Genomic DNA, 143444 nt, shown 5'->3' on the forward strand with positions numbered 1-143444 from the left:
TTCAGGAGATGGAGAGAGAGACAGGAAGAAGCAGAAATTCACATAAACCATCTCTTGCATACTTTCACTAATGTTAGATTTGTATATACGTTTTATTCAGTATAAACCATAACCTATAAAAATCTGGCAAATGGGTGGTACTTCGAATAAATGTTTTCATTTTCTGCTGTTTACCACAATAGTCTTTTAAAACCAAACCCTAAAACAACTTAACTTTATTCCTAATAGTCATTTGTAAGTCTAGTAAGATGGACTCTGGTGCCCTCTGCTGGTGATAAATAAGCACATGTCACCCAGCATATAAATTCATTGGTGCAAAAGCGGGAAGCTTCAAAAGCACATTTAACTTCTCTACTCACCTTCAGGAACCTCCATCTCTACGGCGTTTCAAGGTGTAGCTGCTGAATTAACCTTTGAACCAGGACATCTTAAGTTATATTATTTCAATTCGATCTGTTACAAGGTCTAAATGTGTTGTCGGACATACTGTTTACTCATTATAAGCTTAAAATTTACCGTCTTTTGAACTTGCTTGAAATATAATAACGAGATGTTTTGGTCTGGACTAACTTTTGGTTCAGATTTCAATTTTAGTGACCTTGGGGACAGCCCTGAACTTAAGAGGAGGAGAAAATATGCAGAATTTCAGAAGCCAACTGATGGTAGGCCTATTGATTCTTGTTTTTACTTATAAAAGTGCTTCACTTAGAACTAAATCTTTACAGTCCATTTCATAATAAACGTTTTCTATTTCAATTATGCTATTTATTGGTGGTACTGTAAAATTTAATCACCCAGTTTTATGTAATAATCAAGGTTTCAAATTTGATTCAGAATTTCTTCGTCAGGCCTAGATTAAAAAATAAAAATTCTCAGCTTTTAACCAATATTTAGTTTAACAGAATGAAATGTGCGTCAGAAATGTTCCTCAGAGGATGAGCACAAAAGAGCTGCCTTACTCTAACCACACACAGCCAGGTGTATCCTCAGGGAGCCTCCTCCTATAGGACTGTCCCTGTGTTACAAAATTTTCTGTTACCCGTGATATTTTGTGACCGCAGTAGGCGCTGTTGTCACTGTTGACAATTCTCTACGCAAAGAGCGTAAATGAAGGTTCTCTCAAAGTTATCAAAAATGTTCTTGCAATAACGTTTGTAGAACGTTTTCTTAACGTTATCTGCAATTTATAAACGTTCTTAAAACGTTAGCATTAAAAACGTTATAGTTGCATTGTTAGCAAAACGTTCTTAAAACATTTGCTTTGAAAACGTTGCTATTGCGTTGTTAATGTAACGTTCTTAAAACGTTAGAATTAAAAACGTTATAGTTGCATTGTTAGCAAAACGTTCTAAAAACATTTGCATTGAAAACGTTACCTTTGCGTTGTTAATGTAATGTTCTTAAAACGTTAGCATCAAGAACGTTATAGTTGCATTGATAGCAAAACGTTCAAAAAACATCTGCTTTGAAAACGTTACCTTTGCGTTGTTAATGTAACGGCCTTAAAACGTTAACATTAAAAACGTTATAGTTGCATTGTTAGCTAAACGTTCTAAAAACATTAGCATTGAAAACGTTACCTTTGCGTTGTTAATGTAACGTTCTTAAAACGTTAAGATTAAAAACGTTATAGTTGCATTGTTAGCAAAACGTTCTAAAAACATTAGCATTGAAAACGTCACCTTTGCGTTGTTAATGTAATGTTCTTAAAACGTTAGCATCAAGAACGTTATAGTTGCATTGATAGCAAAACGTTCAAAAAACATCTGCTTTGAAAACGTTACCTTTGCGTTGTTAATGTAACGGCCTTAAAACGTTAACATTAAAAACGTTATAGTTGCATTTTTAGCTAAACGTTCTAAAAACATTAGCATTGAAAACGTTACCTTTGCGTTGTTAATGTAACGTTCTTAAAACGTTAGCATTAAAAACGTTATAGTTGCATTCTTAGCAAAACGTTCTAAAAATATTTGCTTTGAAAACGTTACCTCTGCGTTGTTAATGTAACGTACTTAAAATGTTAGCATTAAAAACGTTATTGTTGCATTGTTAGGAAAACGTTCCAAAAACATTTGCTTTGAAAACGTTACCTTTGCCTTGTTAATGTAATGTTCTTAAAACGTTAGCATTAAAAACGTTATAGTTGCATTGTTAGCGAAACGTTCTAAAAACATTTCGATAAAAACGTTACCTTTGCGTTTTTAATGTAATGTTCTAAAAACTTCACACCCACCACCAGACGTCTTTTTGACGACTTTTTGCAGGTTGGGATAAGCATTACCAAAGCTATAATTGCATTGTTAGGGGGACATTCAAAAAACATTAGCAATGAGTGCCATCGATCAGCCGGACTTGGTTCTGTGGTGCAGCGCCAGGACAGTCCTCATAGTTGATTTAAATTATTTTTTATATTTAAATTCAATTATTTTCAATATTTGCCATGTTAAAAATGTCTTTAAAATATTATTTTGCGCAAGGTAGAAAATTGAAACTCTTGTAAATAAATAATATTTTTAACGATACAATAGCAAGACTATATTGATGCAGTAATGCTCAGTGTTTGAATATTAGTTGTAAATACAAATGAAGAGTTTGGTTAGTTAGCTGTATTTTTTGAGTTAGTATGTCTTAAATCAAAACAAACAAACTGCAGTTTGATTGATATCACTCAATTGGAATGAACAATACATTTTTTTAAACATAACTTTATTTTGGAATTATTGTTATCTCATTTTGGAACATACTCTTCAAATACTAACTTAAAGGAACACCTGTCCATAACTCTGACTAATCATTAGTTCATAATACTTAAACAATAAAAAAAAATATTCGCTCCTTTTTTTATAAGATCTTCTGCATGAGCAACTACAGTGTTCCAGTTATTTTATACTAAATCTCACCTCACCCAAAATTATACTTTGTGTGATTTTTTTTTTTTTCTCACCCACATGACGTTAAACATGTTTATACAACTTCCGGCATCTTTGGACTACAAATAAAGATATTTAGGTGACATCCGAGAAATTGCTAAGGTCCAGAAAAGTACTACAGACATCGTCAAATTGGTCCACCCGTGCATTGTGGCTCAGTTGAAATTTTTTGAAGCGACGAGAATGCTTTATGTGCGAACAACACACCAAAATACAGATTTAATCAATATATTCTCCTCTGTCTTTTCAGTGTATTCACAAGAGCACTTCTTCATCTTCTTCTTCTTGGATGAGAGCACATTGACGCATGCGTATTAGGTTTGTGTGCCGAACAACGCATGGGGATTGCCCCTATTGGGCATTCTTACTCATAACACGGAAGCGCAACTCTGTGTTTCTTCATGCAGAAGAAGTGCTCTTGTTAACGCGTGGCATACACTGACATTCATCAGACACTGACACAAAACGGTAGTTTGGTTTGTTTTTCAAACATAAAGCATTCTTGTCGCTTCAAAAAATTCAAGTGAGCCACTATGCACGGGTGGACCAATTTAACAATGTATTTAGTACTTTGCTGGACTTTGGCCAAAACTGACACCATGATGTCTATGAGGAGGCCTGGAAGTCTCTCTGATGTCACCTAAATATCTTCATTTGTGCTCCAAAGAAGCCGGAAGTTCTCTAAACCTGTTTAACGTCATCTGGGTGAGTAAAAAAAATCACACAAAATTGATTTGTGGGTGAACTTCCACTTACAATACTGTTGTCTTTTTGTCGTTCCAGTATCTCCCGACATTCTCTGAAGCTTAGGTCCACTAAGATGTCCCGTTGATTGAAGCTGACATGGCGTCACAGTGACATCCTTAAAAACTGTTGTCATGTATAATACATCTCTGCATCTTAAAATATTTCTCTGCATCTTTAAATATTTGTTTTTTTTATTTTTTGTCTATGTTTTAGATTTAAGTGTTTAAGCTGTTTTCATGAAAAAATATTGCCATGTCTACCTTTTTTTTATGAATGTTCTAAATATTTTGAATAATTTCAATCCATTTAAAAATCTTAAAGTTCTTAATTTTGTTTTCTTTTGATTGTTTTTCATGTTTTATATTGATGTGAACTGGAAATACTGTTTGATCTGCAAGTTAATTATATTATAAACTGAATATAACTAAAATATAAAGTATACATTTAATTGATTCTTTGTACATGTCATTGATTTTGTATCCATAGTATCTATACATTTGACCCATACAATGTATTGTTTGCTGTTGCTACAAAGAACCGGAATAGTATTTTTAGTTTCCTAATGTTTTATATAACGTTCTTAGAACATTTTTATAACAAGAGACTGGAAGGTTCTTAAAAGATTTTAATAACTTTCTTATAACCAAACAATAACGTTAATACAATGTTTTAAAACTGGTAGTTTTGAACGTTCCAAGAATGTTTAAACATATTGTTTTTATAATTAACTGTGAACTGTAGGAAAACGTTCTTAGAACATTAATATGATTGCAAATGGAATGTTTTTATAACGTGTTTAAAAACGTTCTTAGAACATTAATATAACAACAAATGGAACCGTTCTAAAAACGTTTAGAATAACGTTCTTATAACCAAACAATAACGTTAATACAACGTCTAAAAAACTGGACGTTTTGAACGTTCTTAGAACGTTAAAACATAAACGTTTTTAAAACTTAATGTGAACGTTAGGAAAACGTTCTTAGAACATTCATATAATGGCAAATGGAACGTTTTAAAAACGTTCTTAGAACATTGTTATAATGGCAAATGGAATGTTTTTATAACGTTTTTAAAAACGTTCTTAGAACATTAATATAACAACAAATGGAACCGTTCTAAAAACGTTTTGAATAACGTTCTTATAACCAAACAATAACGTTAATACAACGTCTAAAAAACTGGACGTTTTGAACGTTCTAAGAACGTTAGAACATAAACGTTTTTAAAACTTAATTGAAACGTTACAGGAACGTTTTTATAACGTAAAATTGTTAGCTGGGTAAGCAGGATAATTTAATTCCTCTACTGATTGTGTTTGTTATTGTGATTGCCATGGTAATTGTTTTATAGCCAACACATGTGTGTGTGTGTGTGTATGTATGTATATATATATATATATATATATATATGTGTGTGTGTGTGTATTCACTTTATATATATATATATATATATATATATATATATATGTAAAAATATATGTGTGTGTGAGTGCGTATTCACTTTAAACACAAATAATAGAACAGCAATCATGATAATTCTAAACGTTGTCCATTTAAGAAACATGAACATAAATGAGCTTTGTGTTATACATGCATTATAGGCTATAAAATGTACATAAGAACATAATATTATAAAATTATTTGTTTATAATGTACAGAGTAACCTTGTAGTCCTACAGCAGGTCACCATATCTCACGATGCACAGTAAAGGCCTAAAATAATCTGTTACCTTCCCCTGTTTTATACAGAATATCCTTATTGTTCTCCATATTCACTCTTTTGACATCTAATGCCTTCTATGTCTTATCCTGAAGAGCATTTATCTGTGATGAGAACAGTGACTGTGGTGCAGCAGGTCACCATATTTCACGATGCACAGTAAAGGCCTAAAATAATCTGTTACCTTCCCCTGTTTTATACAGAATATCCTTATTGTTCTTCATATTCACTCTTTTGACATCTAATGCCTTCTGTGTCTTATCCTGAAAAGCATTTATCTGTGATGAGAACAGTGACTGTGGAGCAGCAGGTCACCATATCTCACGATGCAGGTAACTTGGACTTTGATTTTAAGTATATTTAAGTGCATTTTCGGGTTTTATTAAACTTAATAAACTTTATTTTTCAAAACAGCAAATGATTATAGAAAAACTATCATGATATATGTATACCTAATAAAAATTTTACCCTAGCAGGTTTTTTTTTGGCTGTTGTCCTTCCTTGCCCTGCATCCTTCTCCCTACAATAGTGGCAAAGCTCACTGAGGTCATCTGGTCACCAATAAAACAATACAACTTAGTAATGGGCTTCATCTGTTAATCATTGAAATAATATATGATATTGTGAAAATGACAGAAGTACACCAATAATACCTGTCTCGTTTAGAAGTGTCTTCACCAACTAGCTTCTGTACTCTTCAACTGCAGAATGGTGATTCAAAAATTGAAAAGGCACTTAAGCAAGTATTTTAAAAAAATTAACTATGCTTTATTGTAGTAAAAGTGTAAAAGCGATCAATGCTTTGGCTTTCACAGTTGTTTTATGTTTTGTTTGTTTTTTTCCTCTCATTATTAGTTAATTAGTTTTCACTTGTGTTTTGTTATTAGTAAATTGTTCCCTTGCCTGTTTTCACTTGTCTCATAATTAGTTCATCCACAGCAACTGTTGATCCCTCGTTATATGTTGTATTTAAGTTCTCCCCTAAAGTGTATTCGTTGTCTGCTATTGTTTAATGTCAACGTCTGTTCTTGTTCCTGGTTTCCTGTTAGTTGTAGTTTTTGTTATTAAATCAGCTTTTGGATTATACCCTTTGTTGTAAATTCTTGTCTGTCTGCAACACCCGTGACATTGGCAGATTTAAATCAACTTAAACACAAATACCATGGTTAACAGTTACTGTAGTAAGAATATATTTATAGTGGGGATAATGAATATTTGGAATGCCTAGAGCCATACCCACTAGTGTACTTTTCTCTCAGGTGCTTATTAACATTACCTACCAATGATACAAAAGTTGTTAGCTATTCTTTTTAAAGTGTAACGCTGGTGTTTATCAGCATCTTTGGGATATTCCCCTTTCAAAAGAAAGTTCTTCTGTTACCATCCATTTTTCACAGATATAACATCAGGTGCTGATCACGTTGATCTGCTTTCCAGTGGATGCAAACTAGCTAACGGAGCCCCCATGTGATTGGTATGTGCGATATGGGGAGATGAAAGAATATGAAAATAAGACGTGATTAAATCATCACAAAATTAATACTTTATACCTTCAAATGTGAGATTACTAAAAATAAAATACTGTAATAATTTAGTAATGTAGCATTTGAACATTAGACAGGAACATTTTATGAGCAATGCAAAGTGTTCCAGATAGGAAAATAAATCCATAAAGAGCAAAGTGATGTGTTTGCCGATGAAACACTTTTCTGTATCTATATTGTTTACAAAAGCAGCTTTTAAAGCCCAGATGGATAAAAAGTCTAAGCTTAGAAAAACTCAGACTCAAATTCATTCTCATGCTATTTTATTTACAATATGTACAGGTATTTACAATGAACAGCTTTGACGCGTTCATCAAAGCCTCACGTTGGTCTTGTTCCGCGGGAGTGTTCTGCCATAGATCCATTTGTCTGGAAAAACACAAACACGAGTGGTTACACACTAACCCGAGCACGGCCATCATATTTCATGCCACATTACAACTTTGTCTGCTCAAGCACAACCTCATAGCACAGATTCATGCATTGCCATGTTTTAACAGCAGAATTCCAACACTTACAATGCCTGCGTGTTGTCTGTAGATTCGTGATGCTCCAGCTGGTGGGGCAGCTCAGGCTTCTGGACTCCGAACATCTGTCTAACGTCGTCCAGAACCGGCGCCCCCACGCGGATGGTGACCGATGTGAAGAGTCAACCAGCTGTTACGGTAGAGAGAAAGATGTGTAGGCGATTGTTTAATTCAACTCAAACTTTGAACGATCCAAAGTTTCAAAAAGACATTTCTACCTGTTGAGCTTGCGTTTGGACAGGAGCTCTTGCACCGTCAGGCAGAGTTTTGGGAATCTGAGACACTGCGGGAAACAAGAGAAAAGACAGTAGTGTGAAGCGACCAAAGCTCTCCAAGAGTGTTGGTTTGTCTGAGACTTATTCAATCTGAAGTGACCATCCAAGAGGAGCATCACGAACGTCTGATTCACAAAACGTGAAGCTACTCACAGTGAGTGAAGACTTCAGTATCATCACTGGGTGCAGGCAGGGCGAGCGGTCGCATAGGACGCAACACATCCAACCCTGCTTGGCTTGCCTGCACGCACCAACATACATCACTCTATTACTTTAATACCACACCTGACTTGTATTCTGTAATCTCGAAGTGGTCGAAGTGTGATCCGATGCATTTGCACTGACCCAGTATTCCATGAGCACCTGAGAGACCAGCAGGCGCGGGGGCCGAGTATTAACGTCATCCCACAGGTCGACAGGCATGGGTGGGCGGAGACTCTCACCTGTAGACAGGTAAAGATGTACATCCTCCATAAATACGTGGGAGCGAACAGGTACGTGAATAGGAAGGGCTGACGAAGCATCATTTACAGAACGAGAAAGATATAATGAGGCCACTGACTCTGAGCGAGGGCGCACGCTGCTGTCTGTCGACTGACGTCCTGAAGCGCCGGCTGGTTTTCAGGTTGAGCGTCAGGGCGTTTTTCGACCTGTCACATGCACAAAACGAAGTTCAGCTGATTACGTGAATTGTCATTGGCTTGAAAAACTCGAGTAACCTGTAATAGTGGCTCATCTCACTTGAGGAACAGCAGACGTAAACCGTCCAGCAGGAAGTGAGTCACTGCTGCTGTCCTGCTTCTCGGTCTGGGTCTTCTGCTCGTTGTGACGAGACAGAGTGACCCGCAACGCCCTGCCGGCAACCACACGCCCGTCCATGACCGACGCAGCCTTGGTCGCAACTTCGAGGGTGGAGAAGCTGACAAATCCAAACCCTCGGCTGCGTCCGGCCTCCATCATCAACTGCACAGAGTGAAGCACTCGTTAAAGTCTTTCACTTCGACTGTTACGTACTAATCACAATAAAACAATGCGCATCGTACCTTGGCACTCATGATGCTTCCAAAGGGTGAGAACACTCTGTGCAGCTGCTGCTCACTGAAGCTATAGGGCAGATTACGCACGTACAGACTCACCCCCTGTCGAACAGACAAGATCCAGTCAGTGACACAAGAACACGTCAACGTTCACTGAAGATTTGTTAAGTGATCAAAGGGTTTGGGTACCGGGTAGCGCCGCTCGTTGTCCTGAGCCACGACCTGCGGCTCAACGCGACGCTCTTCAAAGGTCTTAAAGTGGCCAATGGACCTTTAAAAGACAAACCGAATGAGCTCAGCTCTATACGATTAGATAGGACAAAGTACAAGAAGCACAACTGAGATACACTTACACTAGCTGGTCGTCCAACAACATGCCATCAAGCGCTTTGATGGCCTTCTCTGCCGCTTCGAAGGTGGCAAAGTGGACGAATCCGTAACCTTTGGATCCGTTCGCATCGCAGACCACCTTGACCACGGGGATGAATTCAGAGGTCAACGCATGATCTGCATTATATAAGAAAACAATCAAACTGCGGATATTACCTTGCAGGACAGGATCTTCCCAAAAATCGAGAAGCTGTCATGAAGGCGGGCACCATCGATGCTGCTGGCCAGACCCTTGACGAAGATGTTCCCGACCCCAGTCGTCCGCAGCGTGGAATCACGCTGGGAGAACATGATCCGCATGGGTCTGCCCAGTGGCGGTTTTAGGCACGGGCGAACCGGGCAGCCGCCCGGGGCGCCAAATTTTCACGACACGTGGGGGGCGGCACAAGCACTTGAAAAAGAAAAATAATCCGCGCCGCAAAGCAGGTTTCTATTATGTATAATATAACTGTCTGTGTGGGGAATTGGCAAATCGCCGCCCCTGCTTGCTGAGAAGCGCAGAAGCTGTGTGAAAACTGTAAAGGGGAGGGGCTGATCCCCTGATGGACAGTTCACCTCTCCCAAATGGAGCGGACAAGGAGGGGGGCCCATTTAGTGGGCTAAAATCAGTCACACCTTGACTTTCTTCTAAATAACGCACATTTCATTCATAATTTTAAAGCACAGGCCTATTTTTCCACGTTTTTTTTCTGCATTGTGTGTGAAATGGCTAATAAAAAAAGTTAATCCAAAACGATTATGTGGAGGTGAAGTGGTTTAGTCTTGATTGTCGAGTGCCAGATAAACATGAAAGCGATGGAGAGAAAAAGGTTTAAGCCGTCAGGTGCCCAATATAAGAAAAAATCAAAGTAGAAGCGGAGAAAGGAGCAAAAGATAAAGGTATGTAACTACGTTCTCTCTGTATGATTACGGTGACGTTATCCATCATCAATGAAGGGCTAATGTTAATGGGTGGTAACGTTAACTCTTACGTTTGTTAGCCTTCTTGCTATGATGCTTATACAACAATAATTCGGTCTTAACTCAACAAACACGAGATCTAATTTCACCATAAGATTGTGCTTTGCAACAAAACTGTTACAAGTAAAGTTATTATTTATTTCCATCATTGGGGTTAATGTTGGGCCCTGTAATTAGCCAACGAAATTAACATATGTCTGGATGTGTTCAAAGGCAAACATTTGCTATAACTCTGTTGCGTGACAAAGAATATAATTTGAGGCAGTAACCAAGGAGCTAATTGTTCCTCCCTTAGATTAGATTAATAAAGCGTCTAATGAGTCATGACAGACATTTGGCATGTAAGGGCATGTTTATTTAAATTTGCAATTCATAAGAGTTATACTGTAGCCTACTGTCTTTTGATGTCAATTTCAATTGCAAATTCATGGGCACTTCTAAAGTATTTTGGAGAATCCTCTGTCACTGGTCAGCCATCAAAAACCATCAGCCTCCTTGAATTTTATCACTTTTATGCATGATAAGGATCTATCAGAGATCTACCCCAACTTTTGGACTGCTCTCAGGATTACACTTACTCTGCCAGTCACTGTGGCTCAAGCAGAGAGGAGCTTTTCAAAAGTTGATCAAGTCATACCTGAGGTCAACCATGTCTCAAGAACAGCTCACTGGCCTTCCTATCATCAGTATCAATAACTCAATAGGGGGCAGATTTCGTATGATGACATTATTGATGATTTTGCATTAAGGAAGGCCAGAAAGGTCAGGTTTTAGTTTGTGTTTTCTGTTCTTAGTGCAATAGTGTAATAATTAGATTTGCTTTTGTGTGATGAAGGATTTGTGCGATTTAGAATATTTTTTCTATATTTTATTTGTATATTGTTCTTAATATTTTAATGTTGTTGTTCTCTGGTCGTGTTACATCATGATACATATGTACATCATGTACATATGTTGCAACATTTATGTACATAGAGTATATTTAAGTTCTGATAACTTATACTGATTTGTGCAGAATTGTGTTTTTAAAATGTTCTGTTGAAGGATTTGTGCAATTGAGAAATATAAGGTTCGTCTTACACTTATATATGTTACAGTACTCTCTTCAATGAATACTCTTACGCAAAACAGGTTCAGGTACAAGTTTACCAGAGTTTATTGGTGGCATTCACACAAATACTACACACGAGGACGGTCCCCAAATTACCTCAGCAGAGATGAGATTCTACAATGCATCCATATCACAGCAAATCAAATTAAAGAAGCCAAAAATATACACGCAAACACAGCATGACAATCACATAAGAAACCCTGGTGAGATACTCTGTACATACAAATAATTAAGGTCTCATCTCTGCCTACAGCGTTTTACCTTCCGTCCTCGCGGCAGCCATGCAGTGGGAAAGGCTTAACATAAACAAACAAACAAACAAACAAACAAACAAAAAATTACTCTAGTCACACCTGGGCCTCCTCTCTAGGCCAAGACACCCTCCCGTATCAGGTGGACTAGAAATGCGTCATCAAACCAAAAGAAACCAAAAGAAAACCCTAAACCAAAAATAAGAAATAAACAAGAGCAACGGTTAGGCCTTGCCGAGCCAAAATAGCCGTTGTCGTACTGCAAATGAAAACAACACATCTTTATTATAATTACATTAAAAACCCTCATCCCGCATTCCCCAATTAAACCCCCTTCGTACCCGTCTCAATATTCCAATGAGACCTGCCTATGTGCACCCTCGCACACGGTCACTACCAACAAGCTCCTCAGATTCCGTCATGAACATCCGTCCACTTTGGAAGTCACACGCTATAATACACAACTATTAAAACCTTCTCGTCCATATTAACACCAACAACCTAATCAATTTAATAAACAGGCGAATTACCTTTCCAATATTCACTTCCGGGTGTTTCACAGGACACGCACTATGCACCGCAACATCAACATGCGAGTCGGTGTGTCACCTTAATTCCTGCCGGCCAGAAACATACACGTCTCCCAACTCTTTCCTACCGGGCACCTTTATTCTCCTAGCCACACCCCTTGTCTTCGGCACCTCCCTCGGTCGTAGCCGCTACATTCCACCCCCTCGAAATTCATCGGCGACCCGACGATGAAAAAAAACCTTATTAATCTTCTACCTCGTTTACCTCCCCAGTTGATCGTGGCAACCGATAGGGATTAGAATGTTTACCGGCTGTACTCCTGGCAGATCTACGGGGACCCTGCCCTATTTGTGTGGCATCTTCCATCCCCTCAAACTCCCTCTCTTCTTCAAGATCGCTTACAGGCGGGTCTGGAGATCTAATCTCATCCCATGAATCAACCTGCCACATTTGCCCAGGGTGAAACTCTACTTCCTCAACATCACTACCACCCTCCATTTCTCCCTGGGCCTCTTTATCGGCCAAAGGGTGCCCTACTACCCCCACCATTGCCTTCGGTACACCTCTGAGTTCTGCTCTGTGTACCTGTCGTATTGGACCTTCTTGGCCCACGGGGATAATGGAGTATGGGGCACCCCCTTCCCTCGGCTGCCGCACCACCTTATACAGCGTGGCATCCCATCGGTCCTGAATCTTATTACGGCCCTTAATAGAATGATTACGGGTATAGACCAACTCTCCCTCTCCTATACCGGTGTCATTGATCTTGGGCACATAATTCTGATCTCGTAACTGCCTCCTTGACTTCAACCGTTCCCTCACATGCCTATAGGTGTCTTCCAATATTTCCTGGTGCTCCCTTACCCAATCTTCCACCCCACCGTCTCCCTCTTCAGTTTCATCTCCAAATAGAAAATCTACAGGTAGACGCGGCTCCCTGCCGAACATTAGGTAATAAGGGGTCCTACCAGTTGACTGATGGGCTGTGGTGTTATAGGCATAAACCAATTGCGCAAGATACCGCGGCCAGCGTCTCTTCTGCTCGGGGGGTAAAGTGCGTAACAAATCATGCAGGGTACGGTTAAACCGCTCACACTGGCCATTACCTTGTGGATGGTAAGGTGTTGTGCGACTCTTCTGAATGTTATAGATTTTACACAGCTGCCGTATTAAACTGCTCTCAAAATTTCTGCCCTGATCGGAATGAATCCTACTAGGGGGACCAAACAGATTGAACCAGTGCTTCACTAAGACATCCGCCACTGTGCTAGCCCGCTGGTCTTTGGTCGGGATGGCTTGGGTATACTTGGAAAAGACATCTGTTAGGACCAGTACGTTCTCTCGGCCATCGGATGCTGGCTCCAACACAGTAAAGTCTATTGCTACCACCTCATGGGGCCTATTCGCCTGGATGCTCCCCAAAAAGGGCTTAACCTTAGGCTGCACAGCTTTAGCCAAGATACACCTACCACATTCCTGACACCACTTCTCCACATCCCTTGTCATACCTGGCCAATAGCAGCGTCCCCGCACCAGCTGCAGAGTTCGCTCCACCCCTTGATGCCCATGCTTATCATGGAGGCTACGCAGTGTTTCTTCCTGCAAACACTTCGGTAAAACTAACTGATAAACCCCCTTTCCTCCATCTGGAGGGTGAAGACCACGATACATCACTGTATTTTTCTCCCTCAGGCGCTCCCACTGCCTAAGGAGTTCCTTTGTCCCTACCCCAAACACTGCTCGCTCCTTTGGGCTGGGGAACCGCCCCTCCCTCAAATACGACCTCAGTGGTCCAATCACTAGATCTTTTTCCTGCAGCTTACCCAACTCCATTTCCGAGCACCCTGGGAAAGTTGAAACTTCCGCCTGTACACCCAAGTATAGCTCATCCACTGTATCCCCTGACATCTCAGCCAACTGTGGTTCGCTATACTGACGAGACAGTGCGTCAGCGTTGCCATTTCGGGACCCTGGACGGTACTTTAGAGTCAAATCGAATGCAGCTAGCTGGGCAGCCCACCTCTGTTCTACTGCTCCCAATTTCGCTGTGTTCAAATACCGCAAGGGATTATTATCCGTGTACACAACACAGGGTGACCCTAGCAGATATTCCCTAAATTTCTCAGAGACTGCCCACTTAAGGGCCAGGAACTCTAACTTCATTGAGCTGTAGTTCTGCATGTTTCTCTCTGACGGCCTAAGGCCCCTACTAGCAAACGCAACCGGCCGTAGCTGACCATCATGTTCCTGCGACAGTACTCCACCTAACCCCGAGTGACTGGCATCCACCTCTAACACAAACGGCTTCTGGAAATCGGCGTAAGCTAAAACGGGAGCTGAAATTAAAGCTTGTTTCAGCTGATCAAATGCAGTATCACATGCTGCACTCCAACATGAGTCAATAGGCTTCTTTGGGGTCTTTCCCTTCTTTCTTGCCACACTTAACTGCGCCACTACCTGATGTAATGGTGCTGCCATCTTTGCAAACCCACCGATAAATCTGCGATAGTAACTGGCAAAACCAAGGAAGGAACGCAGCTCTGCCAAATCACTAGGAGTTTTCCAGTCCCTTACCGCTGCAACCTTATCAGGGTCTGTCGCCACCCCCTCCGTCGAGACCACATGGCCGAGGTACTTCACCCGTGTCTGGAAAAAGTTACACTTAGACAGTTTTGCTTTCAAGCCCTGTCCCTGCAACCGGCAAAAAACTTCCTCCAACCTCACCAAGTGTTGTTGTACAGACGATGAAAAAACAATTAAATCATCCAGGTACAATAACACTGATTGGTACCGACAGTCTCCAAACATACGCTCCATAAGGCGCTGGAAAGTACCCGGCGCATTACATAGCCCAAATGGCATTCTATTAAATTCGAATAGTCCAAACGGGGTGCAAAAAGCTGTTTTAGCACGGTCTTTCTCAGCCACTTCCACCTGACTATAACCACTGGCTAAATCCAGAGTGGAGAACCATTTTGCTCCGGTGAGGCCATCCAAAGACTCTTCAATCCGGGGCAATGGAAATGCATCTTTCCTTGTCTTTGCATTCAACTGTCTATAGTCCACACACATTCTCAGGCCTCCATCCTTCTTTTGCACTAACACAATAGGAGATGAATAGGGGCTACTACTCTCACTGATGATTTGACTATCCAGCAGCTGTTTAATATGAGCTCTTACCACCTCATACTGTGAGGGGTGAATCCGCCGATAGGGCTGGCGCACCGGAGTCTCGTCTAAAAGGGGAATTTCGTGTGTTATTAGGTTAGTGCAACCAACATCAAAGTCGTTCTTTGCGAACACAGTGCGGTACTTGGTCAGCAGTGCCCTAGCCTGCAACCGTTCAGACTCACTTAATCCGTTAAAAGAAGGAAGATTCCAACCTCCCTCCACCACTTCAACTTGCTGAGACATTGCAACACTTGTGATCTCCCTATTCCTAGATGGCATTAGAGACTCATTCTGTAAAGCCTGTTCGGCCACTACATTGGCTACCCGCACCCGTGCCAACACCCTCCGTGGTGTTAACCACACATCCGAATGGCTAACATTAGTCACAGGTATATATGCAACTCCATTTTCTGAAGAAATAAATGCTGACGATACCAGTAACCCCTCTGGCAACCCGCCTTCTTCGAAATCCAACGACTCCACCAGAAAATCAACATGCCCCTGCGAAGGGACCTTAGGGCATGTGACGGGGACAAATGTTAAAGCCCCCGCTGGCACCTGCACTGAGGATCCTCCCCGCACTTTAACCTTATAGGCTTCGGGTGAGTTCAAGATCGTTTCTTCAACCTGGCAATGCCTCAAAGCTCTTCTCCATCCTGAGGACAAGTCTTGTACAACTGGAATGTCAAAGAGGCTTGTGCCATGTTGCTGAAACAACTCCTGATAAAATCCCTTAATAACATTCATTCCTAGCACCCCTGGGGTTTCTAGTTTCCTACACTGCATCTGTGGGTCTTTAGGATCTTTCACTACCAGTACGCCCATAGCTGGCATACAATTACCCAAAATCATGACATCTAATTCCAAATAGCCCAAATAAGGTAACTCTAACCCATTACCCGCTCTGAGATCTAACCACGAGCAATTTTTTAACGGAAGTTGGGGAAAAAACATATTATAACAACTCTCTGTTATGGTTGTAACCATTGACCCAGTGTCCAACAAAGAAGGAATTATCCTATCCCCAAACTTCACTTCTACTACTGGGCAATGGCTTACAAGTATTCGCATTGTCTCCATACCGGAGCCTAATGTTTTCCCCACCAGCGTGTGGCTCTGTACACTGGCGGGTTCTAGTTTCCCTCTTGAGCCAGATTTTCCTTTCCTGCTTGTTTCGGCCTGAGCTGTGGAGGAGCAGAACAATAACGTGCCATGTGCCCCAACTGATCACACCGAAAACATCTCAACTCGCTCTCCATCCTCTTATTTCTAGAGGGAGGAGTAGGGGTAAAAGCCATACCACTCGGTTTCACTGGGTTTAATGCCTTTACCAATAATTCCAACTGACTCTGCTGTGCCTCTATTAGAGCTCGAAGTTCTGCATACTCAGACTGCTTTATAGGCTTCTGTTCATAAAACCCCTTAGTCTGAGCCTCATTGGAAAAATATGGGGTGTCTTTTGGCTTTGGTTTAACATACTGTCCCTCACATTGTATTATCCATTGAACTGCTTCCCTACGTACATCACGAATTGTCCAATTAGGATTTAACCGAACTAGATCTCTTAGTCTCACACCCAATGTAGGATCCCTCACCCCATCACAAAATTGGTCACGAAGATCTTTTTGAGACTTAGCCTCAGCCAATTTGTTTGACTTCACAATTTGATCAGTCAAAGTCATTAAAGCATGGGAATAATCTAATAAAGATTCTCCCTCCCGTTGTTTACGATTAAAAAAACGACGTTGCAGGGAAATGTGAGAATGTGAACACCCATAAATTTCTCTTAACACTCGAAATATACTTTCCACACATTCCTTTTCCACCTTTGGAAGATATTTAACCTCTAGTCTAGCAGCACCCTCTAAATGATTATACACCCATAACGCTTTCTCCTTAATCGTAGCTTTAGTTTGAACATGCATTTCAACTAGTTCAATCCATTCCTCAATGGTAACAGCATCTGTCCCATTCAGAACCCCTGAGAACTTTGGTACCTTCTCAGCCTGTTGAATCAACAACACTTGTTGCCCTCTGTCCATTACAGGTGAATCAGCATTGTCCATATTTCCACTTGAAGTCCCCGGGGAGTCTGACGCATCAAATTCCCGTCCTTGTTGCTCGAGGTCCATAGCGCAACCTGCAATCTTTTCCCACGATGTGGTCACAAAGTTTTATCCTCAGTACACCACAGCCTATTGTTGCTCTTGTTATCCCAAAAAAAATTTTTCCCACTACACTTAATTTTATGCCACCAACAAAGAACAGCCGACTACGCCAAAATGTTACAGTACTCTCTTCAATGAATACTCTTACGCAAAACAGGTTCAGGTACAAGTTTACCAGAGTTTATTGGTGGCATTCACACAAATACTACACACGAGGACGGTCCCCAAATTACCTCAGCAGAGATGAGATTCTACAATGCATCCATATCACAGCAAATCAAATTAAAGAAACCAAAAATATACACGCAAACACAGCATGACAATCACATAAGAAACCCTGGTGAGATACTCTGTACATACAAATAATTAAGGTCTCATCTCTGCCTACAGCGTTTTACCTTCCGTCCTCGCGGCAGCCATGCAGTGGGAAAGGCTTAACATAAACAAACAAACAAACAAACAAACAAACAAAAAATTACTCTAGTCACACCTGGGCCTCCTCTCTAGGCCAAGACACCCTCCCGTATCAGGTGGACTAGAAATGCGTCATCAAACCAAAAGAAACCAAAAGAAAACCCTAAACCAAAAATAAGAAATAAACAAGAGCAACGGTTAGGCCTTGCCGAGCCAAAATAGCCGTTGTCGTACTGCAAATGAAAACAACACATCTTTATTATAATTACATTAAAAACCCTCATCCCGCATTCCCCAATTAAACCCCCTTCGTACCCGTCTCAATATTCCAATGAGACCTGCCTATGTGCACCCTCGCACACGGTCACTACCAACAAGCTCCTCAGATTCCGTCATGAACATCCGTCCACTTTGGAAGTCACACGCTATAATACACAACTATTAAAACCTTCTCGTCCATATTAAAACCAACAACCTAATCAATTTAATAAACAGGCGAATTACCTTTCCAATATTCACTTCCGGGTGTTTCACAGGACACGCACTATGCACCGCAACATCAACATGCGAGTCGGTGTGTCACCTTAATTCCTGCCGGCCAGAAACATACACGTCTCCCAACTCTTTCCTACCGGGCACCTTTATTCTCCTAGCCACACCCCTTGTCTTCGGCACCTCCCTCGGTCGTAGCCGCTACATTCAGTTATGGTAAAACATGGCTTTTTTTCTCTCGGATGGGTGGGAGTAGATGGGGGGGCACCCAGAGCGGATCTCGCCCGGGGAGTGATTCAATGTAGAACCGCCACTGGGTCTGCCCAGAAGATCCTGGCACATCAGGTTGTCCATGGCACTCTCGGCTGAAAGACAAGAGTTGATAAGAGACAAGACATTGCAAGTTTATTTATACGGCACACGTCACGGAGCTCAATTTAAAGACGATTTACAGGAAACAACTTCGAGCAGGAAAATACACGAGGCTGTAAATTTCAATTCAAAATGTGTTTACCAAGATGTCAAGGTGAAGAATGGAGAGACAACTTACCATTGGCGAGGTTAACAAAGTTAACATAACCATACCGCAGGGATCGCCGAGTCAACCTGTCTCTGCAGACCCGCACGGACTGGATCGGACCGAACGGGCTGAACGTCTGATGGAGGACGAACTCGGACACTTCTGGATGAAGGTCCCCCACGAACAACGAGGCGATCTGGTCCCTCGGTACGCCAGCCGCACGACAGCTTCCTCCGACGAACGATGTCATCTGACCTGTAAAAATAACCAACTCGCAAGAAATGTTAAAACAAGACAAAATACAGGACACACACAGTAATTCAGATGAAAATGTATTGTTCAACGAATGAATTAACGAAATGAACTGTTCAATAAAAGTCAAGAAATGTAAAGGCAAGTCTGAAGATCGCAACCGTCTCATCCAGCGGCTCGTCAAACGAATGTTTGTTGTTTTGTAGAACGTCAGCTACGCGGTCGTTGCCTAGTGACCGACGTTTCACGTGATACGCACACGACCACATATACGTCATACGTCGTTTTCTAATGAAGACAACATCGATTTATTTTTTGATAACAATCGCGTTAATTAAAAAATAACACAGATGAGAAATAGCTTTGGTAAGAAATTGTTAACAAAAGAATACATCGCCGGATAGTGGCGTTGCTTGGTTCGGAGTCCGATAAAAACGAAGAGTCTTTTGACATTCGTGTTTTTTTATGCGTGACCCAAAATCACAATGCTAAAACAAAACTTCGTACCGTAAAAACTAAAACGATCAAGTTAAAATAAATGACCCAGCTTGCGTAAAAAATTAAGAAACGAGCAGCGGAACCAACCGGCGCACGCCCCCCAACCTAACCATATGACTCATTTAGAATTTATATTCATTTGTTATTCATCTAATTTGTTGATTTTTATTACTGGATCTAGATATAAGACTTTTTGTTTTTGAAGCGATTCACAATGTTTAACGAATAAGGCCAACTTCAATTTCTACACAAAACGATGATTTACAGATTCGTATTTCTTAAGTTTTTTTTTAATACTTTTCTTGTTATATTTTCAGCTTTTCCATTGCAATATTTTTTTTTGCTGTATTAACTCATTTAAATCTGCGAGTTTATTATTTTAACAGGTTCTTGGACGACAAATGCCAAGTTCGGCTATTTACCTTGACTGTTATTGGATTTTAGTCTCAAGTAATCTGTAATGTTGGCTCATGTCACTTGAGGGACAGCAGACGTAAACCGTCCAGCAGGACGTGGTTCACTGCTGCTGTCCTGCTTCTGAGGCCGAACATCCAGATGAAAATGCGTCTCGAAACATTCCGACTCAAATTCATTCTCATGCTATTTTATTTACATTAGACAGGAACATTTTATGAGATATGCAAAGTGTTCCAGATAGGAAAATAAATTCATAAAGAGCAAAGTGATGTGTTTGCCGATGAAACACTTTTCTGTATCTATATTGTTTACAAAAGCAGCTTTTAAAGCCCGGATGGATAAAAAGTCTAAGCTTAGAAAAATTCCGACTCAAATTCATTCTCATGCTATTTTATTTACATTAGACAGGAACATTTTATGAGCAATGCAAAGTGTTCCAGATAGGAAAATAAATTCATAAAGAGCAAAGTGATGTGTTTGCCGATGAAACACTTTTCTTTATCTATATTGTTTACAAAAGCAGCTTTTAAAGCCCAGATGGATAAAAAGTCTAAGCTTAGAAAAACTCAGACTCAAATTCATTCTCATGCTATTTTATTTACAATATGTACAGGTATTTACAATGAACAGCTTTGACGCGTTCATCAAAGCCTCACGTTGGTCTTGTTCCGCGGGAGTGTTCTGCCATAGATCCATTTGTCTGGAAAAACACAAACACGAGTGGTTACACACTAACCCGAGCACGGCCATCATATTTCACGCCACATTACAACTTTGTCTGCTCAAGCACAACCTCATAGCACAGATTCATGCATTGCCATGTTTTAACAGCAGAATTCCAACACTTACAATGCCTGCGTGTTGTCTGTAGATTCGTGATGCTCCAGCTGGTGGGGCAGCTCAGGCTTCTGGACTCCGAACATCTGTCTAACGTCGTCCAGAACCGGCGCCCCCACGCGGATGGTGACCGATGTGAAGAGTCAACCAGCTGTTACGGTAGAGAGAAAGATGTGTAGGCGATTGTTTAATTCAACTCAAACTTTGAACGATCCAAAGTTTCAAAAAGACATTTCTACCTGTTGAGCTTGCGTTTGGACAGGAGCTCTTGCACCGTCAGGCAGAGTTTTGGGAATCTGAGACACTGCGGGAAACAAGAGAAAAGACAGTAGTGTGAAGCGACCAAAGCTCTCCAAGAGTGTTGGTTTGTCTGACACTTATTCAATCTGAAGTGACCATCCAAGAGGAGCATCACGAACGTCTGATTCACAAAACGTGAAGCTACTCACAGTGAGTGAAGACTTCAGTATCATCACTGGGTGCAGGCAGGGCGAGCGGTCGCATAGGACGCAACACATCCAACCCTGCTTGGCTTGCCTGCACGCACCAACATACATCACTCTATTACTTTAATACCACACCTGACTTGTATTCTGTAATCTCGAAGTGGTCGAAGTGAGATCAGATGCATGAGCACTGACCCAGTATTCCATGAGCACCTGAGAGACCAGCAGGCGCGGGGGCCGAGTATTAACGTCATCCCACAGGTCGACAGGCATGGGTGGGCGGAGACTCTCACCTGTAGACAGGTAAAGATGTACATCCTCCATAAATACGTGGGAGCGAACAGGTACGTGAATAGGAAGGGCTGACGAAGCATCATTTACAGAACGAGAAAGATATAATGAGGCCACTGACTCTGAGCGAGGGCGCACGCTGCTGTCTGTCGACTGACGTCCTGAAGCGCCGGCTGGTTTTCAGGTTGAGCGTCAGGGCGTTTTTCGACCTGTCACATGCACAAAACGAAGTTCAGCTGATTACGTGAATTGTCATTGGCTTGAAAAACTCGAGTAACCTGTAATAGTGGCTCATCTCACTTGAGGAACAGCAGACGTAAACCGTCCAGCAGGAAGTGAGTCACTGCTGCTGTCCTGCTTCTCGGTCTGGGTCTTCTGCTCGTTGTGACGAGACAGAGTGACCCGCAACGCCCTGCCGGCAACCACACGCCCGTCCATGACCGACGCAGCCTTGGTCGCAACTTCGAGGGTGGAGAAGCTGACAAATCCAAACCCTCGGCTGCGTCCGGCCTCCATCATCAACTGCACAGAGTGAAGCACTCGTTAAAGTCTTTCACTTCGACTGTTACGTACTAATCACAATAAAACAATGCGCATCGTACCTTGGCACTCATGATGCTTCCAAAGGGTGAGAACACTCTGTGCAGCTGCTGCTCACTGAAGCTATAGGGCAGATTACGCACGTACAGACTAACCCCCTGTCGAACAGACAAGATCCAGTCAGTGACACAAGAACACGTCAACGTTCACTGAAGATTTGTTAAGTGATCAAAGGGTTTGGGTACCGGGTAGCGCCGCTCGTTGTCCTGAGCCACGACCTGCGGCTCAACGCGACGCTCTTCAAAGGTCTTAAAGTGGCCAATGGACCTTTAAAAGACAAACCGAATGAGCTCAGCTCTATACGATTAGATAGGACAAAGTACAAGAAGCACAACTGAGATACACTTACACTAGCTGGTCGTCCAACAACATGCCATCAAGCGCTTTGATGGCCTTCTCTGCCGCTTCGAAGGTGGCAAAGTGGACGAATCCGTAACCTTTGGATCCGTTCGCATCGCAGACCACCTTGACCACGGGGATGAATTCAGAGGTCAACGCATGATCTGCATTATATAAGAAAACAATCAAACTGCGGATATTACCTTGCAGGACAGGATCTTCCCAAAAATCGAGAAGCTGTCATGAAGGCGGGCACCATCGATGCTGCTGGCCAGACCCTTGACGAAGATGTTCCCGACCCCAGTCGTCCGCAGCGTGGAATCACGCTGGGAGAACATGATCCGCATGGGTCTGCCCAGAAGATCCTGGCACATCAGGTTGTCCATGGCACTCTCGGCTGAAAGACAAGAGTTGATAAGAGACAAGACATTGCAAGTTTATTTATACGGCACACGTCACGGAGCTCAATTTAAAGACGATTTACAGGAAACAACTTCGAGCAGGAAAATACACGAGGCTGTAAATTTCAATTCAAAATGTGTTTACCAAGATGTCAAGGTGAAGAATGGAGAGACAACTTACCATTGGCGAGGTTAACAAAGTTAACATAACCATACCGCAGGGATCGCCGAGTCAACCTGTCTCTGCAGACCCGCACGGACTGGATCGGACCGAACGGGCTGAACGTCTGATGGAGGACGAACTCGGACACTTCTGGATGAAGGTCCCCCACGAACAACGAGGCGATCTGGTCCCTCGGTACGCCAGCCGCACGACAGCTTCCTCCGACGAACGATGTCATCTGACCTGTAAAAATAACCAACTCGCAAGAAATGTTAAAACAAGACAAAATACAGGACACACACAGTAATTCAGATGAAAATGTATTGTTCAACGAATGAATTAACGAAATGAACTGTTCAATAAAAGTCAAGAAATGTAAAGGCAAGTCTGAAGATCGCAACCGTCTCATCCAGCGGCTCGTCAAACGAATGTTTGTTGTTTTGTAGAACGTCAGCTACGCGGTCGTTGCCTAGTGACCGACGTTTCACGTGATACGCACACGACCACATATACGTCATACGTCGTTTTCTAATGAAGACAACATCGATTTATTTTTTGATAACAATCGCGTTAATTAAAAAATAACACAGATGAGAAATAGCTTTGGTAAGAAATTGTTAACAAAAGAATACATCGCCGGATAGTGGCGTTGCTTGGTTCGGAGTCCGATAAAAACGAAGAGTCTTTTGACATTCGTGTTTTTTTATGCGTGACCCAAAATCACAATGCTAAAACAAAACTTCGTACCGTAAAAACTAAAACGATCAAGTTAAAATAAATGACCCAGCTTTCGTAAAAAATTAAGAAACGAGCAGCGGAACCAATACGCAGTGACGTAGGCTCAATGAACGCTTTCTCCCGAGCTGCGCACGCCCCCCAACCTAACCATATGACTCATTTAGAATTTATATTCATTTGTTATTCATCTAATTTGTTGATTTTTATTACTGGATCTAGCTATAAGACTTTTTGTTTTTGAAGCGATTCACAATGTTTAACGAATAAGGCCAACTTCAATTTCTACACAAAACGATGATTTACAGATTCGTATTTCTTAAGTTTTTTTTTAATACTTTTCTTGTTATATTTTCAGCTTTTCCATTGCAATATTTTTTTTTGCTGTATTAACTCATTTAAATCTGCGAGTTTATTATTTTAACAGGTTCTTGGACGACAAATGCCAAGTTCGGCTATTTACCTTGACTGTTATTGGATTTTAGTCTCAAGTAATCTGTAATGTTGGCTCATGTCACTTGAGGGACAGCAGACGTAAACCGTCCAGCAGGACGTGGTTCACTGCTGCTGTCCTGCTTCTGAGGCCGAACATCCAGATGAAAATGCGTCTCGAAACATTCCGACTCAAATTCATTCTCATGCTATTTTATGTACATTAGACAGGAACATTTTATGAGCAATGCAAAGTGTTCCAGATAGGAAAATAAATCCATAAAGAGCAAAGTGATGTGTTTGCCGATGAAACACTTTTCTGTATCTATATTGTTTACAAAAGCAGCTTTTAAAGCCCAGATGGATAAAAGTCTAAGCTTAGAAAAACTCCGACTCAAATTCATTCTCATGCTATTTTATTTACATTATACAGGAGCATTTTATGAGCAATGCAAAGTGTTCCAGATAGGAAAATAAATCCATAAAGAGCAAAGTGATGTGTTTGCCGATGAAACACTTTTCTGTATCTATATTGTTTACAAAAGCAGCTTTTAAAGCCCAGATGGATAAAAAGTCTAAGCTTAGAAAAACTCAGACTCAAATTCATTCTCATGCTATTTTATTTACATTATACAGGAGCATTTTATGAGCAATGCAAAGTGTTCCAGATAGGAAAATAAATTCATAAAGAGCAAAGTGATGTGTTTTCCGATGAAACACTTTTCTGTATCTATATTGTTTACAAAAGCAGCTTTTAAAGCCCGGATGGATAAAAAGTCTAAGCTTAGAAAAATTCCGACTCAAATTCATTCTCATGCTATTTTATTTACAATATGTACAGGTATTTACAATGAACAGCTTTGACGCGTTCATCAAAGCCTCACGTTGGTCTTGTTCCACGGGAGTGTTCTGCCATAGATCCATTTGTCTGGAAAAACACAAACACGAGTGGTAGTAGTTAAATCATATACTGTGTGTCAAAAGTTTGATTGATTTATGACCCCCTGTCAAATTTTATGACACCTGTCACTCAAACTGAGTGTTTTATGGCCTGTCAATCTTGATGACAGATATGTTTTATGGTTGTTTTTGTGGGGTATCCTCTGACCCCAACCCTTCCTTTAGTGGGTCTAACTAGCTCACCCCCCTTCACTACTTCCTTATCAAAAAGGATTGTTTTCATCCTGTTTAGCTTTTACTGCAGGATATTAGTGAATGACATTTGTAAACTAGTGAGATAAACTAAATGTAGTATAAATGTTTTTCCTCTAAGAGTGTTGTTTCCTTTGCTAGTGGTTTTTATCATGCAAATGAGTGAGTTGGTGCTTGTTGTTTGAAATCTTCTGAATGTGTGTGTGTGTGTGTCCCCACTTTCCCCCTAAGTAAGTAATTTAATCAGTAAATCAAAGTAAGTTAGTTTTTATGATCTGACAGTCTTGTTTGCTAGTTTATATTTTATAGCTGTGTTAATGTGTAGTTGTCTTCATCTGTTGGCCTGACATCCTGATGGTCAGGCAAACGATTGATCTCTCATTAAACGTGTGAAAACCAAGCAGGGGGTGTGTTAGAGTGGAGTCCTAATGTTTAAATGCACTGTTTCAGCTAGTGAATGGTACCAATAGTTTAAGATTTTATATGATAATGATTAAAAGGGATGTGGTTCCGATTATCATCAATAAGGCATAAAATACATATGCTTCAAGGATATGGCTCTGTATTGTTTCTTTTAACGTTATTAAACATATAACAAAAGTATTCAGACAAAAGTTTTATAGAATAAGAAAAATGTCAACCATAGTCAGTTACGTTTTAACAGGCGTTTGGTATCGTTCGGCATGGATGTGTGTTTTTCATATTAAACAGGGTGTTCTCTAAATAAATTTGTAACGTAGAGTTAAGGCAATGATCCAATTCTAAACAAAAAGGTATTCTGAGTCGTGTCATGGATTACCGAATGAGTGGTGAGACGCCAATGTGTCTATGTGAACCAATTGTTTTAAATTTGAATTCTTTGAAATGTCCGTCACCTGTGCGTTGATTTAAATCAAGTACTTCCTTATGTCTGAGAGGATATCGTGGATCTACGATGATTTCAATATGATAAAGAGTTTTGGGGCTTTGTTGGAGACAGTGTGAATGGTCATTCATGTTTATCACAGGTAGTCTAGTGTTAGTGCGTGTGCATATGAGTGTGTATTGTTACAATGACCGGGGGTGTGTTTTGCATATGTAAATAGGGTCACCCCTTAACTTTTTAACACCAAGCCCCGTATGTCTTTATAAGGCTGAACATTTTTTGTTTTTTTTTCGTTACGGAATCCTGTGTGTCAAGACGGTCGTCCAGAGTCGCGGTAAACAGACATTCATCTCTTTGTCGTTTTGAAAAACTACCCAAACTTCTAAAATGGCAAGATTCATTAACGGTATGTGATTTTCGTTTTTTTTCTTTGAAACAAATAAAAACAAAAAAGTATAACTAGTCATTGTATTGGTGCCTTGTTTAAAAACAGGTTGTGTGTAATGAAATAGGTACATTGAACGACCCCCGATATTCCTGGCTTATAGAAGAAATTAACGAACTAAATGGTCCAACTGGTATGTAAATATAAAATAGTATATTAATCATAAATACTAAAATATATAATAAGTGTGTGCAATTTTATCTACAGTATCGAGACCCCTAGTGCAAACACAACACAGCAAAACCCCCGGATGTTTAAGAAGAGCCGTTGGTACGTAGGCCTGTATGTGTGTTTGAGATAGTAGTGATTATTGAAAATCATGTAATACAATGTTTTACTGCCTGCTGGCATGACACCCTGATGTTCTCACATCACAGTTTGAAACCTGACAGTTGTCTTTTTAAATTTGTGATAGATAATGGTTATGTCTTGTTTCATCTAAGAGTTATTTTATTCCAGGTTTAAGATTTTTATCTGATAAATAATTAACGTTTTTGGGTCACCATTTTATCATTGTGTCATAACTACATCTTTTTGATTCAATGACATGCCCTGCCATGTTCATTCTGGTCATGGAGGAATGGGGGATTGTTTTTTGTTAGCACCTCCAAGGGGTGTCTTTCTGGCAAATGTTATAGTCTTAAGACCACGACCCCCCAAAAAAGGAACTTTTAAATCCAGGAATAAAAAAAAAAAAAATCTTGTCAATATCTTTATCTACAATTGTCATAGGTCTACACTGTTTTATTTAATAAATGTTGCACTCTAAAAAATGCTGGGTTATTTGTTTAACCCAACAGCTGGGTTGAGCCTGTTGGGTCATGTTGTTGGGTTATTTTCTTAGTGTTGGGTCATTTTTTGACTAACCCAAACGCTGGGTTACCAGTCTGGTCCAATTGAGTGACAGTTGAGAGATTAAACCCCTCCCACTCCTCTACGCATCAGAGAAACTTTACCTTCGCGGGCATTTTGATCCACCTCATCTCGAAAAGTTGTTATTCGGAGAATAAAAGGTATGTTTTACGAGTTTTTAATGTATAAAACTATTACTGTAAAAAAAAAGCAAAAGTATGCAAAATTCGGCTGTTCGCATTAGGTTTGAAAGTAACGTTACAATCTAGCTTCGTTAGCTTTGGATAGCTAGTCTGTAACGTTATGCTCACGTTGTTCTAATTTACAGCTTTTTAATCATTTAAACTTCATTTTTGGTGAACATTTCCTCTGAAATTTGTGACTTGTGTGAGTCATTTAGTTCAGTAACTTACGCAACTTGATATTAGTTTAAGGTCGAAACGAGAGTGTCGTGTCAAAAGCAAACATCCAGCTCATTTTTTTTTATAAATACAACTAATGTTCTGTGACGGAACTTAGTTTTAAGAGACACAAAATACGTGATTGAACACAAATACGTGATTTATATATAAACATAACGCCTCTTTGAGATTTTGTTAAGACGCTGTCGGAGGTGTGAGCTTCAGGCTGTCAGCGGTCGTGTCTCCGTGGAGAGCAGCTCTATCTCGGCCATTGCTTCGGGAATAGCCGCTCTTATAACGTTAGTGGTTAACAATGCGATATAGTTAATTTTGGGTATATGAGACGAACAATTGTTGCTCTTTTTAGACTTCTACTTATTCCCGAGTGTGTCGAATTAATGAAGGGTTGTTTTAACGTTTATAATATTTTTTTAAGACTGTATTTCGCTTTCTGTACTAGATCCCACTCTTCTTTTTCCCCCACACTGACAGCCTGCAGAATAACAGCTAATATTAATGGATCATTCTATTCAAGAAAATTTCAACTGGAACGTGGGTGTTTTCATAACAGGCTTAAAGGTAAACATTATTTAGGTCAAATGTTAATGTACTTCTTTATATGTTTATTATAATCCATTGTGCTCTGGGTAGGCCAGTTTCCTTACATTCTTCTCTTGTCTCTTTTCTTGTCTCTTTATAGATGAACAAATTGATAAAGAAACCCTCCTGCTGGACATCCACTTCCAAAAGTGCACGCCACACTGTTGTCTACAACTCCCAGGGAAAGAATCCTCTTTAGTAAGACTGCTCTTACTAAACCCAAGTGCTGGGTTGAACCATTTGACCCAAAATGCTGGGTTGTTTGTTTGACCCAACTAGTGGGTCGGGTTAACTGTGTTTCTGGGTTAACATAACCTAAACATTGGGTTATATGTTGTCTCATTGCCTTGCTACTTTTATATTTACCAATAAAAATAAATAATCTCAAGGGAATGTACAATTATTATAATTTTTCTGTACACTCTAAAAAATGCTGGGTTATTTGTTTAACCCAACAGCTGGGTTGAGCCTGTTGGGTCATTTTGTTGGGTTATTTTCAAACGCTGGGTTACCAGTCGGGTCCAATTGAGTGACAGTTGAGAGAGTAAACCCCTCCCACTCCTCTACGCATCAGACAAACTTTACCTTCGCGGGCATTTTGGTCCACCTCATCTCGAAAAGCTGTTATTCGGAGAATAAAAGGTATGTTTTACGAGTTTTTAATGTATAAAACTATTACTGTACAAAAAAAATGCAAAAGTATGCAAAATTCGGCTGTTCGCATTAGGTTTGAAAGTAACGTTACAATCTAGCTTCGTTAGCTTTGTATAGCTAGTCTGTAACGTTATGCCCACGTTGTTCTTACAGCTTTTTAATCATTTAAACTTCATTTTTGGTCAACATTTCCCTTTGAAATTTCTGACTCGTGTGAGTCATTTAGTTCAGTCATTAACTTACGCATCTTGATATTAGTTTAAGGTCGACACGAGAGAGCGTCGTGTAAAAAGCAAACATCCAGCAATTTTTTTATTTTAAATACCGCTAATGTTCGGTGACGGAACTTAGATTTAAGAGTCTTTTAGACGAGAATGTAGTTGTTAAGAACACACATACGTGATATTTATATATAAACATAACGCCTCTTTGAGAATTTGTTAAGACGCTGTCGGAGGTGTGAGCATCAGGCTGTCAGCGGTCGTGGCTCCGCTGAGAGCAGCTCTATCTCGGCCATTGCCTCGGGAGTAGCCGCTCTTATAACGTTAGTGGTTAACCGTGAGATATAATTTATTTTGGGTATATGAGACGAACAATTGTTGCTCTTTTTAGACTTCTACTTATTCCCGAGTGTGTCGAATTAGTTAAGAGTTGTGTTAACGTTTATAATATTATTTTTTAACACTGTATTTCACTTTCTGTACTATGTCCCACTCTTCTTTTTTCCCCCACTGACAGGATGCAGAATAACAGCTAATATTAATGGATCATTCTATTCAAGAGAAAGTCAACTGGAACTTGGATGTTTTCATAACAGGCTTAAAGGTAAACATTATTTAGGTAAAATGTTAATGTACTTCTTTATATGTTTATTATAATCCATTGTGCTCTGGGTAGGCCAGTTTCCTTACATTCTTCTCTCGTCTCTTTTTCTCTTTATAGATGAACAAATTGATAAAGAAACCCTCCTGCTGAACATCCACTTCCAAAAGTGCACGCCACACTGTTGTCTACAAACTCCTTGGAAAAGAATCCTCTTTAGTAAGACTGCTCCGTGGATATGTCAGGTTAAGCAGTGCTGAAACCGAAAGAACTAACGCTCTTTAAAATGTTTTGTGAGTTTATATGAAGAGGAAAGTTACGGTGTCCCTTTTTCACATCCATAACGCTTGTTTATTTCTTTTTTTATAGAAAACTTGTGCATAGACTAATATTTTATCATATAAATGTGGTTCTATCAACAGGGTTTAGTAAAATACTTTTTATAGTGTTTTTATGTTGCATCCATAACGCTGCAATTGCCCTAAAGCATTTTACTCGTGCCACTTTGTTAACTGTATATACATTTTTGAAGTGTTAAGTTGTCTAACTATTTATATTTACTTTAATAACTTTAATAACCTTGTTAAATGTATATGTTAAAATCTAAACTAATGTAATTTATTGAAGTTAATTTTCCTTAAATATGTATTAACATACATTTCATCAAAGTGTTTTATATGCCATTTTATTGTTCATTGAGCATAACATATTGCATGTTTTTATGAATTCCTTTTGTCTTGCATTTTGATCCTTAATAAAACTTTTGATTCTTACTGATGCCTCGAGTATTTTTCTGTGATTTTGTTATTATTATTTTTAAACACTTCGGGTTTGTTTTAAACCAGCAATGTAATTTTTAAGCAAAAGTTGATATAAATAAAACAACCCAGCATGTTGGGTCAAAGATATAACCCAACTGGCTGGGTTAAAATAACCCAACGCTGGGTTTGTCCATATTTGACCCAACGTTGGGTTACCAAAATAACCCAAATTGGGTTGTTTTAACCCAGCCTTTTTTTAGAGTGTAATACAATTACACAAAACAAATTAAATTTATTTCTTTACATTTATTGAATGGGTGCAATTATCATACATTTCATCCAACACCGACAGACACATAAAAACAAGTTTTTGTAGATCAGTTTCTTTAAAATCACAAAACTGGGTGAATTAGGCACTGTAGATTCCTATTCTATATGTCACATTGCAGCATTAGAACACTCAAAAATATATTATTGGCATGAAAATCAGTCCAAACAGTGTGCCATTAACACTAAGCAAAACAAAGACTCCAAACAACAGACACTACATGTGACAACTTAAAGCATGTTACAAGTGTCCAGAAAAAGGTGTTGTCCTCAAATACTTTCCACATGAAGACTCATGTCCATCAATACGATAAACTGCATGCTGGAGAATTTTCTAAGTAGGAAGAGACTGCTTAGTTAACATCAAGCAAAAAAAAGGACTTGAAACAGATCAACTCAGCAACAAGTCAGTTTCAATGGCAAGTCCGAAACAATGGCGAAGGTCTGGGATGTCGTTGCTGCCTCGTCCACAAGGAACAAAATGTGCAGAATACATCACTGGTCTCTGCATTTTGCAAGTATTCCAGCATGACAGTCCCCACCTGTTAAATATATGACAGTTAGTCTTAAAACATAACTAAAATTTAAGTTAAAATGCATTTAATGAACAAACACAGAGGCCTTATAAAATGCTAATTTTAGAAGAATATTTCAAACTTCACTTTTAGTATTTTACTTCATTCACTACATTCATAATGTATATCATTTACTTCTGAAGATATATTTAATAACAAAGTGATGGCCAAAACTATTAGAACAGTACACTCTAAAAAAAGGCTGGGTTAAAACTACCCAATTTGGGTTATTTTGGTAACCCAACGTTGGGTCAAATATGGACAAACCCAGCGTTGGGTTATTTTAACCCAGCCAGTTGGGTTAAATCTTTGACCCAACATGCTGGGTTGTTTTATTTAAATCAACTTTTGCTTAAAAATTACATTGCTGGTTTAAAACAGACCCGAAATGTTTAAAAATATAATAAAAAATTCAAGAGAGAATTACTTGAGGCACCAGTAAGAATCAAAAGTTTTATTAAGGATCAAAATGCAAGACAAAAGGAATTCATAAAATCATGCAATATGTTATGCTCAATGAACAATAAAACGGCATATAAAACACTTTGATGAAATGTATGTTTATACATATTTAAAGAAAATTAACATCAATAAATTACACTAGTTTAGATTTAAACATATACATTTAACAAGGTTATTAAAGTGGCACAAGTAAATATAAATAGTTTGACAACTTAACAATTCAAAAACTCATATAGGCCTACAGTTAACAAAGTGGCACGTGTAAAAGGCTTTAGGGCATTTCCAGCGTTATGGATGCGACATAAAAACACTATAAAAAGTATTTTACTAAATCCTTGTTGATAGAACCGCACTTATATGATAAAATATCAGTCTATGCACAAGTTTTCTATAAAAAAAAGAAATGAACAAGTGTTATGGATGTGAAAAAGGGACACCGTAACTTTCCTCTTCATATAAACTCACAAAGCATTTTAAAGAGCGTTAGTTCTTTCGGTTCCAGTACTGCTTAACCTGACACATCCACGGAGCAGTCTTACTGAAGAGGATTCTTTTCCTGGGAGTTGTAGACAACAGTGTGGCGTGCACTTTTGGAAGTGGATGTCCAGCAGGAGGGTTTCTTTATCAATTTTTTAATCTTTAAAGAGAAAAAGAGACAAGAAAAGAGACAAGAGAAGAATTTAAGGAAACTGGCCTACCCAGAGCACAATGGATTATAATAAACATATAAAGAATAAATAATGTTTACCTTTAAGCCTGTTATGAGAACATCCAAGTTCCAGTCGACTTTCTCTTGAATAGAATGATCCATTAATATTAGCTGTTATTCTTCACCCTGTCAGTGGGGGAAAGAAGAAGAGTGGGATATAGTACAGAAAGTGAAATACAGTCTCAAGAAAATTAAATTATACACTTTAACACAACACTTGAACTAATTCGACACACTCGGGAATAAGTAGAAGACTAAAAAGACCAACAATTGTTAGTTTCATATACCCAAAATTAATTATATCGCACGGTTAACCACTGACGTTATAAGAGCGGCTACTCCCGAGGCAATGGCCGAGATAGAGCTGCTCTCAGCGGAGCCACGACCGCTGACAGCCTGATGCTCACACCTCCGACAGCGTCTTAACAAATTCTCAAAGAGGCGTTATGTTTATATATAAATCACGTATTTGAGTTCTTAACAACTACATTCTGTTCTAAAAGACTCTTAAAACTAAGTTCCGTCACCGAACATTAGTGGTATTTATAAAAAACAATTGCTGGATGTTTGCTTTTTACACGACGCTCTCGTTTCGACCTTAAACTAATATCAATGTGCGTAAGTTACTGAACTAAATGACTCACATGAGTCAGAAATTTCAAAGGGAAATGTTGACCAAAAATGAAATTTAATTTATTAAAAAGCTGTAAATTAGAACAACGTGGGCATAACGTTACAGACTAGCTATCCAAAGCTAACGAAGCTAGATTGTAACGTTACTTTCAAACCTAATGCGAACAGCCGAATTTTGCATACTTTTGCATTTTTTTTATGTACAGTAATAGTTTTATACATTAAAAACTCGTAAAACATACCTTTTATTCTCCGAATAACAACTTTTCGAGATGAGGTGGATCAAAATGCCCGCGAAGGTAGAGTTTGTCTGAGGCGTCGAGGAGTGGGAGGAGTTTACTCTCTCAACTGTCACTCAATTGGACCAGACTGGTAACCCAGCGTTTGGGTTACTCGTAAAATGACCCAACACTAAGAAAATAACCCAACAAAATGACCCAACAGGCTCAACCCAGCTGTTGGGTTAAACAAATAACCCAGCATTTTTTAGAGTGTACATTTAACAAGGTTATTAAAGTGGCACAAGTAAATATAAATAGTTAGACAACTTAACACTTCAAAACACTATAAAAAGTATTTTACTAAACCCTTGTTGATAGAACCGCATTTATATGATAAAATATAAATCTATGCACAAGTTTTCTATAAAAAAAGAAATAAACAAGCGTTATGGATGTGAAAAAGGGACACCGTAACTTTCCTCTTCATATAAACTCACAAAACATTTTCAATAGTGTTAGTTCTTTCGGTTTCAGCACTGCTTAACCTAAAATATCCACGGAGCAGTCTTACTTAAGAGGATTCTTTTCCTAGGAGTTGTAGACAACAGTGTGGTGTGCACTTTTGGAAGTGGATGTCCAGCAGGAGGGTTTCTTTATCAATTTGTTCATCTATACAGAGACAAGAAAAGAGACAAGAGAAGAATGTAAGGAAACTGGCCAACCCAGAGCACAATGGATTATAATAAACATATAAAGAAGTACATTAACATTTTACCTAAATAATGTTTACCTTTAAGCCTGTTATGAAAACATCCAAGTTCCAGTTGACATTCTCTTGAATAGAATGATCCATTAATATTAGCTGTTATTCTGCACGCTGTCAGTGGGGGAAAGAAGAAGAGTGGGATATAGTACAGAAAGTGAAATACAGTGTTAAAAAATAATATTATAAACGTTAACACAACTCTTAACTAATTCGACACACTCGGGAATAAGTAGAAGTCTAAAAAGAGCAACAATTGTTCGTCTCATATACCCAAAATAAATTATATCTCACGGTTAACCACTAACGTTATAAGAGCGGCTACTCCCGAGGCAATGGCCGAGATAGAGCTGCTCTCCACGGAGCCACGACCGCTGACAGGCTGAAGCTCACACCTCCGACAGCGTCTTAACAAAATCTCAAAGAGGCGTTATGTTTATATATAAATCACGTATTTGTGTTCTTAACAACTACATTCTCGTCTAAAAGACTCTTAAATCTTAGTTCCCTCACCGAACCTTAGCGGTATTTATAAAAAAAAATGAGCTGGATGTTTGCTTTTGGCACGACGCTCTCGTGTCGACCTTAAACTAATATCAAGATGCGTAAGTTACTGACTCACACAAGTCACACATTTCCGAGGAAATGTTCACCAAAAATGAAGTTTAAATGATTAAAAAGCTGTAAGAACAACGTGGGCATAACGTTACAGACTAGCTATACAAAGCTAACGAAGCTAGATTGTAACGTTACTTTCAAACCTAATGCGAACAGCCAAATTTTGCATACTTTTGCATTTTTTTTACAGTAATAGTTTTATACATTAAAAACTCGTAAACATACCTTTTATTCTCCGAATAACAGCTTTTCGAGATGAGGTGGACCAAAATGCCCGCGAAGGTAGAGTTTGTCTAATGCGTAGAGGAGTGGGAGGGGTTTAATCTCTCAATTGGACCAGACTGCTAACCCAGCGTTTGGGTTACTCAAAAAATGACCCAACACTAAGAAAATAACCCAACAAAATGACCCAACAGGCTCAACCCAGCTGTTGGGTTAAACAAACAACCCAGCATTTTTTAGAGTGTAGTATTTTTACCAGCTGGAAAATGGTATAAAAGTCAGTTATTTCTATCGTTTGCTGTCATGTGTCAGAAGGAAATTTCTGTTTCATTTTCCAAACATTATTTTTGTCATTAATTGTAATAATCAGTGAGTTTAAGAGGCATAGCTTTTAGCTAATGCAGCTAACGGTAACGTTACCTGAGGGAAAAAAGCGCGAAAATGCTAAATTTTAAATTATTGCTAGTTGGTTGGATCCGGCACGTCACAGACACTTGAAAAAATATCCCCTTAGATCAAGTTTTGTATGAAATTATCTAATTCTGACTAAACATTACAACCCCATACAGTAACCGAACTATACAGTTTATTTCTGACCTAAGGCTAGTTCATACATTTCCATCAGGATTTAATGTGAAGGATAAAAACCTTTTAAAGTAAAAATATGCACATGTACACACACACACATATATATAACATAAGGATAAAGCGATTGCTAAGGCCTTTTTTTGTCAAAAAAATTAGCATGCTAAGCTGCTAAATTACTTAACGTTAATCAATCACAGAATAAAACACTTTCTCCCCACAGTGACAGATCAAATACTGCATTAAACAGTAAAATCAGTGTGCTCTTACCCCAAGTTATTAAATATAATCATATTATCATATTAATTTACCTTAGAAAATCAGCTTGCTGTGATGTGCGTTGCCGTCTGACAATGAGACGCGTGAAGGATCCAGAAGGTTCGATGAAGTGGAAAAATGAACAAACCGGTTGGGTCAAAATAACCCAACCCAGCTGTTCAGTGGTGAAAGAACCCCTACAGTTCATTTGACCCAGCATGAGCAACCCAACTGTGTGTTTACAGTACCTCAAACAACCCAAAATTATGACCCAGCACAATTAACCCAAAAATGTGTTTACAGAAATAACCCAGCATTTTTTAGAGTGTATGGCATGCACCGTACTATGTCCATAACTAAGTTTAGTTATTAGGTGCAAATTAACCATACTGTCAGAGCTATGCAAATGAGGTGGCACGAGAAACAAAGGAACTTTCTCTGGCCCACTTATCACCTTCATGGCATTGGCCCGCAGGCCACCTGGAGGAAGGTAAGGTAGGCACTCAAAAAAACACGATCGCTGATACTTTCTAGCAGAAGAGAAGGCATGAGAATCCAACAGACAACCAGGCTTGCGATTCCCCTCTGGAGAGGCCGCTTAGGGCCTGAAAACTTTGTACACGTGGGCAAGACCCTAAACTCAGCGCTTCAGCAGGACTGCATTCTGAAACCATTGAAGAATTCAATCATCGCTCATACGGGACATTTGATCAGTAAAGAGCTTGCTAGTATTCAATTCTATTTGCAAGGATAGCTGTGTTGAAGGTTTCTGTTTCTTTTTTAAAGATGATTTTCCTGGTGTTCAGAGATGTTTTACCTGCCTTGCTGCCATGCTACCATGAGCTCTCTCTCTCTCTCTCTCTCTCTCACTCACTCACTCTCTCTCTCCACGCTCCCAAGTGCATTTGTGTTTCATGTTTCATGTATTGTTTGTGTTTATTTGATTGTCTTTATGTCAAACCATGTAGAGTTGAATAAACACCCATACATTCACTTATGTGTCTTCTGTGCTCAACGCTCATTTACTAGGTCACTTAAGCTGTTTTTCCAACTATGCTACAGCTCTAAATCCTGTTTGGAAAAGTCACGTTACTTATGGCCATGAGATAACTTTAAAGTCTATAATATCATTGTTGCATTTGCTGGACGAATACGTACAAGGATTTTTATTACTGCACTGATAATCAGAAAAAATTGTATATGATGATTATGTGACGTATTTTCCTTTGTGCTAAACTAATTCCCTGACAGAAATTTATGTTTTAAACTACTAATTTTACGTATCTGATCTTGATAGATCTGGTGGAGAATCATATTTGGTGAGCTTAGTTTATCACTATTTTAACAATAGCTAAAACCACTACACGGTAATGAAATTCATTCATTTTTTTGAGGACCACAACTGACTATGTTTCGCATTGATGGGAACCATACTAAGGGCATTACCAACAGCACCTCACCAAAAGTCATTTCAACTTGGATAATGGATGTGATGAAAGTGTGACACACAACTCATGAGATGTCTCTCTGATAATAGCAAGGAAACGTAAGTATGCAATTTATTTTTATAATCATTTATCCCCAAAAAACACAGAGGATGCCAACCTGACGAACCCTGTTAAACCTCAGCCCTTCTTTCCTCTAGTTATATTCTTGACTCCAGACATTCATGCATAAGGCGTGGTAAATGGCCTATTGGGAAATTCAACTGTGCTGAAATGGAGGGATTATAACAACTAGTCACATAAAACAAATATGATTGTAAATTAAGTGTTGAGGCAAGTATTTCCTGTCCAACAACAAAAACTTGTTTAGCAGGTAGATGTTAGTAGATTTTCCCACAATATTTTTTATTTATTATATTATTTCTGGTTATTCTAGATTATTTATAATTATTTGTAATGGACTTGGCCAAAAACAGATAGTGGCTAACCAGATTTGTTCACACTTATAACTGCAAAAGCTTTAAACCAAAGCAACCATAAGCACCTTTAAACCATAAATTATCATAAAACAGGAAAAAGGAGAAATTTGTATTTGAAAGTATATAAATAATAACAGTAAAATATAAATGAAAACAGAATAAACAAACTCTTCACAGAAATGGCATTTTAAATCTTAATTGTTTGGTAGTATCATAGACTTTAATGACAGCGTAGATGATTCAGGCCAAGAACCTGTTATATTTGCATCTTGTAAATGTTTTTCAAATGGAGAGGACAAGCATGAACACAAAGGGCTTGTTAAATTATTGTTAATGATAGAAAAATGATATAAATGCCAATGTTTCTGTTTTCATACCTGTTTTAAATATACTATGACATGATCATAAAAAGAAAAGAAAACAGAGATACCATCTGATGCATCTTGACAAAAGTTCTGCTGAATATGTGTGTTGAAAGAATAATTACCCTATGAAACTTCATCATATAAGATAATTTTCTATAGTTTCAAACCTGTATGTTTCTCTTCTGTAGTACACAAAAGAAGATATTTTGAATGCTGGTAAAGGCTGGCAACGCAATAACTTGCGTTGACTCAATGTCCTGCACAGACACACAAGTTGATCCCTTCACTTCAATGCTGTATTTTCCCGGAATGTTCTTCAGTTTCTTCTCCTGATACAATAACTTGTTGTCCTACTCTTTAAAAAAAAAAAAATCAATGAATGGTTCTGTATACTGTGTTAGGTTATATGAGACCAGTCTTCTTTTTTATTGAACTTATGCTTTTGTTGTACATATGCTGTCCCAATTGCTTCCATTGCCTACCCCACCTGTCATTTGCTTTGGATAAAAGCATCTGCAAAACGACTAAATGTAAATGTAAATGCAATTAGCTCATTTCAATGAGAGTGTTTAGGTCATATCTGTTTCTCTCTCCTCTCTACTACAGCTGAGACAGTGTCATGATTTATATGTTAATTCATTGTACACAGATAACAAATGCATTGATGGTCAGCGCGACAGTAGATCTCCAGCTGTTTATCATGTTTAGAGCAGATCATCTCCTGGGGTGTATTCCAGAAAGCTGGTCAGGTGACATAACTGTATAAATGTAAGGGATAGTTGGCTGATAACCTCAACTTTCGGATCCAGAAACGGTGATAACTTTCAGGTTATGTAACTAACCATAGCAACCCACTATCTGAAGATAACCTGCTCCGGATCAGGTTATGTTCCTGGGTTAGTTCATTTCAAGCAAATGTTACTGAGCATCAGAGTTTGTCTTCGCATGTGTGGGCTTGTGATGAATCAAGTGGGCGTGAAATGACCAGATTTTGTATAATATATTATAATTAATAATAATAATTTAACTACATTTCCAATCTCAACCATTGCAACTCAGCATTCACAACTAATTGTATTATTAACTTTATTATTTAACCTATTAAAATAAAATCATCTTTAATTAAAATAATTTAGCTGTCTATGTATTCATATTAAATACTGTATATACTCTGAATTAGGTTTATTAAAACATCTCCAAATATCACTGGATAAATAGACACATCTTACAATTTCCAAGAGTTAAAGGATGTAAATAGTGAAGTAACTCCAGACCAGTTGCATATCATTACTGTTGTCCACTTATTATGCACTATTTGATGCATTAGGTCAAAGATAGTTGGGGCCTAATGGTTAGATAGCCAGATTTAAAACTTAAAGGTTGCAATTCCCAGGCTGGCAAAGCTTTTTAATGTGTCCACCAATTGGATCACCTAGGCATTTTGTTCACATATTTAAATTCTTAGTATAGTTTTAAACCATTTACATAAAAAAAAACATAAAAAAAACGTAGACTTAAGGTTTTTCATACTGACTGTATTCCTTAAAAAATGTATTTCTGATCCTCAGCCTCCTCCTACAGTTTAGTATTGAAAGGCTTTTCTCCAAATTACAATGAGCTTTTCAGGATAGGCCGTCTTTTTTGTTCATCTTTTTTAACATTTGGAAAGCCATGGCCTTTTAGCAAACAAAGTCAAAAGAAACAAAACAAAATGTATGTGTATTTGAAATGGATATACAGTATATAGGCTACATGACATATTGGACATGTGACTGGGTCTAACATTTTAAACCTCTACCTCTGTCACTCATAGCAGATCTTCATCCTCTACTGCAAATTAATTATCATGCATTGTGTAGTGTACTGAAAAGGATTACACAATTTTTTTTAAATTGATGACCGATGTAGTAGTCTCCATTAAAATTATTACATCAGCAACTGTTGCAAATAAAGCTGATAAAAGGCAAAGTCAGTTTTCAGAAAACCAAATAAAGGTATATGTTTTTAAAGAAAACACAGAGAAGGAACAAAGAAGAGGTTTAATACTGCCTTCCAAATTAGTACATATCAAGTACACAACACAATTTTGGTGAAATATCATATACATGCTTAAATCACAGTTATAATCATTTCAACAAATCTACAGGTTATGTAACATAGATGAGTAAATGACTCATAATGAGTATATATATTTTAAAGATTATGGTATAAAATCATGCAAATATTTAAAATATTTATATATTCAATTAAATTATTATTAATAGCGTTTATAGTTTTATAAAAACACAATTAAATACTTAAATTTTATGGTTTTTAATACCGCACTTTATGCATTGATGCAGATGATGCAGTCTTCGGTGAAATAATTAACCTCTGATTTATGATGTTGTTTTACAATCGAAAACTTTACGCTTTAAGAAAACTTCAAGCCGCAGTTTCCATGGTGACTCAGGGATTCCGTCTTCAGGTCAAGCATAACTAGGAGCAGGTTGATCAGTTTTCAGAAGTCTTGTCATCTTCAGTTTCTCCACTATGTCAGCCAGTATGATGTTATGAACCAGAGCAGGTCTTGGAGTGAAGGTCTGTCTGCACTGAGGGGAGCCACTGTTTTCATTTTTAAACAGTTGAAGAGCCAAGTTTTTATTTTTAAAGAAGTCACACAACTTGTCTAACCAACAACATTTTTAAGCACTGCACATGTGTCTTTTACAGAAAGAGCGACACAACAGTTCAACGACATTACAATTACAGTTTATTTATTTTTTAAAAGTGTTCTGCTTCTGTGTGTACATAATATGTGTATATTTTCCATTCACAAATACACATCAGCCTCTTATCAAGTGTGACTGTACAAAGTCCTTGAACCTCAGCTTTAGCTTCTTATCAGAAAATTATTTAAATATATTCCGCTTAAAAGAGATAGCCATAATATAAAATATAGCTATATCATATTCCTTCGCAAACAGTTGTGTGGGTCTCATGATTTTGATGTGATTTATGGCTTATTGTAAAAATACTGTAAATGAAAGGTGTTAAACCTTCACCATACATTTTTCTTTCGGCTGAGTGGCAGATTTTCTGACATCATCAAACGAGAGAAGTGAACTGATAGCGATGTTGTCTGTAGATTCAGGAGATGGAGAGAGAGACAGGAAGAAGCAGAAATTCACATAAACCATCTCTTGCATACTTTCACTAATGTTAGATTTGTATACACGTTTTATTCAGTATAAACCATAACCTATAAAAATCTGGCAAATGGGTGGTACTTCGAATAAATGTTTTCATTTTCTGCTGTTTACCACAATAGTCTTTTAAAACCAAACCCTAAAACAACTTAACTTTAGTCACAATAGTCATTTGTAAGTCTAGTAAGATGGACTCTGGTGCCCTCTGCTGGTGATAAATAAGCACATGTCACCCAGCATATAAATTCATTGGTGCAAAAGCGGGAAGCTTCAAAAGCACATTTAACTTCTCTACTCACCTTCAGGAACCTCCATCTCTACGGCGTTTCAAGGTGTAGCTGCTGAATTAACCTTTGAACCAGGACATCTTAAGTTATATTATTTCAATTCGATCTGTTACAAGGTCTAAATGTGTTGTCGGACATACTGTTTACTCATTATAAGCTTAAAATTTACCGTCTTTTGAACTTGCTTGAAATATAATAACGAGATGTTTTGGTCTGGACTAACTTTTGGTTCAGATTTCAATTTTAGTGACCTTGGGGACAGCCCTGAACTTAAGAGGAGGAGAAAATATGCAGAATTTCAGAAGCCAACTGATGGTAGGCCTATTGATTCTTGTTTTTACTTATAAAAGTGCTTCACTTAGAACTAAATCTTTACAGTCCATTTCATAATAAACGTTTTCTATTTCAATTATGCTATTTATTGGTGGTACTGTAAAATTTAATCACCCAGTTTTATGTAATCATCAAGGTTTCAAATTTGATTCAGAATTTCTTCGTCAGGCCTAGATTAAAAAATAAAAATTCTCAGCTTTTAACCAATATTTAGTTTAACAGAATGAAATGTGCGTCAGAAATGTTCCTCAGAGGATGAGCACAAAAGAGCTGCCTTACTCTAACCACACACAGCCAGGTGTATCCTCAGGGAGCCTCCTCCTATAGGACTGTCCCTGTGTTACAAAATTTTCTGTTACCCGTGATATTTTGTGACCGCAGTAGGCGCTGTTGTCACTGTTGACAATTCTCTACGCAAAGAGCGTAAATTCAGGCGAGGATGCGCTTTGTGCTCGAGCGCAGCTTTTTAATCTTGTACAATAACGCGCTTTGTTCTCGTGCACGTTACTGTGAGCGGGCTTTTCGGAAAGTCTGTTAAGAGTGCTGACGTGACGTGACGTGAGTGCCTGAACACGCAGATTGAACTGTACTAACAGGGAACGTTCCCGTAACTTTGGCTAAAGTTCTCTGAAGGTTCTCTCAAAGTTATCAAAAATGTTCTTGCAATAACGTTTGTAGAACGTTTTCTTAACGTTATCTGCAATTTATAAACGTTCTTAAAACGTTAGCATTAAAAACGTTATAGTTGCATTGTTAGCAAAACGTTCTAAAAACATTTGCATTGAAAACGTTACCTTTGCGTTGTTAATGTAATGTTCTTAAAACGTTAGCATCAAGAACGTTATAGTTGCATTGATAGCAAAACGTTCAAAAAACATCTGCTTTGAAAACGTTACCTTTGCGTTGTTAATGTAACGGCCTTAAAACGTTAACATTAAAAACGTTATAGTTGCATTGTTAGCTAAACGTTCTAAAAACATTAGCATTGAAAACGTTACCTTTGCGTTGTTAATGTAACGTTCTTAAAACGTTAAGATTAAAAACGTTATAGTTGCATTGTTAGCAAAACGTTCTAAAAACATTAGCATTGAAAACGTCACCTTTGCGTTGTTAATGTAATGTTCTTAAAACGTTAGCATCAAGAACGTTATAGTTGCATTGTTAGCAAAACGTTCTAAAAACATTTGCATTGAAAACGTTACCTTTGCGTTGTTAATGTAATGTTCTTAAAACGTTAGCATCAAGAACGTTATAGTTGCATTGATAGCAAAACGTTCAAAAAACATCTGCTTTGAAAACGTTACCTTTGCGTTGTTAATGTAACGGCCTTAAAACGTTAACATTAAAAACGTTATAGTTGCATTGTTAGCTAAACGTTCTAAAAACATTAGCATTGAAAACGTTACCTTTGCGTTGTTAATGTAACGTTCTTAAAACGTTAAGATTAAAAACGTTATAGTTGCATTGTTAGCAAAACGTTCTAAAAACATTAGCATTGAAAACGTCACCTTTGCGTTGTTAATGTAATGTTCTTAAAACGTTAGCATCAAGAACGTTATAGTTGCATTGATAGCAAAACGTTCAAAAAACATCTGCTTTGAAAACGTTACCTTTGCGTTGTTAATGTAACAGCCTTAAAACGTTAACATTAAAAACGTTATAGTTGCATTGTTAGCTAAACGTTCTAAAAACATTAGCATTGAAAACGTTACCTTTGCGTTGTTAATGTAACGTTCTTAAAACGTTAGCATTAAAAACGTTATAGTTGCATTCTTAGCAAAACGTTCTAAAAATATTTGCTTTGAAAACGTTACCTCTGCGTTGTTAATGTAACGTACTTAAAATGTTAGCATTAAAAACGTTATTGTTGCATTGTTAGGAAAACGTTCCAAAAACATTTGCTTTGAAAACGTTACCTTTGCCTTGTTAATGTAATGTTCTTAAAACGTTAGCATTAAAAACGTTATAGTTGCATTGTTAGCGAAACGTTCTAAAAACATTTCGATAAAAACGTTACCTTTGCGTTTTTAATGTAATGTTCTAAAAACTTCACACCCACCACCAGACGTCTTTTTGACGACTTTTTGCAGGTTGGGATAAGCATTACCAAAGCTATAATTGCATTGTTAGGGGGACATTCAAAAAACATTAGCAATGAGTGCCATCGATCAGCCGGACTTGGTTCTGTGGTGCAGCGCCAGGACAGTCCTCATAGTTGATTTAAATTATTTTTTATATTTAAATTCAATTATTTTCAATATTTGCCATGTTAAAAATGTCTTTAAAATATTATTTTGCGCAAGGTAGAAAATTGAAACTCTTGTAAATAAATAATATTTTTAACGATACAATAGCAAGACTATATTGATGCAGTAATGCTCAGTGTTTGAATATTAGTTGTAAATACAAATGAAGAGTTTGGTTAGTTAGCTGTATTTTTTGAGTTAGTATGTCTTAAATCAAAACAAACAAACTGCAGTTTGATTGATATCACTCAATTGGAATGAACAATACATTTTTTTAAACATAACTTTATTTTGGAATTATTGTTATCTCATTTTGGAACATACTCTTCAAATACTAACTTAAAGGAACACCTGTCCATAACTCTGACTAATCATTAGTTCATAATACTTAAACAATAAAAAAAAATATTCGCTCCTTTTTTTATAAGATCTTCTGCATGAGCAACTACAGTGTTCCAGTTATTTTATACTAAATCTCACCTCACCCAAAATTATACTTTGTGTGATTTTTTTTTTTTTCTCACCCACATGACGTTAAACATGTTTATACAACTTCCGGCATCTTTGGACTACAAATAAAGATATTTAGGTGACATCCGAGAAATTTCCAGGCCTCCTCATAGACATCATGGTGCTAGTTTTGCTAAGGTCCAGAAAAGTACTACAGACATCGTCAAATTGGTCCACCCGTGCATTGTGGCTCAGTTGAAATTTTTTGAAGCGACGAGAATGCTTTATGTGCGAACAACACACCAAAATACAGATTTAATCAATATATTCTCCTCTGTCTTTTCAGTGTATTCACAAGAGCACTTCTTCATCTTCTTCTTCTTGGATGAGAGCACATTGACGCATGCGTATTAGGTTTGTGTGCCGAACAACGCATGGGGATTGCCCCTATTGGGCATTCTTACTCATAACACGGAAGCGCAACTCTGTGTTTCTTCATGCAGAAGAAGTGCTCTTGTTAACGCGTGGCATACACTGACATTCGTCAGACACTGACACAAAACGGTAGTTTGGTTTGTTTTTCAAACATAAAGCATTCTTGTCGCTTCAAAAAATTCAAGTGAGCCACTATGCACGGGTGGACCAATTTAACAATGTATTTAGTACTTTGCTGGACTTTGGCCAAAACTGACACCATGATGTCTATGAGGAGGCCTGGAAGTCTCTCTGATGTCACCTAAATATCTTCATTTGTGCTCCAAAGAAGCCGGAAGTTCTCTAAACCTGTTTAACGTCATCTGGGTGAGTAAAAAAAAAATCACACAAAATTGATTTGTGGGTGAACTTCCACTTACAATACTGTTGTCTTTTTGTCGTTCCAGTATCTCCCGACATTCTCTGAAGCTTAGGTCCACTAAGATGTCCCGTTGATTGAAGCTGACATGGCGTCACAGTGACATCCTTAAAAACTGTTGTCATGTATAATACATCTCTGCATCTTAAAATATTTCTCTGCATCTTTAAATATTTGTTTTTTTTTATTTTTTGTCTATGTTTTAGATTTAAGTGTTTAAGCTGTTTTCATGAAAAAATATTGCCATGTCTACCTTTTTTTTATGAATGTTCTAAATATTTTGAATAATTTCAATCCATTTAAAAATCTTAAAGTTCTTAATTTTGTTTTCTTTTGATTGTTTTTCATGTTTTATATTGATGTGAACTGGAAATACTGTTTGATCTGCAAGTTAATTATATTATAAACTGAATATAACTAAAATATAAAGTATACATTTAATTGATTCTTTGTACATGTCATTGATTTTGTATCCATAGTATCTATACATTTGACCCATACAATGTATTGTTTGCTGTTGCTACAAAGAACCGGAATAGTATTTTTAGTTTCCTAATGTTTTATATAACGTTCTTAGAACATTTTTATAACAAGAGACTGGAAGGTTCTTAAAAGATTTTAATAACTTTCTTATAACCAAACAATAACGTTAATACAATGTTTTAAAACTGGTAGTTTTGAACGTTCCAAGAATGTTTAAACATATTGTTTTTATAATTAACTGTGAACTGTAGGAAAACGTTCTTAGAACATTAATATGATTGCAAATGGAATGTTTTTATAACGTGTTTAAAAACGTTCTTAGAACATTAATATAACAACAAATGGAACCGTTCTAAAAACGTTTAGAATAACGTTCTTATAACCAAACAATAACGTTAATACAACGTCTAAAAAACTGGACGTTTTGAACGTTCTTAGAACGTTAAAACATAAACGTTTTTAAAACTTAATGTGAACGTTAGGAAAACGTTCTTAGAAGATTCATATAATGGCAAATGGAACGTTTTAAAAACGTTCTTAGAACATTGTTATAATGGCAAATGGAATGTTTTTATAACGTTTTTAAAAACGTTCTTAGAACATTAATATAACAACAAATGGAACCGTTCTAAAAACGTTTTGAATAACGTTCTTATAACCAAACAATAACGTTAATACAACGTCTAAAAAACTGGACGTTTTGAACGTTCTAAGAACGTTAGAACATAAACGTTTTTAAAACTTAATTGAAACGTTACAGGAACGTTTTTATAACGTAAAATTGTTAGCTGGGTAAGCAGGATAATTTAATTCCTCTACTGATTGTGTTTGTTATTGTGATTGCCATGGTAATTGTTTTATAGCCAACACATGTGTGTGTGTGTGTGTGTGTATGTGTGTATATATATATATATATATATGTGTGTGTGTGTGTATTCACTTTATATATATATATATATATATATATATATATATATGTAAAAATATATGTGTGTGTGAGTGCGTATTCACTTTAAACACAAATAATAGAACAGCAATCATGATAATTCTAAACGTTGTCCATTTAAGAAACATGAACATAAATGAGCTTTGTGTTATACATGCATTATAGGCTATAAAATGTACATAAGAACATAATATTATAAAATTATTTGTTTATAATGTACAGAGTAACCTTGTAGTCCTACAGCAGGTCACCATATCTCACGATGCACAGTAAAGGCCTAAAATAATCTGTTATCTTCCCCTGTTTTATACAGAATATCCTTATTGTTCTTCATATTCACTCTTTTGACATCTAATGCCTTCTGTGTCTTATCCTGAAGTGCATTTATCTGTGATGAGAACAGTGACTGTGGTACAGCAGGTCACCATATTTCACGATGCACAGTAAAGGCCTAAAATAATCTGTTACCTTCCCCTGTTTTATACAGAATATCCTTATTGTTCTCCATATTCACTCTTTTGACATCTAATGCCTTCTATGTCTTATCCTGAAGAGCATTTATCTGTGATGAGAACAGTGACTGTGGTGCAGCAGGTCACCATATTTCACGATGCACAGTAAAGGCCTAAAATAATCTGTTATCTTCCCCTGTTTTATACAGAATATCCTTATTGTTCTTCATATTCACTCTTTTGACATCTAATGCCTTCTGTGTCTTATCCTGAAAAGCATTTATCTGTGATGAGAACAGTGACTGTGGAGCAGCAGGTCACCATATCTCACGATGCAGGTAACTTGGACTTTGATTTTAAGTATATTTAAGTGCATTTTCGGGTTTTATTAAACTTAATAAACTTTATTTTTCAAAACAGCAAATGATTATAGAAAAACTATCATGATATATGTATACCTAATAAAATTTTTACCCTAGCAGGTTTTTTTTTGGCTGTTGTCCTTCCTTGCCCTGCATCCTTCTCCCTACAATAGTGGCAAAGCTCACTGAGGTCATCTGGTCACCAATAAAACAATACAACTTAGTAATGGGCTTCATCTGTTAATCATTGAAATAATATATGATATTGTGAAAATGACAGAAGTACACAAATAATACCTGTCTCGTTTAGAAGTGTCTTCACCAACTAGCTTCTGTACTCTTCAACTGCAGAATGGTGATTCAAAAATTGAAAAGGCACTTAAGCAAGTATTTTAAGAAAATTAACTATGCTTTATTGTAGTAAAAGTGTAAAAGCGATCAATGCTTTGGCTTTCACAGTTGTTTTATGTTTTGTTTGTTTTTTTCCTCTCATTATTAGTTAATTAGTTTTCACTTGTGTTTTGTTATTAGTAAATTGTTCCCTTGCCTGTTTTCACTTGTCTAATAATTAGTTCATCCACAGCAACTGTTGATCCCTCGTTATATGTTGTATTTAAGTTCTCCCCTAAAGTGTATTCGTTGTCTGCTATTGTTTAATGTCAACGTCTGTTCTTGTTCCTGGTTTCCTGTTAGTTGTAGTTTTTGTTATTAAATCAGCTTTTGGATTATACCCTTTGTCGTAAATTCTTGTCTGTCTGCAACACCCGTGACATTGGCAGATTTAAATCAACTTAAACACAAATACCATGGTTAACAGTTACTGTAGTAAGAATATATTTATAGTGGGGATAATGAATATTTGGAATGCCTAGAGCCATACCCACTAGTGTACTTTTCTCTCAGGTGCTTATTAACATTACCTACCAATGATACAAAAGTTGTTAGCTATTCTTTTTAAAGTGTAACGCTGGTGTTTATCAGCATCTTTGGGATATTCCCCTTTCAAAAGAAAGTTCTTCTGTTACCATCCATTTTTCACAGATATAACATCAGGTGCTGATCACGTTGATCTGCTTTCCAGTGGATGCAAACTAGCTAACGGAGCCCCCATGTGATTGGTATGTGCGATATGGGGAGATGAAAGAATATGAAAATAAGACGTGATTAAATCATCACAAAATTAATACTTTATACCTTCAAATGTGAGATTACTAAAAATAAAATACTGTAATAATTTAGTAATGTAGCATTTGAACATTAGACAGGAACATTTTATGAGCAATGCAAAGTGTTCCAGATAGGAAAATAAATCCATAAAGAGCAAAGTGATGTGTTTGCCGATGAAACACTTTTCTGTATCTATATTGTTTACAAAAGCAGCTTTTAAAGCCCAGATGGATAAAAAGTCTAAGCTTAGAAAAACTCAGACTCAAATTCATTCTCATGCTATTTTATTTACAATATGTACAGGTATTTACAATGAACAGCTTTGACGCGTTCATCAAAGCCTCACGTTGGTCTTGTTCCGCGGGAGTGTTCTGCCATAGATCCATTTGTCTGGAAAAACACAAACACGAGTTGTTACACACTAACCCGAGCACGGCCATTTCACGCCACATTACAACTTTGTCTGCTCAAGCACAACCTCATAGCACAGATTCATGCATTGCCATGTTTTAACAGCAGAATTCCAACACTTACAATGCCTGCGTGTTGTCTGTAGATTCGTGATGCTCCAGCTGGTGGGGCAGCTCAGGCTTCTGGAATCCGAACATCCGTCTAACGTCGTCCAGAACCGGCGCCCCCACGCGGATGGTGACCGATGTGAAGAGTCAACCAGCTGTTACGGTAGAGAGAAAGATGTGTAGGCGATTGTTTAATTCAACTCAAACTTTGAACGATCCAAAGTTTCAAAAAGACATTTCTACCTGTTGAGCTTGCGTTTGGACAGGAGCTCTTGCACCGTCAGGCAGAGTTTTGGGAATCTGAGACACTGCGGGAAACAAGAGAAAAGACAGTAGTGTGAAGCGACCAAAGCTCTCCAAGAGTGTTGGTTTGTCTGACACTTATTCAATCTGAAGTGACCATCCAAGAGGAGCATCACGAACGTCTGATTCACAAAACGTGAAGCTACTCACAGTGAGTGAAGACTTCAGTATCATCACTGGGTGCAGGCAGGGCGAGCGGTCGCATAGGACGCAACACATCCAACCCTGCTTGGCTTGCCTGCACGCACCAACATACATCACTCTATTACTTTAATACCACACCTGACTTGTATTCTGTAATCTCGAAGTGGTCGAAGTGAGATCAGATGCATGAGCACTGACCCAGTATTCCATGAGCACCTGAGAGACCAGCAGGCGCGGGGGCCGAGTATTAACGTCATCCCACAGGTCGACAGGCATGGGTGGGCGGAGACTCTCACCTGTAGACAGGTAAAGATGTACATCCTCCATAAATACGTGGGAGCGAACAGGTACGTGAATAGGAAGGGCTGACGAAGCATCATTTACAGAACGAGAAAGATATAATGAGGCCACTGACTCTGAGCGAGGGCGCACGCTGCTGTCTGTCGACTGACGTCCTGAAGCGCCGGCTGGTTTTCAGGTTGAGCGTCAGGGCGTTTTTCGACCTGTCACATGCACAAAACGAAGTTCAGCTGATTACGTGAATTGTCATTGGCTTGAAAAACTCGAGTAACCTGTAATAGTGGCTCATCTCACTTGAGGAACAGCAGACGTAAACCGTCCAGCAGGAAGTGAGTCACTGCTGCTGTCCTGCTTCTCGGTCTGGGTCTTCTGCTCGTTGTGACGAGACAAGAGTGACCCGCAACGCCCTGCCGGCAACCACACGCCCGTCCATGACCGACGCAGCCTTGGTCGCATCTTCGAGGGTGGAGAAGCTGACAAATCCAAACCCTCGGCTGCGTCCGGCCTCCATCATCAACTGCACAGAGTGAAGCACTCGTTAAAGTCTTTCACTTCGACTGTTACGTACTAATCACAATAAAACAATGCGCATCGTACCTTGGCACTCATGATGCTTCCAAAGGGTGAGAACGCTCCGTTCAGCTGCTGCTCACTGAAGCTATAGGGCAGATTACGCACGTACAGACTCACCCCCTGTCGAACAGACAAGATCCAGTCAGTGACACAAGAACACGTCAACGTTCACTGAAGATTTGTTAAGTGATCAAAGGGTTTGGGTACCGGGTAGCGCCGCTCGTTGTCCTGAGCCACGACCTGCGGCTCAACGCGACGCTCTTCAAAGGTCTTAAAGTGGCCAATGGACCTTTAAAAGACAAACCGAATGAGCTCAGCTCTATACGATTAGACAAGACAAAGTACAAGAAGCACAACTGAGATCCACTTACACTAGCTGGTCGTCCAACAACATGCCATCAAGCGCTTTGATGGCCTTCTCTGCCGCTTCGAAGGTGGCAAAGTGGACGAATCCGTAACCTTTGGATCCGTTCGCATCGCAGACCACCTTGACCACGGGGATGAATTCAGAGGTCAACGCATGATCTGCATTATATAAGAAAACAATCAAACTGCGGATATTACCTTGCAGGACAGGATCTTCCCAAAAATCGAGAAGCTGTCATGAAGGCGGGCACCATCGATGCTGCTGGCCAGACCCTTGACGAAGATGTTCCCGACCCCAGTCGTCCGCAGCGTGGAATCACGCTGGGAGAACATGATCCGCATGGGTCTGCCCAGAAGATCCTGGCACATCAGGTTGTCCATGGCACTCTCGGCTGAAAGACAAGAGTTGATAAGAGACAAGACATTGCAAGTTTATTTATACGGCACACGTCACGGAGCTCAATTTAAAGACGATTTACAGGAAACAACTTCGAGCAGGAAAATACACGAGGCTGTAAATTTCAATTCAAAATGTGTTTACCAAGATGTCAAGGTGAAGAATGGAGAGACAACTTACCATTGGCGAGGTTAACAAAGTTAACATAACCATACCGCAGGGATCGCCGAGTCAACCTGTCTCTGCAGACCCGCACGGACTGGATCGGACCGAACGGGCTGAACGTCTGATGGAGATCGAACTCGGACACTTCTGGATGAAGGTCCCCCACGAACAACGAGGCGATCTGGTCCCTCGGTACGCCAGCCGCACGACAGCTTCCTCCGACGAACGATGTCATCTGACCTGTAAAAATAACCAACTCGCAAGAAATGTTAAAACAAGACAAAATACAGGACACACACAGTAATTCAGATGAAAATGTATTGTTCAACGAATGAATTAACGAAATGAACTGTTCAATAAAAGTCAAGAAATGTAAAGGCAAGTCTGAAGATCGCAACCGTCTCATCCAGCGGCTCGTCAAACGAATGTTTGTTGTTTTGTAGAACGTCAGCTACGCGGTCGTTGCCTAGTGACCGACGTTTCACGTGATACGCACACGACCACATATACGTCATACGTCGTTTTCTAATGAAGACAACATCGATTTATTTTTTGATAACAATCGCGTTAATTAAAAAATAACACAGATGAGAAATAGCTTTGGTAAGAAATTGTTAACAAAAGAATACATCGCCGGATAGTGGCGTTGCTTGGTTCGGAGTCCGATAAAAACGAAGAGTCTTTTGACATTCGTGTTTTTTTATGCGTGACCCAAAATCACAATGCTAAAACAAAACTTCGTACCGTAAAAACTAAAACGATCAAGTTAAAATAAATGACCCAGCTTGCGTAAAAAATTAAGAAACGAGCAGCGGAACCAATACGCAGTGACGTAGGCTCAATGAACGCTTTCTCCCGAGCTGCGCACGCCCCCCAACCTAAACATATGACTCATTTAGAATTTATATTCATTTGTTATTCATCTAATTTGTTGATTTTTATTACTGGATCTAGCTATAAGACTTTTTGTTTTTGAAGCGATTCACAATGTTTAACGAATAAGGCCAACTTCAATTTCTACACAAAACGATGATTTACAGATTCGTATTTCTTAAGTTTTTTTTTAATACTTTTCTTGTTATATTTCAGCTTTTCCATTGCAATATTTTTTTTTGCTGTATTAACTCATTTAAATCTGCGAGTTTATTATTTTAACAGGTTCTTGTACGACAAATGCCAAGTTCGGCTATTTACCTTGACTGTTATTGGATTTTAGTCTCAAGTAATCTGTAATGTTGGCTCATGTCACTTGAGGGACAGCAGACGTAAACCGTCCAGCAGGACGTGGTTCACTGCTGCTGTCCTGCTTCTGAGGCCGAACATCCAGATGAAAATGCGTCTCGAAACATTCCGACTCAAATTCATTCTCATGCTATTTTATTTACATTAGACAGGAACATTTTATGAGATATGCAAAGTGTTCCAGATAGGAAAATAAATTCATAAAGAGCAAAGTGATGTGTTTGCCGATGAAACACTTTTCTGTATCTATATTGTTTACAAAAGCAGCTTTTAAAGCCCGGATGGATAAAAAGTCTAAGCTTAGAAAAACTCAGACTCAAATTCATTCTCATGCTATTTTATTTACAATATGTACAGGTATTTACAATGAACAGCTTTGACGCGTTCATCAAAGCCTCACGTTGGTCTTGTTCCGCGGGAGTGTTCTGCCATAGATCCATTTGTCTGGAAAAACACAAACACGAGTGGTAGTAGTTAAATCATATACTGTGTGTCAAAAGTTTGATTGATTTATGACCCCCTGTCAAATTTTATGACACCTGTCACTCAAACTGAGTGTTTTATGGCCTGTCAATCTTGATGACAGATATGTTTTATGGTTGTTTTTGTGGGGTATCCTCTGACCCCAACCCTTCCTTTAGTGGGTCTAACTAGCTCACCCCCCTTCACTACTTCCTTATCAAAAAGGATTGTTTTCATCCTGTTTAGCTTTTACTGCAGGATATTAGTGAATGACATTTGTAAACTAGTGAGATAAACTAAATGTAGTATAAATGTTTTTCCTCTAAGAGTGTTGTTTCCTTTGCTAGTGGTTTTTATCATGCAAATGAGTGAGTTGGTGCTTGTTGTTTGAAATCTTCTGAATGTGTGTGTGTGTGTGTCCCCACTTTCCCCCTAAGTAAGTAATTTAATCAGTAAATCAAAGTAAGTTAGTTTTTATGATCTGACAGTCTTGTTTGCTAGTTTATATTTTATAGCTGTGTTAATGTGTAGTTGTCTTCATCTGTTGGCCTGACATCCTGATGGTCAGGCAAACGATTGATCTCTCATTAAACGTGTGAAAACCAAGCAGGGGGTGTGTTAGAGTGGAGTCCTAATGTTTGCATGCGCTGTTTCAGCTAGTGAATGGTACCAATAGTTTAAGATTTTATATGATAATGATTAAAAGGGATGTGGTTCCGATTATCATCAATAAGGCATAAAATACATATGCTTCAAGGATATGGGTCTGTATTGTTTCTTTTAACGTTATTAAACATATAACAAAAGTATTCAGACAAAAGTTTTATAGAATAAGAAAAATGTCAACCATAGTCAGTTACGTTTTAACAGGCGTTTGGTATCGTTCGGCATGGATGTGTGTTTTTCATATTAAACAGGGTGTTCTCTAAATAAATTTGTAACGTAGAGTTAAGGCAATGATCCAATTCTAAACAAAAAGGTATTCTGAGTCGTGTCATGGATTACCGAATGAGTGGTGAGACGCCAATGTGTCTATGTGAACCAATTGTTTTAAATTTGAATTCTTTGAAATGTCCGTCACCTGTGCGTTGATTTAAATCAAGTACTTCCTTACGTCTGAGAGGATATCGTGGATCTACGATGATTTCAATATGATAAAGAGTTTTGGGGCTTTGTTGGAGACAGTGTGAATGGTCATTCATGTTTATCACAGGTAGTCTAGTGTTAGTGCGTGTGCATATGAGTGTGTATTGTTACAATGACCGGGGGTGTGTTTTGCATATGTTAATGGGGTCACCCCTTAACTTTTTAACACCAAGCCCCGTATGTCTTTATAACGCTGAACATTTTTTGTTTTTTTTTCGTTACGGAATCCTGTGTGTCAAGACGGTCGTCCAGAGTCGCGGTAAACAGACATTCATCTCTTTGTCGTTTTGAAAAACTACCCAAACTTCTAAAATGGCAAGATTCATTAACGGTATGTGATTTTCGTTTTTTTTCTTTGAAACAAATAAAAACAAAAAAGTATAACTAGTCATTGTATTGGTGCCTTGTTTAAAAACAGGTTGTGTGTAATGAAATAGGTACATTGAACGACCCCCGATATTCCTGGCTTATAGAAGAAATTAACGAACTAAATGGTCCAACTGGTATGTAAATATAAAATAGTATATTAATCATAAATACTAAAATATATAATAAGTGTGTGCAATTTTATCTACAGTATCGAGACCCCTAGTGCAAACACAACACAGCAAAACCCCCGGATGTTTAAGAAGAGCCGTTGGTACGTAGGCCTGTATGTGTGTTTGAGATAGTAGTGATTATTGAAAATCATGTAATACAATGTTTTACTGCCTGCTGGCATGACACCCTGATGTTCTCACATCACAGTTTGAAACCTGACAGTTGTCTTTTTAAATTTGTGATAGATAATGGTTATGTCTTGTTTCATCTAAGAGTTATTTTATTCCAGGTTTAAGATTTTTATCTGATAAATAATTAACGTTTTTGGGTCACCATTTTATCATTGTGTCATAACTACATCTTTTTGATTCAATGACATGCCCTGCCATGTTCATTCTGGTCATGGAGGAATGGGGGATTGTTTTTTGTTAGCACCTCCAAGGGGTGTCTTTCTGGCAAATGTTATAGTCTTAAGACCACGACCCCCAAAAAAAGGAACTTTTAAATCCAGGAATAAAAAAAAAAAAATCTTGTCAATATCTTTATCTACAATTGTCATAGGTCTACACTGTTTTATTTAATAAATGTTGCACTCTAAAAAATGCTGGGTTATTTGTTTAACCCAACAGCTGGGTTGAGCCTGTTGGGTCATGTTGTTGGGTTATTTTCTTAGTGTTGGGTCATTTTTTGACTAACCCAAACGCTGGGTTACCAGTCTGGTCCAATTGAGTGACAGTTGAGAGATTAAACCCCTCCCACTCCTCTACGCATCAGAGAAACTTTACCTTCGCGGGCATTTTGATCCACCTCATCTCGAAAAGTTGTTATTCGGAGAATAAAAGGTATGTTTTACGAGTTTTTAATGTATAAAACTATTACTGTAAAAAAAATGCAAAAGTATGCAAAATTCGGCTGTTCGCATTAGGTTTGAAAGTAACGTTACAATCTAGCTTCGTTAGCTTTGGATAGCTAGTCTGTAACGTTATGCTCACGTTGTTCTAATTTACAGCTTTTTAATCATTTAAACTTCATTTTTGGTGAACATTTCCTCTGAAATTTGTGACTTGTGTGAGTCATTTAGTTCAGTAACTTACGCAACTTGATATTAGTTTAAGGTCGAAACGAGAGTGTCGTGTCAAAAGCAAACATCCAGCTCATTTTTTTTTATAAATACCACTAATGTTCTGTGACGGAACTTAGTTTTAAGAGACACAAAATACGTGATTGAACACAAATACGTGATTTATATATAAACATAACGCCTCTTTGAGATTTTGTTAAGACGCTGTCGGAGGTGTGAGCTTCAGGCTGTCAGCGGTCGTGTCTCCGTGGAGAGCAGCTCTATCTCGGCCATTGCTTCGGGAATAGCCGCTCTTATAACGTTAGTGGTTAACAATGCGATATAGTTAATTTTGGGTATATGAGACGAACAATTGTTGCTCTTTTTAGACTTCTACTTATTCCCGAGTGTGTCGAATTAATGAAGGGTTGTTTTAACGTTTATAATATTTTTTTAAGACTGTATTTCGCTTTCTGTACTAGATCCCACTCTATTTTTTCCCCCACACTGACAGCCTGCAGAATAACAGCTAATATTAATGGATCATTCTATTCAAGAAAATGTCAACTGGAACGTGGATGTTTTCATAACAGGCTTAAAGGTAAACATTATTTAGGTCAAATGTTAATGTACTTCTTTATATGTTTATTATAATCCATTGTGCTCTGGGTAGGCCAGTTTCCTTACATTCTTCTCTTGTCTCTTTTCTTGTCTCTTTATAGATGAACAAATTGATAAAGAAACCCTCCTGCTGGACATCCACTTCCAAAAGTGCACGCCACACTGTTGTCTACAACTCCCAGGGAAAGAATCCTCTTTAGTAAGACTGCTCCGTGGATATTTTAGGTTAAGCAGTGCTGAAACCGAAAGAACTAACACTATTTAAAATGTTTTGTGAGTTTATATGAAGAGGAAAGTTACGGTGTCCCTTTTTCACATCCATAACACTCGTTTATTTCTTTTTTTATAGAAAACTTGTGCATAGACTTATATTTTATCATATAAATGCGGTTCTATCAACAAGGGTTTAGTAAAATACTTTTTATAGTGTTTTGAAGTGTTAAGTTGTCAAACTATTTATATTTACTTATACATTTAACAAGGTTATTAAAGTGGCACATGTTAAAATCTAAACTAATGTAATTTATTGAAGTTAATTTTCTTTATACATGTATAAACATACATTTCATCAAAGTGTTTTATATGCCATTTTATTGTTCATTGAGCATAACATATTGCATGTTTTTATGAATTCCTTTTGTCTTGCATTTTGATCCTTAATAAAACTATTGATTCTTACTGATGCCTCGAGTATTTCTCTGTGATTTTGTTATTATTATTTTTAAACATTTCGGGTTTGTTTTAAACCATCAATGTAATTTTTAAGCAAAAGTTGATTTAAATAAAACAACCCAGCATGTTGGGTCAAAGATTTAACCCAACTGGCTGGGTTAAAATAACCCAACGCTGGGTTTGTCCATATTTGACCCAATGTTGGGTTACCAAAATAACCCAAATTGGGTTGTTTTAACCCAGCCTTTTTTTAGAGTGTGCGTTTCAGATGATATCTTAAGATCTTCAAGAAGGTAAGAGAACCGATATAAAAAACATGTTATCATTTACTTAACACTTACAAATATATGACCTTAAAACAATGTGAAATGGAAACACTATCTGTTAAGACTTCTTTGCTATCAGATGTACAACCTGAAATAATGCTGATGAAGAGGGATGAAATGAAAAAGAAACTACTAAGAATTGCTGGGTTAGAAAATAACCCAACCTTAACCCAGCTGCTGGGTAACTATGGGACAGAACACGCGCTGGGTTATTTTGACCCAAGTGCTGGGTTGAACCATTTGACCCAAAATGCTGGGTTGTTTGTTTGACCCAACTAGTGGGTCGGGTTAACTGTGTTTCTGGGTTAACATAACCTAAACATTGGGTTATATGTTGTCTCATTGCCTTGCTACTTTTATATTTACCAATAAAAATAAATAATCTCAAGGGAATGTACAATTATTATAATTTTTCTGTACACTCTAAAAAATGCTGGGTTATTTTTTTAACCCAACAGCTGGGTTGAGCCTGTTGGGTCATTTTGTTGGGTTATTTTCAAACGCTGGGTTACCAGTCGGGTCCAATTGAGTGACAGTTGAGAGAGTAAACCCCTCCCACTCCTCTACGCATCAGACAAACTTTACCTTCGCGGGCATTTTGGTCCACCTCATCTCGAAAAGCTGTTATTCGGATAATAAAAGGTATGTTTTACGAGTTTTTAATGTATAAAACTATTACTGTACAAAAAAAATGCAAAAGTATGCAAAATTCGGCTGTTCGCATTAGGTTTGAAAGTAACGTTACAATCTAGCTTCGTTAGCTTTGTATAGCTAGTCTGTAACGTTATGCCCACGTTGTTCTTACAGCTTTTTAATCATTTAAACTTCATTTTTGGTCAACATTTCCCTTTGAAATTTCTGACTCGTGTGAGTCATTTAGTTCAGTCATTAACTTACGCATCTTGATATTAGTTTAAGGTCGACACGAGAGAGCGTCGTGTAAAAAGCAAACATCCAGCATTTTTTTTATTTTAAATACCGCTAATGTTCGGTGACGGAACTTAGATTTAAGAGTCTTTTAGACGAGAATGTAGTTGTTAAGAACACACATACGTGATATTTATATATAAACATAACGCCTCTTTGAGAATTTGTTAAGACGCTGTCGGAGGTGTGAGCATCAGGCTGTCAGCGGTCGTGGCTCCGCTGAGAGCAGCTCTATCTCGGCCATTGCCTCGGGAGTAGCCGCTCTTATAACGTTAGTGGTTAACCGTGAGATATAATTTATTTTGGGTATATGAGACGAACAATTGTTGCTCTTTTTAGACTTCTACTTATTCCCGAGTGTGTCGAATTAGTTAAGAGTTGTGTTAACGTTTATAATATTATTTTTTAACACTGTATTTCACTTTCTGTACTATATCCCACTCTTCTTTTTTCCCCCACTGACAGGATGCAGAATAACAGCTAATATTAATGGATCATTCTATTCAAGAGAAAGTCAACTGGAACTTGGATGTTTTCATAACAGGCTTAAAGGTAAACATTATTTAGGTAAAATGTTAATGTACTTCTTTATATGTTTATTATAATCCATTGTGCTCTGGGTAGGCCAGTTTCCTTACATTCTTCTCTCGTCTCTTTTTCTCTTTATAGATGAACAAATTGATAAAGAAACCCTCCTGCTGAACATCCACTTCCAAAAGTGCACGCCACACTGTTGTCTACAAACTCCTTGGAAAAGAATCCTCTTTAGTAAGACTGCTCCGTGGATATGTCAGGTTAAGCAGTGCTGAAACCGAAAGAACTAACGCTCTTTAAAATGTTTTGTGAGTTTATATGAAGAGGAAAGTTACGGTGTCCCTTTTTCACATCCATAACGCTTGTTTATTTCTTTTTTTATAGAAAACTTGTGCATAGACTAATATTTTATCATATAAATGTGGTTCTATCAACAAGGGTTTAGTAAAATACTTTTTATAGTGTTTTTATGTTGCATCCATAACGCTGCAATTGCCCTAAAGCATTTTACTCGTGCCACTTTGTTAACTGTATATACATTTTTGAAGTGTTAAGTTGTCTAACTATTTATATTTACTTTAATAACTTTAATAACCTTGTTAAATGTATATGTTAAAATCTAAACTAATGTAATTTATTGAAGTTAATTTTCCTTAAATATGTATTAACATACATTTCATCAAAGTGTTTTATATGCCATTTTATTGTTCATTGAGCATAACATATTGCATGTTTTTATGAATTCCTTTTGTCTTGCATTTTGATCCTTAATAAAACTTTTGATTCTTACTGATGCCTCGAGTATTTCTCTGTGATTTTGTTATTATTATTTTTAAACATTTCGGGTTTGTTTTAAACCAGCAATGTAATTTTTAAGCAAAAGTTGATATAAATAAAACAACCCAGCATGTTGGGTCAAAGATATAACCCAACTGGCTGGGTTAAAATAACCCAACGCTGGGTTTGTCCATATTTGACCCAACGTTGGGTTACCAAAATAACCCAAATTGGGTTGTTTTAACCCAGCCTTTTTTTAGAGTGTAATACAATTACACAAAACAAATTAAATTTATTTCTTTACATTTATTGAATGGGTGCAATTATCATACATTTCATCCAACACCGACAGACACATAAAAACAAGTTTTTGTAGATCAGTTTCTTTAAAATCACAAAACTGGGTGAATTAGGCACTGTAGATTCCTATTCTATATGTCACATTGCAGCATTAGAACACTCAAAAATATATTATTGGCATGAAAATCAGTCCAAACAGTGTGCCATTAACACTAAGCAAAACAAAGACTCCAAACAACAGACACTACATGTGACAACTTAAAGCATGTTACAAGTGTCCAGAAAAAGGTGTTGTCCTCAAATACTTTCCACATGAAGACTCATGTCCATCAATACGATAAACTGCATGCTGGAGATATTTCTAAGTAGGAAGAGACTGCTTAGTTAACATCAAGCAAAAAAAAGGACTTGAAACAGATCAACTCAGCAACAAGTCAGTTTCAATGGCAAGTCCGAAACAATGGCGAAGGTCTGGGATGTCGTTGCTGCCTCGTCCACAAGGAACAAAATGTGCAGAATACATCACTGGTCTCTGCATTTTGCAAGTATTCCAGCATGACAGTCCCCACCTGTTAAATATATGACAGTTAGTCTTAAAACATAACTAAAATTTAAGTTAAAATGCATTTAATGAACAAACACAGAGGCCTTATAAAATGCTAATTTTAGAAGAATATTTCAAACTTCACTTTTAGTATTTTACTTCATTCACTACATTCATACTGTATATCATTTACTTCTGAAGATATATTTAATAACAAAGTGATGGCCAAAACTATTAGAACAGTAGTATTTTTACCAGCTGGAAAATGGTATAAAAGTCAGTTATTTCTCGCGTTTGCTGTCATGTGTCAGAAGGAAATTTCTGTTTCATTTTCCAAACATTATTTTTGTCATTAATTGTAATAATCAGTGAGTTTAAGAGGCATAGCTTTTAGCTAATGCAGCTAACGGTAACGTTACCTGAGGGAAAAAAGCGCGAAAATGCTAAATTTTAAATTATTGCTAGTTGGTTGGATCCGGCACGTCACAGACACTTGAAAAATTATCCCCTTAGATCAAGTTTTGTATGAAATTATCTAATTCTGACTAAACATTACAACCCCATACAGTAACCGAACTATACAGTTTATTTCTGACCTAAGGCTAGTTCATACATTTCCATCAGGATTTAATGTGAAGGATAAAAACCTTTTAAAGTAAAAATATGCACATGTACACACACACACATATATATAACATAAGGATAAAGCGATTGCTAAGGCCTTTTTTTGTCAAAAAAATTAGCATGCTAAGCTGCTAAATTACTTAACGTTAATCAATCACAGAATAAAACACTTTCTCCCCACAGTGACAGATCAAATACTGCATTAAACAGTAAAATCAGTGTGCTCTTACCCCAAGTTATTAAATATAATCATATTATCATATTAATTTACCTTAGAAAATCAGCTTGCTGTGATGTGCGTTGCCGTCTGACAATGAGACGCGTGAAGGATCCAGAAGGTTCGATGAAGTGGAAAAATGAACAAACCGGTTGGGTCAAAATAACCCAACCCAGCTGTTCAGTGGTGAAAGAACCCCTACAGTTCATTTGACCCAGCATGAGCAACCCAACTGTGTGTTTACAGTACCTCAAACAACCCAAAATTATGACCCAGCACAATTAACCCAAAAATGTGTTTACAGAAATAACCCAGCATTTTTTAGAGTGTATGGCATGCACCGTACTATGTCCATAACTAAGTTTAGTTATTAGGTGCAAATTAACCATACTGTCAGAGCTATGCAAATGAGGTGGCACGAGAAACAAAGGAACTTTCTCTGGCCCACTTATCACCTTCATGGCATTGGCCCGCAGGCCACCTGGAGGAAGGTAAGGTAGGCACTCAAAAAAACACGATCGCTGATACTTTCTAGCAGAAGAGAAGGCATGAGAATCCAACAGACAACCAGGCTTGCGATTCCCCTCTGGAGAGGCCGCTTAGGGCCTGAAAACTTTGTACACGTGGGCAAGACCCTAAACTCAGCGCTTCAGCAGGACTGCATTCTGAAACCATTGAAGAATTCAATCATCGCTCATACGGGACATTTGATCAGTAAAGAGCTTGCTAGTATTCAATTCTATTTGCACGGATAGCTGTGTTGAAGGTTTCTGTTTCTTTTTTAAAGATGATTTTCCTGGTGTTCAGAGATGTTTTACCTGCCTTGCTGCCATGCTACCATGAGCTCTCTCTCTCTCTCTCTCTCTCTCACTCACTCTCTCTCTCCACGCTCCCAAGTGCATTTGTGTTTCATGTTTCATGTATTGTTTGTGTTTATTTGATTGTCTTTATGTCAAACCATGTAGAGTTGAATAAACACCCATACATTCACTTATGTGTCTTCTGTGCTCAACGCTCATTTACTAGGTCACTTAAGCTGTTTTTCCAACTATGCTACAGCTCTAAATCCTGTTTGGAAAAGTCACGTTACTTATGGCCATGAGATAACTTTAAAGTCTATAATATCATTGTTGCATTTGCTGGACGAATACGTACAAGGATTTTTATTACTGCACTGATAATCAGAAAAAATTGTATATGATGATTATGTGACGTATTTTCCTTTGTGCTAAACTAATTCCCTGACAGAAATTTATGTTTTAAACTACTAATTTTACGTATCTGATCTTGATAGATCTGGTGGAGAATCATATTTGGTGAGCTTAGTTCATCACTATTTTAACAATAGCTAAAACCACTACACGGTAATGAAATTCATTCATTTTTTTGAGGACCACAACTGACTATGTTTCGCATTGATGGGAACCATACTAAGGGCATTACCAACAGCACCTCACCAAAAGTCATTTCAACTTGGATAATGGATGTGATGAAAGTGTGACACACAACTCATGAGATGTCTCTCTGATAATAGCAAGGAAACGTAAGTATGCAATTTATTTTTATAATCATTTATCCCCAAAAAACACAGAGGATGCCAACCTGACGAACCCTGTTAAACCTCAGCCCTTCTTTCCTCTAGTTATATTCTTGACTCCAGACATTCATGCATAAGGCGTGGTAAATGGCCTATTGGGAAATTCAACTGTGCTGAAATGGAGGGATTATAACAACTAGTCACATAAAACAAATATGATTGTAAATTAAGTGTTGAGGCAAGTATTTCCTGTCCAACAACAAAAACTTGTTTAGCAGGTAGATGTTAGTAGATTTTCCCACAATATTTTTTATTTATTATATTATTTCTGGTTATTCTAGATAATTTATAATTATTTGTAATGGACTTGGCCAAAAACAGATAGTGGCTAACCAGATTTGTTCACACTTATAACTGCAAAAGCTTTAAACCAAAGCAACCATAAGCACATTTAAACCATAAATTATCATAAAACAGGAAAAAGGAGAAATTTGTATTTGAAAGTATATAAATAATAACAGTAAAATATAAATGAAAACAGAATAAACAAACTCTTCACAGAAATGGCATTTTAAATCTTAATTGTTTGGTAGTATCATAGACTTTAATGACAGCTTAGATGATTCAGGCCAAGAACCTGTTATATTTGCATCTTGTAACTCAGAGGAAATGTTTTTCAAATGGAGAGGACAAGCATGAACACAAAGGGCTTGTTAAAGTATTGTTAATGATAGAAAAATGATATAAATGCCAATGTTTCTGTTTTCATACCTGTTTTAAATATACTATGACATGATCATAAAAAGAAAAGAAAACAGAGATACCATCTGATGCATCTTGACAAAAGTTCTGCTGAATATTTGTGTTGAAAGAATAATTACCCTATGAAACTTCATCATATAAGATAATTTTCTATAGTTTCAAACCTGTATGTTTCTCTTCTGTAGTACACAAAAGAAGATATTTTGAAGAATGCTGGTAAAGGCTGGCAACGCAATAACTTGCGTTGACTCAATGTCCTGCACAGACACACAAGTTGATCCCTTCACTTCAATGCTGTATTTTCCCGGAATGTTCTTCAGTTTCTTCTCCTGATACAATAACTTGTTGTCCTACTCTTTAAAAAAAAAAAATCAATGAATGGTTCTGTATACTGTGTTAGGTTATATGAGACCAGTCTTCTTTTTTATTGAACTTATGCTTTTGTTGTACATATGCTGTCCCAATTGCTTCCATTGCCTACCCCACCTGTAATTTGCTTTGGATAAAAGCATCTGCAAAACGACTAAATGTAAATGTAAATGCAATTAGCACATTTCAATGAGAGTGTTTAGGTCATATCTGTTTCTCTCTCCTCTCTACTACAGCTGAGACAGTGTCATGATTTATATGTTAATTCATTGTACACAGATAACAAATGCATTGATGGTCAGCGCGACAGTAGATCTCCAGCTGTTTATCATGTTTAGAGCAGATCATCTCCTGGGGTGTATTCCTGAAAGCTGGTCAGGTGACATAACTGTATAAATGTAAGGGATAGTTGGCTGATAACCTCAACTTTCGGATCCAGAAACGGTGATAACTTTCAGGTTATGTAAGTAACCATAGCAACCCACTATCTGAAGATAACCTGCTCCGGATCAGGTTATGTTCCTGGGTTAGTTCATTTCAAGCAAATGTTACTGAGCATCAGAGTTTGTCTTCGCATGTGTGGGCTTGTGATGAATCAAGTGGGCGTGAAATGACCAGATTTTGTATAATATATTTTAATTAATAATAATAATTTAACTACATTTCCAATCTCAACCATTGCAACTCAGCATTCACAACTAATTGTATTATTAACTTTATTATTTAACCTATTAAAATGAAATCATCTTTAATTAAAATAATTTAGCTGTCTATGTATTCATATTAAATACTGTATATACTCTGAATTAGGTTTATTAAAACATCTCCAAATATCACTGGATAAATAGACACATCTTACAATTTCCAAGAGTTAAAGGATGTAAATAGTGAAGTAACTCCAGACCAGTTGCATATCATTACTGTTGTCCACTTATTATGCACTATTTGATGCATTAGGTCAAAGATAGTTGGGGCCTAATGGTTAGATAGCCAGATTTAAAACTTAAAGGTTGCAATTCCCAGGCTGGCAGGTTTCCAAAGCTTTTTAATGTGACCACCAATTGGATCACCTAGGCATTTTGTTCACATATTTAAATTCTTAGTATAGTTTTAAACCATTTACATAAAAAAACATAAAAAAAATGTAGACTTAAGGTTTTTCATACTGACTGTATTCCTTAAAAAATGTATTTCTGATCCTCAGCCTCCTCCTACAGTTTAGTATTGAAAGGCTTTTGTCCAAATTACAATGAGCTTTTCAGGATAGGCCGTCTTTTTTGTTCATCTTTTTTAACATTTGGAAAGCCATGGCCTTTTAGCAAACAAAGTCAAAAGAAACAAAACAAAATGTATGTGTATTTGAAATGGATATACAGTATATAGGCTACATGACATATTGGACATGTGACTGGGTCTAACATTTTAAACCTCTACCTCTGTCACTCAAAGCAGATCTTCATCCTCTACTGCAAATTAATTATCATGCATTGTGTAGTTTACTGAAAAGGATTACACAATTTTTTTAAATCGATGACCGATGTAGTAGTCTCCATTAAAATTATTACATCAGCAACTGTTGCAAATAAAGCTGATAAAAGGCAAAGTCAGTTTTCAGAAAACCAAATAAAGGTATATATTTTTAAGGAACACACAGAGAAGGAACAAAGAAGAGGTTTAATACTGCCTTCCAAATTAGTACATATCAAGTACACAACACAATTTTGGTGAAATATCATATACATGCTTAAATCACAGTTATAATCATTTCAACAAATCTACAGGTTATGTAACATAGATTAGTAAATGACTCATAATGAGTATATATATTTTAAAGATTATGGTATAAAATCATGCAAATATTTAAAATATTTATATATTCAATTAAATTATTATTAATAGCGTTTATAGTTTTATAAAAACACAATTAAATATTTAAATTTTATGGTTTTTAATACCGCACTTTATGCATTGATGCAGATGATGCAGTCTTCGGTGAAATAATTAACCTCTGATTTATGATGTTGTTTTACAATCGAAAACTTTACGCTTTAAGAAAACTTCAAGCCGCAGTTTCCATGGTGACTCAGGGATTCCGTCTTCAGGTCAAGCATAACTAGGAGCAGGTTGATCAGTTTTCAGAAGTCTTGTCATCTTCAGTTTCTCCACTATGTCAGCCAGTATGATGTTATGAACCAGAGCAGGTCTTAGAGTGAAGGTCTGTCTGCACTGAGGGGAGCCACTGTTTTCATTTTTAAACAGTTGAAGAGCCAAGTTTTTATTTTTAAAGAAGTCACACAACTTGTCTAACCAACAACATTTTTAAGCACTGCACATGTATCTTTTACAGAAAGAGCGACACAACAGTTCAACGACACTACAATTACAGTTTATTTATTTTTTAAAAGTGTTCTGCTTCTGTGTGTATGTGATGTGTGTACAAAATATGTGTATATTTTCCATTCACAAATACACATCAGCCTCTTATCAAGTGTGACTGTACAAAGTCCTTGAACCTCAGCTTTAGCTTCTTATCAGGAAATTATTTAAATATATTCCGCTTAAAAGAGATAGCCATAATATAAAATATAGCTATATCATATTCCTTCGCAAACAGTTGTGTGGGTCTCATGATTTTGATGTGATTTATGGCTTATTGTAAAAATACTGTAAATGAAAGGTGTTAAACCTTCACCATACATTTTTCTTTCGGCTGAGTGGCAGATTTTCTGACATCATCAAACGAGAGAAGTGAACTGATAGCGATGTTGTCTGTAGATTCAGGAGATGGAGAGAGAGACAGGAAGAAGCAGAAATTCACATAAACCATCTCTTGCATACTTTCACTAATGTTAGATTTGTATATACGTTTTATTCAGTATAAACCATAACCTATAAAAATCTGGCAAATGGGTGGTACTTCGAATAATTTTTTTCATTTTCTGCTGTTTACCACAATAGTCTTTTAAAACCAAACCCTAAAACAACTAAACTTTAGTCACAATAGTCATTTGTAAGTCTAGTAAGATGGACTCTGGTGCCCTCTGCTGGTGATAAATAAGCACATGTCACCCAGCATAGTATTCAAATGAATGGGTTGTTTTCTCAAAGGAGCCGTTACACAGGATACAGAGCTGTCGTTTTTACGCTTCCGCAATGTAAGCTTATAATGAGCAAACAGTATGTCCGGCAACACATTTAGACCTTGTAACAGATCGAATTGAAATAATATAACTTAAGATGTCCTGGTTCAAAGGTTAATTCAGCAGCTACACCTTGAAACGCCGTAGAGATGGAGGTTCCTGAAGGTGAGTAGAGAAGTTAAATGTGCATTTGAAGCTTCCCGCTTTTGCACCAATGAATTTATATGCGAAATTAAAATTTACCGTCTTTTGAACTTGCTTGAAATATAATAACGAGATGTTTTGGTCTGGACTAACTTTTGGTTCAGATTTCAATTTTAGTGACCTTGGGGACAGCCCTGAACTTAAGAGGAGGAGAAAATATGCAGAATTTCAGAAGCCAACTGATGGTAGGCCTATTGATTCTTGTTTTTACTTATAAAAGTGCTTCACTTAGAACTAAATCTTTACAGTCCATTTCATAATAAACGTTTTCTATTTCAATTATGCTATTTATTGGTGGTACTGTAAAATTTAATCACCCAGTTTTATGTAATCATCAAGGTTTCAAATTTGATTCAGAATTTCTTCGTCAGGCCTAGATTAAAAAATAAAAATTCTCAGCTTTTAACCAATATTTAGTTTAACAGAATGAAATGTGCGTCAGAAATGTTCCTCAGAGGATGAGCACAAAAGAGCTGCCTTACTCTAACCACACACAGCCAGGTGTATCCTCAGGGAGCCTCCTCCTATAGGACTGTCCCTGCTACACTTTTAAAACAACACATTTAGTTTACAAGGAAGGCCAACCCACAAAAAATGTTGTACTTAACTGAAAACATCTCTGTATTAATTCTCGGACTACACATTTTGTGTTATTTTAAAAATTCAATTTGTGTTGTCCCTTTTATTTATTTAGCACAAAATGACACATGTTAAATAGCATAACACATAATGTGTTAATTATTAACATAATTTTTGAGAGCGTAGCAGTCATAAAAGGGCCAAAGTTTGATCTACAAACGGACTATTACTGAGACTGCGTATTCACAAATTTGTGCGTGAGACCTGAGTACGAACATTTTCACGAGCATGGTTCACTAAAACTTTTGTACTTACATTTATTCTAAATATAAGAATACATATAGAAATAGCAGAAAGCACACGTACACGAAAATCACCAGTCTCTTTCTCGCTCTCACTCTAAAAATATGACATAATGTATGTCAGCAAAAATATAATTTAAAAAATATGTTTATAAATAATTAATATCGAATCGAACAGAAATGAAATAGAAACCATACAAATAAGAAAGGAATAGAATAGCCAAATTGGTCAAAAAACAGCCCAGTCTTCAAAGGGATCTTTTGACTTAGCTAAAAAGAATATTATTGTTTGCCTTTGATGTAATAAAATGTGTATACACGATTTAAGTTTAAAAAACGGGCATGTTTGTATCTCCTCTTTGATCCGCCTCTCTGAAACCCGCTGATATTTTACAAAGCTCATCGCTCGGAAAAGCGAGGTTTGCTATGATTGGCCAGGTCACTAGTGCGTAGTGATTGGTCGAATAGTACACGGAACTTTAACGCCTCTTACCATATCTGGAACATCAGGCTGCGCCGTCGACGGTACATTGAGATTTACAAGACCGCCCACCTACTACAAAGTGACGTACATGCGTGGGGGTGTGGTTACACGAGGCGTTTCAGGCAGGTCTGGGTTCGCATTCGCGTTTAGATAGAATGCATCTTTTGTTCCGACGCTTAAATTTTGCAGTTTTATGTGTCTAATACATGCATGTGCAATGTATAACACACCAAAGACACAGAACAAGCATTTCCGCCACATGACCCCTTTAAACAGCTTTAGGCCCGATTCACATTTCGCTGTCTTCATTTGAAAAGTTGAAGTATTTCCATCTCGATGCGGCACCGACGCCTAGAAAAATGTGCGCCTATTTGCGCGTGCCTACCACACGTCTACATTTAAAATAACGATTTTGCGCGCGGAAAAGACGCGAGCCGCGCCTATTTCTCTCTTCAAATGACTCTGCGGCGTGCGCGCACGGCACTACTAAAAGTCCAACTATTTACATCCCGATGCGGCACCGACGCGCGTGGAATAATGTGCGCGCCGCATAGCTGGTATGAAAAGCGTTTGGGTCATATTTCGCCATCAACTATACGCCTAGTGTTCAGTGTGGTTTTTATGGGGTTTAAGCCATACAGACGTTTCATGTTCTATCTGATAGTGAGTGTCATTATCTACTGGCCTGTCTCCATTCATGTATTAATTGGTTTCAAGTGCTTTTGAGACATTACACTGTTGAATGACATTATGAAGGCCTTTAAAACACATCATGCACCTTAAAAATGCCAAAAACATGAGATACGCAGAAATTAAGATTCAGCCCGTTCATCTCAACAATGGTGATAACTAACAAACTATTCAGATAAACGCAATGCATTCTGGTTTCCAAACATAGTACAAAATTCATCCCTGATTCCCAGCATTCATTGCAACATGAAACTTTTCATTTAATGTCACCACTGTTTAGATTCATACATTGATTATTATTGTCATGTTTGGAAAACCAGCTCGTGTATTTTAATGTACATTATGTTTTCAAAATCTGTTCATATGAATGTTACCGCGAGAAACCAGTGCGTTCAGGCAAACCTCGTTCACACAGATACAATAGTTACCCAACACTATATGAATCACATAAAAATAACACTCAACTAAATAACAATTCATAGCATCAACAACTAGACAAATAAATCTGATCACTTCTTCTTTTGAGTGTCCTTCATTTTCCAGCCAAAGAGAAAGCACAGCATATTAACTCAAGGGTGAAGAGACCAACTAAAGTAAACACTGTTCACATTAATGGTGACTTAAATAACAATGAAACATCAAGTCATTCATGTTAATTTGTGAAAGTCCCTTTGAAGCAAAAGTGTTGATTGACTACAGTTTTCTGACATATTTCACAATGAAAGTAAATATTGAATGAGGAAGAATATTGGGTGTGGCTCAAGTTTTCTACTGTGATTGATTGGATGAATAAAAACAATATTTTCTGCTCAAGCCGTCAAACTCACTTCATCAGAGAAAGATCACCATACAGAGGACAGAAGTGCATTTTCAGATTACATGATAATTACATTGTTTAAAAGAAAACCTCTTTTTTTTTCAGTAACATAGAAAAATGTAAATTTGCTGCAAATGTATGGCGTTTTATGGAATTTTATTATTTTACTAAATAAAATGTAAATGCTTCTACGTTATACTTCATTTTCGCTGTAAAAATAAATTTCTTTTGTACAGTGTATAGATAGAATCTATCTTCATGCTTTCATCTCCAGCAGGGTGTATCATAGGGACTGCTCAGTGGCCCTCCCCAAAATACCATAAGACAGCTGCAGCTCATACAGAACGCTGCTGCTAGGATTCTGACCAAAAAATCTTAGGACATCAGCCCAATCTTTAGGTTCCTATACCGGTTACAATTAGAATAGTTTTTAAGGCATAATTACTTATATACTTCACTCAATGCCCTATAGGACCCAAAGACATTGCAGATATGCCTATTGAATATAAACATAACAGACTACTTAGATCATTAGCATCGAGGCAGAGATACCAAAAGTTCACTCAAAACAAGCTGAGTCAGCGTTTACAAACTTTGGCGCCTGAAGCTGCAGGCATAAGATGCTCTACAATATTAACTACTTTTTGTCACGAAACGTGTGGTGATAAAGAACCCAAATGCAGGCAGCGGTACGGGGTAACAAAAGATTTTAATAAACACAAAACAAAAACCCACAATGGGGTAAAATACAGGGGATAAACAAAGACAGCCAAACAGGAACGAAAAACTCACGTAGGGTAACAAACTGTAACAAAAACTCTCAGGAACAGAGTGCTGGAGCAGAAACGCTGGGACACAGCGTATGTATAAATCCTGGGTACAGCAGTACAGACGAGCAAAGTTACAAGTAACCAACGAGCACAAGACAGAGAATACCAGGGCATTAAATGGGGAGACGAACAAAGGATAATTACAATAGGCAGGTGTGGGTAATAAAACACTCAAGGGAAGCTAACGAGGAGACGAGAGGGGCGGGGCCATAGACGAGACACGAGAAGGCGCATGACAGCCAATATCTAAGCCATGCCATGTCTTTCTCACACAAAACCCTAGACTTAGTCATGACTCCGCTGCAAGAATAAGAATAAACATGACATGATAGCGGAATCATGACACTTTAACCTTCAGATTAAAAGTACATTAAAAGTACAATTGTTTCGGAGTGCATTTGTCGTCTTTTTCCTTCAGTTGTATGATAATAATGCACATTTTATTTCCTTTTTATTGTTATTTTCAATTTAAGTATGTGTGATTTAAAATGATTATCTTTTTTTTAAGATCTCTTATGCATTATGTATAATTTTTTGTCATTTTTATGCAAATCAACATTACCTGTTTGAAATGTGCTATTTAAATAAACTTGCATAGGCTCTATTTATTTAAATCATTAAATAGATGCCAGTTGACAAAAACCTACCCCAATTCTAAATATAAAATAATCTCATAATTGTATTGCAAATTAATGCCTTTACGATCTGATGTGTGAGGGGAAAAAGAGACAAAGGGGAGGTTTGAACTCACCTACACTTAAACAAAATCACTTACATAATGCATATGCACAAGTCCCAAAATAAAACTGAGATAAGTGAATGCTACCTTGCTTGCCTCGTCAAAATAACCATCCCAAAATACAAAGTTTTTAACAAACGTGATCGCTTGGCAACTTCTAAAAGAAGTCAGTATTTATGGTATAGGCTATACCCAAAGCAGCGCGCCTCGGAGGAGTGCGTTTCTCCGCAGCAGGCCTCAATAGACTGAGAAACAAACTTTCATTTCGATATGATTTATTTTACTCGACAAACCACGTTTTTTTATATAAAGAAACTCAGTTCGATGTGGATTGAGCGTATTATAACCCATATATAGGGAGCTTTTTTGATGCATATACCGTCTGTGTGTTCAAGTTTTGAGAATCCGTAAATGTGCATTTGATCATGAAGGGAAAACATTTCGTTCTTATTGCACCTTTGCAACTTGTTATTCTGTATTAACCAATAAATAAGTTATAAAAATAGACCTATATTTTCATTTAAAATGGCGTTCACGAGTTCACCCTCGCAGATAAGCAGCTAGGTTGTAGGATGAATTGGTAAAGCATTGATATGCAGGTTTTGTGGCATGCTGTGATAGGAGTGGGCTCCGAGCTCACCGGGTCTATCCGAACCCGAAGCAGTCTACCCTGGTTAGGGCAAGTGCGCCGGGCTCGGAACTGGCTCGAGCCCAGAACACACCCCCCGGGGGTCCTGTGGGACTAAGAGGAAAATGAGAGGAGCTGGGGTGGAGGAGGGATGTAGAACTTGCGAGAAGCATCAGGTAAGACTGCTTGTCTATTTATGATGGAGCTTGCTTGTGCTGATAGGGTGAATGCTGTGATAGCTGATGAGGTACCAGCCGAGATGATTGTGATGATGTCACATGGTTGAGCAATATTTGATTGCTGCTGGTATACCGGCGGGCTGATTATATGCTTAGGTTCCTCCCGAACTTTGTTAATAAAACATCATTTATTGTTGTCTTAAAAAATCTATATAATAATAATAGCTCAACGACAGGTGTTTTTGATCATCAAAAGCTTATAGTGTTTTATACTGAATGCATGCAGCATGTACAGTCAATATGTAGATAGAAAAACAAACGCGTTTGTATGGGAAATCATTTTTAATCAATAAAAACATACTCACAACAGCCACTGTACAGTAAGTAGACTTAGCCCGCAGCGGTTACATGCATTAAGGCCTTAAAGCGGTTGGCTTGCTAATAAGCATTTCTTGTGATTTAATCAGTTGTCAGCAACAGGGTAGTGTTCCGACATTTAAAAACAAGACCCAATAAAACAATTCAAAGGAAGAGAAGAATAAGGCCAGACCGCAGTGTCGAACTCCTGTCATTAAAACAATACTGTGCTGCTGTCGCGCACGGGGTCAACTGCGCTACTGAGGCTGACACCTTCGTGAGAGAAAGTCAACATATTTTACAAACATGAACCTACACATAGTCATAAACATACATACTAAAATATGCCGTTTGTGCCCATATGATAAACGAAAAGAAGGAAAAATGTGCCCACTGGAAAAACATCACATAATTAAAGTTATAATAAAACATTATTCACAATACAGTTAAAAACAGGAAACGTTATCCTGTTCGACATTCTACAACAAATGTCTTTCTGTTCATAGGAGGGACTGGAGAGTGTAGAAAAGGCAGGCTGATTTTAATTTTACAGAAAATGCCGCTTTTTACGGCGTCTTTGATACACGGAAGCGCCGGCAAAAACGCTGTAATTTACAGAGCATGCTCTACAATACACCGTAATTTGCGGCGTCTGTATGGCTTAAACGCCATAAAAACCAGGCTTCTTCTGAACACCAGGCGTCTGGTTGATGCCGAAAAATGACCCAAACGGCTTTCCATACAGCAAGCACGTCGCGACCGCGTCGACACCTATTTGCACTCGCCCCGCCTTACAATTCTTCCTCAGTGTTCCTGACATGTATGGAGGACCAGGAGAGTCTTGTGTAAAGTAATAAAGCATTTCATTGTTTAATAACTAATTCTACAATAAAAACAGGCATTAATCCATTTGTTTTTAACTTCATTTTTTAATTCAAATATAAAAAGGCGAAATGATAAAGTCATTTATTATATATTGTTTTGATGGGCAATAAAAAGCGTGATTGTAAAAATAATTAATAAATGAAATATTAATCCATCAATAAATACTTCAAATTAAAATGGGACTTTCAAAAATCAACATAAAACACGAAATAAATACATCATTTTAAAGCGCATTAATGAATTCCTTTATAAATAGTGGAATTTCAAAATCTATTTGAAAATGCGATTTAAAAAGAAGAAAAAAACATTGGATTTACAAATTAAACTAGGATACACATTTTAATCCGTCATTTAAAAGACTACTTCTTTAACCATTTGCATTTCCCGCTGCCTTTCCTTATCCGATTTGCTATTCGATTAGCTTAGTCATTTAGCTTTTCCATTTAGCCTCTCTATTTACCATTTCCATGACACTCAGGGGCCTTGCATTGCTAAAACGAGGTTAAACATGTTACATGTTACAAGGCATGTAGACATGTTACAAGCTCTCTGATTGGCTAGTTCCTTGTACGTCATGTTAGATGAGCAATGGAGAAGAGAGAAGAGTCTGTTGTTCACTTAACGCGTAACCAGCGCGTTATCAGCGCCTGTTTATTCTCTAACACAAGTCATAGAAAATTTAACTTATTATTAGAACAGGTTAGAACATTCATACTGCACGTGGAAGCAGCAGTGCTGCGGTCATTTTGGCGCAGAGTCTATTTATGATGCGATGCTTACGCGCAGTTAACGTGACATAAGTTACGGTGCTTATATCCAAAATGCTTATGGATTCACAAGAAATGTAACAGTTTTACAATTAAAGTATGTAATTGATGTTTGTTGTGTTTTAATCCGCCAATATTGACTTTTTCATGAAACCGCAAACACACACCATGGTGTGTAGGCTACTATATATGCATACAGTAGATACTGTGTACTGTCTATGAGGGACATTTTCTCCAAGAGAAGCGCACCACACACCCCCTCGCGTTACGGTTCGCCCGGTCTGCTCGTGAGTGGCCCACCGGTGCTGAGGGAAGACTGGAGTCACGCCATCTGCGGTTCGGATAAGTGCGGTCACGCTATCTACGCTTTAAAATAAAGTGCGCGTATACATGGGGTTTTACGGTAACGATCGGTTAGGACCTGGTTGTACAGTAAAGATTATGTGAATATTCGCATTTTTTGTTGTTTGTCTATGCATTCAGAGCACTTGGATACGGAAACAGTTTATGGCCTTTCATATATGATGTGTCGTCACGCTTAACAAGCCGATAGGAGTGTTTCATTTTTGTTGCTGTAAGATAATCATTTAGCGGGAAAGTTTTATTTTCGTTCAGAATCATGTTCAGTGTCAAATTACAATGAACATTATATTACATTATACATAATTTAAGATTTTAATATGACATTTTCAGGCTGTTTACCTGTTTCATTGTGTAATAATTGCACCCCAAAGTCACGACTAATACTAACTTAGACATATTAAAAAAATTCATAAAAATATTAAATCAAATTGTTTTCTGCAAACTCCACCAGATTATTCTTCTACATCTCCCATAGTACCACTGTGGTGATTTTTGTGTTATTTTACTGTTTCATTGTGTAATAATTGCACATCAAAGTCACAACAAATACTATCGTACGGCATATTTTAAAAATTCATAAAAATATTAAATCAAATTGTTTTCTACAAACTCCACCACATTCTTCTTCTACATCTCCCATAGTACCACTGTGGTGATTTTTGTGTTATTTTACTGTTTCATTGTGTAATAATTGCACACCAAAGTCACAACAAATACTATCGTACGGCATATTTTAAAAATTCATAAAAATATTAAATCAAATTGTTTTCTGCAAACTCCACCAGATTATTCTTCTACATCTCCCATAGTACCACTGTGGTGAATTTTGTGTTATTTTACTGTGTCCTTGTGTAATAATTGCACACCAAAGTCTCAACCAATATTAACTTACAGACATATTTTAAAAATTCATAAAAATATTAAATCAAATTGTTTTCTACAAACTCCACCACATTCTTGTTCTACATCTCCCATAGTACCACTGTGGTGATTTTTGTGTTATTTTACTGTGTCATTGTGTAATAATTGCACATCAAAGTCTCAACCAATATTAACTTACAGACATATTTTAAAAATTCATAAAAATATTAAATCAAATTGTTTTCTACAAACTCCACCACATTCTTGTTCTACATCTGCCATAGTACCACTGTGGTGATTTTTGTGTTATTTTACTGTTTCATTGTGTAATAATTGCACATCGAAGTCTCAACCAATACTATTAATTACAAGGGGTCGTTGTTGTATTAATTTGTTCATTGTAGAACATATCTTTATTATGATAACAAGGTTAATTTTTTCAAACAATCAATCGAATATTCCTTTAACAAAAAATATATTGCACCAGATATAAGGAAATGAGTGTGCACACACACACACACACACACACACACACATGCACGCACACACACACACACACACACGCACGCACACACACACAAACACACAATCACACGCACACACACACACACACACACAGTCTGTTCTCATCTCTCCACATGGAATAACTTAATCAGCTATAGTTGGATTCTTGCCAGTCTTTAGTTAAAGTCCTCTCCTAGAGTCCACTACACGCCCATAAGCACCTGCAACAAACCAAGAACTGTTTATGCTCACGCTTTGTGCTTTCAATGTACACTGATTTCAACACTAACCTGTTTCCAATGCTCTCCAATCTCTGGACTACATTTGAAGAAAAACATTGTTTGTGATGTTACATTTACTTATTCTATATTAAGCAACATCATCCCAAGTACCTGAACATTTCAATGTCAGCACAAACATTTAGTATAGTATAAGATTAACTCCAAACCTCTATACCGTACATTTTAATTAGTGCAGACTTCACAATTCCACTCTTCTGCTGTGGTGTCCAAAGCTGTGTGTGGGACAGACACACAGTTGGGGTGGTACCAGTTATTGCAGTTGCTGCACTGCACCATCACCTCTTGGTTGTGTGAGGTCCTGCAGATACAGTGAATGTCCACCTGGAATGTGGGCCTTTCAGGTTTTGCTTGTATTGTCTGATATGTAAATACTGGAACCTTTTTGTTCCTCAAAGCTCTGTACAGTGTTCGTCTCATGTTTCTTTCTTGAAACTGGCACTCTTCTGGTTTGACTCCATCACATAAGACAGTTGCAAAGGCTAATGCAAAAACTCCGCAACTGCTAGATGACTGCTGCATTTGTACGGCAGGTTTTTTTATCTTAAACTGGGGGGCTTGTGGACGAATCAACCAGGACAACTTTTGATTTGTTTACTTGGTGATGTTTGTGTTCAGGCTGTCATATAGGCACACCTCGTTTGGTCCACAGAAAAGGTTACTTGCTGTGATCCAGTGGTTGTCATTTATGTTCAATTTATTTTTGAACAAATGGTTTCTGTGGTGTCCCAACCACACCCCCTTGGTGAAGACACTGATAGAGGAGGTTGGACTGAAACCCATCTATATGAGGGAACTGTTGAGAAATGTAAAAACAAGCTGCATCCATTTCATCGCTGCTGAGCCAAGTTTGTGGGTGCAGGATGCTTAACATTTGTCCTTCTTTGATCACTACTTCTTTCACCAATTTTCTGGCTTGGATTAATTTCTCTGGTGAGTGATCTCTCCAAAGTGGTCCATAGGACTTTTGTCTTTTTGCTTTTAGCGGTTTCCTCCCATTCTGTGGGATAAACACCATAAAAAACATTTAACTTAATGTGATACTTGAATAGGCATTTCCAACTCCCCTTCCTCTATATAGAGACAGTACTCCCTTACAACACTGTTGTCAGTGTATGTTACTAGTTACCAGTATGATCAGTTAAATTATCTTTGCATAAATCTGTACATTTTTTATGTGTATTGTTGTGGTGAATTTTGATTGTCAAACTTTTGAGAATGCAAGTGCACACTACAAAAGACAGTACCTTTCAGTTTACCTCCAAAGTATCTTTCTCTTGGCTCTCTGTCTTTGCTTCTTGAGCTAAGACTGATGGTGTTTGTCTGTCAGGAGAAGGTCTGCCGGTTGTCCTCTGAGCTGTAGACACCTGGTTTATTTCGGGAAAGACATAACTAGTAAACTAGAAATATCTTTGAAGAAATTAGTTTTACTAAAGTATCCAAATGTGCTTCATGTTACCACTGCTTTTTTAAAATGGAAGGGCTTGTTGATGGCGGTAACATAGACTCCTCTCCTTCTTTGCTTTCGCTGCCTCCACTTCTCCTTTAAAATACGGTGCTCCTACAAAATGAAATGTATAGGAGTTCTTATATATTTAAACATTTATTTGTTTATTTACACACGTATGGTAGTGACATTCTTCAACATTTGTACATATTATTTGTACATATATTTGTGCAACTTGATATATACTGTATGTTAGAAATATATACTTTTTATTTAAGCTAAAATACCAAAATTTGTTTGTTTAGAGTGTGTTTACTTTGCTTATGTATATCTTTCTCTGGGGCGATGCATCTTAGACTTCTCATACCAAAGGAGCAATTTCTCACGTGTCTGCGATATGTAAAATATTAACATTTTTCGACACATAACACTTACATATATTTAAGTACAATAAACTGTTATACCTTTCGTTTAGTGATACGTTCCGCATCATTAAATTCTCTCAGAAGTGCAGTGTGGGTGTCTTTATAGGTCATTATGAAGTCATGAAGTCTGTTCAGTCGTCTGCCTCTAAAGCGAATTTTCTTCAAGTCCCACTGACTTTTTTCCATAATTCCTTGAGTCTTGTTGTCTTGTGTGAAATTCTGATAAGAAAAATAAAAAGGGTTTACAGTACAGTACAGATTGAAGTTATAGGTTCAAAAATTTAAACACTAGATTGCATATACTTATCCAAATTATATCACACCTGGCATTTTTTCTTAGAAATTTTGGAAAATTTCTATGAGAAAAGCTGGTACGGGGGTCCTTCACCATGCCTGCCCAGGTCCCCTGAAGAGACAGTTAAACACATTAGGTTTACAACTTATTTGGTTTAATAATCTGCATCCATCATGTGCTACACCATATCTGTGTAGAACTTAGAACAACACCACATCAAGCAAGTTTTTAACTTTAGCTTTATAGATGTAAAAGCAGAGAAAAGGGTAGGAGACCTTAACCTTAAAAAATTACTTTGCATAACAAAACAAATAAATATATTATTAAATAATATATTTAATATTTGCCTTGAAGCAAGCATTTTAATAACTGACTCAAGCTCCTAGTATTTGTCCATACATGGCAATGGGCAAGTAATACTTTACCCTAAATTATTGTGAATAAGTAAATATATGTTTAAGTCTTTCCCTGAGTGACTCATTTAATCACAAAAAGTGTAACTGACCCAGCATAATGCCTGTCCATAGAGCTGCAAGACTCAAGAAGGGTGCAGCCAATGAGGAGATTAATGTCTCAGTATAGTACACATTAGGATCCCCTTGCTTGTTGAGGGGTGCAGTGCCAATGACCTCCATGAAATCCCTTTGTAAAGGCGTTTGACTGAAGGTGTCCTAAAATATGACATTTACATGATGTTTACATTAGTGGTTCTAACCAGGTTAGCAGAAAACATTATTTCAAGACATGTTTTAATGTGTTTACAGTGTACCTCAAGGTCCACAGAAACTATGCTGTTGTCATCAACCACTGACTCTCCTACAGTGGTCAACAAAGCCTGAATGTTGTTGAAGTGTTTTTCAACATTTTCTGAGCTGCATGGGCTTGAGAAGATGACAGTGCAGCTCAGGAGCATATCATCAAACTCAGCAATGGACCTTGCTGTGGTCAGAAGTCCAAAAATATGCATGGCCAGCTTGTAGTTTTTTGGTGCACTGAAAGACAAAAAAATTAAATATTCATCATAAGTCATCATAAATGATGTATTGTCCTTAATATGGTTATGTACTTTAAAAAAAAGTGAGATTTAACTTACTGCTTTTTGCACAGGGATTTAGCATTTTTCATGATATGACTAAGACAGCGGTGGAGTATAGGCAGATCAAAGTCTTCAGCAGTGCCTTTCCCTGTCAGAATTCTAAAATAACTTTGGAGCAAGGCATTGAGGTTGGTTTGGCAGAAGATGAGTGAAATGGCATGCATGAGCACCAAGGATCCATCACATATGATCATAAGTGGACGGATGTTTTTGTGACCATATTGCTTGGCATGATCTGTTTGGAAAGCACTCAGAAAATACACAATTGATGAGGTTGCGTTGTCACAGGTCACATAGGTAGCTGCTGGAAAAGGAGAGGAACCCTTATTTGGGTTTCTGACCACTAGCTCATATATGTAAAAAGGACCTGAGCTGTCTTTACTTTTCTTCACAATGCTTCCTGTTGCGTCAAGATAGACAATGTAGCATTTAGATCTTTGGTGGAATATGTCAATGCTTTTCTTGGACCAAAGCATCACACCCTTCGGATGAAGGATAACTTTCTGGATTACCTCATCCGGTTCATCTCTTTTTTCATTTACCATCATCTGGAGACTGACAGTTTCATTTCTATGTTTCCTGTCCTTCATTCTTTGTCTCCAGGAAATGGATTTCAAAACACCTGGCGAAGGTGCCTCATCTCGACAGCCAGATTCTACCACAGATTCCTTAAGGTTTTCTATTTTCTGAAGGTAGAGTGCCCTTGGTAGTGTTGTTTGCAATTGCTGACTTATTTCCTTTTGGGCATCAGCTCTTACAGGTCGTATTTGGAGCTCTCTTTTATTGTGCACTGACATGTCACCTCTGAAGGACACATGTGCTTTAAGTGTTTTCTCACTGTGAACAAGAACTTCAACTTCTACTGGACAGTCAGTAAACATACAATAGCCAGAGCATTTAATAACAGTTGCGTCCCTGGTTGATCCTTGTATTTTAACCCTGTGGCCTGTAAAGGCAAAACTGCAATATGGATGGACTGTGCGAATGCCTGAAGAGATAATGTTGGTCCACTGCAATCCCTTAAAGTGATCTTTTTTTCTTAGTGTTTTCCAGGCAGTTTGAGGAATAAAAAAAAAAGAATGTGGTGAAGGAACACTCTCTGTAAAGAATTCATTTTCTTTGTCAAGACTGACATCATGAACGCTGTAACTACAACTGTCACTGTCTTCCATCCTGGAATCTCTGTTGTGAACCTACAAATGAATAAGTATTCATTGATTCATTCATTCAAGACAATTCCATATAATTTCTCAATATAAATCATTTAGTTAGTTGTCTAAAACAGCTTATACTGGTGGTACACAGTAAATGTGTATACGTTTAAAAGTAAGTACTATCATCTTATCACTTACATCTTCCTCCTGCTGGACCTTTTTCATTTCATGTGCAGTGTATACTGTTAAATCTTCATCCTCCTGTATAAAGTCCTTCTCGCTCATGTTTTCTTTATCAACATCTTTTTTAATGTTTTCATCTTCTGTTTAACTTCTTCCTCCTTTGCGCATTCAACCTCTAGTACATCTTTCTCTCCTTCTTTCTCCTTTAGCACTGTCTTCACCTCCATTGAGTCCAAGTTCTTTACTTTTTCCTGCCCAAACTCTTTAGGTTTTTCTGAATCTTTATTTCCCTCTTCTGCTTTCAAACATTCCTCATCTTTTACGATGTCCTTCTTCTTAGTATGTTCTTTTCCATCTTCCTTTTGAAAATCACTCAGGTCTTGAGTAAATTCTTCAGCTTGTGCACCTTCAGCCTCTGGAGCATCTTCCTTTTCATCTTCCTCCGTTTGGACATTTGTCATATTTTCATCTTTGTATGTCCTTTTTAGTTTATATCTATTTGGGGATGTATTTGGTACACCCAAAACTATGCAGAGTTCTGCCCAGAACTTGTTGTCTTGCAGAAGACATGTTTTCTGATCAGACAATGACTTCGCAAGCTCTTGGATGTTCTTGAAAATATCCTCAAAAGATACGTATATTTTTCTGGACTGCAAAATGTATTTTGGTAGACATACATAAGTGTGTTTTACATGTCTATTACAAAGCAGAAATTACATTTAACTCAAACTTAATAAAATGTTAAAAATGCTAAAATACATTCATTAAAATAAAACATTGAAGTATTGTTCTTACCCTTCCAAATGTTTCGAAGACAATTCTACATGTAAATGTATATTAAAACTCACAATTAATGTTTTTCTTCACTTGAAGAAAGTTCAGTTCCATATTTTAATCATCCTACACTGCTTCAGTACTTCACTGGACCTGTTATTTGCACTATTTGTATGTTGGACAGACTGAACACCTGTTTAATTACTCTACATAATTACAAAATGTACATAGCCAACTGTACATCGAGTGCAAACTAAATGTATACTACTTTGCATAGTGACAACAAAGTTGAATCTAATTCTATATAATCTGTTGTCATATTCTAATGGACAAAATATTAAGAATCACATTAACTAGCAAAGAAGCACATATTAGCAAGCACATTAGAGTAAAATGTATTGGAAATAGGCAACAATTTGTATAATAAATAAGCAAGAACTCACCCATTTTGTCGTCTTTTCGGCATTTCTAACTTCTGATTCAGTCGATTTCGCTCATTAACTTATAGTAGGTCGAAATGCATGGATTTTAAGACTAAAAGTTTTAACAAATTTGTAATGAACGGTTTTCAAAAGCGCCATTGCTGGTTGTATACGATAATTACACATATTTTCTAGAACTGTAAACTTCCCTTTAACCAGGAGATGGCAGAAGTATGTAAATATCACCTATATCAATATTCAGAAACAACTATTTAAAAGATTTTCTTTCAAAAAAATTCATTTTGATGAAGAGTTTTTTTTCCTGAAAATGAAATATTTAATATGGATGCTTATGGTATAGTTGAGGAATTTTGCAGTTTACTGATAAAAAAGTAATTAATGTCCCCCAAAACACACCATAAATGTACAGGTTGGAAATAAATGGAAGAAAGAATACATTGTTTCTATTTTAAAAATTTATACTTTTCTTAACAACCCCTTATCCCTTTATAAATTATGGGGTCATATTGACCCCAAAGACCAAAAATGTAAACGGGAAACAAGGAGAATGTCTGTATACAGGGACAGTTAGTATTGGTTGAGACTTTGATGTGCAATTATTACACAATGAAACAGTAAAATAACACAAAAATCACCACAGTGGTACTATGGGAGATGTAGAACAAGAATGTGGTGGAGTTTGTAGAAAACAATTTGATTTAATATTTTTATGATTTTTTAAAATATGTCTGTAAGTTAATATTGGTTGAGACTTTGATGTGCAATTATTACACAATTAAACAGTGAAATAACACAAAAATCACCACAGTGGTACTATGGGAGATGTAGAAGAATAATCTGGTGGAGTTTGCAGAAAACAATTTGATTTAATATTTTTATGAATTTTTAAAATATGCCGTACGATAGTATTTGTTGTGATTTTGATGTGCAATTATTACACAATGACACAGTAAAATAACACAAAAATCACCACAGTGGTACTATGGGAGATGTAGAACAAGAATCTGGTGGAGTTTGCAGAAAACAATTTGATTTAATATTTTTATGAATTTTTAAAATATGTCTGTAAGTTAATATTGGTTGAGACTTTGATGTGCAATTATTACACAATGACACAGTAAAATAACACAAAAATCACCACAGTGGTACTATGGGAGATGTAGAACAAGAATCTGGTGGAGTTTGCAGAAAACAATTTGATTTAATATTTTTATGAATTTTTAAAATATGCCGTACGATAGTATTTGTTGTGACTTTGATGTGCAATTATTACACAATGACACAGTAAAATAACACAAAAATCACCACAGTGGTACTATGGGAGATGTAGAACAAGAATCTCGTGGAGTTTACAGAAACAATTTGATTTAATATTTTTATGAATTTTTAAAATATGTCTGTAAGTTAATATTGGTCGAGACTTTGATGTGCAATTATTACACAATGAAACAGTAAAATAACACAAAAATCACCACAGTGGTACTATGGCAGATGTAGAAGAATAATCTGGTTGAGTTTGTAGAAAACAATTTGATTTAATATTTTTATGAATTTTTCAAATATGCCGTACGATAGTATTTGTTGTGACTTTGGTGTGCAATTATTACACAATGAAACAGTAAAATAACACAAAAATCACCACAGTGGTACTATGGGAGATGTAGAAGAAGAATGTGGTGGAGTTTGTAGAAAACAATTTGATTTAATATTTTTATGAATTTTTAAAATATGTCTGTAAGTTAATATTGGTTGAGACTTTGATGTGCAATTATTACACAATGACACAGTAAAATAACACAAAAATCACCACAGTGGTACTATGGGAGATGTAGAACAAGAATGTGGTGGAGTTTGTAGAAAACAATTTGATTTAATATTTTTATGAATTTTTAAAATATGTCTGTAAGTTAATATTGGTTGAGACTTTGGTGTGCAATTATTACACAAGGACACAGTAAAATAACACAAAAATCACCACAGTGGTACTATGGGAGATGTAGAAGAATAATCTGGTGGAGTTTGTAGAAAACAATTTGATTTAATATTTTTATGATTTTTTTAATGTGTCTGTTAGTATTAGTCGTGACTTTAGGGTGCAATTATTACACAATGAAACAGGTTAACAGCCTGAAAACTTCATATTAATTCACATAATCTTTACTGTAAAACCAGGTCCTAACCGGTCGTTACCGTTAAACGCCGTGTAGACGCGCACTTTATTTTAAAGCGTAGATAGCGTGACCGCACTTATCCGAACCGCAGATGGCGTGACTCCAGTTGAGGACGCAACTGCATCATGCTGTCAATCGAAACCAAGCAAATCCTTTTATCAGTGTATCAAAATCAGTTGTGTTATCTATATAATCCGGAAAATCTTTAATTCGCGTGTTTAAACAAGTTCCGAGCACACTGTTCTAGCGGTACAAGCAGTAAATAACAAACACGTCTACTTCTACTCGCATCATTTCGTACTCAAATTGTTTAATCCAGATGCGCTGCCAACGCATTCTAAAATAGATAAGTATAGACGCGCCTGAAGCGAGTGCGAGCAACCGATGGTGAGCGCTTCGGCAAGTAGAGAAAGCGGCGCATCCTGCATCCTGCATTCCCACGAGTTTTAGACGTTAATGGGCCTTAAAACCCCAAGCATTTCGGTCTAAAAGTGGTGGGGATAACATACATACATATCATATATACATTTAAACGTACGTCCCACCCGCAAAAGACATGAACTCTGACGTGTGCGTAATTCTTTTCAGCACTGACAGAACACCTGCCTGCACCGGTCTCTATTAAAGTAAGTACAATTTCTCTGACACTTTAAATGTTATTTGTTCTGTTTCAACATATGGGGAGATCAATACTGTAACTTTATTGATGGATGAGAATCTGACTTTTACTCCTAAAATATCTATCAAAAAATATCTGGAGAAATGAACTTGTCTTCTGTGTGAATAAATAAGCACACCCTTACTGTAATGAGTAATATTGCCCTCTTTGGCATTTCATGTAGGAACTTTTAACCATTCTGTAATACCGTAAGGTTTCTCACATACTGTACATTGTTAACAATGTGCACTTGTACTGGGTCTGCCTAAAGGGATGGTCGACCTAAAAAAGTAAATTTCTGCAATCATTTAATCACCCTCAAGTTGACTGCATGATTTTTTTTACAATGAACAAAAATAAGGTATTTCCGAAGGTTTGCCATGACTATGTTAAATATGATAATTTGTTGATCCTGGCACAACATTCCTTTTCAAAAACCCTTTCCATATCCCATAATAACCCTACCTATAAATTAAAATAAAATAAAAGCCCCTAAACCCAATATTAAAATTAACTGTAAATCTGCCCCTCAAATCTGACTGATTGATTCAAATGTTGTTCCAGGATCAAAAAGGTGGTTGATCAAGGAACATTTTCTGCATAGAATCATGTTCACCTGCTAGAATGCCTGTTATCCAAATGGTTTCTGGTCCCCATTGACTTCCATGGTATTTATTTATTATTATGGAAGACAGTGCCTACTAGTAACTGTTTGGTTACCCACATTCTTTAAAAATGTCTTTTGTGTTTGATCGAACAACAAAATCAGGTTTTGACAGTGAGCAAATGATAAGAATTTATTTTGTGTGAACTACCCCACACACATTTTGTTTGTTTTTTAAGATTTCTCATGGCTTCGAAATGATCATGCCAAAATTCCAAGAAATTCCACACAGCCTGTCTTGGAGGAAAGGTTGGTCAATATTTGTATTTTAAAAATGAACCCCCTGTATCTATTGATTGTAGATCAGTCTAATAGCAAAAGTAGATCAGCGAAAAACCTTAAGACTTAAGTTTACTGAATTGAAAATAGGACTCACTGTTCCTACTGCAATTGCATAATTGATGAAATTAAAGTAATTGATTGTGAGAGTGTAGCCACATCAGCCACTTTAGTTACATAAGCCCTACATGAGACAACACATGATCATACAACTGTGAGTATGAATCAATATTTAAAATCAGGATGGAAAACTGTATTTTCTTCTGCTTCTTGTCATCACATCAATGATACAATGAGTGTAATACTGAAATACATTTTAACACTTGTTCATATACTGTGTCTGAAATACTCATTCACTATTTACGGCTGCTTGTCACAGTTCACCTTATGAGCAAACAGAAGGCTGAAATGAGTGTGTTTGGACACTGCTTCTGACAATATCTGAATGCAACAAAGACAAGCTTTTTTAAATTAAACTGGCAAACTAGGAAAAAAGTTCTTTAACATAAAAAAGACACATTTCACCAGGGCAAATAAGTTAGTAGCGTGAATAGACACAATATATTTCATTCATATATACAATCACAACTGATACCTCTGAAATATCCGCATCATGAAACCTTTGTGCTCTAGCCTTGACCTTTTTCACCGCTGTTTTTTTTGCAGGGCCCATCACACAAACATCAGGTGCAGATGTTAAATCCAAAGACTCTTCTAAACCAAAATATATGAAGAGATCAAGAAAAATAAAAGACAAGATAAAGAAAAATAAAAGAAAAAAACAAGACTCTGGTATGGAAACTTGATCTGGTTTACGCAATTAACATTTCCTTAAAAAATAACAGCAAAATAGGAAATGATTATTGTGATTTTACTTTGGGCTAATCACCAGTTTTTCCTTTAGTTGTGCAGGATATCGTACATCAGTATAAGTTGTCAGTCAAAAAGAAGTATGAGAGCGTCTTGAGCTTCCTATGTGGTGAACAAGAGTCATTTTCTGCCCTGTATACTGAACCAGTGATCGTGCAAAAAAATTCAAATGGCAGTTTTAAGAAGATTTGTGTGCTAGACTTGTTTATGTTGTTTGATCCGATAACCGTCGTCCTGCGAGGCAACTCTGGCAGTGGTAAATCCATCATGGCACAGAAGATCATACTGGACTGGGCATCTGAAGAAGCGCCTGCTAAACGTTTTGGTTTAGTTTTCTATCTCAGGTGCGAAGAACTGATGTGTATTTCTGAAGAGATGAACTTCATTGAGCTCTTGAGCTGCAGTTGTAGCTTAACAACAGTTGAGATCTCACATGTTTTACAGCAGCCACCAGAGGAAAACGATGTCCTTTTCATCATTGATGGATTTGATGAGCTTAAACTCACACATGACATTTATCACCATATGTCACCATGTGCTGATCCTCTTCAGAAAGCCCCACCTGAGGTCATTATTTGTGCCCTGCTGAGGGGTGGAATCCTGCCGGAGTCTTTCCTGTTGGTCACCACCAGAACTGAGGACACGGTGAAGAAGCTGCTGAAACGACAATCATATTTTACCGAGATGATGGGATTTTATGAGAAGGAAGTGGAGATGTACTTCCAGAAGGCCTCTCTAATCAAAGCATATTGTTCTCTGATAGCAAATGAAAACCTCTTCACAGCCTGCTCCATTCCTGTTATATGCCGGATCCTCATTGAGAAGGTCAAATTTGGTACAGTAACAAGCAGGCTGGAAATGACCACTGACATCTACATTGACTTTGTGTGCACTCTTCTGGAGCATCACTGCCAGGGTTTGAGTCAGTCCGTGCCAACCCTGCTGATGAGCCTGGGTCATCTGGCAGAGAGAGGGATGCTGGAACAGCAAGTCCTGTTTGATGAGAAAACTTTTTATAAAACCGTTTCAGACGCTGCTGGCAGTCCTTTCCTTCGCAAGTTCCTCTTTAAGAGAAGAATCCATAAGGAGACCATGTTCAGTTTCATGCAGCTTAGCTTCCAGGAGTTCTTCACCGCTCTGTACTACGTCCTTCTGGATGAAGAAGAGTCCAAGAAGAAAGTGCGAGAGCTGCTTCACGCTGTAGAAAGAGGATGGGCTTTCACTTCTTGGACTGACAGAGATCTTTCAGTTGCAGATTCAGAAATAAGCACTTCGAAGTGGTTGCAGCCTGTGATTCCATTCCTCTGTGGTCTCTGTAAGAAAGATTGGAACAGCACGGTTTTGGAAAAGCACAACATGGCAGTCTCTACCAGCAGAGAAACCCAGCTCAAGGAATGGATCAGTCAGTTCTCACACAGATATCAAAACGAACACATGCTGCTCATCCTCCATTGTCTCTATGAGCTTCATGACAAGAGCTTTGTCTGGACAATTTTGAAAGGTTTGATTTTGATAGATCTGTCTAAAATACCACTGAAAATGACAGACTGTTGGGTGTTGAAGTACTGTTTACAGTGCTGTGAACACATCCGAAACCTTAAACTCCAAGTAACGTCTGATAATCTGAAGATGCTGCAGCCTGAACTGTACCGCTGCGAAGAGCTGTGGTGAGTGATTTGTGCTTGTTCTGACACATTTACAGTGCTTCCCAAACTTAAAAAACTTAATACAATAAGGCAAAGATGTTTTCCAATGACTAATTATATTAATGGTAACATTAGAAATTGTATATAAAATGTTTTACTTTAAATGGGTGATCTAACTGTTAATTATATTGTATTTTTGCTATTGCTACAAATATAACCGTGCCACTGAATTGTTTTGTGGTCCAGGGTCACATTATCATATATATTCTGTTTGTACAAACATATAGCTCAGTGCACAAATAAATACAAAGTTGGTTGAATTTGTACTCAGCAATGCATCAAACAATTTTATTGTCGTCAAAAAAAGTTCTAAAAGAAGCCGAACTAAAACATTTCACATTTCCAAGCAACACATGAACTTAACGCCATTCTTTTATTTTAATGTTATATACCTGATATAGTTCTTTCTGCTTTCTTATTTTCTTTCGGTGTTCTTTCTGCCTTTAAAGGTTAATGATGGATCACATTTCAGACGATGATGTTGGTTTGATCTCAGCTGCTGGAAAAGGAAAGAATACACTGATGTAACATATTTATTTAATTTCAGAATAAAAAAAAAAAGAAACCAGATATTCAGTATATTTCATTAATTTTATGTAATATTTCACTCAATTACCAATTGCAGAAATGCACTTTATATACTTTTAAATACTTTATATATTTTAATTTTGCCAGTCTAAAGTTTCTTGAAAACAGTGGAAGTCCATTCTGTCCGGAGAGTGTGTCAGTCAGAGATGGAGACATCACGTATGAAGCTCTTGACCAGAAACATTTTTCTCACTTGCCAAATAACTAATGTGCAGTCTACTAATGTTTGTTCATATCTTTGTTTATATTCAGGTTGTCTGTTTGCTCATTAATGCTTGCAGAAGCATCATTAAATACAGAATTAACTCTAACATGTCCACACTCATTGATGTCCACCATTAAGTGGGTGAAATCGCAGAATGTGCGGGCATTGTACAAGTTCAAATATTTGTGAGTGGATGCTTCATTCTTTGCTCAGATAACTTAAGAATTCCTGTCATTTACCATAAAAAAATGCTGTGTTGTTTAAACTGTTTGGGTGAATAATGTACAAACCCAACCTTTCAAATTTGACCCAGACATGTGTGGAAACAACACAGCATTTTTTTGAGCGTGACAAGCATTTTAGAAAACTAGATGAAAACTTGAGGAGCAGCATGACACAAATACAAATTAATACGTTTGTGTTGTGGTTTAGTGATCTTCGGGAAGAGGAAGTTCGTCTGTTTACGCACCTGCGATCTGTGTCTGACCTAAAGAAAGTCTGTCTGCAGGTTTCAAATTTGACAGAAAATTTGGCCTCCCATATCCTGTTCCTCATTCAGAGCTGCCCCAGTCTGACTGTACTCAGGTAACTCATTATCTGGCAATTTAAATGCAAGGATTTTGTGCCGTTTTCTTATTACTTGTGAAAATGTAACTTGATAATTATCATTATAACCTTAGGATTTCTTACAAAATCTTTAAAAATTCACAATTTAAAAGTGAATTGTGGTAAATTTTACAGTATAAATATCAGACATGAATTGGAAGAAAAGGAAATCCAGTCCCTAAGGGAGTCATTGACGCAGATGGGTTGGATTATCACTGTGTAAGATTTGATCATATATTTCTATTGTCTTTTCTTTCAATTTGATATGGATATAATTTTCTGAACATAAATAATATTGCAGGATAGTCATCAGCTGTGTTGATTGTTATTCTCATTAGCTGGTGGAAATCCGTGTTTATTCAGCCAGATGTAGAGAGATTCACAAAGCAGATAAAAAGAGAAAAGTGTGACAGCAAAAGTAAGTATTTTTATTCCTCTCATGTGGTGATAGATGGTTTCTGTGGTATAGCATGTCTTTTGAGTTTGGATTGTGTGTTTTTCTGACAGTAGGAGAGAGTTCTCATTCTGTGTCCTATCCATCATTAAAACCTGAATCATCTTCAGCACAATCAGTGAGTGGCAGCTCTGTCATTCGCAGGATTTCTTTCTTTTTGCTGCTCTGTTTGCAGAAACATAAAGTTTGAAGTGATAGTTCACACCAAAATGAAAATTCTGTCACCATTTACTCACCCTCTTGTCATTTCAAACCCGTAAGAAACCAAAATACCCATTGACTTGCATTGGTTTTGTGTCCGTACAGTAGAAGTAAATGGTAACACCGTTGTTCGGTTACCAACATTCTTTAAAAAATCTTCTTTTGTGTTCTGCAGAAGAAAGAAAGTCCTACAGGTTTGAAATGACGAGAGGGTGAGTAAATGATGACAGAATTGTACATTTTGGGTGAACCAACAGTCTTGGAGGATAAACGATTCCCTTTTATTTTTCTGTACTTCAGTGCTCAGATGATGCAGAAGTGTTCTCACCTGAAATCATTCATAGAGATGATGACAAACCCAAAAATACGTACAGGTATTGATACGTATAAGTTGTTTTTATTTTATGAGACACTGAATAGAAAGTAATGTTTATTAGTTTAAACTGTTAGATCGACTTGACAGGAATGTGGATTTTCACTTGATGAAAGATGTAGGTTTTGACTTACTGAGAACGATTTCTCTGTCCTCCAGGTTTTTGTGTCAAAATGCTGGTCAGTTTCATTGCAGTTTGACCAACCTTGTGTTTGTGATGGAGGGTGAAGGAAAAATGCTGTATAACATTGTCTCATGGGATCCCCATATGTTAGTTGGTTTGGGTCAGATGCAGCCTGCAGGACCCTTATACAACATTGAGTGTACGGGTTCAGTCTCACAACTGCACCTTCCACACTGTGAGATATTCTCTGGTATGTTTATTTGTAAATCCTAAATAAAACAAGAATTTGTATCAAATTAACTGCAACTATCTGAGAGATCCTAACTATTAGGGATGGGTAGCGTTAAGATTTTAACGGTATTACTACGTACTCGATACTTTAACAGTATTCTTATCGGTTCCTTAAATATTTTTTATAAGAAATAAGGAACCAAAAATAAAGAAATTAGGAATAGAAGTAACACTGCAACACATTTCCTAAAATGTAAAATAAATAGTATTTAGCTTGGATCAGCAATAATAAAATAAATGGGTTGTTTTATTATTGCTGCTACTCTAACAAGAAGTTTTCAAATATTTAAATGTGTGACTTAATTTTACGTAGAGATTTAAATGCATGTTTATCTTATTTAAGGAAAGAAATTACTTAAGCTCTCAATTTAATATTACATATACTGTATTTTGGCTGATTTATTCGTTGTTAAGTATTTTTATAATAAATTACGTTAATATTAAATTAACCTTTACGCATTTGACAGACACTTTTATCCAAAGCGACTTACATTGCACTATTCGCACAATCATTTATTTTTGTTTTCAATGGAAAGTCAGGCACCAGTAGGCCTAATATAAAAAAAAATTCTGCATGTGCCTCATCCATTTTTGAAGATGCACGCTTGGAGACTTTTAGTACAGAGCCAGGTGTGAATATAAACAAGTTTTAAGAGAGACAGGCTGCATATGCTGCGTTCTTCCGGAAGCAGAACCGATAAGAGCGGAGTTTATCGATGCTTCGGTCTTTCATAATTTAGCCCCAATTCTCGTTAAATGCAGGGTTTTGTTCATATAAATGATCACTCTAATATCACTCAACTTATTGAAATAATATGCATATATATATTTCAGAGGAAAACAAGGGTGGTTTGGCTGTGGCACATTTCACTGAGGGTAATCTAGAAATGATACAGCCAGTAAAGGTGACTGGCACTCATGTGATCATTGACATCAAAGAACTCTCTGTCTATGGACTTATAAAGAAGATAGAGTCATTTTTTTGTTCCCCCATTGCTGCCCAAGTGTTGCTGTTTCTTCGACCTGTAACTGCCGAACAGAAAGAGAAAATACTTAATGTCCACTTGCTTCCAGGAAATGTTCCAGTATCAGAGGTACTGCTATCTGAATGCATTATTTCAGTATTTCTCTTCCTCATACATTTTCTGTGTTTATAAGTGTTTTAACAAAATGTGTCTCTTTCTAAGCTCCTTAAATGCACAGCTTTATGTGTATTGTTCTGTATTGGCATAGAATTGAACACTGGAGGCTGTCTGATCAGATGCAGAAGCATTTATAAAGCTTTTCGCACATTCATGAAGATCGAAGGATCCTTCATGTACTGATTTTCAAATGAACATTTGGTCCAAACAGAGATGATAGATTGCAAAATTGACTATGTTTACTTGGACAACAATATTGTGATATTAAAGGAGTCATACGACACGGCTAAAACGAATACAATTGTTTGTTTTAGAGGTAACTCAATGTATATACACGATTTAAGGTTAAAAAACGCTGTATTTTCCACATACTTGTTCATGTTTGTATGTCCTCTTTGCCCCGCCTCTCTGAAACTCGCAGATTTTTTACAAAGCTCATCTCTCTGAAAAGCGAGGTGTGCTATTATTGGCAGGTTAACCAGTGCAAAGTCGAATATACTGCAAGTGTGTGACGGACATGTAATGCCTTTTACCATATTTGGAACATCAGGTTCTAAAGCAATTGTACTGACAGGTACATCCCTGCGTATACATTTGGGCGGTCTTAGTCAAATCATACCATGTACTGATGTAGATTTGTGGGGTCGTGGTTTCACGAGGCGTTTCATGCAGGTCTGGGTTACCATTCGTAACCATTAGATTGAATGCATATTTTGTTCCGACACCTACATTTTTGCAATTTTACGCGTCTAATATATGGGCAGCTAATAACACACTGAAGACACAGAAAAAAACATGTTCCTGCCATAAGAGCCCTTTAACATGATTTAAATAATACTCTGATTAAGACAGTATCATGTAAATAGAGCTTTTTGATTACCTTAATCCATGTAAAGTCATAATCGTAGTAAACACAAATCGAATTAAGACGTGTTTAGTATTCCTATTTAAGTCGCATTATCGAAGTGCAGTATATGGAATTCCAAACCTGACTAAATTTAATATAAATAAGTGTAAAATAAATCTATGCAGAAATGTAGAAAAGCAAATGAGTATTTATACTTTTATTTCCTCCTTTATGTGTAATTATACATTTTTTCACGTTCATTTATATTTTCTTTTATTATTTATTTCAACTTTTATTTATTTACACATTTATTCATGGATATATGTATTTATTCCTACATTTATTTACTTGCACATTTATTTATTTATACATTTATTTATTTATGCATTTCTTTGTCTGTATGCTAATGAGTGGATGTGTGTTTCACCTCAGACATTAGCAAACGATCGCAGAGCGGCGATGCAAGAGCTTCGAGGTCACAGGGACACCTCGTGTTGTGACCAAACGAAACGAGGTTGACGAAGTTGCATAGAAAAGGCAATCTAGTCATTTAATAGCACCCTAACTGTATTAAGATATGGTTACCACACAAAGCCTTCATTAGGGACATGTAGGACATTAGGGCAGTGAAACATTATCCGGTCGAGATTTCTAAAATGTCTTGGCACACATGAAAAGAAACTGCACAACAACAGGTCTGCTATGAGACACTTGAAAGAATACACTTGGACATGAAAGCAAGTGAAATTATCTCACGCCATCGATACGTGCCCATCATGCCCATTCAAACAGCACCGTTAAGTCGCCTAAAGGGAAAATTACAGACACATTGATTACAAGTAAAACAACTAAAGTCATATACCTGTAAAAACAAGAAAAAGGTGAAAACACAAAAGACAAACATACAAATGCTCCACACAATATGCATACATACTTACACACATCGACATAGGCATAGACGCACACTCGCAAACACACTCGTACACACGCACAGTGAAAGCACACATTTGAGATAAAGGAGAGAGAATCACAGGTCAAATATTAAATGGACTATAAATTCCTATATGCAATATTAATTATGTAAAACTTCTGATTTCTAAAGCAGCCCCCCCCGGCCAGGCAAATAGTGCAAAACAGTATGCAAACCGTGGCGAGGAACCCAAAACTCCAATCGAGAAAAAAACCCTCAGGAGAACCCAGGCCCAACCAGTGGATTCCAGTTCCCCTCTGGCAAAAGCTGCTGACTCTGCACAAGCTCAACAGTGCTTGCACAACAAGGCTAAATAAAAAACTTACTAAAAAGATAAATTGTAGATTTAAGATTATCATTAACAATCAAATAGCATCTGAAATTTTGTAGTGAAATCGTGTCAAGGCGCCGCGCCCTTTATCCAGCTCTATCATCTCAGCTCTTGTCTGGTCACCGCTTCCCATTCTCAGCTCTGCCATCAGGTCTGGGCATGAACTGCATCCTGCGGTAACCTTGGAACAAAGAGACAGACTGTCTGAGAGTAGAGTACTCTTCTGCACTCTTTGATGCAACAAGTACATAATTTGTTGCTGGATGTGTTCCTGGTTCCGGTTGATCTAAATAATGCAGCCTAAATCCTCTGAGGATTAATATTATGGGAGTGTAGTGTATGCAAGATTGAAAAGATGCGTCTTTAGTCTAGATTTAAACTAACAGAGTGTGTCTGCCTCCAGGACGGTGCAGGGAAGAATTTTCCAAAGTTTAGGCGGTAGATAAGAAAAGGATCTACAACCTGCACTTGATTTTGAAATTCTAGGTATTACCAACTGACAGGACGCCTGAGAGCGCAATGTACGTGGAGGACTGTAATACAATAGAAGTTCCCTCAAATACTGCGGCGCTAGACCATGTAGGGCTTTATAGGTAATAAGCAAGATCTTAACGTTAATGCGATGCTTTATAGGTAACCAGTGCAAGGTTCACAGAACCGGGGTTATTTGCTCATACTTTTTTGTTCGTGTAAGAACTCGAGCTGCCGCGTTTTGAACCAGTTGGAGTGTTTGTAATAGGCCTGCAGGGCAACCACCTAACAGTGCATTACAGTAATCTAGTCTTGATGTCATGAATGCATGAATTAATTTCTCTTCATCTGACAGTGACAGCATATGACGTAGTTTAGATATTTTCTTAAGATGGAAAAATGCAATTTTACAGGTGTTGACAGAGTACTATCGAATACAATGCCAAGATTCTTAGCTGATGACAAGGATTTTATGGAGCATCCGTCAATAGTTAGGCAGTATTCTTGGTTGTTACGTATGGCGGTTTTTGGTCCAGTAAGTAACACTTCTGTTTTGTCCGAGTTCAGTAGTAAAAAAATGTTACTCATCCAGTTTTTTAAATCGACTATGCATTCCATTATTCGATGGAACTGCTGTGTTTCATGAGGCTTCTAGGAAATTTAAAGTTGAGTATCATCAATATAACAGTGAAAGCTAATTCCGTGTCACTTTATTTTATCTCCTAGAGGTAGCATATATAATGCGAAGAGCAAGAGGCCCAAAGAATGAGCCCTGTGGTATACCATACTGGACTTGCGATTTGCGGGACACCTCATTGTTTATTGCTACAAATTGAAAACGGTCAGATAAATAAGTCTAAAACCATTTTAATGCTATTCCGTTAATGCCGATGTAATTTTCGAGTCTATGTAGAAGTATGCTGTGGTCAATGGTGTCAAATGCAGCACTGAGGTCTAGCAGCACCAATAACGAAATACAGCCACGGTCAGACGCAAAAAGCAGATCAATTGTAACTCTGATCAAAGCACTCTCTGTACTGTGACATGCTCGAAATCGTTACTGGAATTCATCATTAATGTCATTCCTTTGGAGGAAGGAGCATAATTGAGTTGAAACTACTTTTTCCAAAACTTTAGATATAAAAGGTAAATTCGATATAGGCCTGTAATTCCCTAGTTCTCTAGGGTTGAGTTTGGTTTTTTTTACAAGGGGCCTTAAAACAGCCACCTTAAATGCTTTAGGCACATGTCCTAATGTCAGAGATGAGTCAATATTACCAAGAAGAGGATCTATAATTTCTGGGAGCATTTACTTCAGTCGTTTTGTAGGTATAGGGTCTAGCATGCATGTTGTTGATTTAGATGATTTAATGATTTTAGACAGTTCATCGTGATCAGTCTGTGGCACTGTTTAGGTGTAATGGAAGCCCAGGTTGCTTTAAAAGTAATTCATAAACACCTTAATCATAATATTGTTTTATTCAGAATAAGGCAAATAATAAGATTACTGATGTGCCTGTAGAAGTAGTCATTGTGTACTTGTCTCTTAAAGTCACAGTGAAATTTAAAATTCCAATGCCTATTTTTTTCAGCAAATATTGCAGCGTTTATTGTAAATAGTTTATCAATGTGTGTCATTCTCTTTTAAAAATGTGTGTGCCCTCATGATCTGTAGTAAAAATCTGAAAATGCACTTCCATCCTGTAATGACTATCTATCCTAAATGACGTATGTTGGACGGACCGTATTTTAACTCCCATTCAACTGTCAGTATGCTGCCAGTTCCATTTCTAAATATAATGGCTGTTTTTATACGTCAGTCAAATCGCAAAGATGAAAGCCACGCCCACTTTTTATCTCATTAGATGTTACATTACACTCAAATTACGGATCACAAATTTTTTGGGCTGAAATACTGTGTAGAACAGTTTAAAGTAAATGTACTTTGGTTTAATTTCTTTTACTCCATTTTTATCCCCCCACCATCACCCCAAGGTCCAGAGCTGGCACCAGGATAAAAAATACATCGAGACAAGTTCAAAATGTCATCTGTTTGCCGGCAGAGAATACAGTCTGTGTTGTCAGCCAGATGAATGTGAAGTGCAACCAGAGGTATCAGATTATCCATACATTAATTTATATATAATTTAAACTGCTGATTTTTAGTGTGCACTACTTTTTGGTATCCTATTAGATATTTAGCACACAGAAATTGTATTAATTAATGCATGTTATGGTTGGTATTAACATTAATGAATAGATTCCAAGACAGAAGCTCTCAAAGTCAATTATGATCTTGATTTGATTTAAACTCATTCATGATGCTGTCAGTTTTTCAGGCCCCATCTTGGACGAATGAGGAAAGGCAAGTGCGATGTGCCTAGAGTGCCTATATGTATACACCACTCTAGTTGGCCCTGGTGATGTACTTTGAAAAAAGACACCACTAGTTTAATAAAAAGTTACTGATATTCATCAATAGATCATCACTGATGCACATCATTACTTCAGATTACATTTCTAACATAAATAATGTGTTAAGAAACTATTCTCAAAATTATCTTTACCGGGACTTAAATAATAAGTATAGTATTTAAGTATAATAATAGTAGAGTATAGTCATTTTTTTCAGAGTTCAATAACTGTGGCTTGCCAACAGATACCATGCCACGTAGCTGATGTGTGGCATTTACAGTCTCGTTTTTAAGGTGTAATCACCATGTTGTCTTCTGTTTTTTTATTTTTTTCAGAGTGAGATGTTTGAGTGTAATAATTTCATCGAAAATTATCATCCCATGTTTGAAGTGTTTTTGGATGTCAACAGTAAGGAGGTCAGACTGAATATTGTAGACAAATTTAATAGTGGGAAAGAAGTGTGGAACAGACGGCTAATCCTTCTTACTGGTAGGCATGAAACTCTCTGTGATGAAAGAAAAAAAGAAAATCACACAGAAAAGCAAATGTTTATGATGAGTGTTTTGTTCTTTTTAGCACCAAGTCAAGTGATGGAACCTCCTGCCCACAGAACGTTCGCAGGTTTGACTTCAATGCAAAACATTTAAAAAAATTGTTTATGACTCTTCACAATAGAACACTATTTGTTAACAATTATTTAATTAGCTTACATGAACTAACAGCGAACAGTACAATTATTAATATTATTTAATGTTAATTTCAGCATTGACTAATACATTATTAAAAATTAAACGTTATCACTGGTAACATTAAATAATGCACCATGAACTAACACGAATAACTGCATAAACATGAACTAACATTAACAAGGATTAATAAATGCTGAAAATATTATATTGTTCATTGTTAGCCAATGCATTTACTACTGTTAACTAAAAGCACCTGAAATGTAACCTTTTTTGATTCTGTCCCATCCATAACTTCAGCCTTCTTTTGTTTCGATCAGAATCTGAATTTTTGAACAGACATAGAGATGAACTCATTCAGAGAGTTTCCTCAGTGATGGTGATTGCTGACGGTCTGAAGAGCAAAAACATGATTTATAGAGAAATGTATAGTAAAGTTCATGCTGCAGAACCGAGACAGGAGAAAATGAGACTCTTGTTGGAGGTCATTGACTCAGGAGGAAATTCTGTAGAAGCAGAATTCTATAGACTGCTGAAAGAGACCGAACCTCATGTAGTAGATGAACTGGTCGCAACCCAGGAACCACAGTAATGCTGAGGAATAAGAGTGAGATCAAGATGCTTGTTTGCTACCCATTTATGATTCAAAATTTGAATTTGAATCTGTTTTAGTGTTTGTATGTATGTAACATACATACACCAAATGGACTATAGTATTAGGAAACCCCCTTCTAATGACCAAATTTGACTGCTTTAATTGTTTTCATGAGTACATATCTTAATGTTACAGGTTACAGGCGAGCATAAATTCTATTTGTGTGTTTCTAATTTTATAGGAATGATTTGAACAGGGTCCTTTTCTATTTCAACATGACAATGCTTCTGTGTTCAAGCCAAGGATTAAAAAGGAATGATTGATCCAGTCAATGTGGAAGACTTTGACTGCCTGCGTATAGCCATTTGGGGTGTTCGGTTCGGGGTTTTTTGGAGTCGATTTCGATTCTCGACTCCCACTTTTGGAGTCGATGGAATCAACACTTCGACTCCATTTACAGACATACAAAACAGGTTCAAGAATACGAATGTAAAATAAAAGAATGAACTTCAGCTTGGGAACTTTGGGCTGGCAACCAATCTCCAAAGTCACTAGCAAATACACATTCATTTGTGCATCTTACACCACTTTTTTGTGCTGTCAGACCAGTAACTCCTTTCTGGTCCTAAACCGATGTGGTTTACCAAGCGCAAGGACATGACGGCGTAGGTCTAACCGTAGCTGTTAAAATATAGAAACAGACTTAAAGACTTATGGTAAAGCGAAGACATTTCGTTTCCTTTATATTTTTTATATTTTTTATTGCATCAATTTTGGAGAGTTACAGTTACACAAATTAAATGTTTTGTACGTAAAGACACCAGTTTCATTATTTTGAATTGAGGCTCCGCATATGTGCGCTAAACAAGCCTAAAACATTTATTTATTTATTTTTGTTTAAAAGTTTATACTTTCACCCTAGGCTAAGTTCAACAAATTTTTTAAAAAGGCATTGTGTTCATTTATTAATTTAACTCATTGCATTTAAAATTAAAAAGTATTTAAAAATTTAAACATGTAATTGTAAAACCAACAAATATGCTATAATTATAACCCAGACCAATAACTTAATATATGATTTGTGACGTCTTGGCTGTTGCTGAAGTTTTTGAACTGGGTGAAACGCTTTATAATTTCTTTCCACAAACTTGATTTTGATTTGTGTCAAGTTATGCACACAGACTCACATTTGAGCAAAGTCTTAACAGTCGTTTAGAGAAATAAAAGCTTGAAGGGGAACAGACGAAATATATAAGAGTTTTTGATAAGAATTTGAGAATTTAATGAGATCGGGTGAAGAATGAACAGGAAATTTTGTGAGAGAACCAGTATTCGCTCATGCTCTGATCAACACAGTGTTTTGAATCGGATGTAATTGTGTTCAATCATAGAGAGTAGAGGAATGACTTTTACCTGATAGGTTTTTTTAAATGTTATTCGTTGCTTTGCGCCAACCCAAATGACAACATTAAAAATTATGGAGACGATGAGAGGTCCTGTCTTGGAGCTGATTCCGACTTTAGGGACATAAAGAGTTGAGGAATTGAATAGCCATGTACAAATCCCAGCTAAACACGTCTGGTGTGACTTAAAATGCAGAATTTGTTCTTGTACATACATGGGTACAATCATTTTAGAACTAATAAAGGCACTTCCAAAACTGTGGCAACAGAAATGGAAACCAATTTTTAAAAACATATATATACAACTTTTAGACTGTTGCCAAAGTTTTGGAAGGTTGATGTAAACTTAGATGTTGTCATAAGATACAATACTGTAGCACTAGTGTGTTAAAGAAATGTGAACATATTTACATCATCAGAAGTTAGCTATTAGCAACAGGCTAATTTCCAAAATGTACTACTCTTATCTTATTTTTTCTTAGTTCTCTTTCATGTGGAAATCATTATAAACCAGTGGTTTCCCAGAAAAAAACTGGAGGAACAGATCAAAATAATAGAAAAGCTCCGTATTTCTTCAAACCTCAAAAACTGCAAAGAAAACATCTCAGGTTACGCATGTAACGCTGTGTCGACATTGTGAAGCTATGGGACCGCGCTCTGCGGGATTGCATCTGAAGCACGTTTGATAAATCAGTCCAATGGGGAGTCGGTACGTCATAGGCAGGTGACGTAAGGCACAACGAAGCTATGAAAGCACGTTCCTACAGCCGGCTTCAGCAAGGCAAGGCATGACAGGCAAGGCTTGACAGGAATGCAGGGAGTATGAGAGGGAGAAGCAGCGTCTCATTCCCTACTCAGGGAACCATGGTTACATGCATAACCTGAGACGATCCCTTTCGAGGGAACGAGACACTGCGTAGACATTGTGACTCTTTGAGAATGCAATACAAACGCACCATACTGCCAAATGCCTGTCTGTGTGTAAGCACTGCGCACATCTAAGACAAAAGCACCTGGCAGCTGGCCCCCAGGTGTTGCTCTGAAGTCCAGCTCAAAGAACCTGATGAACATGAGTGGAGAGGACCAACCCGCCACATCACATCCTGAACTGAAGCGCCTAGCCATAAAGTCCTGGAGGCTGCCATACCCCTAGTAGAGTGAGCACTGACGGCGATAGGTGACAGCCGTCCAGAGGTCTCATATGCAAGAGAGATAGCCTCAACTATCCACTTGCTGAGTGTTTGCTTCGTCGCCGGAAAACATTTTCTGGAGGAACCAAAACATACAAAGAGTTGCTCATATCTCCTCAACGAAGAAGATCTGTGCACATAGGAATCCAGTGAGAGCACTGGACACCAAGTTTAGCTTCTCTTTAGGTCCTGATTCCCAAACGGGTAGGCACCTTTGGCACGGAACCGTGCCCAGGGGCGGATTTTGTGATTTGGGGGCCACAGGCAAATCTGTGGTTTTTTTTCATTACTTTACTGCAAGCCTTATTATTCTTTCTCCTCAAAGCACACAACATTTTACCCCCGGTCCAAGTGACAGGGGAAAACTAAGCTTAATGAGTTTGTGGAAATGCAAAACAACCACCATTCTATCCCCACTGTGTGAAGTGATCCGTAAAGTGCCTAATAATTGTCTTTTAGTTGCTCTGCGAGTACTAATTCTTATAATAGTTGAAAATATATGAAAAAAATAGCGTACAGACTAGAATATTTTTTTTATGGTTTAGACGCTCCATGACAGATGCAAAGTAACAGAATGCATGCGATTAATATTTCTCTGTAACAAAAACGCCATGATAAGGGATTGTACAAACTTTTACTTTGTTAGGCTGAACACATGACCTTGGTGATCATTAACGGCTTACTTTCAAGGGATAGTACAATGAAATATAGTCATTTGCGTAGAAATCTCAGTGTTGAAAAAAATTGAAAATAATTCTAGGTATGAGTGAAAACATTTTACTAACGGACAGCTTTCAAGTAGTACAATTTATAACCATTATAGGAACCAATTTATTGTTTATATTTCACCAAGATCAAGATATGAAGAGCTCTTTTCCAAAGCGCTATAAATCTATTTTAATAGTTTTCATGAAAATTACCTTTTTTTACCTAGACCCATACATTTTGTTAATATTTAATTTATCCTGTTAAAATGGTCTGTTGGCTCAGTCTGAACATGTTAAACATGATTTTTAAATGAAACAACAATATTGTCGAGTATAAATTCAACTTTTATTTTTTTCAAAACGCTACAAATCCATCTTTTTAATTCTTTTTTAAAAAAAAATTTGGTTTATTTCTTTTTAAAAACAAACAAACAAGAGAACATAAAACATATGACATCGGGGACTCATACTATAAATGAATATAAATCAAATAAATGCAAATGTATGAAATAAATAAGAGCCAAATAAAATACATAGTAACAAACTAAATAGTTAAATAAATATTTTCAATTTCATGTTTCAATATTTTCCACCACATACAACAAATAATTTAGAAATAACACATACAAATACCACTAACGAGCGAATTCTGATTGGTCGAGAGGACATATCATATTTTCGGCTAAAAACAGGTTCGGGATTTATAGCGTTTTGGAAAGAAACTGCATCTTGCAGAACATTTCAAACAAGGAAATATAGCGATTTGGCCTGAAACATTGATGGAGCAGTGAATAGGTATGGTATACAGCAAAATGGCATGACAAACTAATTTTTTATTTGGCACTTTATGTGCTTTGGAAAAGAGCTCTTCAAATACAATTAACCATTTGATTTCTGCATATTTTTGCTTTTTAATATAACACTCCATTGTTTTTTTCCAATGTATCTTATATTTAATGCATCGTTGCCTTTGATAATGGACAATTGTGTTCCTCAAAAAATAAGTCCATGATTGCAACCTAGAAATTATAGCTTTTTGGATTGCACAAATATTAAAGCAGACTTTTCAGTTTAAATTGCTCAAACCATTACTTGAGAAAAAAAATTCTGTTGTGGTTTGGCGGGTGAGCCTGATGGTAATAAAGATGGACAACACACCCCCATTATCTTCTGTCCTAGAATGAATAGTCAATCTACAAAGGATATATCTCCCTCCGAAGGGCACATCAGAGTGAAAACAATCATGGGCACCCTATGGTTGTTCCAAACCGAAATATTTATAATTGGCCACGTCAAACAATGCCGGATTTTGAAGGTTACTAGGGGACAATTCAAGTCCCCATGATTCTTTGTGTAGCAAATGCACTTTATGGGCACAGAATGACACAGTGCACTTCAAGAAAAAGTAGTTCGATCCCTCAAGGGTAAGCCATTTTAAGGGCTTAGGGACGACCGCAGGGTGTCTACACAGGAGTGTGTGTGATGTGGAGCCACATTATCAAGGGCCCATTAGTGTGATCACACTACTCTCTTTTTATGGGTGTCATTTGGAGTAACCATGCACATGATAACGTAAACATTTGTTTTATTCAAAATCATTATTATATTTTGAAATAGAAACACTTTTCCAGATGAAAGCCTGGTTTTGAGTTCATTCCTTTTTTAACAGATTAAATGTTTTGCTTTAATTGTCAGCTTAATGTCCCATTGGTTGCATTTTGTTAAAACGTTTGTGTAGCGGTAAAAAATAAATAAACCAGAAAGTGTTCAACCTCAAACAGGTCTAGAAGCTTACTTAAAGTTTAACACCATGTACATGGCCAATAGCCCTATGGTTGCGTTTATAACAAAAACAAGTTCTTGAATGTAGCATAAAGTACCAAATTTAGGGAAAATTAAACGAGATAAATCCAATATCTGCATCCTTTTTCACTTTGCAGCACAGAAACCAGTGTAACATTCATTTTTTATTTATTAGCAGAAGGCTGAGAAAGACGAGAATAAGCTTGCAAAATAAGAATGAAAGCATCAACTGTCCTGAGGCTGGATGCTCTCATGCACAGGGAGAGGAATAAGCAGTCTCAGACTGGTCACCTGAAGGAGAGAAAACAGCACATTTCAGTATCATACTGTAAAGGAGGAAAAACAATGTGTGTAGTAAACTCAAACCCATTACTTGGTTGATAGTAGTCATAGACTTTGATCACAGCAGAACGGAGACTTTTCACTGGAAAGAGTTGTTTCATTTGTAGCCTGTAACTCATTGGAATATTTTTTGGAACCTGCAAGAGAGAGAACAGGCATCAGTACAAATATAACACTTTCAACCTTCAAAACTAACACTTCCTCACCTCCTTTAAATACACAATGACACGACCATCTTCTGAATCAACCCGTTCAACCAGTGGTGCGTATGACTGGGGTGTAGTTCCAAGCTGTGTACAAAAGTAGTTGACTAATAAAAAGGAGTGATGTTTAATAGCAGCTATTTACAAATCTCTTAAAAACTCAAACTGACCGTTGAGGTGTCTGCCGTGAAACCTGATAGGAGTTTAATGTCTACTATGACCATATTAGTGCTCGCCTGCGGCCCATTGTATCTGCAAGAAACGAAATAAGCAACATGTTACATTGAGATATAATTGAAGCTCTTCAGTTTTGTGCTACAGTATAATTTGTAAAATATTTCCTTTTGAAAAAGTCAAAATCTTACTTGACAGAGAAGTCCATGATGAGATTTGGACCAGATGCCACAAGGCAATCTCCTGTAAGCTTTGCTTCAACGCTCAAAGTTCTGGTGGTCTGAGCAGGTGTTGGAATGTTGTAGAATAAGCTGATCTGTGACCACAGAATTACAAATGATGCCAAACTTTGTAAAACCAAAGAATCAAAATGACCAAGAAAACAATAGGGTGGCTAACCTGCACTGACACGCAGGTTGAGCCCGTCGCACTAATAGTATATCTGCCAGGAACGTTCTTCAGTCTCTTCTCCTGATACAGTAACTTGTTGCCCTGATTCACATCAAAGCTGTGAGAGTCTCCTGCTGACTGAACCATCACTGTGCTGGAACCATCAGAGCTGAACACTTTGGTGGCGTACAAAGACAAAGCCTGAAGAGCCACAACTGTGTCCTGATAACATCACATAATCATCATCACAACATGAAAATGCATGTGGATAAATAAGCAGGTACACTAATGTTGCTTTCTAGTTGGTGAACCTGTGTAGAGGAGAATCCTCCATAGGCGTTCTGCTGCTTCACAAGCCACCTGACAATCCTGTTAGCATATCCCAGACCAGCTGTAGTGGGTGAATGTGCATTAAGAACAGCTAACAGAACATATGAGCTGATCTCCACTCCAAGAGAACCAGAATTATCACTAGATCCCATCTGAGTCCAGTGCAGTAGACCTCCTTTACAACACATAGAGAGACAAGACTCATTATTTGATATTAGAAACAAGTCATGAATTGTTGACTGAGAACACCATACATATCTTTACCATCTGAAATGGCAAGAGTATCTAGCTCTTTTAAAAGCTGCTGTAGGGTGTCAGTGCCTCCAGCCAGACTGAAAGTGTAGGCAAGTAGTGCAGTAGTGTAAGTGTTTTTAAAATTCCCAACGGCGGACCTCAAACAGGACAAACTGTTAGTGAGCACAGGATCCTATAACACAAACAGAGAAACAGCAGGTGTGTGTCAGTATTATTAATCTAATAGTTTCTACTGTGTTCTCTGGTAATGAACTTACAGTCACTGGAGTTTCCAGTTCAAGGAAAGATGCAGTGATGTAGGCAGTCATGGTCACATTATCATTCACTCCACCCTGTTATTCATGAGAAATAGTCAATGGTCTAAATTGGAAAAGCAACATTGTGTATACCAGTCACAGTATGGATCAAGCAATGAATTTCAAACCTTCATTCCATTGTTGAACAGTCGCCCCTGCTGCATAAAACAGCCATCTGGACCCTGTTTGCTTATGAACCAATCTGTTGCACTCTTAATAACATTTGGATCAATGAAGATGTATTTCTGTGCTTTGCCAAAGGACCTCATGACAAATGCAGTCAACCTGGAGATGTGAAAATAACCAAATTTAGTGAAACATACTCAAGATGACAACAGTAATAACATATACACTCACCATGTATTACCATCGCCAAATCCAAAAGTGCTGAACGCACCATCAGGATGTCTGTAGTTCAACTGTCTCTGGTATCCTGTTTAGTTTTACAAGCAATTTAAGAAAATTATTGACCGGCTGATGTGCTTCAATATGGAAAAAGGCTTATTACATGTTGGGCATTTTCCAAACAGAAGTGAGCATCCTTATGACCCGAGTGTAGGGCATTACTGACTCTCCTGTATGACTGGCCTAATGCTACCTTGACAACGTCGCACCTGCACTTAATCAAACACTTGTTGAATATTGTCCAATTATGACCGGAAATTTAATATCACGCATTTCCTTTTTAAATACAAAGTCAAGTAAACCTACAAACAAGTAACTTATTAAACAAACTTTCATATAAGTAATCTATAAGTATCTAACACCAATTTAACCATCTTAAATCATATTAATCACTGACAAGAACAGTGTAACAAAATGCAATTGTACCTACGAAATCCTTCACAATATTTGCTTCCAAGACATCATGAGAACTCTTGATCACAAACCGATCTTTTGCTTTGATTAAATTATCTTTGGAGTGACCATGGCATGACACCTCGCTGACATGCCTTTTGCTTAGGGATTCAGGTGTACACTAGTTTGGAAAGCCTTACAAATGGCATCACCTTCTTAAACGGCCCTTCAAGGGCGCAAAAATCCTGTTTGGAAAATACCTGTGGTGGGCCAAGTACATCATTACCACTCTTTAGGAAGTCGACTGCTTTCTCTCTGATGTTTGAGGTGAGCTGCTCAGTGTTCTCCAGATACTGTAAAATGTAAATATTGGGAGAAAGAACAGCAATGTTTTGTTCTCCACAGCCGTACGGCATCCGTAATAATCCATCAAGATTCTGCAACGCACGGCCCAAAATGTCTCCTGCGAAAAACAGCCAAAAGTTATTGTACACCTAGTTTTGTACTCTAAGAATCTTTTCTGAATTATAATTGGAATTCAGTTCTTGTAAATTTTAAGTTCATAGATGCATAATCCTAATGTAATATCCCAATAGCAATCAAATATACTCCATGAAGTTGCTTTACCAAGTACAGAGACAGAAGATCTGGCTGACCCCCGGATTACATTTGATGGAAGTGTCAGCATCACCTCCTCTGAAATTCTACTTCCTATCAAATCATAAGTGACAACATAAAAGACAAGAACAAAGAGTAGTGTGAGATCAAAACAATGGTAACTTCATCTAAATTGTGAAATGTGTGAAGTGTAGACAAACCCCGTGGACATAACAACCAACTGTAGGTTATTGTTCTTTCAACTCCTTCAGCCTTAAAATAACAAACACACATTACACTCAAAAAGACGTCAGATTTAAATGGCAAAAAACTGACGATTGATTAAAAGTGTGCTGACCAATACAAGTAGACTTCGAGTGACTATGTCAACACGTCCTCTCTCTGGCACGCTCACAATCGCATTGTCACACATGCCTTGAGAAATTGCCTGTGCACTGATGGTCACATTCATGACTCCTGTAATGGAATCACTGAAATTAATGTCAGTTTTATTTCGAAAAGACTAATGTGAAATTTAACTAAACTGACCAAGAGCAAGTGGAGTAAGAACCCATGAAAAAGTCTTTCTCCCATTGACACACAGACATGTTGAATATGGAGATCCAATTGAGGGTCTAAGAGTGAAGTCTGAGGACGGAGCTGGAGTTACTTTAACCTGTCCATTGAATATGGAGGATTAGTTCAGATCGTATATGACAGAAATGTGACAGAAGATGAATTGAGAAATCTCACCATGATGCACTTGGAAAGATAGTTGAAGACGGTGGCCTTCAGCTCAAAGATCTCTCCACGAATGATGGAGTAAGGTAGAGAGGGCTCCAGGAAGAAGGGCTGGAAAACTGTCAGTTGAGCAGGAGGAGCCAGACCCAGACCTTCAGAGGACAGACAGAAGACATCCGTCTCCCAGGTGGTGATGGTGTCAGGAACCTTCACAGGAATCTGCATTAAACCAGAGACCCTGTGAAGAAAGCGGATCACAGTTAATCCAAATTCTGGTTTCCAATGACATGAGATAACAGGAAAAGTTAATAAACTCCTGCCATTTGCTTCGAATCATTTCAATTTTTTATAAGATGACTTACCCTACTTCAGCAAGTTGCCAGATCCAAGTTTCTGGGAAGACTGTTCGAATTGTCACTTCAAAAGCAGAAGTAACTTCAGGCAAACTTTCAACTTCTAGTGCCCCAGACATCGCAAAAATCCCTGGGTTACGCCCATAATACACTTAAAAGCACAAAAGAGGAGATATGAATACAGATCAGATAGTGTACAACAGTGGCTTGTTTAATAAAGTAAGTGGAGGGGGAAAGGCATACTGTACCATCATAAAAATGGCGCTGATAATTGAGGCCTTTATATGTCAGACACTGAGGTTCTCTTACAGCCAGATTTGTAGCGACCTTCAAGCCCACAGCCTGTTAAAAGCAACCAATCGATGTACAGTATAAGGCAGATGGACTTATTAAAGGAATAGTTCACACAAATGATAAATTGTCACATTATCAGATTGTCCAAACCTCTTTGTACTTCGGAAAGGGTGGATTATGCAAAACTGTTGGTTACCAAACAGATCTTATTCCCCCATTGAAATTATTTTCCAAACCAGGGCAGTAAACAGGAAGTGAGATTTGTTTGGTTACTGACATTCTTACAAGAACCTTCCTTTGTGTTCATCAGATCTAAGAAAATTACACAGGTTTGGAACAACCTGAGGGCGAGTAAATGACAGTTTTCATTTTGGGGTTAACTATCCCTTTGACATCAACATGACTAAAATGTGTCCCAACTCTAGTTGCTCATGGTGATTGTCTGTTTGGTATAATCACCTTAAAGGCTTCATATGCACTGTCTATTCGGACGTCTCGACGAGGCCTCACTTTAAGACACTCCTGCTCATCTTCAACATCATATGGATAATCTGATACTGACTGCACTGGCAACAGGCCGAAGATCTGTAACAGTCGTATCAGAAAGACCAGATGGTCACCACGGTGTGAGGGGAAAGTCAACTTACAGGTACCAAAAGGATCTGTGCAACTTTATTTGGAAATAAAATTGCAAAATGAAATACATGGACACCTTCTCTGCATTCAGACGTCTTCCTGATTCCAAGATGAGAACGCTCTGATCTACAGCACTGACGCCACACAGTGAACCAGGCCGAGCGGACAGTTTTACAGTGTTTTCTTCACCTGGAACTGCTGAAGCAGGAGAAAACTGCACAGACACCTGTGGCCAGAACAACAACAGTGAGGGTGTGTTTGTAATAAAGCTCACAAAAATAAAACCATACGCATATATACCTGGTTTTTAAAACACTTTTCGATGTCAAGAACTGTGTTGCCAGCAACCACATTGTCACTGGGCAGAAGACAGTATGCTAGAATCTGTACAGCTGGACTCTGATCTGCTCCAACAAACAGTTTGAATAAGAACGAGCCACTTGCTGCTCCATTAGAAGTCTTCACATTAACATTATTATATCCATGATGAACTATCACTCCTCTGGACAAAACCTGACAAACAAGCATCACAACATTACTACGGCTTTGCCAGCAGAGATCACATGAAATCTCATATGTAGTATTTTATACTCACCATATAGATGACTGCAGTGTTAATGTTGCTAGCAGTCTCCCCAACAAAGTTATACTTAATGGTTACGGTAGTCTCAGTATCACACTTTAACGGCTGCTCAATTTTCTCTATAGTCAGTTCACTGAAAGTTTGGTTGTACGATGTGGCAGGCTGGAGAGGTCGAATAGTTTTTTCGTCAGTAGTGAAGTATGGCTTTTTATAAGTATAACGCACTTCTGGAGTCACACTTGCCTGAAAATCAATGGACGGAATTTGTGGCCATTAAAATGTGAATGTTCACTAAACACTGAATTACAAGGTCTGTTCACCTTCAAAATGATAATTGTCATTTTTTACACATCCTCTTATTTCAATCCAGTATGACTTACTTTCTTCTGTACAACATGATAATGTTTTGATTTTGGTAACGAAAAAACGCTTCGCCCCCAATGACTTGCATGTTTTGTTATTGGGGACCAGCGGTTTTCAGTTACCAAAATATCATCTTGTTGTGCAAAAAAATTACATCGGTTTTGTGTCTGTACAAAGGAGGTCAACGGTGCCCAACCATTTTTGTAACCAAAACCACCCAGGTTTAAAAGGACAATTTTGAAGGTGAACTATTCCTTTAACACATACCATCAGATTTAAGTCACTGTTAGGAATACCAGCTGTATTAAGAGAGAAGGAGACGAGTCCATTACTGCCTGTAGTGAGATTCTGGAGCACTTTTGAAGCCCAACTTTGACCTTCCAACAGATAGACTGCTGTGTTATGAATTGGCGTTCCATTAAACTGTGCAACTTTGATCTGTGGGGATAAAATTACAGAAAATAAAGCAGAAGTCACGCAAGACAATGATTAGCATTGGAATTGTACTTGCCTTTCCTTCTAGAACTGATCCATGTTCAAAAACATCAGGGAGATCAACAAAGGTGACCTTCCCAATTTCATACGTCAGGGATACGGTTTCAGATTTTGTCATGACAGTGTCTGTGGAAAGAGTATCATGACACAGCTGTGAAAAAACACTGTCATACCCGTCTGAATTTTTAGAACAGCATGTCAATGCAGAGCTCACCTGTTCCCTCCTCTGTGAGATTTGCTTGAACAACAAGAGAATCTTGCAGATAATCCTCAAATCTGAAGTTTGTAAAGGCTGACGTGTTGAATGTAAATGAGGCACAACCAGTCTGATTCATCTAAGAGAAATAGAAACTTTCACTGTAGCTGCTTTACATGACCAAACCCTATCATCTGAAAATAACCAAATAACATGTCGCACCACAGCGGTTTTGTTCAAACAGGGACGAACCACTCCAGGAACAGAAACATATTCAAATGGATTACGGCACACCTCCACCCACGCTCTACCAGGTACAGGTTGGTTGTACGTGTACCTGAGAATCGGTACAAGAATCAAGTTAAAGAATGAAGAGCAGCATGTGAAGGTGCATAAAGGAAAGTCACTCACTTCCCACAAACTTCAATTTTCAGTTCTTCTTCACCAACACTGTGTGTCTGCGCCGTTTTAACTGTCACTTCAAACTTGGGCAGAACTAGTGAGTAGCACACAAAGTTAGCAAAGACTTTGTACTGTGCAAACCAGAGATGAACAGCATTGACTTACCATACTTCTTCACTTCAAAGTTATGCACGATCATCCTTTCACCAATGTAAGCTTTCAGTGCGTACATGCCTTGACGGGCTTCTGGGTTTAACTGATGAGAAAGCTGCAAAATCCACCTTATTGAGGAAACATTTGTCCACTGACCAATCCTATTACTCTGACTGTCCTATTCAAGTAAAAATACAAAAAATTAGTTTGTAAAAAGCTGTTTTAGATCATGAGATGTGCACTGAAACAATGACGTACCTCCACCACTACCATAGAGTACTGTGAGAAAAAAAAAGAAAAAAAAAAAAGAATTAACATTCCAACATGACATTCAATTACTATACATGAGATACATAGATATATAAAAAAATATTACCATCTGATCAAGAGGAACAAAATAGCTATTCATGGTAACAGCCCTGAAATACACTGCAAAATACGAAATGTGTTTAATCTTCAAATCACACCATTGACATTAAAAATAAGATAACACAGAAACATCCAACAAATATGAATCATTAATTCACCCATTTGTCCTGGATTATAAATGGGTTTATCAGTTTGAATGAAGGTCAAAGGATGGTAAGACCTAAACATCACTTTTCTTTCTTCAGACAACTTGAAAGACAATCCCGTAACTTCAACCCAAATTTTCTGCACCGATTCTCCATCTACACAAGGTGCCTGTAGAGAAACATTGTTTCATCACTCTTGATGCTTAAAATGTTCAATGGTATGAATGCACACATCTGATGTCAGACCTGGAAGTTAACGCAATGATGTAACTCTTCATTGGTTTTCTTTTGCAACAGTAACGTGGTCTGGTTATCCTTTCCTACAAGATAGATGTCCATTAGACCATCTATGGGCTTCAGGACACTTGTGCACAGTATGGCTTCAGATCCTGACTGGATCACAGCAGGAAATGTCACCAGAAAAAACCTGCCAACAGTAACAATGACAACATTGAATCTTTAACTGTGTCTGTGCAGTGGCGGAGCTCGAGTTTTTCACATGGGGTGTCCTGGGGGTGGCCAAGGCAATTTAGGGGGTCCATAGACCATGATAGAAAGTCAGTGTGTAATAGTGATGTGCGGATGGCGGTTAAATCCGCGGGACGGGTGTGTCGGGTAATAAAAAAAAATACATTCTGATTAATTGCGGGTGGATGATATCATATACAATATTAACAAAATTTCTCAAAAACACGAATTTGTTTTAAATGCATTTTAAAGCAGGCGCTAATTTGCAGTTATTTAGAAGAAATGCACGTGTGGTGGCGGTAGAGGACGATCTATTTCTTAAAGCAGTTATGGGGGCAAAACAGATCAGAGAGAAATTTAAAAGGGAAGATATAAAAACAAAACAAAAGGTAGGACAGAAAAGTACCGTGTGGGAGCGTTTTAGCGAAGTGGTGAGGATGAATCAAGTGCTGGGTATGTATGTATATGAAAGCCATAAGACTGGAACCTCTTATATGGTACGTCATGTATGTGCTAAATCGAAAGATTAGATTCAAGCATTTACAGACAAAGACAGTGCTATAAAATTGACTGAGTAATTAAAGTGACGATCGGATTCGGGTCGGGTGCGGATATCTATATCAGAGGAACTTATACGTGCGGGTGGATAATTTATTTGAAGCAGCAGATGCGGGTGACATTTTAGTTTATCTGCGCATCTCTAGGTGTAACTCTAACCTGGCATAAAAAGAGAAATAATAATTAATTTAACCTGGTGTTTGTAACGTGATTTGGCTTAAAAAAATAATATTCACATACTATGAATTAGAGTCTCTATCTCGTAACACACAACTAGATTCGTTACATGACTGGCCGTACTAGTAACTTTGCAGTATTTGATTAGCCCTTTATGATATGTAAACAGGCTATTTGCAATTGAGGTAATCTTTTGAGTATCACGACCAGATAAATAGCTTAAGAATTTCAAAGTTACCTTAACATTAAAACACTGGTGGTGGCTGTATCTTACGTTAGCCTACATCAAGTAAACAGGTAAATAGTGTAATGTATTGGCACTGCACTGTTTATGTTTATAACTAGCACAGATGTAACGTTAAACACAATGTTTAGGCTTAATCGGGAACCGATCTCTCTTATCTGATTAACTCGTCTAGCTCCAACATTCATGTTTACTCATACAGCGACTTCACTTTTAAAATGATTTCCGCAAACAAAATCCCGATGACTAGTATTCAAACTAAACTTATATGCGAAATTTCATTATTCTTCTGTTACTCGCGTCACTTTCGTCCATGATTACTTTGAAAGGAGCGCGGCACCGGACGCTTTTTCAGCAAGTGGTGAAAGGAGATGTCAATCATCATTAAACTGCCCAATAAAATTTTAGGTGGCACTCGGGGTGGCCTATCAGATGGAGGGGTCCAGTGCCAAGGACACACCTCTGGCTCCGCCTCTGTGTCTGTGTCATACAAGGACATCATTGAACTCTGAGTGCGTTTCGTATAAATAACAATGATCCGTATATGGGATAGTCCGAATATACATTTTGGCCAGGGAGGGTCATTAATAACATTTAGTCTAACTGAAATAAATAACAGTTGAATACATAGGCATTAACATGTCTTCAGGTATTGCTTAAAACTCTTCATAATATTTGGAGAACAATGAAATAGTGTATGATTTAACGGTTAACGCTGGACAATTCCTAAAAAGAAACATTAAAAGAAAATGAAAATATCTTACGGCTCTGATGTTTGTCCATTAACACAGCAGAGGAAAAACGTTAAAAAGAGCTCATGTCGAAATATCCGTTTGACATCCATTTTAAAGACGAGTGTCCAGTTTCAGATTTTTCTCTCCTCTGCTTCAACGCCGCAAACGATCACAGCGTCCTGAAAAAAAAACACACCAATGATTCATCATCTCACCAGGCAACCTGGATTATTTATATTTGTAAACAGTGTACTTTGGGTTCATCCCAATTACACCACAACTCACAGCTACAGATTCAGAGGAACCTCGGTCTGACTCCTTCCTGAAACTGAACAGCACTCGACAGAGACAGAAGTTTATCAGGTGCTTTACAACAGGTGCTTTGCATTTCATTAGTTAGGTCTTTGTTGCGCTGCCTTCACGTGCTCTCGGACATTTGAAAATTCCCACTTCTAATGTCTCGAAAAAATAAGAGAAAATCTAATAGAAATTGTTCAAAACAACAATAATAATAATAATTTGTTCATCAAATTGTAACGAATAAACGATTTATTAGGCCGCCTCGGCTTATTCTGGTTTCTGATGTTGCACATTTACTTATGTTGCTTTGCTTTATTTTGAGACGAGTGGTTTTGACTGTAGTCCACGGGTGTCCAATGTCGGTCCTGGAGGGCCACACAGTCCTGCAGAGTTTAGCTCCAACTTGGCTCAACACACTAGTCTGCTTTGTGAGACCTTGATTAGGTATTCAGGTGTGTTTGATTAGGGTTGAAGCTAAACTTTGCAGGAGACAGGCCCTCCAGGACTGACTTTGGACAGCCCTGCGGTCAGTCTTAAATTGAATATATTGTGCAAATTTGATGTTATTCTGCATAACAGTGACATTTATTAGATAAATGTCACATTACTATATGCAAGACATTTTGAAGAATGTAGGATAGCAAACAACTCTTTGGAACTTTTGACTATCTTTGTATTTTATTCTACCATGGGAGTCCAAATCTTTTTCTGTGTTCATTAAAGCAAAGAATTTTATACAAATTTGGAACAACTTTGAGGTGACAAAATGACAAAATGATAAATTGTAAAATTTTTGGGTGAAGTATCACTTTAAGGATATGAAAAATATTATATGAACTGCTGCAACATTTAAATGTGTATTTATATAAGAGGTTTCCCTCATTCTCAGTTTGAGAATAAAGAAGCATCTCTTGCATCCTTTCAGGACAACCTAGTATGGAAAGCTAGGCCACAAGCCTGATCATTATCAGTTCTCTTGATGACGTGGGAAAATCTGTCTAATTTGAAGGAAAAGTCAGAGAATGTCTGTAAAGAGGAGATTGGAAAAATATCTTCCAAAGGTGAAGAACGTGAACATCTTTCATTTACTTATATACATCTATAAAATAACAGAAGAAAGGCAGAGCATAGTAAAATAAGTCTGTTTTGCATGAGAATCACACTAACTGTGTCATTTTATTTCTTTAGTTTCATACATTGAAATCATTCCTACCAATGTACCCACGACCAGGGCAGAGCTCATACAATGTAAGACACATCATTTGACGTGAGACATGGGCTTGATCTGAAATCGCAATGTTCATACTAAATATATAGTCAACATTAATAATAATAATTTGTTCATCAAATTGTAACGTATTAACGATTTATTAGGCCGCCTTGGCTTAATTCTGGCTGCTGATGTTGCACATTTACTTATGTTGCTTTGCAAATTGGTCTGTGTAATGAATAGTATGTCTAAAACCTCAGTATGCAAAAAATAACATCCATCCATCAATTTTCTACCGGTTATCCGGGGCACCTCAGCTGGCCCCTCTCGATGTGAATGAGCAGCGGATCTACTCTGAGTTCCTCCCGAGTGAGCGAGCTTCCCACCCTATCTCTAAGAGATTACCCTGCCACCCTGCGGAGAAAGCTCATTTCAGCCGCCTGTATCCGGGATCTTGTCCTTTCGGTCATGACCCACAGCTCATGACCATAGGTGAGAGTGGGAACGTAGATTGACCGGTAAATCGAGAGCTTCGCCTTGCGGCTCAGCTCCTTCTTCACCACGACAGACCGGTACAGCGACCGCATTACTGCAGTAGCTGCACCGATCCGTCTGTCAATCTCCCGTTCAATCCTTCCCTCACTCGTGAACAAGACCCCCAGATACTTGAAAGTCCTGGTCTGATGGGGCCAGCACGACGACATCATCCGCAAAGAGCAGAGATGAAATCGTGTGGTCCACAAACCCAATGCCCTCCGGCCCCTGGCTGCTCCTAGAAATTCTGTCCATAAAAATTATGAACAGAACCGGTGATAAAAGGGCAGCTCTACCGGAGTCCAACATGCACCGGAAACAAGTCTGACTTACTGCCGGCAATGCAAACGGATAGCCCTTAGCAAAGGTTCCCGAATCCCATACTCCCGGAGCACCCTCCACAAGATGACGCAAGGGACACAGTCGAATGCCTTCTCCAAATCCACAGAACACATGTGGATTGGTTGGGGATACTCCCATGAACCCTCCAGCACCCTGGAGAGGGTATAGAGCTGGTCCAGTGTTCCACGACCAGGATGGAAACCACACTGTTCATCCTGAATCCGAGGTTCTACCATCGGCCGGACTCTCCTCTCCAGTACCCTGGCATAGACTTTCCCGGGGAGGCTGAGAAGTGTGATCTCTGATAGTTCGAGCACACCCTCCGGTCCCCCTTCTTAAAAAGAGGGACCACCACCCCGGTCTGCCAGTCCAAGGGCTTGTCCCCGACCCCCACGCGATGCTGCAGAGGCGTGTCAGCCAACACTGCCCCACAACATCCAGAGACTTGAGGTACTCAGGGCGGATCTCGTCCACCCCCGGTGCCCTGCCACTGAGGAGTTTCTTGACCACCTCGATGACTTCGGCCCTGGTGATGGGCGAGTCCGCCCCACGACATCCAGAGATTTGAGGTACTCAGGGCGGATCTCGTCCACCCCCGGTGGCCTGCCACCGAGGAGTTTCTTGACCACCTCGGTGACTTCGGCCCGGGTGATGGGCGAGTCCGCCTCCAAGCCCTCAGCCTCAGCTTCCTCAATGGAAGACGTGACGGCGGGATTGAGGAGATCCTCGAAGTATTCCTTCCACCGCCCGGCGATATCCCTGGTCGAGCACAACAGCTGCCCCCCTCCACTGTAAACAGCGTTGGTAGGGCACTGCTTACCCCTCCTGAGGCGCCGGACGGTTTGCCAGAATCTCTTCGAGGCCGACCGATAGTCCTTCACCATGGCCTCCCCGAACTCCTCCCAGGCCCGAGTTTTTGCCTCCCCAACCATCCGGGCTGCCGTCCGCTTGGCCCGTCGGTACCAGTCAGCTGCATCTGGAGTCCCACAAGCCAGCCAGGCCCGATAGGACTCCTTCTTCAGCTAACGGCATCCCTTACTTCCGGTGTCCACCACCGGGTTCGGGGTTTGCCGCCTCGACAGGCACCGGAGACCTTACGCCCACAGCTCCGAGTGGCCGCGTTGACAATGGAGGTGGAGAACATGGTCCACTCGGACTCAATATCTCCAGACTCCCTTGGGATCTGGTCGAAGCTCTGCCGGAGGTGGAAGTTGAAGATCTTTCTGACAGGCGATTCGGCCAAACGTTCCCAACAGACCTTCACAGTAAGTTTGGGTCTGCCGAGTCTGTCCAGTTTCCTCCCCACCATCGGATCCAACTCACCACCAGGTGGTGATCGGTTTACGGCTCCGCCCTTCTCTTCACAAGAGTGTCCAAGAGATACGGCCGAAGATCAGATGAAACAACCACAAAGTCGATCATCAAACCCCCGGCCAAGGGTGTCCTGGTGCCATGTGCAAAAAAATAACAATAAGCTACATTTATATTTAAATTATATTCATATAAAAAATGATGTTCATATTAATTTATATTCATATTTTATGTTTATTACTTGACTTAAATTAAATTTCAACTAATTAACAGTTATTGATTCATTGCTGAGGTCTACCAGAAGTTAAGTTTGGACCACATAACATTTGTTTATGTTGTTGCTTCTGAAACCGTCTATAGAAGTTGGCTGAAATTAAAATATCATAAATTTGATTTTCTTTAGATTTCTCTCTGTTTACACTGAATCTAAACACAGTAAATGAATATGTCTGTCTGTCTGAGAGGAACAGAGTGGCTACATACAGTGACAAAAAGCAACAGTATCCTGATAATCCAGAGAGATTTGATTTTTGGACCCAGGTGTTGTGTACAGAGAGTGTGTGTGGATGTTGTTACTGGCAGGTTGAGTGGGGTGGAGATAATGGTGTGAGCATATCAGTATCATATAAGAGTTTAAACAGGAAAGGAAACAAATGTGGTACTGCATTTGGACTCAATGATCAGACCTGGTGTTTGGAGCGCTCTCCCTCCTCTTACTCATTCCTGGCACAAATGTGTAAAGACAGATGTCACCGTACCATTCAGCTCATCTAGAATAAGAGTCTATGTGGATCACAGTGCAGGAATTCTGTCATTCTACATCGTCTCTGACACAATGACCCTCATCATTGGGACCTCATCCAGAGTCCACATCACATTCACTCAACCTCTCTATCTTGGATTTGGAATAAATAAGGACTCAACAATGAAACTGTGTTAACTGTCATATAACCAAAGGTGGACAGTAGCGAAGTAAATTTACCTGAGTACTGTACTTAAGTAAATTGTTTGGGTATCTGTACTCTACTTGAGTATTTTTGTTTTGTTGAGAACTTGTACTTTAGCTTCACAACATTTGAAAGACAAATATCATACATGTTTCTCCACTCCATTTATCAAAAAGTAAAAAGTAGAAAGTCCTTTCAATGCAGCAGGTTTTCCTGTGTGCGCAATTTATCTTGCTAATGATCTGCCAGGACCTTTTACTGTTGCAAAGTATTTCAGTTTTTCCAAGCTCGCGGTTTTCCGGGAAGTTTTGAATGGACATTTATGCAAATCTGGCAACTCTGGATATTCCCCGCTAAACTAATGTAAACGTCTGCGGTTCTACACCGTTGATAGCGCTTTAAAAAGTTAAAAAAATTCTATTGGAGGGATGGTAAATCCTATTGGAATAAAACCCAAAATGCACTTCAAATAGAAATTTTATTTAAAAATCACCAGGGATGGTATTTGCAGTAAAACCACAGAATCAACAAATTTACTATTTTTTATAGGCCAATTAAGCTATTTGAGTAAAACCACAGCAACTTAAAATACCATAGTTTCATTATACTAGATATAGTTTGTGTTTGTAGTTAAATTATGGTAATATAAATGGTAATTGTCACGGTGTGACAAATGGAGAGCGGAACTGTTCTGTTGGATTGGTGTTCCCTCCGGGAGGATAACAATGTAACACCGCTCCCCGTGCCACTGTGTACCTGTTGCCTTGACGACAGTAATGATTACGTGACATCAGGTGTGGAGAATTAACTAGGCACTTGAAAACACATGAAAGGCAAGAGAAAGGGACTGTTGGGGTGGTTCTCCTTGGCTGAGAAGTCCTTTATTCGGGAGTTGCAATTGGTGAGGGAACATTGCGCGAAGAGGAAAGTGCTGACTTGAGAGAGCCCCGATGACGTTGGAGGAGGAGGAAAGCACACTATAAAGGCTGAAGAGGGAGTTAAGTAACATTGTGTGAAGAGGAAAGTAACATTGTGTGAAGAGGAAAGTGTTGACTTGAGAGAGACTTGATGGCATTGGAGGGAGAAGAAAGCACACTGTAAAGGCTGAAGGAGAGAGTTAAGCAAGCGGAAACTGAGTCTCTTAAATGCGTGTATTCGACACTGAATTGGATGTGGTTTGGAGTGCTGGATTGCGATTACAAATATCACTGTTTGGAGTGTATTGATTCATTACCGACCTCTTTCCTCCTCTTTCCCCAATTAAAACTGGTGATGCGAATTCTGTCCGTGTCTGTGGAGAAATATTCAAAGCATCCTGCTCAAACACCGACGATCGCAGCTCTTTTGACAGAGACCCATGGGTGAGTGCTGGCCTTACTTACACCTTGTGAAGTGGAACTGCAGTGCCCAAATTGACGTGTCTCTCACATTGTATGTTTGAGGTGGAATTGCTGTGTGTGTGGAAGAATTATTCCTTATTGCCGTGTCCTCCCCATGTGTCATACTGGTCTACTGCTTGGAATGAGAGCTCAGTGGTGGTGATCTGCGCCATCTGGCCGGATGTCAGAAAGAATAAAATCTGTGTCGAATTAAACCCCTCTGTCATATTAGCAGGAGAACTGTACGCCTTGTCTGGAGTGTCTATCCTGTCGGTTCTCGGGGCGAGCCTGTTCAGACTGCTGACTGGAGCCTGCTGTATGCCTTAGCCCACTCGTGCTGTGGGAAGTGTTCATCCCCTCTGAGAACGAGTGTGAAAGCTGTGTGATCTGCTGGAAATAGCCTTCCTGTCTGTGAAAGAAGCTGCTTGCAGCCAGTCGACATTGAGTCAGCTACATTCTTTTGGCCCACCTGGACTGTGAGAAGTGCTCGTCCCCTTTCGCGGCCCTGTGTCCGTGCTGCCTATCCACCTGTCCATCGTTCATCTATGGTAAACCCTGCCCCTGTGGGAAACATAAGGCCCGACTCACCCGTCGGAGTTCCCCTGGCCACTTACCGGTCCGCCGTGCACTCCCCGTAGGATCCCGCACTCCGGAAGAGGGTGGGAGAGACCTTGGCCACTGTCCCGTGGGCTTTCGACCACTGAGAGTGACGAAGGAAGAGGATTTAAATTAGGATTTTCCAATTGTTTTAACTTCAGAAATAAACTTGTTACATTTTATCTCTGTCTCCGACTCGTCTCTGACACGCTCCTCGAGGTGGTCCTGGTTTAGGGTTGGGTGCAGTTACGCTTGGCCCACCCCGACCTGTGACAGATCTTGGCGTAGTCGGCAGGGTTCCGCTTCGAGTTGAGCGATCAGAGTTCGAGATGGCTGAAGAGGAAGAGCCGATGGGGCGACGACAGGTGATGCCGATTTTTATGGGAGCCCCATGGGCCCAGAAGTACGGAGGCCCTGGATCAGAATTGACCCTGTCGTGTTGGAAGACCCAGGTGGAATATTTGGCCGGGCTTCAAGGTCTGAGTGCCCCCCAGAGTGTACAGTTTGTTCTAAATTCGTTGGAGGGAGAAGCAAGAAGGGAGGTACAGGCAGCACCGGAAGAAACTCGGACGACTGTTCGAACCATCTTCGAATTTCTCACGAGGCAATATGGAGACACCACCCCGGTAGCTGTCCTGCGTACGCAGTTTTTTAATTGTAGGCAAGGGCCTCGACAAAACGTCCGTGTATTCACACTACAGTTGAGGGAGCAGTTCTCCCGGTTGAAAGGAAGACAGGACCACGGTCTGGGTGATGGGGAAGGTCTGTTGCGAGATCAATTTCTACTGGGATTACGAGAAGGCCCTGTGCGTCAGAGCTTGCGGGTCCAACTTCGACGAGAGCCCGGGCTCACCTTTGAAGAACTGCGAGGAGAAGCTCTAGCCCTTGAATGTGACCACACTGCGAGTGTAGAGCCTTCCAGCTGTTTGGCCACAAATGTCATTAGTAGCCCTCCGCCCCCTGTCACGCCGGACTGGAAGCATGCCCTTCGGGAGGAGCTGAAGAGGGACGTACGCGAGCAGTTGTCCGAACTGTCTAAGTCCCTCATGACAGAGCTTCGCCGAGAATATCCCCATTCATTGTCTTCGCCACGGGAGCGGGCGTATTCAGATGGGGGTCATCCCCCAGAACGCCGCCCACCTCGGCCTCGTGGGCCTCGATTCCAGTGGGATGAACAGGGTCGTCCTCTCTGTAATAGATGTGGAGAACCGGGTCACTACTTCCGTCAGTGCCCCTCCAGACGGGCATCGCAAGGGGATTTTTAGGGTATCCGGCCACTGTGGGTCAAGTGGTCGGGACCCCCTTGTTAGACCCTCAACTTCCTACAACTCCCAATGAACATCTGGTAGGCCGTTGCCCGGTGGTGGCGATTCAGGTCAATGGCCGGACAGTACAATGCCTCCTGGACACCGGGTCGCAAGTAACCTTGTTTGCAGAGAGCTTGACCTGGGAGCTGTTTGGCGCACAGGATCGGTCGATGGCCGAAGCCCCCTGGTTGACTCTGCGGGGGGCCAATGGACTCGACATCCCATATGTAGGATATTTGGTGACGGATTTGGAGATACACGGGGTTGTTGTACCCCAGAAAGGAGTGGTGGTAGTACGGGACGACTGCCTGGGGTCTTATCGCGCCCTATTGGGCATGAACGTTATCTCAGAGTGTTGGGAAGAACTGTTCCAGGGCAGACCAGCACGAGCAGCCGTGACATCAGATGGACAGGAGTGGGATCGGGTTAAAGCCGATTGTCGCCGGGTTTGTCTGGCTGAGCAACAAGGTGAACGTGAGAGTATTGGGAGATTGGCCTGCCGTTATGCTTTGTCCATTCCTGCCCGAAGTGAGGCCATGGTCTGGGCCAGAGTGCCCCCTCGGCTCTACAGCCCTGAGGAGGGGGTTTTGGTGGAACCCTACTTGGATGGCCCCAAGGTGGAAGTCGCCCGAGGGCTGGCGACTGTTAGGAGAGGTCGGGTCTCGATTAAAGTCCGAAATTTGAATTCTTTCCCGATCCACCTACACCGCCATCAGCGCCTAGCCCGAATTACCTCGGTGAAGCCCCAGCAAATTCAAGAGCAAGGGGAAGTTGAATTCAGTCAAGTGAGCCCAACAGTGGTAGAGGTGGCCCTGGCACAGACGGGTCGACACGTGGGGGAAGCTGGAGAAGGACTGCCGACACACCTTGAGGGAGAGTCGTTACGGGGAGAGGGATTGGAAGAGGATCAAGCAAAACAGTTACAGAGTTTCTTGTCGAAATGGCAGCACCTATTTTCCACCCATGACGAGGATTACGGCCGCACGGATGCGGTCAAGCATCAGATCCCGACCGGGGAGGCTGCGCCCAGTAGGGAGCGCTATCGACCTGTGCCCCCGACATTGTATTCTGAGGTCCGCACCCTCCTGAAAGGAATGTTGGATAAGGGAATTATCCGTGAGAGCAGCAGTCCGTGGGCCGCCCCGATAGTACTGGTACGGAAGAAAAATGGTTCCTGGAGGTTCTGCGTGGACTATCGAAGATTGAATCAGGTGACCAAAAGGGATGCTTTCCCACTGCCCCGAGTAGAAGATTCCCTTACAAGCCTCACACAAGCAGCCTGGTATTCAACTCTCGATCTGGCCAGCGGATACTGGCAGGTACAGGTGGATGAGCGGGACAGGGAGAAGACTGCGTTTACTACTCCCTTTGGGCTATATGAGTGGGACCGGATGCCGTTCGGGCTCTGCAACGCCCCCGCCACCTTCCAACGGCTAATGCAGCGGTGCCTGGGCGGCCAACTAATGGAGACTACTCTCGTCTACCTTGACGACGTGATCGCCTATTCCCCGGATTTCGGGTCCCATCTCCAACATCTCGAACAGGTCTTTCGCTCCCTGGAGAGGTTTGGGCTGAAGCTCCAGCCGGATAAATGTCAGCTTTTCCGAAAGGAGGTAAAATTCTTGGGCCACATAGTGAGTGCTGCGGGGATCTCTGTTGATCCGGAGAAGGTGGCAGCTGTGCAGGGGTGGACTGCCCCTAAAACGGTGCGCCAGGTCAGATCCTTCCTGGGCTTCGTCGGATATTACAGGCGATTCATCCAGGACTTCTCCAAAATCGCTAAGCCGATCAATCAGCTGCTGGGAGGTGCGGGACGAGTTCGGGGCCGAGGGTCCCCATTGATCCAGTGGGGTCCTACGTGCGAGGCCGCCTTCCAGAAACTCAAGCAGGAGTTACTACAGGCCCCGATTCTGGCTTATGCCGACTTTACACAGCCTTTTATTTTGTACACCGACGCCAGTAACCTGGGCTTGGGAGCTGTCTTGGCTCAGAGGCAACAAGGAGAAGAGAGGGTAATTGCTTATGCGAGCCGAAGCTTGCACCCGACGGAGAAGAACGACGCCAACTACAGTTCTTTTAAACTTGAGCTACTGGCAATGAAGTGGGCGCTAAGCGAAAAGTTCAAAGACTATCTGTGGGGAGCGAAGGTGCAAGTAGTTACGGACAATAACCCGCTGGTACATCTACAGACCGCCAAGCTGGGGGCGGTGGAGCAGAGATGGGTGGCACAACTGGCGAATTTCGATTACCAGCTTCGGTACCGGCCTGGGAGGGAACATACAAATGCCGACGTACTGTCTAGGCTGCCGGAGGAAGGATCGGCGGGCCCGGTAGTGACACTCGAAGTAGGGCACGACGAGGGATTGATGGTGGGGATTGTGGAGGTACCAGGGCAACCATCGGAAGAGCCCCCTGGTTGTTGGGGATGGGACCCGCAGCGTTGGAGGTCTTGGCAGGGCGAGGATGAGGATTTGTTGTCGGTCCGGACTTGGCTGAGTCGAAAAACATGGCCAGAGGGAGAGGAATGCCGGGCCCAGACCCGAACAGTGCGAGGACTGCTGGGGCAGAGAAGGAGACTCTACCTGAGGGAGGGAGTGATCTGCAGGGCCCTCCAGGATCCCAGGTTGGGCGACAAGGTTTGTCAGGTGGTGGTCCCCGAGGGACGCTGGCCGGCGTTGTTGGAAGCGTATCACACCAGAATGGGGCATCAAGGGCAAGAGTGGACGACAGCACTATTGCGGCGATACTTCTACTGGCCTGGGATGGAGGGCACGACAAGGGCCTACCTCCAAGGGTGCCCACGTTGTATACTGTTTAAGACCAGGAAAGAGGTACGGGCCCCGCTAGTTCCAATCCAGGCCAAAGCACCCTTGCACATTGTCGCCATGGACTATTTGACCCTGGGTCGACCGGTGGACCGGATCCAGTATATCCTTGTGGTCACGGATCTATTCACCAAATACGCTTGGGCCGTCCCCACCTTGGACCAGACTGCCATTACCACCGCCGATGCCCTGTGGAAATACGTGGTACAACCGTTCGGGTGCCCCGAAGTACTCCATTCTGATCAAGGGCCTAACTTTGAGTCCAGAGTGATTCACGAGATGTGCCGACTGTATGGAGGGAAGAAGACCCATACGACCCCTTATCACCCCCAAGGGAACGGAGGGTGTGAGAGATTCAACCAGACGCTGCTGAGCCTACTGGGGACCTTGGAGGAAGAACAGCAGGGCCATTGGGCCGACAGACTTCCAGCATTGGTCCAGGCATATAATAACAGCGTACACAGTACTACTGGTTACGCCCCAACCTACCTGATGTTCGGAAGGCATGTAAGGCTCCCAATTGATCTGCTTCTGGGGACTGCTGCAGCGGAGGAAGGGAGTAGTCTGACTGAGTGGGTGACAAGACACCATCAGCGTCTCCAGTCAGCTTACGAGCAGGTTTCGGGCCGGATTAATCAAGCTGCAGTGAAGAACAAAAGGCTGTATGACCGGACGGCTCGTGAGGCACCGCTACTGCCAGGGGAGAGGGTGTTGGTAAGAGACAACCGTCGACGAGGGAAGGGCAAATTGAGTGACCGGTGGGAATCCCAGCCCTATGTAGTCCAACGGCAACCACACCCAGACCAGCCGGTGTATGCCCTTCGTCCCGAAGGGAGAGCCGGTCCAGAGCGGGTGTTGCATCGCAATCTGGTCCGCCCTTGTCCGAACTATCCTACTCCTGTTGCAGATAAACCTCCGGTTGAAGCGACATGGATGCCCCAGTTGGTGGGATGGGCAGTGGTCCCAAGGGGACTAGGCATAGAGCCACGGCCTGAAGAGCCCCCTTCTCCAGCCAGACGGTCCCAGCGGGAGAACCGAGGTCGGCCCCCAGCCAGGTATGGAGACTGGGTGTCTGGATCCCGTTCTCGGGACTAGAACGGTTTGGCAGGGGGGTATGTCACGGTGTGACAAATGGAGAGCGGAACTGTTCTGTTGGATTGGTGTTCCCTCCGGGAGGATAACAATGTAACACCGCTCCCCGTGCCACTGTGTACCTGTTGCCTTGACGACAGTAATGATTACGTGACATCAGGTGTGGAGAATTAACTAGGCACTTGAAAACACATGAAAGGCAAGAGAAAGGGACTGTTGGGGTGGTTCTCCTTGGCTGAGAAGTCCTTTATTCGGGAGTTGCAATTGGTGAGGGAACATTGCGCGAAGAGGAAAGTGCTGACTTGAGAGAGCCCCGATGACGTTGGAGGAGGAGGAAAGCACACTATAAAGGCTGAAGAGGGAGTTAAGTAACATTGTGTGAAGAGGAAAGTAACATTGTGTGAAGAGGAAAGTGTTGACTTGAGAGAGACTTGATGGCATTGGAGGGAGAAGAAAGCACACTGTAAAGGCTGAAGGAGAGAGTTAAGCAAGCGGAAACTGAGTCTCTTAAATGAGTGTATTCGACACTGAATTGGATGTGGTTTGGAGTGCTGTATTGCGATTACAAATATCACTGTTTGGAGTGTATTGATTCATTACCGACCTCTTTCCTCCTCTTTCCCCAATTAAAACTGGTGATGCGAATTCTGTCCGTGTCTGTGGAGAAATATTCAAAGCATCCTGCTCAAACACCGACGATCGCAGCTCTTTTGACAGAGACCCATGGGTGAGTGCTGGCCTTACTTACACCTTGTGAAGTGGAACTGCAGTGCCCAAATTGACGTGTCTCTCACATTGTATGTTTGAGGTGGAATTGCTGTGTGTGTGGAAGAATTATTCCTTATTGCCGTGTCCTCCCCATGTGTCATACTGGTCTACTGCTTGGAATGAGAGCTCAGTGGTGGTGATCTGCGCCATCTGGCCGGATGTCAGAAAGAATAAAATCTGTGTCGAATTAAACCCCTCTGTCATATTAGCAGGAGAACTGTACGCCTTGTCTGGAGTGTCTATCCTGTCGGTTCTCGGGGCGAGCCTGTTCAGACTGCTGACTGGAGCCTGCTGTATGCCTTAGCCCACTCGTGCTGTGGGAAGTGTTCATCCCCTCTGAGAACGAGTGTGAAAGCTGTGTGATCTGCTGGAAATAGCCTTCCTGTCTGTGAAAGAAGCTGCTTGCAGCCAGTCGACATTGAGTCAGCTACATTCTTTTGGCCCACCTGGACTGTGAGAAGTGCTCGTCCCCTTTCGCGGCCCTGTGTCCGTGCTGCCTATCCACCTGTCCATCGTTCATCTATGGTAAACCCTGCCCCTGTGGGAAACATAAGGCCCGACTCACCCGTCGGAGTTCCCCTGGCCACTTACCGGTCCCCCGTGCACTCCCCGTAGGATCCCGCACTCCGGAAGAGGGTGGGAGAGACCTTGGCCACTGTCCCGTGGGCTTTCGACCACTGAGAGTGACGAAGGAAGAGGATTTAAATTAGGATTTTCCAATTGTTTTAACTTCAGAAATAAACTTGTTACATTTTATCTCTGTCTCCGACTCGTCTCTGACACGCTCCTCGAGGTGGTCCTGGTTTAGGGTTGGGTGCAGTTACGCTTGGCCCACCCCGACCTGTGACAGATCTTGGCGTAGTCGGCAGGGTTCCGCTTCGAGTTGAGCGATCAGAGTTCGAGATGGCTGAAGAGGAAGAGCCGATGGGGCGACGACAGGTGATGCCGATTTTTATGGGAGCCCCATGGGCCCAGAAGTACGGAGGCCCTGGATCAGAATTGACCCTGTCGTGTTGGAAGACCCAGGTGGAATATTTGGCCGGGCTTCAAGGTCTGAGTGCCCCCCAGAGTGTACAGTTTGTTCTAAATTCGTTGGAGGGAGAAGCAAGAAGGGAGGTACAGGCAGCACCGGAAGAAACTCGGACGACTGTTCGAACCATCTTCGAATTTCTCACGAGGCAATATGGAGACACCACCCCGGTAGCTGTCCTGCGTACGCAGTTTTTTAATTGTAGGCAAGGGCCTCGACAAAACGTCCGTGTATTCACACTACAGTTGAGGGAGCAGTTCTCCCGGTTGAAAGGAAGACAGGACCACGGTCTGGGTGATGGGGAAGGTCTGTTGCGAGATCAATTTCTACTGGGATTACGAGAAGGCCCTGTGCGTCAGAGCTTGCGGGTCCAACTTCGACGAGAGCCCGGGCTCACCTTTGAAGAACTGCGAGGAGAAGCTCTAGCCCTTGAATGTGACCACACTGCGAGTGTAGAGCCTTCCAGCTGTTTGGCCACAAATGTCATTAGTAGCCCTCCGCCCCCTGTCACGCCGGACTGGAAGCATGCCCTTCGGGAGGAGCTGAAGAGGGACGTACGCGAGCAGTTGTCCGAACTGTCTAAGTCCCTCATGACAGAGCTTCGCCGAGAATATCCCCATTCATTGTCTTCGCCACGGGAGCGGGCGTATTCAGATGGGGGTCATCCCCCAGAACGCCGCCCACCTCGGCCTCGTGGGCCTCGATTCCAGTGGGATGAACAGGGTCGTCCTCTCTGTAATAGATGTGGAGAACCGGGTCACTACTTCCGTCAGTGCCCCTCCAGACGGGCATCGCAAGGGGATTTTTAGGGTATCCGGCCACTGTGGGTCAAGTGGTCGGGACCCCCTTGTTAGACCCTCAACTTCCTACAACTCCCAATGAACATCTGGTAGGCCGTTGCCCGGTGGTGGCGATTCAGGTCAATGGCCGGACAGTACAATGCCTCCTGGACACCGGGTCGCAAGTAACCTTGTTTGCAGAGAGCTTGACTCGGGAGCTGTTTGGCGCACAGGATCGGTCGATGGCCGAAGCCCCCTGGTTGACTCTGCGGGGGGCCAATGGACTCGACATCCCATATGTAGGATATTTGGTGACGGATTTGGAGATACACGGGGTTGTTGTACCCCAGAAAGGAGTGGTGGTAGTACGGGACGACTGCCTGGGGTCTTATCGCGCCCTATTGGGCATGAACGTTATCTCAGAGTGTTGGGAAGAACTGTTCCAGGGCAGACCAGCACGAGCAGCCGTGACATCAGATGGACAGGAGTGGGATCGGGTTAAAGCCGATTGTCGCCGGGTTTGTCTGGCTGAGCAACAAGGTGAACGTGAGAGTATTGGGAGATTGGCCTGCCGTTATGCTTTGTCCATTCCTGCCCGAAGTGAGGCCATGGTCTGGGCCAGAGTGCCCCCTCGGCTCTACAGCCCTGAGGAGGGGGTTTTGGTGGAACCCTACTTGGATGGCCCCAAGGTGGAAGTCGCCCGAGGGCTGGCGACTGTTAGGAGAGGTCGGGTCTCGATTAAAGTCCGAAATTTGAATTCTTTCCCGATCCACCTACACCGCCATCAGCGCCTAGCCCGAATTACCTCGGTGAAGCCCCAGCAAATTCAAGAGCAAGGGGAAGTTGAATTCAGTCAAGTGAGCCCAACAGTGGTAGAGGTGGCCCTGGCACAGACGGGTCGACACGTGGGGGAAGCTGGAGAAGGACTGCCGACACACCTTGAGGGAGAGTCGTTACGGGGAGAGGGATTGGAAGAGGATCAAGCAAAACAGTTACAGAGTTTCTTGTCGAAATGGCAGCACCTATTTTCCACCCATGACGAGGATTACGGCCGCACGGATGCGGTCAAGCATCAGATCCCGACCGGGGAGGCTGCGCCCAGTAGGGAGCGCTATCGACCTGTGCCCCCGACATTGTATTCTGAGGTCCGCACCCTCCTGAAAGGAATGTTGGATAAGGGAATTATCCGTGAGAGCAGCAGTCCGTGGGCCGCCCCGATAGTACTGGTACGGAAGAAAAATGGTTCCTGGAGGTTCTGCGTGGACTATCGAAGATTGAATCAGGTGACCAAAAGGGATGCTTTCCCACTGCCCCGAGTAGAAGATTCCCTTACAAGCCTCACACAAGCAGCCTGGTATTCAACTCTCGATCTGGCCAGCGGATACTGGCAGGTACAGGTGGATGAGCGGGACAGGGAGAAGACTGCGTTTACTACTCCCTTTGGGCTATATGAGTGGGACCGGATGCCGTTCGGGCTCTGCAACGCCCCCGCCACCTTCCAACGGCTAATGCAGCGGTGCCTGGGCGGCCAACTAATGGAGACTACTCTCGTCTACCTTGACGACGTGATCGCCTATTCCCCGGATTTCGGGTCCCATCTCCAACATCTCGAACAGGTCTTTCGCTCCCTGGAGAGGTATGGGCTGAAGCTCCAGCCGGATAAATGTCAGCTTTTCCGAAAGGAGGTAAAATTCTTGGGCCACATAGTGAGTGCTGCGGGGATCTCTGTTGATCCGGAGAAGGTGGCAGCTGTGCAGGGGTGGACTGCCCCTAAAACGGTGCGCCAGGTCAGATCCTTCCTGGGCTTCGTCGGATATTACAGGCGATTCATCCAGGACTTCTCCAAAATCGCTAAGCCGATCAATCAGCTGCTGGGAGGTGCGGGACGAGTTCGGGGCCGAGGGTCCCCATTGATCCAGTGGGGTCCTACGTGCGAGGCCGCCTTCCAGAAACTCAAGCAGGAGTTACTACAGGCCCCGATTCTGGCTTATGCCGACTTTACACAGCCTTTTATTTTGTACACCGACGCCAGTAACCTGGGCTTGGGAGCTGTCTTGGCTCAGAGGCAACAAGGAGAAGAGAGGGTAATTGCTTATGCGAGCCGAAGCTTGCACCCGACGGAGAAGAACGACGCCAACTACAGTTCTTTTAAACTTGAGCTACTGGCAATGAAGTGGGCGCTAAGCGAAAAGTTCAAAGACTATCTGTGGGGAGCGAAGGTGCAAGTAGTTACGGACAATAACCCGCTGGTACATCTACAGACCGCCAAGCTGGGGGCGGTGGAGCAGAGATGGGTGGCACAACTGGCGAATTTCGATTACCAGCTTCGGTACCGGCCTGGGAGGGAACATACAAATGCCGACGTACTGTCTAGGCTGCCGGAGGAAGGATCGGCGGGCCCGGTAGTGACACTCGAAGTAGGGCACGACGAGGGATTGATGGTGGGGATTGTGGAGGTACCAGGGCAACCATCGGAAGAGCCCCCTGGTTGTTGGGGATGGGACCCGCAGCGTTGGAGGTCTTGGCAGGGCGAGGATGAGGATTTGTTGTCGGTCCGGACTTGGCTGAGTCGAAAAACATGGCCAGAGGGAGAGGAATGCCGGGCCCAGACCCGAACAGTGCGAGGACTGCTGGGGCAGAGAAGGAGACTCTACCTGAGGGAGGGAGTGATCTGCAGGGCCCTCCAGGATCCCAGGTTGGGCGACAAGGTTTGTCAGGTGGTGGTCCCCGAGGGACGCTGGCCGGCCTTGTTGGAAGCGTATCACACCAGAATGGGGCATCAAGGGCAAGAGTGGACGACAGCACTATTGCGGCGATACTTCTACTGGCCTGGGATGGAGGGCACGACAAGGGCCTACCTCCAAGGGTGCCCACGTTGTATACTGTTTAAGACCAGGAAAGAGGTACGGGCCCCGCTAGTTCCAATCCAGGCCAAAGCACCCTTGCACATTGTCGCCATGGACTATTTGACCCTGGGTCGACCGGTGGACCGGATCCAGTATATCCTTGTGGTCACGGATCTATTCACCAAATACGCTTGGGCCGTCCCCACCTTGGACCAGACTGCCATTACCACCGCCGATGCCCTGTGGAAATACGTGGTACAACCGTTCGGGTGCCCCGAAGTACTCCATTCTGATCAAGGGCCTAACTTTGAGTCCAGAGTGATTCACGAGATGTGCCGACTGTATGGAGGGAAGAAGACCCATACGACCCCTTATCACCCCCAAGGGAACGGAGGGTGTGAGAGATTCAACCAGACGCTGCTGAGCCTACTGGGGACCTTGGAGGAAGAACAGCAGGGCCATTGGGCCGACAGACTTCCAGCATTGGTCCAGGCATATAATAACAGCGTACACAGTACTACTGGTTACACCCCAACCTACCTGATGTTCGGAAGGCATGTAAGGCTCCCAATTGATCTGCTTCTGGGGACTGCTGCAGCGGAGGAAGGGAGTAGTCTGACTGAGTGGGTGACAAGACACCATCAGCGTCTCCAGTCAGCTTACGAGCAGGTTTCGGGCCGGATTAATCAAGCTGCAGTGAAGAACAAAAGGCTGTATGACCGGACGGCTCGTGAGGCACCGCTACTGCCAGGGGAGAGGGTGTTGGTAAGAGACAACCGTCGACGAGGGAAGGGCAAATTGAGTGACCGGTGGGAATCCCAGCCCTATGTAGTCCAACGGCAACCACACCCAGACCAGCCGGTGTATGCCCTTCGTCCCGAAGGGAGAGCCGGTCCAGAGCGGGTGTTGCATCGCAATCTGGTCCGCCCTTGTCCGAACTATCCTACTCCTGTTGCAGATAAACCTCCGGTTGAAGCGACATGGATGCCCCAGTTGGTGGGATGGGCAGTGGTCCCAAGGGGACTAGGCATAGAGCCACGGCCTGAAGAGCCCCCTTCTCCAGCCAGACGGTCCCAGCGGGAGAACCGAGGTCGGCCCCCAGCCAGGTATGGAGACTGGGTGTCTGGATCCCGTTCTCGGGACTAGAACGGTTTGGCAGGGGGGTATGTCACGGTGTGACAAATGGAGAGCGGAACTGTTCTGTTGGATTGGTGTTCCATCCGGGAGGATAACAATGTAACACCGCTCCCCGTGCCACTGTGTACCTGTTGCCTTGACGACAGTAATGATTACGTGACATCAGGTGTGGAGAATTAACTAGGCACTTGAAAACACATGAAAGGCAAGAGAAAGGGACTGTTGGGGTGGTTCTCCTTGGCTGAGAAGTCCTTTATTCGGGAGTTGCAATTGGTGAGGGAACATTGCGCGAAGAGGAAAGTGCTGACTTGAGAGAGCCCCGATGACGTTGGAGGAGGAGGAAAGCACACTATAAAGGCTGAAGAGGGAGTTAAGTAACATTGTGTGAAGAGGAAAGTAACATTGTGTGAAGAGGAAAGTGTTGACTTGAGAGAGACTTGATGGCATTGGAGGGAGAAGAAAGCACACTGTAAAGGCTGAAGGAGAGAGTTAAGCAAGCGGAAACTGAGTCTCTTAAATGAGTGTATTCGACACTGAATTGGATGTGGTTTGGAGTGCTGTATTGCGATTACAAATATCACTGTTTGGAGTGTATTGATTCATTACCGACCTCTTTCCTCCTCTTTCCCCAATTAAAACTGGTGATGCGAATTCTGTCCGTGTCTGTGGAGAAATATTCAAAGCATCCTGCTCAAACACCGACGATCGCAGCTCTTTTGACAGAGACCCATGGGTGAGTGCTGGCCTTACTTACACCTTGTGAAGTGGAACTGCAGTGCCCAAATTGACGTGTCTCTCACATTGTATGTTTGAGGTGGAATTGCTGTGTGTGTGGAAGAATTATTCCTTATTGCCGTGTCCTCCCCATGTGTCATACTGGTCTACTGCTTGGAATGAGAGCTCAGTGGTGGTGATCTGCGCCATCTGGCCGGATGTCAGAAAGAATAAAATCTGTGTCGAATTAAACCCCTCTGTCATATTAGCAGGAGAACTGTACGCCTTGTCTGGAGTGTCTATCCTGTCGGTTCTCGGGGCGAGCCTGTTCAGACTGCTGACTGGAGCCTGCTGTATGCCTTAGCCCACTCGTGCTGTGGGAAGTGTTCATCCCCTCTGAGAACGAGTGTGAAAGCTGTGTGATCTGCTGGAAATAGCCTTCCTGTCTGTGAAAGAAGCTGCTTGCAGCCAGTCGACATTGAGTCAGCTACATTCTTTTGGCCCACCTGGACTGTGAGAAGTGCTCGTCCCCTTTCGCGGCCCTGTGTCCGTGCTGCCTATCCACCTGTCCATCGTTCATCTATGGTAAACCCTGCCCCTGTGGGAAACATAAGGCCCGACTCACCCGTCGGAGTTCCCCTGGCCACTTACCGGTCCCCCGTGCACTCCCCGTAGGATCCCGCACTCCGGAAGAGGGTGGGAGAGACCTTGGCCACTGTCCCGTGGGCTTTCGACCACTGAGAGTGACGAAGGAAGAGGATTTAAATTAGGATTTTCCAATTGTTTTAACTTCAGAAATAAACTTGTTACATTTTATCTCTGTCTCCGACTCGTCTCTGACACGCTCCTCGAGGTGGTCCTGGTTTAGGGTTGGGTGCAGTTACGCTTGGCCCACCCCGACCTGTGACAGATCTTGGCGTAGTCGGCAGGGTTCCGCTTCGAGTTGAGCGATCAGAGTTCGAGATGGCTGAAGAGGAAGAGCCGATGGGGCGACGACAGGTGATGCCGATTTTTATGGGAGCCCCATGGGCCCAGAAGTACGGAGGCCCTGGATCAGAATTGACCCTGTCGTGTTGGAAGACCCAGGTGGAATATTTGGCCGGGCTTCAAGGTCTGAGTGCCCCCCAGAGTGTACAGTTTGTTCTAAATTCGTTGGAGGGAGAAGCAAGAAGGGAGGTACAGGCAGCACCGGAAGAAACTCGGACGACTGTTCGAACCATCTTCGAATTTCTCACGAGGCAATATGGAGACACCACCCCGGTAGCTGTCCTGCGTACGCAGTTTTTTAATTGTAGGCAAGGGCCTCGACAAAACGTCCGTGTATTCACACTACAGTTGAGGGAGCAGTTCTCCCGGTTGAAAGGAAGACAGGACCACGGTCTGGGTGATGGGGAAGGTCTGTTGCGAGATCAATTTCTACTGGGATTACGAGAAGGCCCTGTGCGTCAGAGCTTGCGGGTCCAACTTCGACGAGAGCCCGGGCTCACCTTTGAAGAACTGCGAGGAGAAGCTCTAGCCCTTGAATGTGACCACACTGCGAGTGTAGAGCCTTCCAGCTGTTTGGCCACAAATGTCATTAGTAGCCCTCCGCCCCCTGTCACGCCGGACTGGAAGCATGCCCTTCGGGAGGAGCTGAAGAGGGACGTACGCGAGCAGTTGTCCGAACTGTCTAAGTCCCTCATGACAGAGCTTCGCCGAGAATATCCCCATTCATTGTCTTCGCCACGGGAGCGGGCGTATTCAGATGGGGGTCATCCCCCAGAACGCCGCCCACCTCGGCCTCGTGGGCCTCGATTCCAGTGGGATGAACAGGGTCGTCCTCTCTGTAATAGATGTGGAGAACCGGGTCACTACTTCCGTCAGTGCCCCTCCAGACGGGCATCGCAAGGGGATTTTTAGGGTATCCGGCCACTGTGGGTCAAGTGGTCGGGACCCCCTTGTTAGACCCTCAACTTCCTACAACTCCCAATGAACATCTGGTAGGCCGTTGCCCGGTGGTGGCGATTCAGGTCAATGGCCGGACAGTACAATGCCTCCTGGACACCGGGTCGCAAGTAACCTTGTTTGCAGAGAGCTTGACTCGGGAGCTGTTTGGCGCACAGGATCGGTCGATGGCCGAAGCCCCCTGGTTGACTCTGCGGGGGGCCAATGGACTCGACATCCCATATGTAGGATATTTGGTGACGGATTTGGAGATACACGGGGTTGTTGTACCCCAGAAAGGAGTGGTGGTAGTACGGGACGACTGCCTGGGGTCTTATCGCGCCCTATTGGGCATGAACGTTATCTCAGAGTGTTGGGAAGAACTGTTCCAGGGCAGACCAGCACGAGCAGCCGTGACATCAGATGGACAGGAGTGGGATCGGGTTAAAGCCGATTGTCGCCGGGTTTGTCTGGCTGAGCAACAAGGTGAACGTGAGAGTATTGGGAGATTGGCCTGCCGTTATGCTTTGTCCATTCCTGCCCGAAGTGAGGCCATGGTCTGGGCCAGAGTGCCCCCTCGGCTCTACAGCCCTGAGGAGGGGGTTTTGGTGGAACCCTACTTGGATGGCCCCAAGGTGGAAGTCGCCCGAGGGCTGGCGACTGTTAGGAGAGGTCGGGTCTCGATTAAAGTCCGAAATTTGAATTCTTTCCCGATCCACCTACACCGCCATCAGCGCCTAGCCCGAATTACCTCGGTGAAGCCCCAGCAAATTCAAGAGCAAGGGGAAGTTGAATTCAGTCAAGTGAGCCCAACAGTGGTAGAGGTGGCCCTGGCACAGACGGGTCGACACGTGGGGGAAGCTGGAGAAGGACTGCCGACACACCTTGAGGGAGAGTCGTTACGGGGAGAGGGATTGGAAGAGGATCAAGCAAAACAGTTACAGAGTTTCTTGTCGAAATGGCAGCACCTATTTTCCACCCATGACGAGGATTACGGCCGCACGGATGCGGTCAAGCATCAGATCCCGACCGGGGAGGCTGCGCCCAGTAGGGAGCGCTATCGACCTGTGCCCCCGACATTGTATTCTGAGGTCCGCACCCTCCTGAAAGGAATGTTGGATAAGGGAATTATCCGTGAGAGCAGCAGTCCGTGGGCCGCCCCGATAGTACTGGTACGGAAGAAAAATGGTTCCTGGAGGTTCTGCGTGGACTATCGAAGATTGAATCAGGTGACCAAAAGGGATGCTTTCCCACTGCCCCGAGTAGAAGATTCCCTTACAAGCCTCACACAAGCAGCCTGGTATTCAACTCTCGATCTGGCCAGCGGATACTGGCAGGTACAGGTGGATGAGCGGGACAGGGAGAAGACTGCGTTTACTACTCCCTTTGGGCTATATGAGTGGGACCGGATGCCGTTCGGGCTCTGCAACGCCCCCGCCACCTTCCAACGGCTAATGCAGCGGTGCCTGGGCGGCCAACTAATGGAGACTACTCTCGTCTACCTTGACGACGTGATCGCCTATTCCCCGGATTTCGGGTCCCATCTCCAACATCTCGAACAGGTCTTTCGCTCCCTGGAGAGGTATGGGCTGAAGCTCCAGCCGGATAAATGTCAGCTTTTCCGAAAGGAGGTAAAATTCTTGGGCCACATAGTGAGTGCTGCGGGGATCTCTGTTGATCCGGAGAAGGTGGCAGCTGTGCAGGGGTGGACTGCCCCTAAAACGGTGCGCCAGGTCAGATCCTTCCTGGGCTTCGTCGGATATTACAGGCGATTCATCCAGGACTTCTCCAAAATCGCTAAGCCGATCAATCAGCTGCTGGGAGGTGCGGGACGAGTTCGGGGCCGAGGGTCCCCATTGATCCAGTGGGGTCCTACGTGCGAGGCCGCCTTCCAGAAACTCAAGCAGGAGTTACTACAGGCCCCGATTCTGGCTTATGCCGACTTTACACAGCCTTTTATTTTGTACACCGACGCCAGTAACCTGGGCTTGGGAGCTGTCTTGGCTCAGAGGCAACAAGGAGAAGAGAGGGTAATTGCTTATGCGAGCCGAAGCTTGCACCCGACGGAGAAGAACGACGCCAACTACAGTTCTTTTAAACTTGAGCTACTGGCAATGAAGTGGGCGCTAAGCGAAAAGTTCAAAGACTATCTGTGGGGAGCGAAGGTGCAAGTAGTTACGGACAATAACCCGCTGGTACATCTACAGACCGCCAAGCTGGGGAGGGTGGAGCAGAGATGGGTGGCACAACTGGCGAATTTCGATTACCAGCTTCGGTACCGGCCTGTGAGGGAACATACAAATGCCGACGTACTGTCTAGGCTGCCGGAGGAAGGATCGGCGGGCCCGGTAGTGACACTCGAAGTAGGGCACGACGAGGGATTGATGGTGGGGATTGTGGAGGTACCAGGGCAACCATCGGAAGAGCCCCCTGGTTGTTGGGGATGGGACCCGCAGCGTTGGAGGTCTTGGCAGGGCGAGGATGAGGATTTGTTGTCGGTCCGGACTTGGCTGAGTCGAAAAACATGGCCAGAGGGAGAGGAATGCCGGGCCCAGACCCGAACAGTGCGAGGACTGCTGGGGCAGAGAAGGAGACTCTACCTGAGGGAGGGAGTGATCTGCAGGGCCCTCCAGGATCCCAGGTTGGGCGACAAGGTTTGTCAGGTGGTGGTCCCCGAGGGACGCTGGCCGGCGTTGTTGGAAGCGTATCACACCAGAATGGGGCATCAAGGGCAAGAGAGGACGACAGCACTATTGCGGCGATACTTCTACTGGCCTGGGATGGAGGGCACGACAAGGGCCTACCTCCAAGGGTGCCCACGTTGTATACTGTTTAAGACCAGGAAAGAGGTACGGGCCCCGCTAGTTCCAATCCAGGCCAAAGCACCCTTGCACATTGTCGCCATGGACTATTTGACCCTGGGTCGACCGGTGGACCGGATCCAGTATATCCTTGTGGTCACGGATCTATTCACCAAATACGCTTGGGCCGTCCCCACCTTGGACCAGACTGCCATTACCACCGCCGATGCCCTGTGGAAATACGTGGTACAACCGTTCGGGTGCCCCGAAGTACTCCATTCTGATCAAGGGCCTAACTTTGAGTCCAGAGTGATTCACGAGATGTGCCGACTGTATGGAGGGAAGAAGACCCATACGACCCCTTATCACCCCCAAGGGAACGGAGGGTGTGAGAGATTCAACCAGACGCTGCTGAGCCTACTGGGGACCTTGGAGGAAGAACAGCAGGGCCATTGGGCCGACAGACTTCCAGCATTGGTCCAGGCATATAATAACAGCGTACACAGTACTACTGGTTACGCCCCAACCTACCTGATGTTCGGAAGGCATGTAAGGCTCCCAATTGATCTGCTTCTGGGGACTGCTGCAGTGGAGGAAGGGAGTAGTCTGACTGAGTGGGTGACAAGACACCATCAGCGTCTCCAGTCAGCTTACGAGCAGGTTTCGGGCCGGATTAATCAAGCTGCAGTGAAGAACAAAAGGCTGTATGACCGGACGGCTCGTGAGGCACCGCTACTGCCAGGGGAGAGGGTGTTGGTAAGAGACAACCGTCGACGAGGGAAGGGCAAATTGAGTGACCGGTGGGAATCCCAGCCCTATGTAGTCCAACGGCAACCACACCCAGACCAGCCGGTGTATGCCCTTCGTCCCGAAGGGAGAGCCGGTCCAGAGCGGGTGTTGCATCGCAATCTGGTCCGCCCTTGTCCGAACTATCCTACTCCTGTTGCAGATAAACCTCCGGTTGAAGCGACATGGATGCCCCAGTTGGTGGGATGGGCAGTGGTCCCAAGGGGACTAGGCATAGAGCCACGGCCTGAAGAGCCCCCTTCTCCAGCCAGACGGTCCCAGCGGGAGAACCGAGGTCGGCCCCCAGCCAGGTATGGAGACTGGGTGTCTGGATCCCGTTCTCGGGACTAGAACGGTTTGGCAGGGGGGTATGTCACGGTGTGACAAATGGAGAGCGGAACTGTTCTGTTGGATTGGTGTTCCCTCCGGGAGGATAACAATGTAACACCGCTCCCCGTGCCACTGTGTACCTGTTGCCTTGACGACAGTAATGATTACGTGACATCAGGTGTGGAGAATTAACTAGGCACTTGAAAACACATGAAAGGCAAGAGAAAGGGACTGTTGGGGTGGTTCTCCTTGGCTGAGAAGTCCTTTATTCGGGAGTTGCAATTGGTGAGGGAACATTGCGCGAAGAGGAAAGTGCTGACTTGAGAGAGCCCCGATGACGTTGGAGGAGGAGGAAAGCACACTATAAAGGCTGAAGAGGGAGTTAAGTAACATTGTGTGAAGAGGAAAGTAACATTGTGTGAAGAGGAAAGTGTTGACTTGAGAGAGACTTGATGGCATTGGAGGGAGAAGAAAGCACACTGTAAAGGCTGAAGGAGAGAGTTAAGCAAGCGGAAACTGAGTCTCTTAAATGCGTGTATTCGACACTGAATTGGATGTGGTTTGGAGTGCTGGATTGCGATTACAAATATCACTGTTTGGAGTGTATTGATTCATTACCGACCTCTTTCCTCCTCTTTCCCCAATTAAAACTGGTGATGCGAATTCTGTCCGTGTCTGTGGAGAAATATTCAAAGCATCCTGCTCAAACACCGACGATCGCAGCTCTTTTGACAGAGACCCATGGGTGAGTGCTGGCCTTACTTACACCTTGTGAAGTGGAACTGCAGTGCCCAAATTGACGTGTCTCTCACATTGTATGTTTGAGGTGGAATTGCTGTGTGTGTGGAAGAATTATTCCTTATTGCCGTGTCCTCCCCATGTGTCATACTGGTCTACTGCTTGGAATGAGAGCTCAGTGGTGGTGATCTGCGCCATCTGGCCGGATGTCAGAAAGAATAAAATCTGTGTCGAATTAAACCCCTCTGTCATATTAGCAGGAGAACTGTACGCCTTGTCTGGAGTGTCTATCCTGTCGGTTCTCGGGGCGAGCCTGTTCAGACTGCTGACTGGAGCCTGCTGTATGCCTTAGCCCACTCGTGCTGTGGGAAGTGTTCATCCCCTCTGAGAACGAGTGTGAAAGCTGTGTGATCTGCTGGAAATAGCCTTCCTGTCTGTGAAAGAAGCTGCTTGCAGCCAGTCGACATTGAGTCAGCTACATTCTTTTGGCCCACCTGGACTGTGAGAAGTGCTCGTCCCCTTTCGCGGCCCTGTGTCCGTGCTGCCTATCCACCTGTCCATCGTTCATCTATGGTAAACCCTGCCCCTGTGGGAAACATAAGGCCCGACTCACCCGTCGGAGTTCCCCTGGCCACTTACCGGTCCGCCGTGCACTCCCCGTAGGATCCCGCACTCCGGAAGAGGGTGGGAGAGACCTTGGCCACTGTCCCGTGGGCTTTCGACCACTGAGAGTGACGAAGGAAGAGGATTTAAATTAGGATTTTCCAATTGTTTTAACTTCAGAAATAAACTTGTTACATTTTATCTCTGTCTCCGACTCGTCTCTGACACGCTCCTCGAGGTGGTCCTGGTTTAGGGTTGGGTGCAGTTACGCTTGGCCCACCCCGACCTGTGACATAATAAATCCAACAAACACATGGCTTCTACACTTTACTATTTACAAGAACCTTGCTACTTACTTGTAAATTGCTGCTATAGCTGGTAAAGGGAATATACAACATAACAAAACACTACTTATTAAAACATACACTCTAAAAAATGCTGGGTTATTTTTTTGACCCAACAGCTGAGCCTGTTGGGCCATTTTGTTGGGTTATTTTCTTAGTGTTGGGTCATTTTTTGAGTAACCCAAACGCTGGGCAGCGTAGACACGTGTCTTCTTTATACAGTTATAAAGTCATGCAGGTCTGCGCATCATCTTTCTACAGTGCGAGCTGCGCTGTATAAAGCTTATCTAATGAATAGGTACTAGTATCTAATGAATAAGCACTATTATCTAATTTTAGGTACTAGTATCTAATGAATATGTACTAGTATCTAATGAGTACTAGTATCTAATGAATATGTACTAGTATCTAATGAGTACTAGTATCTAACAAATAAGCACTAGTATCTAATTTTAGGCACTAGTATCTAATGAATAAGCACTAGTATCTAATGAATAAGCACAAGTATCACATTTTTAGGTAGTATCTAATGAATAAGAACTAGTATCTAATGGAATAGTTACTAGTAACTAAACTATAATATAACTGTACTATACTAGTAGCCTAAAAATAGATACTAGTAAACGTCAAGGGTTAAATGACAAAATGGCTTGACATATAATAAATGCACTGCAAAGCACCTGTTGTAAAGCACCTGATAAACTTCTGTCTCTGTCGAGTGCTGTTCAGTTTCTGGAAGGAGTCAGACGGAGGTTCCTCTGAATCTGTAGCTGTGAGTTGTGGTGTAATTGGGATGAACCCAAAGTACACTGTTTACAAATATAAATAATCCAGGTTGCCTGGTGAGATGATGAATCATTGGGAATGTGTGTGGTTTTTTTTCAGGACGCTGTGATCGTTTGCGGCGTTGAAGCAGAGGAGAGAAATATCTGAAACTGGACACTCGTCTTTAAAATGGATGTCAAACGGATATTTCGACACGAGCTCTTTTTAACGTTTTTCCTTTGCTGTGTTAATGGACAAACATCAGAGCCGTAAACTATTTTAATTTTAATTTAGTGTTGATTTTCCTCTTAGCAATTGTCCAGCGTTAACCGTTAAATCATACACTTTATTTCATTGTTGTCCAAATATTATAAAGAGTTTTAGGCAATACCTGAAGACATGTTAATGCCTATGTATTCAACTGTTATTTATTTCAGTTAGACTAAATGTTATTAATGACCCTCCCTGGCCAAAATGTATATTCGGACTATCCCATATACGGATCATTGTTATTTATACGAAACGCACTCAGAGTTCACTGATGTCCTTGAATCATAATGACACAGACACAGTTGAAGATTCAATGTTGTCATTGTTACTCTTGGAAGGTTTTATCTGATGACATTTCCTGCTGTGATCCAGTCAGGATCTGAAGCCAAACTGTGCACAAGTGTCCTAAAGCCCAGAGATGGTCTAATGGACATTCATCTTGTAGGAAATGATAACCAGACCACGTTACTGCTGCAGAAGAGAACAAATGAAGAGTTACATCATTGCTTTATCTTCCAGGTCTGACATCAGATGTGTGCATATGTCACGGTGTGACAAATGGTATGTGGAACTTATTCCCGTTGAAGCCGTGTTTCCGCTGGGACACTTTGAGTGTAACACCGGTCCCAGGCCTGTGTGTGCGTCTGTTGCCATGACAACCCCAAA

The 143444-nt window shown here is 40.2% G+C and overlaps 7 protein-coding genes and 3 long non-coding RNA genes across 12 annotated transcripts; 3 read left to right on the top strand and 7 right to left on the bottom strand.

The window, feature by feature from the left end:
- Nucleotides 1–7172: 7172 nt before the first annotated feature.
- Nucleotides 7173–8861, bottom strand: LOC130417636 (polyadenylate-binding protein 3-like). Its single transcript, XM_056743322.1, has 8 exons — nucleotides 8789–8861; nucleotides 8487–8708; nucleotides 8308–8395; nucleotides 8091–8188; nucleotides 7899–7986; nucleotides 7689–7753; nucleotides 7462–7600; nucleotides 7173–7312 (listed from the first exon to the last, which is right to left on the bottom strand). The coding sequence occupies exons 1-8, from the start codon at nucleotides 8798–8800 to the stop codon at nucleotides 7257–7259; spliced, it is 768 nt and encodes a 255-aa protein (XP_056599300.1). The 5' UTR covers nucleotides 8801–8861; the 3' UTR covers nucleotides 7173–7256.
- A 71-nt stretch (nucleotides 8862–8932) lies between these two features.
- On the bottom strand, nucleotides 8933–9478 carry LOC130417425 (polyadenylate-binding protein 1A-like). The gene is made up of 3 exons (XM_056742988.1): nucleotides 9329–9478; nucleotides 9136–9251; nucleotides 8933–9053 (listed from the first exon to the last, which is right to left on the bottom strand). Exons 1-3 carry the CDS (start codon nucleotides 9470–9472, stop codon nucleotides 8933–8935), a joined length of 381 nt encoding a protein of 126 aa, XP_056598966.1. The 5' UTR covers nucleotides 9473–9478.
- An 11039-nt stretch (nucleotides 9479–20517) lies between these two features.
- LOC130417627 (polyadenylate-binding protein 1-like) lies at nucleotides 20518–24095 on the bottom strand. 2 transcript variants are annotated; one of them, XM_056743307.1, is made up of 12 exons: nucleotides 23053–24094; nucleotides 22674–22867; nucleotides 22481–22596; nucleotides 22317–22398; nucleotides 22134–22229; nucleotides 21832–22053; nucleotides 21653–21740; nucleotides 21436–21533; nucleotides 21244–21331; nucleotides 21034–21098; nucleotides 20807–20945; nucleotides 20518–20657 (listed from the first exon to the last, which is right to left on the bottom strand). In XM_056743307.1, exons 1-12 carry the CDS (start codon nucleotides 23441–23443, stop codon nucleotides 20602–20604), a joined length of 1635 nt encoding a protein of 544 aa, XP_056599285.1. In that variant the 5' UTR covers nucleotides 23444–24094; the 3' UTR covers nucleotides 20518–20601. The 2 variants fall into 2 exon arrangements, 1 of the variants encoding a protein (XP_056599285.1); XR_008906198.1 differs by lacking the exon at nucleotides 21244–21331 and having other exon boundaries at nucleotides 21376–21533; nucleotides 23053–24095.
- A 4613-nt stretch (nucleotides 24096–28708) lies between these two features.
- Nucleotides 28709–30670, top strand: LOC130417646 (uncharacterized). The gene is made up of 3 exons (XR_008906203.1): nucleotides 28709–29158; nucleotides 29909–29995; nucleotides 30113–30670. It is a non-coding gene; the product is annotated as an uncharacterized LOC130417646 (long non-coding RNA).
- Nucleotides 30671–32131: 1461 nt separating this feature from the next.
- On the bottom strand, nucleotides 32132–34860 carry LOC130417643 (uncharacterized). Its single transcript, XR_008906201.1, has 4 exons — nucleotides 34471–34860; nucleotides 33702–34349; nucleotides 32866–32952; nucleotides 32132–32754 (listed from the first exon to the last, which is right to left on the bottom strand). It is a non-coding gene; the product is annotated as an uncharacterized LOC130417643 (long non-coding RNA).
- Nucleotides 34861–49432: 14572 nt separating this feature from the next.
- Nucleotides 49433–51141, bottom strand: LOC130417638 (uncharacterized). The gene is made up of 8 exons (XM_056743325.1): nucleotides 51045–51141; nucleotides 50742–50964; nucleotides 50563–50650; nucleotides 50346–50443; nucleotides 50154–50241; nucleotides 49944–50008; nucleotides 49717–49855; nucleotides 49433–49572 (listed from the first exon to the last, which is right to left on the bottom strand). Exons 2-8 carry the CDS (start codon nucleotides 50901–50903, stop codon nucleotides 49517–49519), a joined length of 696 nt encoding a protein of 231 aa, XP_056599303.1. The 5' UTR covers nucleotides 50904–50964; nucleotides 51045–51141; the 3' UTR covers nucleotides 49433–49516.
- Nucleotides 51142–51188: 47 nt separating this feature from the next.
- Nucleotides 51189–53019, bottom strand: LOC130417426 (polyadenylate-binding protein 1A-like). The gene is made up of 3 exons (XM_056742989.1): nucleotides 51585–53019; nucleotides 51392–51507; nucleotides 51189–51309 (listed from the first exon to the last, which is right to left on the bottom strand). Exons 1-3 carry the CDS (start codon nucleotides 51765–51767, stop codon nucleotides 51189–51191), a joined length of 420 nt encoding a protein of 139 aa, XP_056598967.1. The 5' UTR covers nucleotides 51768–53019.
- A 5571-nt stretch (nucleotides 53020–58590) lies between these two features.
- On the top strand, nucleotides 58591–60508 carry LOC130417647 (uncharacterized). The gene is made up of 3 exons (XR_008906204.1): nucleotides 58591–58659; nucleotides 59410–59496; nucleotides 59614–60508. It is a non-coding gene; the product is annotated as an uncharacterized LOC130417647 (long non-coding RNA).
- A 7270-nt stretch (nucleotides 60509–67778) lies between these two features.
- LOC130417619 (NACHT, LRR and PYD domains-containing protein 1 homolog) lies at nucleotides 67779–100468 on the top strand. 2 transcript variants are annotated; one of them, XM_056743293.1, is made up of 21 exons: nucleotides 67779–67913; nucleotides 68057–68137; nucleotides 85813–85850; nucleotides 86726–86795; nucleotides 87492–87617; nucleotides 87730–89362; nucleotides 89851–89925; nucleotides 90077–90148; nucleotides 90242–90379; nucleotides 90627–90779; nucleotides 90936–91019; nucleotides 91139–91218; nucleotides 91308–91372; nucleotides 91756–91829; nucleotides 91988–92202; nucleotides 93078–93337; nucleotides 98000–98116; nucleotides 98755–98908; nucleotides 98996–99040; nucleotides 99426–99712; nucleotides 99942–100468. In XM_056743293.1, the coding sequence occupies exons 1-20, from the start codon at nucleotides 67898–67900 to the stop codon at nucleotides 99695–99697; spliced, it is 3768 nt and encodes a 1255-aa protein (XP_056599271.1). In that variant the 5' UTR covers nucleotides 67779–67897; the 3' UTR covers nucleotides 99698–99712; nucleotides 99942–100468. The 2 variants fall into 2 exon arrangements, with proteins under 2 accessions (XP_056599271.1, XP_056599270.1); XM_056743292.1 differs by having other exon boundaries at nucleotides 99426–100468.
- Nucleotides 100469–104954: 4486 nt separating this feature from the next.
- Nucleotides 104955–115422, bottom strand: LOC130417614 (alpha-2-macroglobulin-P-like). The gene is made up of 35 exons (XM_056743278.1): nucleotides 115386–115422; nucleotides 115131–115279; nucleotides 113166–113346; nucleotides 112932–113088; nucleotides 112781–112833; nucleotides 112663–112683; nucleotides 112417–112582; nucleotides 112261–112345; nucleotides 112072–112186; nucleotides 111868–111988; nucleotides 111670–111779; nucleotides 111426–111596; nucleotides 110808–111038; nucleotides 110513–110725; nucleotides 110289–110438; nucleotides 110036–110161; nucleotides 109531–109624; nucleotides 109292–109433; nucleotides 108942–109167; nucleotides 108738–108864; nucleotides 108547–108665; nucleotides 108410–108461; nucleotides 108219–108302; nucleotides 107878–108054; nucleotides 107151–107226; nucleotides 106922–107078; nucleotides 106755–106829; nucleotides 106507–106669; nucleotides 106224–106417; nucleotides 105922–106134; nucleotides 105714–105838; nucleotides 105519–105600; nucleotides 105352–105435; nucleotides 105177–105282; nucleotides 104955–105094 (listed from the first exon to the last, which is right to left on the bottom strand). The coding sequence occupies exons 2-35, from the start codon at nucleotides 115208–115210 to the stop codon at nucleotides 105054–105056; spliced, it is 4317 nt and encodes a 1438-aa protein (XP_056599256.1). The 5' UTR covers nucleotides 115211–115279; nucleotides 115386–115422; the 3' UTR covers nucleotides 104955–105053.
- Nucleotides 115423–143444: the final 28022 nt, after the last annotated feature.

This window comes from Triplophysa dalaica, chromosome 3 (genome assembly GCF_015846415.1).
Source record: "Triplophysa dalaica isolate WHDGS20190420 chromosome 3, ASM1584641v1, whole genome shotgun sequence".
In the NCBI taxonomy this organism is placed as follows: Eukaryota; Metazoa; Chordata; class Actinopteri; order Cypriniformes; family Nemacheilidae; genus Triplophysa; species Triplophysa dalaica.

What these genes read in the sequence shown, in the direction of transcription:
- LOC130417636 (XM_056743322.1), bottom strand. An exon ending in AGGTGCTCATGGAATACTGG is followed by an intron (nt 7,987 to 8,090) that starts GTCAGTGCAAAT and finishes TGGTGCGTGCAG; the next exon opens with GCAAGCCAAGCAGGGTTGGA. An exon ending in TACTGAAGTCTTCACTCACT is followed by an intron (nt 7,754 to 7,898) that starts GTGAGTAGCTTC and finishes TGTTTCCCGCAG; the next exon opens with TGTCTCAGATTCCCAAAACT.
- LOC130417425 (XM_056742988.1), bottom strand. Translation starts at nt 9,472, where the DNA reads ATGCGGATCATGTTCTCCCAGCGTGATTCCACGCTGCGGACGACTGGG. An exon ending in GGAAGATCCTGTCCTGCAAG is followed by an intron (nt 9,252 to 9,328) that starts GTAATATCCGCA and finishes CCCGTGGTCAAG; the next exon opens with GTGGTCTGCGATGCGAACGG. An exon ending in TTGTTGGACGACCAGCTAGT is followed by an intron (nt 9,054 to 9,135) that starts GTAAGTGTATCT and finishes TGTCTTTTAAAG; the next exon opens with GTCCATTGGCCACTTTAAGA.
- LOC130417627 (XM_056743307.1), bottom strand. Translation starts at nt 23,443, where the DNA reads ATGAGACGGTTGCGATCTTCAGACTTGCCTTTACATTTCTTGACTTTT. An exon ending in CTTTGTTAACCTCGCCAATG is followed by an intron (nt 22,868 to 23,052) that starts GTAAGTTGTCTC and finishes CTTGTCTTTCAG; the next exon opens with CCGAGAGTGCCATGGACAAC. An exon ending in ACAACGAGCGGCGCTACCCG is followed by an intron (nt 22,230 to 22,316) that starts GTACCCAAACCC and finishes TCTGTTCGACAG; the next exon opens with GGGGTTAGTCTGTACGTGCG.
- LOC130417638 (XM_056743325.1), bottom strand. Translation starts at nt 50,903, where the DNA reads ATGCGACCAAGGCTGCGTCGGTCATGGACGGGCGTGTGGTTGCCGGCA. An exon ending in TTACGTCTGCTGTTCCTCAA is followed by an intron (nt 50,651 to 50,741) that starts GTGAGATGAGCC and finishes TGCATGTGACAG; the next exon opens with GTCGAAAAACGCCCTGACGC. An exon ending in TACTGAAGTCTTCACTCACT is followed by an intron (nt 50,009 to 50,153) that starts GTGAGTAGCTTC and finishes TGTTTCCCGCAG; the next exon opens with TGTCTCAGATTCCCAAAACT.
- LOC130417426 (XM_056742989.1), bottom strand. Translation starts at nt 51,767, where the DNA reads ATGGACAACCTGATGTGCCAGGATCTTCTGGGCAGACCCATGCGGATC. An exon ending in GGAAGATCCTGTCCTGCAAG is followed by an intron (nt 51,508 to 51,584) that starts GTAATATCCGCA and finishes CCCGTGGTCAAG; the next exon opens with GTGGTCTGCGATGCGAACGG. An exon ending in TTGTTGGACGACCAGCTAGT is followed by an intron (nt 51,310 to 51,391) that starts GTAAGTGGATCT and finishes TGTCTTTTAAAG; the next exon opens with GTCCATTGGCCACTTTAAGA.
- LOC130417619 (XM_056743292.1), top strand. An exon ending in AAACCCAAAAATACGTACAG is followed by an intron (nt 91,830 to 91,987) that starts GTATTGATACGT and finishes TCTGTCCTCCAG; the next exon opens with GTTTTTGTGTCAAAATGCTG. An exon ending in GAAATGTTCCAGTATCAGAG is followed by an intron (nt 93,338 to 97,999) that starts GTACTGCTATCT and finishes CATCACCCCAAG; the next exon opens with GTCCAGAGCTGGCACCAGGA.
- LOC130417614 (XM_056743278.1), bottom strand. Translation starts at nt 115,210, where the DNA reads ATGGATGTCAAACGGATATTTCGACATGAGCTCTTTTTAACGTTTTTC. An exon ending in TCTTACTCCACTTGCTCTTG is followed by an intron (nt 108,666 to 108,737) that starts GTCAGTTTAGTT and finishes ATTCCATTACAG; the next exon opens with GAGTCATGAATGTGACCATC. An exon ending in TCACGGCAGACACCTCAACG is followed by an intron (nt 105,436 to 105,518) that starts GTCAGTTTGAGT and finishes TTTTGTACACAG; the next exon opens with CTTGGAACTACACCCCAGTC.